Raw genomic sequence first — 144,179 nt, forward strand, 5'->3', positions numbered from 1 at the left:
TTTGTGTTCTTAAGGTCTTCCTTAATTTCCTCAACCATTGAATCCAAAAAAAGATGTGAACAAAAGAAAATATGTTCAAAAGACCAAACCATCATAAGTTAACATGGACAGGCTCTGCACTGCAACTACCAAAAGTAGCAATGGCCCAGCACACCAAAAAAAAATGACTATTGAATAGAGACTATAAAATATTGTAAAAAGTATTAAATACGCGTGAAATATTATGAGAAATATGAAACGGATATTAAAATATCTTATGACCATCTTAAATGCAAACTGAAAATCTTATGAGTAATCTTATGCACTAGAAATTACATCTTATGTAAACACCAAAAATCATCAAAACTAAATGAGGGAAAAACTATAATATCTGCAACCAAAAAGAAGATTACATAACATATAAAATATGAATTTCGCACCAAAAGAAAACTAACCTCCAACTACAATGTCTCTCTCATATAAATATTTTAGTGCTCTACAACAATGTTATTTAAGATATGCTTAACCCTTGAACTTATTTGTCTATGGTTCCAATTTCAAATGTGTTTGTTCCAAGCCAACCCTATATGCATAAATCTTGAAAGGGAGGTTACAAATCTTAAATGCAAGATGTCAAAATGTTTCTTATCAAGCTACACCAATAGATTTGATCTACATCAAGCATTTGTACATTAGTTTAATCTATAGCATTTGTACATTAGTTTAATCTATACTAGTAGATACTAGCATAATATGTGAGAGCCATGTTATCAACCAAAAGGGGGGTAACCCATAGGAGAAATTTCTCTCCTTCCTGGAGAGGAAGACAACCAACACTTGACATGATGCCATGGAACCTCCACATATATGCTCTAGTCAAATTTCTTTCTCCAATCTAACATTTCCTCTTGAAGGAAGGTGGGTCATCCATCGGTAAGTACTTTTACCATTTTGTAATCATGTGCTTCAGCTTATTATTTTGAGGCATACTAATATGAATCAAAGGTTGATCTGAATGATTAACAGATCTCAGACTGTATTCTTGTTCTCTCACTTCACATGGTTGGATAGTCTTCACTAGGAAGCTCTGATTGAAGTAGCATGCCCATGATATTCCATACTTGCCACTTTCGATCATTCCCCCCATTCCATATCCATTCCTTGGGCAAGTTGTCATTAGTCATGGGTATTAGCACACTCTCATCCTCATCCATGTGTTCAGGTCAAAGAACACAAACCTGGACATTGTGGCAACTAAAAGAATGATGAAAGCAAAGAAAGCAACAATAAAGGAAAAATGACAAATGCAAAACTAGCTCAGACAAAAATTAGCATGTGGGGAAAATCCTAGCATGAAATCTACCTGCCCCTCGCCCGCCCCCCAATAGCCATCACCTAATTCCTAGAGCACTTAATGCTCCACACATAAAAAGGAACCCTGTATTGTCCCAACCCTAATGAGCAATAAATCGCCTCATCTTAAGGGATTATAAATGTTAAATCTCTCAAATCCAAGCTTGGGTTCTTGATCCATGCACCCATATCAAAAAATTATGATAAAGAAGTAAAAGGCGCACCAGACGGGTGGAAAAAGCAAGACAAGGAGAGGGATAACTCATGCCTCCACGATTTCTCCTCCTTTGCATCTATATACCAAGGATGTTGGACCACCATCAATTGGTCACTTGGCAATGGCCCTTGGCCCTGAAGTCTTGCCCACTCCATTACCACCATCTACACATGCACCAATAGTGATGAGTTGACCTAAGACCTATCACCAATAGTGATGAGTTGACCTAAGACCTATCACTTCCACTTGGGGGTTGGAAACACCTAATCGGATTATCCATCTAGCCATCCCAAACATAAAAGAGGAAACACCTATATGGGACTTGGTACTAGTTAGATATTTGATGGTGATCTTTGTGTGAAGTATTGGTTGTGCCCAACTTTAAGTATGGGCCACTAATGCATCTATGGTTTTAGCTACCTAATGATTGATTGATTTAGACTTGATCTTGATGGGGTTTTGTTAGGTGGTCCACATCACAACAGCAAAGATTTCTTGAGGAGATTGCCCACTTCCTCAACACAGTAGTAGAAGCTATACTATCTAGTGCAAAGAGGCAGATTGACTTTGTTGGTGTAGCCTTTCCTACCTACGAAAGAGTGTTGGACTATTTGAGGAATTTACATGATGCTTGACACTCAAAGGAACCCCAATATGTTGAAATGTTGAGCCCTTAATACTTAGGTGTTGGAGATATTGATGATGTGTGTAGTGGACCCAACATGCCCCCAAGATGGCCTCAATACTATTTTAATGGGCATCACTTGAGACAAAGCCTAGATGATGATGGTCATCCTTGGGATGACCAGGAAGGGCTTGTACATCACCTTGGAGCCCTAAGATATTTTGTTGTCACATCACTCCTTTTCCTCTTGTGAGGATGACATAGGGAAATTTTGGGCATGACATTAGCATGGAGTCTTTTGATCGCTTACACACGATCCGTGAGGCACTTCATAGAGTATGAAGCACTCCATATCCCTTACCTCACACTTGAGGGTTTATTGAGCTCATTTGGAGGGTGACATCACACTATTAGAGCATTTATTCCCACACGTGTGGGATTTTATGGCACATTTGTCTTATTTTTTAGGAATGAGGTTGCCTTGTAACCTCTTTCTTGTAGAACACTTAAAAATGAAATTGTCATTAGTAATTTCACTGAGTGAAAGAAGGTTCATATAAATAAAGTCTTCCTCTCACTTCTATTTCATCATCGCACATGTAAATATGGCTTATCTAAAAAGAGTGTGACTTGTTTTCTTATTCGCTACGTGGGCATTTTATGGATGTGACTTATTCTTGGATGTGATTTTTGCTTGGAGACACTATTTTGGGATTGAAAGAAGAGCTATTGTGGAATATTGTGTAGATTTATTATTAATTATTGATATTCTACATGTTTTAAATACTTTCAACTTTCCTTCATTATTGCATGTAGAATTGTCTTCTTAATAGCCTGTAAGGAAACTTGTAAGGAAACTCCTAACGTGCAGACCTTATACTTAACTTCTCCTTTCACAAGAATTGTAGTTAGAGTTTTACAAGTCGATGCTCTTGCCCTAGAGCATCCCCCTTACTGCATCAAGAACCTTCCTTGGAATTTAACTTCATTAAGACTGCATTTGCCCTTCTCGCTAAGGAGCTAGCCTACAAGTGTGCTAACCAACCTAAGTTCATTAAATTTCCCCAAACCCTCTCTCCCCTAAACGGCTAGGGCAGCCACTAGGGTTTTAAAAATAGATTTGAGTGTAAGGTGTTATTTTATTACATAGGGGTGGCTCTAAATTGTAGGATAATTTAGATAAACCATGTAAAAGAAAAATCTAGCATCATAATTTGTCTTGAACAACCTAGAAGGAATTGCGTCATCTCCATTTATTATTTTTTGCACATATCTAAAAACCCAAAAACCCTTTTACTTGTAAATTACAGAGGTACAAATAGGTTGAAAGTTGCAGATCTGTGGAAGAAATTGAAAATTTCAAAAGTGCAGACAGTTTGACTTGTGTTGACTATAGGAGGAGGAAAGTACTACAAGTTTGTTTCAAGGAGGTTTGTGACTTGTTCTTGGAGTGGCACAAGGGTCGAGGTTCTTGGTCTTGATATTTGTCAATTGGAATCTCTATAAGAAGAAGAATTTGTTTGGGTTTTCCTCTCAAGAAGGTGAGGTTTTGGCCCTAGCTGATAACCTATATTTTGTGTCTCTTGTCTCTTTATGGTTTATGCATTGGTAATTGTTTGACGAAGAAGAACACTAATAACCTAAGTAAAAGAACATCCTAATCTAAAGAAGTAAAAAGCACTCACAAGCAGTTACTAATAGAAGAAAAATCACTTAATTGCTATGCCCTACATTTCTCAACATGGTATCATAGCTAAGGTGACTAAAAGTCAACGAAGGGCATATTATCAAGGGAAACTCAAGGATCAAAGGAAGGTATCAAAGGGAAGATCATCTTGAAGTCAAAAGGAAGCGACATAACCCTAGATCAAAGAAGTCTACAAAGGAGTATTAGGATCATCATCAAGAAGGAGAAGGCCAGAACCCTACATCTACTCAAGTTAAAGTGTTTTGAAGACTATTCATCCAAAGGAAGCTAGATCAAAAGGCAGTGTCATCTCACTCTGTGGGATCAAGGATCATTCTTAAAGAAAACTACCTTCATCAGGGAAAAGTTTTATATCCTCTATATCATAATCAACATAAAGGAAGCAGCAAGAAGGAGCATCCTATCATGTAAGTATATTTATGTCCACATCTGAATCTGTCAAAAGGTCTTTTTGCAAGGAAAGCAACAAATTGGTTGGGGCTTCAAACTATCTTGCATGGAAGGAAAGGATAGATTTGAATCTCATTGAAAATGAGGTTATGGAACATGTCAAAGGTTTTATCACTAAACCAAGAAAGGAAGATGCTCAAGCTCTTGCCAAGTATATGAAAGGGGAAGTTAGGGCTCAAAGGATTCTCATAGAATCCATGAAGGATCCCCTCATCCCATATGTATCTAAACTCGAAACCTAAGTTACCAGAAAACGGATACGGGAACGGATACGGGTACGGGGTTTGAAACAGATACGGCAAATTTTCAAAAAATCTGGATACGATACGGCAGGAAACGGCACATAATATATATATATATATATATATATATTAAAAATAAAAAATTCATATTACCATTCATATTTCAAAATTCAGAATCTAATTTCTAAATTATCATCTATGATCTATCATGATTCATGATTCATAATCATCAATTCAAGTTTCAACTTTCAACATATGTCATATGGCATAAACATTCATGATTCAACATTGCCATCATCTGGATCATCATTAACGATGAACCAGAACAAACCAAAACAAGGCTATTCTCAAGACATTGAACTTTGAAGACACACGTTTGGGTCCAATATTTGTTATATCCACAATCATGTACTAAAAACTTGGAGAAATCTAAATGTAATGGCAGCAAACTCAGCCAGAAAACAGCTAATGCAGCGCTGAGTCTTGGAAATCACCGGCGGGTTATTAAATGGGACTTGTTATTTAATACTGTGTACAGTGAATTTATACCTTTCAGACTTTAATTCAGCTTCATATATATACTCAATTATTTTTCTATGTATACCACTGCTTCATACATTCGTGATAAAATTGGTCCTTTATCTATCACAAACAATAGAATGTGTTAACCAATCATTACGATGTAAGCCTCTAAGGAGGAGAAGCGAGCCATATACAAATATAAGGCACAAAGTCATTGTTCTTACGCAGAGATATGTTTTTGTATACGAGCCGTAAGGTTTAGTACTGTAATATACGAAAACCAAAACGGAAACCAAAACCAAAACGTTTCGTCCGGACTGAGAAAGGTTAACCGTTAACTATTAACTAACCTCACGACTCACGAGTCACACTGCACAGTGCACAGGCTCACCGGAACTTGGAAGGCGGAAGTAAAGTTTAAAGTTAAACTGTAACTACAGCTGTTGACTTCAGCAGCAAATGGCGGCAGCGGCGGCAACACTCCGGAACACTGGAACACAGCGGGGGCAGCGGGGCAGCGGCGACAAACTCATTTACGCTTTAGGGTAAATGAATAATGAACATACATGTAACATAAGTTATAACCCGTCGGTAAAAATGTATAAAAGGTAAAAAACACACAAAATACGGATCCGCAAACTCTGAAACGTATCAAGTTTTCGCTGAATGGGAGGGTTTTCAGGTAAAAACGCCTGGAAAACGGCTTTGAAAATCCGAAACGTATTTGCATCCCCAGAAACGTATTTCCCGCGTTTTTTTTCCGTTTCAACGCCTGATACGTATCAGATCCGGAAAACGGCGTTTTTGCCCTGTAGGGAGCCGTTTCCGGTAACTTAGCTCGAAACTTCAAATAAATCTATGACAAATTGGTGGAATTGTATTCCGTAAGAACTGCTGGAGAAGCCATCTCATTAAAGAAAGAACTCTACAAGCTAAAGATGCCAAGGGAAGATGGAATAGCCTCATACTTTATAAGGATATCTGAGATCTGGGATCAACTACAAGATCTGGGAGAAGTCATGTCTGATAGAGAAATCACTACAGTTGTATTAAATGCACTAACGAAGGAGTGGGGTAACTTTATTTCAAGCATTTAGGGGAAGAAAGAATCTACTCCATTCCAAGATCTATGGTCATTGTGCAAGATTGAAGAATCTAGACTAAAGGCCAAATTTGATGTAGGAATAGGTGAGCAAAATCAAGCTTATGCTGCAATAACAAAAAGAAAGGGACACTTTGGAAAGTTTGGTCCTCAGAAAAAGAAGAAGAACATGGCCAAAATACAATGCTATGGGTGTCAAGAATATGGACACTACAAAAGAGATTGTTCGAAGATCAAGAAGGACAATAACAAAAGAGGAAGAGAAGAAGCTCATATCACCAAAGAAGTGGAGGATGCTAAAAAGAAGAAGTCCAAGATAGAGGAAGTAAGAGATATATACTATGACTAAGATAGTCTTCCTCACTAAGTTCTTTTCAAGTTCCTAAGTCTTCTATTGGAAAATATGGCTATCATGATTCACTAAATACGATGCATCAAGGCATCCTAGAAGCATTGGAAGAAAGAGCTCAGGACATGATCATAGATAAGCATGAATGATGGTTAGAATCTATGGAAGTCATGATATAGCTCTTGCGAATCGCATTGGAAACATAAGAGGCAAGGCCATTTAGTGCAAGGGTCGTCATACATCTGTCAAAAGGAAACATTTGTTGATGGGGATACTTTAGATCCTCAAGATTCTCTGATGGAATCTTCATTGAAAGGTTCATCGATCATGAGAGGAAGCAATTGTTTCATCAAGAATTCCAAACTTGTGGAATTCATGATATGATGGTATGACGACATAAAAGTGAAGCAGATCAAGGGATTGAAGCTCTTTCAATCAAGGAAGTTGTTGCAGGAAATGACCCCAAAGGAAAAATGAGGTATGTACATTTGATATTGTGGAAGTCATGTCATATGGTTGTAGGTAACATGGATCAATGCTCTATCTTGAGAGCGTAATCAAAAGGAAGGATCTCCTCCCTTGAAAGAATGCAGGAATGCATGGGTCACACATTCACTAGATGAAATCAACATAATATGTCCTCATATGCAGTATGAGGTGGTTAACAACAATTGAGGAACTCTTATTGGAACCTCCTGGGAAGGAAATGAGTGAATAAAGGAAGGAAGAGATTGTGGAATATGCAACCATGGTAAAGGAAATCAACATCTGAAGGACCAAGAAGATTTGACTAGGATATATCCATGAAAGATATGAAGACTGTGATGGAGTTTGAAAAAGAATGAGACCCTTGACAATATATATCTTTGGGGGATGTGTCGATATGTATACAGGATGTTGATGCAAACTAGAAGATGTCATGATGAAAGACCATCACAAAGGTAATGTTGATTTTAATGTTCATTCCTTTATTTTTGAACAAATATCTAAATGGGTTTATGCAAGGCTGCCAAGGTAAGATTTATGGATGTCTTCCACCACCGATGCACATGTATGAAAGATTCTTAAGTAAACATGGCATGAAGAAAGAAGCATGGCATTAAGGAAGGCCAGATATGGACTCATGGATCACTTTCCGATGATGACATGGCTGACTCATGGATGAAAGTGATGCCCTATGTAGAAGTCACAAACATGAAGACTCCTAGATAAAGAAAAGAAGTTCATGACATCGTGAAGAGTTCTTCAAGCAAGTGGTTGTCCCATCATCTCCACCTGAGGCATTGTTGTAGGTCCCTAATTAAGAGGGAGCCTGGAAACAAGTTTCTTACTTGGAAAAAACTTGGAAATTCCTAAGCTAAGAGGGAGCTTAGGTACATTCCTTCCGTAGGAATGAGTACATTCCTTTATTGGAATAGATATGTCCTCCCTAATTAAGAGGGATGTTGGAAAATGTAACTAGGTTCGGTCTTCATTATTGTACTTGAAGTCAAAATGTAATATATTTGTGAAAAGAAAGTGAAAAGAATTTTATTATTAAATTGAATTGACTTATTAAAGCATGGGTTTCATGCTTGGATCAGTTATAGGTCAAGCCTACAAATGTAATATATTTGTGAAAAGAAAGTGAAAAGAATTTTATTATTAAATTGAATTGACTTATTAAAGCATGGGTTTCATGCTTGGGTCAGTTATAAGTAAAGCCTCCATTGTAGGCTTTAGGTTATTGTCAAAGTCATTTATTGTTTGACTCCTCCATCAAGTCATCCTCTTCAGCAAAGTCATCTACTTGGCCTCTTCATCAAAGTCTTCAAGACAGCCTCTTCAAGTCGGCCTCAAATAAATATATTCATGTCAGCCTTATAAGAGTGACACTTCAAGACAGCCTCTTCAAGTCGGCCTCAAATAAATATATTCATGTCAGCCTTATAAGAGTGACACATCTATTCATATGGTCATGTCAGCTCATTTATAATGGAGGAACCACTATATATACCAAGCTAAGGTATTCGCATTAATACCACCACAGAAGTTCGGACAGGGATTTCAAAGGATATTTTCAGTGTCACTACAGGAGCTCTGATAATCTCGGTGCTGCCACAAAAGGTCGAATCTCTGAGATTATTGCAGACTACAGTGAATTGCTTTCTGTGCTATTACACAGTGAGAAAGTTCAGCCTACCTTTGAGATGAAGTTTGGATATCACAGTAAGGGAGTAACACTATTTCACAGTAGTGAGAAGGATCAATGTTAATGGTTCGGCCTGAGGTTAAGGGTATAGCAACAGTGATAAGGGCTCGGTATTACAACAGTGAAGATATCGGTGCAATCTTTGTCCCAATGTAATCATAGTGATGAGTGAGAAGGATTTGATGTCTTCACAGTGAGAAGTGTTGATGTCTCGGTGCAAACTCAGTGGCAAGTATTCAATGAAAAACTCGGTGACACGAATTCAGTGACATGGATGAAAACGCAGTGAAAGAAGGATGACTTGATGGAGGTAGTCTCAAGTCTATGTTGTAAGCGTCTTGGTCGTCTCATTTGGAATCTACTGAAGGAAGAACTTTGACTGGGTTTTCCCCTAGAGTGGGGTTTTGCCCTGGCAGTGTGCCTACATCTTGTGTTCTCTTTTACTTGTTGCATGGCATTAGTCTTGATAATAAGAAAAGATAATTCTAAAGAACAAGTAATAATAATAAAAACATCACAAGATAATGTCATAATAAGGGAAATCATTTAACTGCCATCTCTATAGATTTCCCAACATGGTATCAGAGCTATGGTCAAGGTCAAAGGTAGTTTGAAGAACACTTATACAATCTTTGAGGAAGGTTTCGTATTGAAGATCAAGCCAACTTAAGAAGGAGGGTATACCTCACTCCACTGTAAACCTCGAGTCAATTTGGTAAATGCTAACTGAGATACAATCATTGTTTCAATACCACCACAGAGAAAAGATTTCGGTGATCTAAGGAACAGAAAAGACAAGAGTTCGGATATTTTCTAGTTTAAGTTCGTAGCATTTTTTATGATGGCATAATATTAACATTTTCGGAAAAGGCACAATCTCAACACTTCTTGAAGGCACAATATAGACATTTCGGTGAAGGCACAATAAAGATATAACTTCACTATACATTCCAGAAATAAGCTAAGATGATTTTCGGTGGATAAGCTCAGATGATTTGCGTTGGCTTTACAGGGATAAGCTTAGATGCTAACCATAGTTTGGTGCTACTATAGATTTGATATTACCACAGTTTAGTGCCTCCACAGTAACCACAATTTCAGCGATATGTCATAGTGACTTGATTCTACTTTAGTATCACAGTTTGGGTACCATTTCAGTTCAATGCCACCACGGTGACATCAGTTCAGTGCTCTTAATAAGGTCTCAGGTGGGGTTACAATGATAAGGTCAAAGCAATGAAAAATATTTTGTCATAGTGATTTGATTCTACTTTAGTATCACAGTCTGGGTACCATTTCAGTTCAATGCCACCACAGTGACATCAATTCGGTGCTCTTAATAAGGTCTCGGTGGTGTTACAATGATAAGGTCAAAGCAATGATAAGGTCTAAGGTAAAAATGTAATCCCTAAAACTATATTCAAGAACCTTAAATCCTTATCCTTACATGTAATCTAGAATGTCAAATAAAAGGTCCTACTGATGATTGAAAGTATGAACATCTTATCATAGGATTCCATCCTCCATGATTATGTAAAAGATCTAACTTCAGAAATTAAATTATGTCCTTTGTATCACATGTTGTGCTTGTAAGTATGTACTACAGGTATAAAAAAAATGATGACTTCATACAAAAAGAACACTTCAAGGAATCCTTACCAGGTTTGCCTAGGAATATCTTCAGATATGTCTCAAGCTATACTCCTTAAAAGATTCTCTTAAAAATATGATTATCTTATTTTTGAAGGTTGCACTACATTAGATATCTTGAATCATATAGATTCTTGTTTAGGGTGATTCATCTTTTGATAAATCTACCCTCACTACATCCTTGATTGTTTTTATAGAACCCTAGATAGGTTCTCTAGAAAACCCTAACCTAAGGGTATGTTGAGAATGAATGAAACACTAATCTACTTAGGGTTATTGATGGAATCTAAACAAATTGCTATTATGTTTGATGATGTCATGTTTGTGGTCTTGGTGTAACCATGAAAACCCTAACTTGTTATGGTTGAATGATGATTGACTGAAATCCCGAACCTTTGAAGTTTTGGTATTTTAGGGTTTGCTTTGCTATTTTATGAAACCCTAGATCCTTAGGGTTTGGTTGGGTCTATAAGGATTGACTCTATTCATAAGCCTTTGGTTGCCTATATTTCTGATTTGGAAACATCTAAGGAGATGTATGAAAGGTTGGTTGGGATGTTCAAAGTGAACAATGCAAATCAAATTCTCTTTCTCAAGAACAAGTTGAAAGACATCAAGATGGGTCAGAATTCCATTTTTTCTTGGCTGCATTTATTGGCACAAAAATCGAGGTGTTTGGGGACAATTTGACTAGCGTTGGCTTTTGTTTTGCCTGCAAAAAATTACAGCAAACTCTCTCTCCTTTGACTAGATTTGACCGAAGAATTTGAGCTGATTTGAAGGCCGAATTGGACAGTTGTTTGGAGGATGTTTTGGGGCAACTTTGACCACCGTTGACTTTCTAGTTAGGGTTGATTTGAGTGCTAATTTGACTGATGATTTGTCAGATCTGTTTTGGGCTTATAATTGTACTCTCTCTCTGCTGAACTATTGAAGAATAAAAAGGAGATTTGATCAAAGGGTTTCCCCACATTGGAATCCGCCACATCTTGTGTCCTCTTGTCTTGGCTTGTCTTACACATATGATATTATGTTCTATCTGCATTTACTGTCAATGTTTATAAGTTAATTTGATTACTACTAGATATAACGGGACCGTTTATTACTGGCAGGACCTAGTTTGGCAAAACAGGGTCTAAAACCTTCTGGGAGCGTTTTCAGGCATCAAACGACATTTTTTGGGAGTAAAACATTTTGTTGATAAATCTTTTCTCTATATCTAAGGTATGGAGTATATTGAATCTAGAAATTTCTATGTGTTCCCTAATTTATTGAAAATCTATTGAATGGAATATAGATATCATTGTTGGAAAATCTATTGAATGGAATATAGATATCATTGTTGCATGCGTTACTTATGAATAACATCTGAATGACAATCCTAGTGGTGAACTTTAATTAAGCTCTCCCATGAAACTTCTTGATCCATTGCATAGGTAATCGCTAGGGTTTTTGGTGTTAAGGCATTAATTTCCCTTCCTCCTTAGCAACTTTTCGCCATATAATCATTGTCCTTAATGAGGCACCGCTCTTTATTATTAGTGATCGAACCTACTTTTCATCCACAAATTTTCTCTCTTTTCCTTTAGCCTAATTTGACCCAAGCATCCAAGCTAGGGCTTTGAGCAAATTTCTAAGGAGGAAGTATTCTCGAGGTTGGAGAATCTAAACATCGAGGGGAGGATATTTGCCACAAAATCTCTACTTTTGGTGGGCATCCACTTCAATCTCATCCATAAATTCCTTTGCCCCAGCTATTTACCCTTAAGCCGAAACCCTAGTTTGGTTATAGCTACAACTTGGGCGCATCCTTGTTGATTTTCTGTAGCAACATAGACTAGAACAATTTTCTTCCAAATAACTACTTCCAATGATGCAATTCAACTTCAAACATTAAGTAGTTACACTAAAGAAAATGTCAACCATTAAATTCCAACTTTTCCCTTCCTCCTTAGCAACTTTTCGCCATCTAATCATTGTCCGCTCTTTATTATTAGTGATCGAACTTACTTTTCATCCACAAATTTTATCTCTTTTCCTTTAACCTAATTCGACCCCTTTAAGGCCAAGCATCCAAGGGAGGGCTTTGAGCAAATTTCTGAGGAAGTATTCTCGAGGTTGGAGAGTCTAAACATCGAGAGGAGGGTATTTGCCACAAAATATCTACTTTTGGTGGGCATCCACTTCAATCTCATCCATAAATTCCTTTGCCCCAACTATTTTCCCTTAAGCTAAAACCCTAGTTTGGTTCTCGCTACAACTTGGGGGCATCCTTGTTGACTTTCTAGTAGCAACATAGACTAGAATAATTTTCTTCCAAATAACTAATTCCAATGATGCAATTCAACTTCAAACATTAAGTAGTTACACTAAAGAAAATGTCAACTATTAAATTCTTTAGAGTAGTAAGGGTCACAATAAAACAATGGAATTCTTTATAGTAGAGATCACAATAAAACAATGGTACACATGAGACACCAAAATTTATTGGGACAAAACCCCACAAGGGGGGAAACCGGGTAATATTTCCTTATGTTTGAATGCCCAAATCAACCAATTTGTACATTAGAGAATTCCAGTCAAAAGGTCAACCATTAACCACATTAAATGCCCAGTCAAATCAAGTCAAAGGAGAGAGAGAGTCAATATTTAGCTCACTGGTCAAAGGGCTGAAATTCAGTCTTGTAATTCCACACAAGAAACTGGGTCAAACCACAAAGATTGATTGGTGGTCAACCCTTAATCAACGCCCAAAAACACTTCAAGAACTCGGTCAACAGATAGTCAAAGATGCCAAGAATATTTGGTCTCCAACTTTAGTAAACAGCTTGTTCAAATAGTAGGAGAAGAATGCCAGTCAACGTTGATCAATGCAGAAAACAAAAGGTCAACTTCACTGGTCAAAATAGTCATCTTTCTCCTTCGCACATGTGAGTTGAATACATGAATAACAAGTCTGAATTGTGAGTGATGTGTTGAACAAATGAGTGAGTCGAATCTCCAACATATAGTAGATCAATGGGAGGGGTTTTGAGTCTCGACAAAGGGTCAAACCCCTTTCAAGAGATGGGGTCGAACTAACAAGCTGAGCCAACTTGGACAATTGGAAACCAATAAAATTTCTCCTTCATTTTTTATGATGAAAACACTAACCACAGCTACAATTTCTCAACATGAGGGTTTCATGTGCCTTGGCCTAGCTAAAATACACTGTGGGAAACTCTTTCCTCGTACCTTGACCTTTGGCAACTCTAAAACTCAACCTATCAATCTAGCCCTAGGTCTTGTGTTTTCAACCCTACGTTTCTATAAAGAAAGTGAATTGTCTTATGTTGGAGCCTTGGGCCTAAATTGTGTCTTTCTTCTAGAGGCCCTCATTGAGTCACCTTGTACACTTAACCTTAGAATATCCCTAGGAGAAATTATTACTAGGACTCCTCCCATCGGTGGAAGTCTATAAAGAGCAAGGGGTTTTGGCTGTGGTGACAGTGGGCCATCACCCAATTATTGTCACTTGGTCTAGTATTAGACTTGTAGGGTGGCCCTCTACAAGGCCTGCTAGATATTGCAACAAAAGGGCCGACCTAGCCTAGTACTTTTAAGCCAACCTTAGATGTCTAATCTAGACAAGGATGGTGAGTCGACTTGTGTTGAAGGGGCTAAAGCTGACTTGTAATTGTGTTTGCAATGAATAGGGATGTTGGAAAGCATGGAGCTTACCTATGTTAAGGATCAAGGCTAACCCCCATTGAGATTGTTCACTTGGTTTGCGAGAGGGGTATTGTGACCACTAATTTTTCTTGTTGCATGTGGGGTAAGATTATCATTTTAAAGACATAAGAACCCACTTGGATCCCTCACACCCATTATTAAAGGAAAAATTGGTCCTATTGCGTTGATTGGCAAAGGAAGTAGATTTTGGGAAGTAAGGCACCAACTTGGTTGCCATGTTGTCACTAGTGAAGAAAGCCAGCATGCATTGAAGGACCTTTGGTAATGGGATGCTGTGAGCAGATGATGTGTTTCAACTTTGAGGGCTTCTTCCCCTTAAATTATCATACATGTGGGTTGAAAGCCACTATTTTGTAATTTTTAGATTATTTAACTAAGCAAGAGGAGTTTGGCTATGTTGTTCCAAAATGGGGAGGGAATAACTATTTGAAGCTGAAGCACTGGTGAAATAAGATCTTATAGGCCAAGATCCCCTTTGGAAACAAAGATGTGCTAGGCATGGAAGAAAACTTCTAAAGTTTTTTTTAGCTAAGTTGCCAAACCATGATGATGTGTTTGTTGTCAATAAAGGTGGAGATGGTGTTGTTATTGTTATAACTCAAGAAAGAAGCCCAGAAGTTGAAGAAGAAGAAGGCATTGTTGAAAAAGAAGATGGAACAAATAGCAATGATCCTACTATTCCAAAAGAACAATGGCATGACAGCTATCCTAGGAACACAAACTTGGACATAGATCTGGGTGAATACAAATAAATTTTGCAAGGAAATCCAAAGTCATATTTCATAGATTTTGAGGGCAACCACATCATTGACCACTATGAGTGTGATGTTATAGACCATCCCACTGTCAGGGAGTAGATATATTTCAAATTTTGAGGGAAGGCATTATTGAAGAAGAAGATGAAACACATAGCAATGATCCTACTATTCCAAAAAACAGCAGCACGACAGCTATCCTAAGGACCATAAACCTGGACATAGACCTTGGTGAATACAAATAAATTTAGCAAGGAAATCCAAAGTAATATTTCATAAGTTTTGAGGGCAGCCACATTATTAACTACTATGAGTGTGATTTTATAAACCATCCCACTGTCCAGGAGTAGACATATTTCAAATTTTGAGGAAAAACGTGAAGATGCTATGGCGAAACAGCTATTTGAAGATGAAGCATTAGTGAATAAGATCTTGTATGGCCCCTTTGAAATAAATATGTGGCAGGGATGGAAGAAAACTACCAAAGGCTTTTAGATGAGTTGCCAAACCATGATGATGGGTTTGCTGTCAATAAAGGTGGAGATGATGTTGTTACTGTTATAACTGAAGAAAGAAGCCCAGAATTTGAAGAAGAGTAAGGCATTGCTGAAGAAAAAGATGAAACACATACCAAATATCCTGCTATTCCAAAAGAACAATGGCATGACAGTTATCCTAGGAATACAGACCTGGACATAGATCTTGGTGAATACAAATAAATTTTGCAAGGAAATCCAAAGTCATATTTCATGAGTTTTGAGGACAGACGCATCGTTTACAGCTATGAGTGTGATGTTATAGAGCATCCCACTATCAGGGAGTAGACTACCATTCCACCTTTTCAGATTTCAGAGCCTAAAAGTGGATTTTTGGGCTTCAACAGTGAACAGTGTTTGAACTTCAAGACTAAAAGGAACATTGGTCATGGTACTTCAGTAGGGGATGTTTTGTTAGTTAAAAGGTGAACCATTTTTCTTACAATATTGTGGTTAACCCTTCATGTTATGATGTTGAATATGGGGACAGTATCATAAGCCTTGATCTAAACCTTAGGGCCATTCATTGGTAAGATCTCACTTTTTATGCTGGTGGTAAATTTGGTGCTGGTGTAAACTCTCATTTTGATGTCAACCAAGAAATGATGAGGAAGCTAGATAGGGAGCACCCTGAATTTAGCATTTCAATGTTTCTTTGGTAATCAAACACAGGGGAAGAGGACACTGCACAAATGAGATGAGGAGATGGCTACACTGGACCATGGACTTTACATTAGCAACCTCTTATACGACATCTTGAGGACAAAATTCTGGAGTTCTCAAGTTCCCCGAGAAGGATACTTGTACATAACTTCAAGCCAAATGTTACTCATGTACCTGGTGAAAAATTACCTTTGATAATTTTGCACACTGAGCAAGGGAGACTTATCTTAAAGTTTAGAAACCTTTGCGAATGTTATTAGTCCCTAATATGCAAACCATAATATGTTTAGTGATATTTTTGTAAAAATCTTGAAATTTTCAATGATTTTATATAAGTCTCCACTCTCTCAAAGTCTATCCCACGTATATTTTAGCCCACTTCATTAAGTCGGCCCCTCTTCGCAACACCAATGGCTTAGGAACTTTTTAGTTGCTCGACCGATAGGGAGAGAATGACGTAATTACATATATAATATGTGCTCGGAACGTGTGAATGGGCCTTTCCCGGTGTTATCAGTCCATCTCCCTAGCCTAGTCGTTAGAGTCCATGCCCCTAGTTAATGCCCCTAGTGTGTCCATTAGTTATTACTCGCCTCATTCTCCCTAATCCCCGTGTGTTCGTTCAGTGGCGTGCGTATTGACGGAGCTTGGGCTTGCCGCTTTGGGTGAGGTGCTGCCGAACTAGGAGTGATCTGTCCCTCGAGATCCGTATCTGCCTATCCTAGCTGCCATTAGTCCATCATTGTTCCCATTGTTCCTACTCCGAGGAGGATAACTAGCTCCCTCCTCCAATGCCTCGATCCGATCTTCGCTGATCAATCTGGTGGAACAACAAGCAGTAATTGACAACCTTAATAAAGAAGATTCAAACACGTGTAACAGTAATAACCTTCTATTCGTTTCACTGATTTCAGTGCATGCGGGATATTAATAAACTCATTCATAGGGACGCACTCATAGAATTCGATCACTTTCCCCTTATCCTTACCCTTTCCCCTGTCAAAAAGCATCGCAGTTGGCCATCGCAGTTGTATTCCCAGAAGCGCCCTTTTCCCCTGTCAAAAAGCATTGCAGTTCGGTTACCTGATGCACCCATAAAATCCCAATATTGATAATAAATAGTTAATAGTAAGTCCGGGAAGGAATAAGGTTCCTAATTACGTATATAAAAACACACATAACTTCTCAGTAAGTAAGGCAATTCCAACGATCCCACCACAACAGTTGCTGTAAATCCAACTGAAAGTCATCCCGTAGGCTTCACCTGGTCCTCCCTCTAATCAGGGGCTGTATCGTGGTGTGGTAGGACCTTCTTAAGTAAGTGTCTGTCTAGGTCTAGGTCTGATCCTTAAAAAAAGGAAATATGTATAAACCTGTCCATCCACCTACAAAGCTTAAGCAAAGAGTAATTCGTCTTTCTAAACTTATAAACTTTTGACAATTTTTAAGGTAAAATAAGTTTTATACTATAAAATTTGGGAGAAACAATTTTAGAAAATACGACAATTGACAAATCATTTTTTTTTAAATCATGGAAAATAAACCCACCTGCAAATATTAGCCCCTAAAATTTCCCCCGATGTTGAGTCCTCAATTTATGAGAATTGGTCAAATGGCAACTCTTGGGTAAATTGAAATTTATGATCATGACAAATTGACAGTCAAAGATCTAGAGATTCCATTAAAGTGGTGGGGCTTTGAGGATAGATATTCTTTGGTGATTGTGTTGACAATTTGGAAAGAAATGCAAAACCATCTAACCTGAATGAAGTTTTATATGTGAAAGTAGAATCCAATTACAATAAGGACATATTGTTAACTAGTGTAGATGTTGAAACAGAGGATGACTTGGAATGAATAATATCGAAGGAATGAACTTCCTACTTCTCATTCTCCGAATTTAGATATGAATATGGCAGCATTTTCTCGTCCATGCAAACTTGGTGTATGTTAAGGTGTTTGGTGATTTCACCACGTGTATATTCAAATCCTGACATATTGTTAACTAGTGTAGATGTTGAAACAGAGGATGAATTGGAATGAATAATATTGGAGGAAAGAATTTCCTACTTCTCATTCTCCAAATTTAGATATGAATATGGCAGCATTTTCTCGTCCATGCAAACTTGGTGTATGTTTAGGTGTTTAGTGATTTCACTAGATTTAAATCAAACCACATGTATATTCAAATCCTACATCTGTTAAAATGCTTGGAAAAGGTATCAACATCAAGTTTTGGGCACAGTTAGAGAAGATCACCCTCATCAGTTGGATGTTTGAGAAAGAACAGCCATAAATTATGTTTTAACAACAACATAGAGGGGAGTTGGCTGGTGCGTTTATATGGTTAATTTTCAAGTTGTTAAAAAACATTTAGGAGGTGCAGTTCGGGAGAATGTTCCTTGCTAGAGCAACATAAAGACCTTAAACAATGACTAGGAAAACAAATGCTCGAGTATTGCCAATTCGAATTATGGTGCATTTAAAATTAATCACATGGATGTTTTTATTGTTCCCAAAACGGTTGCTCTTAATATTGCATATCAACATATGTCCAAGATCCCTTAAAAAAACCACATGCTTCTATTGAATTCTCCTTTGGTGCACAATGAGGTTCAAAAGGATAAGCTTGGGTTGTGATTTGACCTACTCGTTTTGATCATTGTGGGCTTGAGTTTTACCCAGCAGCAACAAAGTGATCTCCTCATCTCTATTCAGGTTTTCAACATTCAAGTTGCCCGGGTATGTAATTATTGTTGGTACAAATGGTCTCTTCGATAGTATATACAATAATGAAATGACTTCTATAGTATTCCATGATGTTTGAGATTGCCCTTGTGAAGAAGAAAATGTTGGAGATAATCATTGTGTTAACTCTTATTTCACTCTTGTGTAGAGATGTGAGCTAGTGGAGGAGCGCAATAGTCAACTCCTCTCTCGCTTAGAGTCGCTGGGATTTCATGGGTCTTCTTGGAGCATCTTCAATTTCCTTTTCATCAAGATCATGCTGCTACAGGCACTTTGTTTTTGGTGCTCTTTAAGTCTAAGGCTAGCGATTCATCCCTTTTGCTTACAGTGGATTCTTATACAATTTAAAGGAGAATATAAGGATGATAAATCCTTGTAAAAAAACTACAACATAATCCAAAGTGAGTTAATCCAACTACCTGAAAGGATGGAGATGTCAAAAATTAAAGTAATGAGAAACAACAACTGGAAAATTACCATGAGTGAGAAGTTGTGTGATTTAAGGGATTTGTTGTTTTTCCATGATACTGGAGTCTAGGTTAAAATCTTATAATCATTGATGCTACCAATCCAAGTATCACAACAAATTACTTTGCACAACAAGATATAAACAATAATAAATCAATATTTGCACAAATATAGACAACCTTTTACAATTTTCAACAACCCAACTTCGTTATATTAACAAATTTAATACAACAATCTAGGGCTCTTGTACCAAGGATAATGGCCCTCATACATCCACTAATACAAGAATACAAGAACAAGATATATTGATCATCTAGTTGACATTGTGCACCATCACAGCCCCTCGATCATACCCTGAACATAATTGTTGGTCCTTGTGCTCCCAATAAGTAGCTCATGCCTCTATCAATGGTCTTGCTCCTTTAGGTCACTGAACACGGCTCTCCAACTATTGTCTAGTTGATCGTTAGTCCATCAACGCATCAACACACAAAGACTCTTGTTGAGTTTTTCACAACTATGTTTGTAAACAACTCTCAAGTACCCACTGTTTCTCCTTAGCTCCTTTGGGACTTCTTCCCTCTAATGCCTTCTTGCGCTGCTCCAATGAAGACAAATTTGGGCCAAAGGGTGTCCATCTATCACTGCAAGATGTCCTTCTCCAACAATGAACTTGGATTGATGTAAATTGCTCCCCTGACCTCCTTCCTTTGTCCTTCAAGAATCAGTCTTGAGCTTACCCAAACAACATGCCTCTCCTAGCAGTCCAAGTGTCCTTCCCTACACTACACTTAGGGCTCCCTTTAGCACCTCCTTGCTACCCTCCAACAGCCTTGAGAAACCCAACCAAATTTGTCCAACCTAGACCACTCTTCCACTAGCAACAAACATAAATCACATCACAACGTACCTTTTTGAGCTGGTGTACATTGTTATTAAGTCTGTGGTTTCATTAGGGCAACCTACAATCCATGTAAACCCTAATTGCAAGCTCCAACAGGCCTCCTACCGTTGTGACCTTTCTCTCTTAGCCTCCTACTCCCTTACGTTGTTGTAGATGTGTTCCAACCCTTGTTTAGGCCTTCCAACCCCCTCCAACCTAAGGTATAGGGCTCGGCCCCTTCTCCAATCAACAATACAAGTTTGTGGCTCCTTTTGTAGGTCTGTCCACACACAAAAACCACACCAAATTGCCCAGAACCCTTCCTTTTAGCCTCGGCCTGCACTCAAATCAACTTGGCCCTCAAACAATCACAAGAAATACCAAAAACAAGTCTTCTCTCCTTCACTTAAGGTTTGCTCCACGTTTGCTCCTGTTCCGCAACTCAAAACAAAAATTTATCTTATCTTTTGTTGCTTCCTTCTAGCCTCGGCCTGCACTCAAATCAACTCGGCCCTCAAACAATCACAAGAAATACCAAAAAACAAGTCTTCCCTTCGCTTGAGGTTTGCTCCTGATCCGCAACCCAAAACAAAAATGTATCTTATATTTTGTTGCTTCTTGGATTGCTTAATGAGCTCCAACATCACCTATATTTATACACATTCACTTGGGCTCTAACACATGCCTTGAGAACACTAATCTAAGTAGGTCGACTTGCCTTTTGTGAAAAAATCTGAATCTACATCAGAAACCCCTACAGAAGTATCTGGTTTATTAGCTCCTACTTGTTCTTTACATTAACAAGTTATTCATATGCATAAATATTGAAATAAACACAATTGCATCCTTCACAAACATACAGATCAGCAACTGAAATAAACTGACACAACACAAGGGACACCATTATTTTTGGACAATCATCCCCGGAAAAAACCCAATGCGGGAAAACCGATGCAGCATATAGAGGGTTTTATTATTAAGCAGATTTTGAATACGACTAGGGTGCGAGAAATGGCTCACCCTTCAGAGAATTTCCTTGGCAGCAATGCCTATATTCGAAGACAGATATTCTGGTTGATCAGCAACCGAATGAATGATCCCACAGCAACTCTGGTTGTTCCTTGTGCTAGACAACGAAAGTCGCTCCACGCACTCTCTGAAACTGCGTCACCCTCTCTAGCTCAATGTCAGCCAATCAACTCTCAGTCTGTCCCACTGGATCACCTCAGCACAGCCTCTGAAGTCCTTTGAGTCAACTGTGTCAGCCTCTTGGCCCTCCTGCGTCCTCTGCGCTAGCCTCCTCAACTTCTGCGTCAACCCTTGCTGCCTCTGCGTCAGCCTTCCTAGGCTTTGCACTACCTCTTCCAGCACTCTGCTGCCTCTCTTATATGTATTCGTCAACCTCCTGCCGAGCTACCCCTCACTACAACTGATCACTTGTTCGATTTCCTCAGCAAACCACACCCCAGAAAATCGAACTGACTGATCTCTCAAGTTTCTTGGTGTCTCCAACTGACCCTCAAGCCTCCTCTTATACTTTTCCTATTGACGATCCAACGGTCAAGATTAAGTCCCTAATCAACCGCTAAGATTAGATTTGGCTTGATCCTTGTTATTTAGAACTTTCTCACCCATATTATATTAATACACATTAATATTTTAATTTTCCTAAGTTTACACTTAGGGTCTCATTAAAAATATTAATTATTTTAGAAATCTCTCCATCCGAGTGGAATTTCCCCAAATGATTTCTGGGTTTCGAAGATCTCATGTGCCTTAGCCTCTCCACCAATTTTCATGGCTAGAGCACATCCAATGCTACCAAAAATCAATAGCTTTTAGTGCCTCTAACAAAGCAGAATCATATAAAAAATATCTTCATTTCTAGAGCTCTGATCTTGGTGCTTGAAGTTGCATCTTTCTTCTCTAAGAGTCCTCTTCCATCTCAAAGAGTCAAATCAATGAAACTCTTCATGGTTCTGGCCCGACACCTTTGGGTACAAAACCCCAAGCTTGGGTTCTAAAGCCCAAAAAGCACATTTGTGGTCGTCCTTCCTCCAAACCTTGAACGCTAGGGCTTGGAGTACCTCCCAAGCTACCAATCTCAACACTCCCTCTTAACGAGGGAGGTACTTCTAAGACTAGGAAGTAATTCGTCTATCACTATCAATGTTGGCAACACTAGCCCAACTCCTGGCGCTCATAACTGCAACAAACCCTGTAGCATGAACTATGCCCTTCTCGGAAGTGTCATTGTGTCACTCGAAGCCTCCTGCTTCGTCTTCCTCTCCTAAAATGCTTTCAGACCATTCCATGGTTCCTTCTTGCCAAATGTAGAAGCACCCTTGCTCTCCACTGACCACACACTCTTTTGAAGCTGCATATTCTCCCTCTGAACCTGCAAACTCCCACTACAACTTGGCTCCCTTTGAACCTCTAGAACATGTACCTCCTCTTCCCTCTTCTTCTCATGATCTATAGGTTTTCCCATCAACCTATATAGACCATGCTCTCTAACCCCAATCACAACACTTGCAGAGCTAGAGCCTATGGGTTGAGTCTCGCCTTTCCACCCTGGAACAACACCTCAAACCCCTTCTGCTCGATCACTGAGACAACATGTTATACTTCAATTCTGCTACAGACAGTACATCTTGAACTCACATCCCTTGACCTAACTCCATGTTGGCACGACGCCTGATCCCCTTATCTCTTTCTGACTCTTGTCGCCCAACACCATGTGCAACTTCGAGTCCCACTCAACTAGAGTCTCAAATACATCACACGAACTCGTCATGTGTTTCGACGCACCACTGTCCACATACCATGTAGCATCGTCGATGGTACCCCGGGAGAAATGAGAGATCAATTCAAAGTCCTCACTCTCCAATCTCCTGGAGAGATGATCAATCTCAGTAGAAGTGGTGACACCTGCAACCTGCTTCCCCTTCTTCTCATCATTAACTCCCGGCTTCTTGCTCGGACACTTAGTCGAAAAATGACCAAACTCACCTCAGTTGAAACACTTGATCTTACTTAAGTCTTTCTTTTGTTTCCCCTTCATTCTTGCTGCAAATGCCACATCATCATCATAAGCCTTCTTGTTCGGATGAAGTCATCTCACAACCTGTTCTAGTTTGACAACTTGTACCTGGAAATGATCCCCTTGATGAACGACTTCCAATCTGGAGTAAGCCCCTTCAAGGCAATCCTTACAATCTCAGAATTTGAAACAGTCTCATTGATGGCAGCAATCTCATCTTGAACCTGAGACAACCTCATCAAATACGAAGTCACCCCTTCACCCTGTGTCATTTCGGTGGCCTTCAAATTATCTTGTAATACCAATGCCAATTCTCGTTCTTATTCGGGAATAGATTCTGAAGAGCTTACCACATCTCATGCACAGCGTTCTTCTCAGACATATGAGGTATTAAGGAATCCTTGACACCATCTAGGATGCTCAACTTCGCCTCCGTATCCAACTCTTTCTACACTTCCAGCTCCTTAGGGTCTGTTGGCTTCTAGATTGCTTTCTCGGCAAAGTCCCAAATCTTATTCACCATCAAAACCAACTTCATCTGTTCCTTCCTTGGACTATACTTGAACAAGCCTTCCAACCTATCCTCATACCGAAGACCTACTTGCAGCTTCGACATTGTTGTGAGCCCTTCAACAACAATGTGACCAACTCCCTCTTAAGTTATACTTCGTTGTGCACATTCTAAATCATTGGCTCTTCAAAGTAGCTCTGATACCATGTTGTTTTTCCACGATACTGGAGTCTAAGTTAGAATCTGACAATCACTGACACTACCAATCCAAGTATCACAACAAACTACATTGCACAACGGAATATAAACAACAGTAAATCAATACATGCACAAATATAGACAACTTTTTACAAATTTCAATAACCCAACTTTGTTATATTAACAACTTTAATCCAACATTCTAGGGCTCTTGTACCAAGTATAATGGCCCTCACACATCCATTGATACAAGAATACAAGAACAAGATGCACTGATCATCTAGTTGACCTTGTGCACCATCACAGCTCCTCAATCGTACCTTGAACACAACTATTGGTTCTTGTGCTCCCAATCTGCAACTCCTGCCTCTATCAATGATCCTGCTCCTTTAGGTCACAGAACACGGCTCTCCAACTTCTCTCTAGTTGATCATTAGTCCATCAACACATAGAGACTCATGTTAAGTTATTCACAACTCTGTTTGTGAACAACTCTCAACTGCCCATTGTTGCTTCTCAGCTCCTTTGGGACTTCTTCCCTCTAATTCCTTCTTGCGCTACTCTAATGAAGACAAACTTTGGGTTGGAGGGTTGCCACCTATCATTGCAAGATGTCCTTCTCCAATAATGAACTTCGGCCGATGTAATCTACTCCCTTGACCTCCTTCCTTTGTCCTTCAAGAATCAATCATGAGCTTACCAAAACAACCTGCCTCTCCTAACAGTCCAAGTGTCCTTCCCTGCACTGCACTTAGGGCTCCCTTGAGCACCTCCTTGCAGCCCCCCAACAACCTTGCAACACCCAACCAAATCTGTCCAACCTAGACCACTCATCCACTAGCAACAAACTAACATAAAACACATCGTAACATACCTTTATGAGTTGGTGTACATTGTTGTTAAGTTTGTGGTCTAGTTAGGGCAAACCTACAGTCCATGTCAGCCGTAATTGCAAGCTCCAACAGGCCTCCTACTGTTGCAGCCTTCCTCCCTTAGCCTCCTACTCCCATATGCTATTGTTGATGTGTTCCAACCCTTGTTTAGGCCTTACAAACCCCTCCAACCTGAGGTATAGGGCTCGACCCCTTCTCCAATCAAGAGTACAGGCCTGCGACTCCTTTTGGAGATCTGTCCACACACAAAAACCACACTAGACTGCCCAAAACCCTTCCTTCTAGCCTCGGCTTGCACTCAGATCAACTCGGCCCTCAAACAATCACAAGAAATACAAAAAACAAGTTTTCTCTCCTTAGCTTGAGGTATGCTCCTGATCTGCGTCCCAAAACAAAAATGTATCTTATGTTTTGTTGCTTCTTGGATTGCTTAATGAGCTCCAACATCACCTATATTTATACACATTCACTTGGGCTCCAACACATGCCTTGAGGACACTAGTCTAAGCAAGCCGACTTGACTTTTAATGCCTCTAGCCCAACAGAATTATATAAACAATAATATCTTTGTTTCTAGAGCTCCGATCTTGGTGCTTGAAGTTGCATTTTTCTTCTCTAAGAATCCTCTTCCATCTCGAAGAGTCAAATCAACGAAATTCCTGGGGCACACCTTTGGGTACAAAACCCCAAGCCTAGGTTCTAAGTCCACAAAGCACATTTGTGGTGCTCCTTCCTCCCAACCTCGAACCCTAGGACTTGGAGTACCTCCCAAGCTACAAATCTCAACATGGTTCTCTTAGCTACCAAATACAAAGAATGAGTTGTATCTAAAGGTTCTCTTATCTACCAAATACAAACCTACATTGGACTCTTTGTTTGGACGTAGGGTTACTAATCAAATGGGCTCATATTGTAAAGAACATGTTGTTGGAATACACAAGTTGTGTTGGAGATACAGCAAGGAAAATAGAAGAAGGCATGGCCACATTAGAGGAACATTGCCATTTGTAAATACAATAGAATTCATGCCTATATATATATAACGTTGAGAGAGAATTTGTAGGGCCAACATGGCCTAACACTTCTAAGACTACCTTAGATGTTTAATCTAAATAAGGATGGTGAGCAAACTTGTGTTGAAGGGGCTCAAGTCAACTTGTAGTTGGGTTTGCAAAGAATAGGGGCGTAGGAAAGGATAGAGTTGACTTGTAATAAGGATCAAGGCCAACCCCTATTGAGATGGTTCACTTGATTTGCGAGAAGGCTATTGCGATTGCTAAGTTTTCACTTAGAACCCTCACATCCATTGTTGATTTTTCATAGCATTGAAAGGCATTCCTACATGCCTATGTTGTGATGGAAAATGTAACTAGGTTCATTATTGTACTTGAAGTCAAAATATTGTCAAAAGAAAGTGAAAAGAATTTTATTATTATTTTGAATTGACTTATTAAATTATGGGTTTCATGCTTGGGTCAATTATAGCTGAAGCCTCCATTATAGGCTTTAGCTTATTTTCAAAGTCATTTATTGTTGGGTCAAAGACTCCTCCATCAAGTCATCCTCTTCAGCAAGTCACCAACTCTAAGTATTCAAGTCGGTTTCAAAAAGATTACCCACAACTTGGCCTAATCATAAAATGGAGACACAATTGTTCATGATGATCATGTCAGCTCATTTACTATGGACGTACCACCATATATACAAACCTGGGAACGTCGCATTACATCAACTCAGAACAGTTCAAATAAGATTTCAGAGATGCGTATTTCAGTATCTCTACAGTGATAAGTTCGGATCTCAAAAGGGAGTTTCGGTGCCATCTCAAAGTAGAAGTTTCGGACTATTACAGTGTGAATTTCGGACGATTACAGTGTCAATTTCGAGCTATTATAGTGATCACAATTTTGGTGCCATCACAGTCTCACTACTATCCTAGTTTTAGAACTATCTTATTTCGGTGATAACACAGTGATGAAGGCTCACCACAGTGTCACAATCTTGGTGAAATCTTAGTAAGAATTTTGGTACTATTGTTATCGCAGGTCTCAATGTAACCACAGTGGTGAAGATCTCAGTATCTTTACAGTTATGAAATCATGATGAATAGTGATGAAGTCTCGATACAACCACAGTGACACAGTGAAAGAAGGATGACTTGATGGAGGCAATCTCGAGTTGCAAGGGTCTAGATCGTCTCATCTTTTGAATCTAGTGAAGGAAGAATTTGTGACTGGGTTTTCCCCTCAAGGGGGATTTTTCCTTGGCAGCATGCCTACATCTTGTGTCCTCTCCTATTTATTGTTTGGCATTAGTCTTCATGACAAGAAAAGATAAATCAAAAGATCTAATAATAATAACAAGAACATCACAAGTTAATGTCATAATAAGGAAAATCAATTAACTGCCAACTCTTTGGGTTTTCCAACATGGAATCAGAGCTATGATCAAGGGTAGTTTGAATATCACTTTGAAGTATTCTTGATAAAAAGATATGTTTGCATTAAAGATCAAGATCAAGATCCCAAGGACATTTCTTGGCTAATATTCTGAGGTTACTTGAAAGGATGAAACTAGTCCATTCACCATATTTCAGTGGGCTAGTCCATTCGCTATATTGAAGACATCAAGTATGAAGGAGAAAGAAGTTCGAACCTTTTCCAGAATGGAGTCTTAACATTCTTGGTAAAGGCACAGTATAGACATTTCAATAAAGGCACAATAAAGATATAACTTCGCTATATAAGGCCATGAGTGAGAGAAGGAAATTGGAGAATGCATTTTGAGGTGCTGCTGAAAGAAGGAAAGCAAGATCTAATTGAAGAATATGTTGTTGCATATGAAGTAGGAAAGAAAAGTGTATGATTGAGAAATCTTTTGTCAAAGATTCAGTTGATAGCCCTACAATGGAAAGTTGAGAAGCAACATCAAGTACCCCAGAGGTTTGTATGTGATTATGTACATGAGAAAGTATATTATTGATTGGGGTTGTTTTTGTACAGGTAAATCTCTCGAAGGTTTTGATAGCATGTTGGTTACCGATCAGTTTGATCGGGAGAGATTTGTTGTCCTTGATTTGCTAGATCAAGGATAGGCTTTGTGAGTGAAGCATTGCCCAGGAAGACTTCTAGCCGACACTTTGTGTTGATGTCTAGGTCCCGAAGTTGGAAGGGAGGCGTTGTTCATTGAGCTCTGACACGCCCCTGGATTTCTGGGTTGACGGTTAGCAAGTAAGCCTGATGGACCTAGAGAGGCTGAAAGTTTGAGTCCATCTTAATCCCACCCGGATAGATTGCCCTGTTCAGGAATCTAGTCTGTGGCATTGCGAGGCCTAAATTGATGAGAGACTGATGGATAGATTTGCCCTGGTCAGGAATCTAGTCCATGGCATTGTTGTGCCTAGACTTCTTCATAGATGATGTGTTGAGGTCTTCCATGTACCTCTTTGATTATATGTAAATATGAATACCTCCCTAGTTAAGAGGAAGTGTTGGAAAATGTAACTAGGTTCGGTTTTCATTATTGTACTTGAAGTCAAAATATTTGTCAAGATAAAGTGAAAAGAATTTTATTATTATTTTGAATTGACTTATTAAAGCATGGGTTTCATGCTTGGGTTAATTATAGGTCAAGCCTCTATTGTAGGCTTTAGGTTATTGTCAAAGTCATTTATTGTTGGGTCAAGGACTCCTCCATCAAGTCATCCTCTTCGGCAAGTCACCAACTCGAAGTATTCAAGTCAGCTTCAAATAGATTATCCACAAGTTGGCCTAATCATAAAATAGAGACACAATTGTTCATGATGATCATGTCGGCTCATTTACTATGGACGCGCCACTATATATACAAACCTGGGAACTTCGCATTACATCAACTTAGAAAGGTTCGGATAAGATTTCAGAGATGCATATTTCAGTATCTCTACAGTGATAAGTTCAGATCTCAGAAGGGAGTTTCGGTGCCATCTCGAAGTAGAAGTTTCGGACCATTACAATGTCAATTTCAAACTATTACAGTGTCAATTTCGGGCTATTACAGTGATAATGATTTTGGTGCCATCACAGTCTCACTACTATCCTAGTTTCAGTACTATCTTATTTCGGTAATAACACAGTGATGAAGGCTCACCATAGTCTCACATTCTCGGTGAAATGTCAGTAAGAATTTCGGTACTATTATTATCACAGGTCTCGGTGTAACCACAGTGGTGAAGATCTCAGTATCCTTACAGTAATGAAATCGTGATGAATAGTGATGAAGTCTCAGTACAACTATAGTGACACAGTGAAAAAAGGATGACTTACGGAGGTAGTCTCGAGTTTTAAAGGTCTTGGTCATCTCATCTTTTGAATCTACAGAAGGAAGAATTTGTCACTGGGTTTTCCCCTCGAGGGGTGTTTTGCCCTGGCAGCGTGCCTACATCTTGTGTCCTCTTCTATTTATTGTTTGGCATTAGTCTTCATAATAAGAAAAGATAAATCAAAAGATCTAATAATAATAACAAGAACATCACAAGTTAATGTCATAATAAGGAAAATCAATTAATTGCCAGCTCCTTGGATTTTCCAACAAGTCGGCCTAAAAAAATTATGAAAGATCAAATTAAAATTTTGATTTTTGGAGCATCAAGTCGACCCGGCTCATGAAGGGGCGTGTCCCTTGGGGTATTTCATCCCATTTGAATCGACTTGTATAAATAAGCATTGTGACCTCTCATTTTCTCCATCAAGCAAGAGCAAGTCTGAACAAGAAGAAATCAGATTTTTCTTGTTCAAAATGTAGCTATAGTCGGTCTTCATAAAAAAATTTATTGAAAAACAAATTATTATTATTGTAGCATGTTCTTCATGCCATTGTAATGATCAAAATATATTTTTGTAAGACATACTTTACATGGCATAAAAGGAAGAAAATTATTAAATAAACAAGAGGCTCCACAAGTGTTAGGTGGACTTCAAAAGTGGCTAAGTTGGCTCCAAAGTAAAGAGGGAAAAATGTAAAATTTGAATTTTCAAATAATGTCAAGTCGGCTTACCTAAAGACCCACCCATTTGGATCACTACATCAACTATTTATTGGCATCATTCGTTCCTCTCTTAGTACAATTTGATGATCTCTGAGATAAGGTTTGTTCCTCCAAGAGGAGGCTTTCCAGAAGATTAAGGGCATCAACAAGTGAAGTCTTATCTCTCTATCATGATGTTATTCTCTCCAAGAGGAAGGTTGAAGTTCTAAAGTCCAAAGTTTTGTGGCCAATGAACGGATCCAAGTTTGCAAGGCCAAGATCCTACATTCATCTCTGAGACCCTAATCCGAAGTTTTCTGTTGCAAGACCGAAGTGCAATTCCATGGCACATAATGAAGGTCTAAATTCTCAATCTAGGGCTTCTAGTTACAGTCTGAAGTCAAAGGTTAATTCTGGTCTGAGATAACTAAGGTTGATGGTCTGAATTAATCCTAGTCTATTCTCTCTGTCCGAGTTGAAGAGTAAGTGCAAAAGTTTGAGCTTATACTTGATTGAGGTCCAATTTATGCTATTGTATTCTACTATAGTAGTGATCTGAGCTTATTCTAGGACGAAACCTAAAGGTATCCCTGAGCAATGTTCTTCTTATGATCTCTTGCTGGTTAGAAGAATGACTAGGTCGAGACCTAGTGACGAAGCGCTAAATCTGAACAGTAATTCATAGTATGCTTGGTTGATCTCAGGACCATGGAGAGGTCGAAGTCCAAAGTGACCTCAAACTTGTTATATGTCTAAATTTCAAGCTGCCATCACAATCCTTGTGGATATGGAAAATGGATTCTTCTTTTCTTCATGATCTTACTAGGCATTGCAAACAATGGCATTAGAGACCGAAGCACTTATGGAAGCCCTCTTCTGGTTAGATGTAATGTTGAAGGATCTCTCTAAGATAAGTTGTTTGGGTTTTCCCCCTTGTGGGGTTTTGCCCTCATCTTGGACCTAAGATCTGGTGTCGCTTATTGTGCATTGTGATCTTTGCTTTCTACATACTATTGTTGATTAATTTCTGAAGTATAATTATTTGATGATGGAAGAATAAATTTAAAAGTACTACTACTAACCTCGTATTTCGGAAAATATTGCTTGTACAGCACTATACTTAGATTTCTATCATTTTTGAGGTCTATCTTTCTTCATTGGGCAGCCACACGTGTGATGGAGGGTCGAGTTTGACAGATATTGACTAAGATGATTGAGATTTGACCAAGCTGCAAGAGTTGACCATAGCTACAGAAGTTGACCACAACTGCAGGAGTTGACCGCAACCGCAGTAGTAAACCACAAGTTGTAGGAGTTGACCATAGGCCACAAGTCAAAATTTGACCACAAAGTTGAATTTGACCACAAGCTATTTGACCAATGTTGACTTTTGGCTATTTTGGTTGGTTTGACAAACATTGACTTGTTGGAGTTTGACCAAGTTTGACCAATGTTTTTGACTTGGATATTGGCAAAAATTTCTAGACAAATTGTATTTGTGGACTTTATTGAAGAATAATTTCTCCTAAAGAAAAGTTGTTGGGTTTTCTCCCAAGGTTAGTTTTCCCATGGTGAACTCCCAAGGTTGGGTTTTCCATGGTAAAAATATTGTCTCTATGGTGCATGGCTATCGTTCTATGATCTTTACTGTTTCCCTTGGATTTATTGTTGATATTTTTTTGAAGTGTAATTGCTCAATGCTATCAATGGCAAAAGAATACTATGTGCAAAATCATTAGGAAGTAATTACCTAGCAAAAAATAGAATTCTATTATGTACATTGTAGAAAATTCAACATGGTATCAAAGCTTTGTTGAAAGAGCAGCAACTGAATTCAGCATAAGAGACAAGTGTTCAACAGCTTTACTCGATTTTAGATCTCCTACTAAATGGTGTCAAGTCTCAAAACTGAAGAGAGATTGAATGGTACTAGAAATCTTCAGAAGGAAGTTTAGGGAGTCAAGATCCACTATCTCCGCCACCTGATCCCGCCATGTGGTCCCTCGCCCATCTGTTATGATCATATGTTTGAAGGTGGGCCTCCCTACCTCAAAGGTATGGCTTTTCATTAGTGTAGTTAAGTAATTTTGTTTACTTAGCATGGATACTTTTGGGAATGGATTGGTGGGGGAATTCGGCGGAAAGAGTGGGCTAGGTCTGTCCTCTTGTCTCCTCTGCCCAATTTTGTGGTTAGCCTTGTTTCCTAGTCCTGTCGGATCTCCTTTACTTGCTATTAGCTTTAGGGATGGCACTACATGGGAAATCCCAATTTTGGTTGTGTGGTCCCGCTTCCCAAAACCATATACATCACTCCCCTCCACTCATTTTATAACCCCATTTATCATTTTTCCCATCTAGGTACACGTAGGGCTAGCCTCCCCTTCCCCTTGCCCCACACCTTGGGTCGGGCCTGAATCGATGCCTCGAAGGTAGATGCAGCTAAAAAGAAAAGAAAAAGCATAATTTGGCCACTTACAACAAGAAATGAACCACAAAATGCAAAGGACATACAAACTTAGCACATGGGCGAAAGTCAAACATGAGCTCTACCCCTAATATATGGCCATCACCTTGGTTACTATGGGCCCTAGATGAGCCCCCTCCACATTAAGGAACCCATGATTGTCCCAACCCTAGTGGGTAATGAGTTGCCCCACCTTAAAGGGTGTATCTATTGCAGTATCCTACACATCATGCTCTCATCCACTAGAGCCTCGAATGGTTATGAAGAAAAATCAATCAAAGGAAAAAGGCATATGAAGAAGGGTGGAAAAACAAAGGTCGGGGTAACTCATGTACCATGATTGCTCCCTCCTACACTCATATACCCAAGTGTGGGCTTCCCCTATTATAGCTACCCTTGTACCATGGCATGTGGCTTGGAGCCTTCCCTTGATGCCCACTTCATTCCATCATTATATCACATGCCACCTACCACTTGATGGATGTACCATGGACATGTCACCCCTTTTAAAGGCTGAAACCACCTAATAGGGTCCTTGGTTAACCCCCTTATTGAGCTTGGAGACACCTATACATGCAAAAGCCCACTACGGAAGGGCATGCCACCATGAAGTGTCCATTAGATTCGATGTTTTGTAAGCTCTTTTACTTGAGTACTCTAATGATTTGTTGTACTATAGGGCAAGGGGACGCATTGGATCTTATGCAGGATTGCAGATGGGTCTCCATTTGGGGTTTGGTCTCCTTTTACGAGGTCCAAGCCCTCTAGAGTATCACATTGGCACTTGTAGGGTGAGCGTTTAAGAGCCATGGGCCTCCACCATAACAGAGAACACCTCATGGATCCCCAACACCATTCATTGACTACTCGTGTTCCACCATTTTGAATGAGGATGATGCACTTGGATCACCACACCCAATTGGCTTCACAGTTGTACCATACACTTGGTTGATGTTCCAAGGCCTAGACAAGGATGTGTCTCACCATGGGAGACAAAGGTAGGGCTTATGTCATCATTCTAACCCTTACAGATAATTTATACGCATTGTCGATCTACTTGGAGACCCATGAGAATGTCATTGTGCCTCCACACCCACTTGGGGACACCACATGTGACTTGCATGGATATAAAGGGTCTAACCCCTTGATCACTGTGTTTGGAACCCATTCTCTCAACTTGGCATACTTTGGACTCCACTACACCTCCTCAATGGCCCAATGACTCATCACGTTTATTATTTTTCCCTCTTGAGAAGCTTATTTTTGTATTATTGAACTATCTTGTTGCACTTGTCACAAAGGGATGTTATTATTGCACATTATTTTATTGTTTGGGGCTTAATTAGGCCAAATTAGGCAAATCGAACTCTTTAGGAAGGATATAAATAGATGAGAGGCTCATTCATTCCTCTCATCATCACTTGGATTGGATTAGTAGCTCTTGTGAGAATTTTTCATTCCCTTTTGGAGGACAAGTTTGGTTTCATGGATGAATTTTGATATTTGGATACTATTCTCTTCGTCTTGGAGCTTCAAATTTTTCTTGATTTGATGATTGGATATACTCATTGTACATGTAAGTGCTCTTTTTCAAGTCATTCTTTACATTAATCTTATCACATAAATAATGTATGGGATTTTTGTTCTCTAGATCTGAAATTTTCCCTAACCGAATTGTGGAAATTTTGGACTTTTGAAGCGTTGCATATGTTACACTGTCATGTATAATGAGTGAATGTTCCTACAGATTTAATTTCATTGAATACACCTTGATAAGTCATCAATCAAAGCTATCGGAAACGCTGCCCCCAACTCCCGAAAACATTGTTAGGTGTTTCGGATACAGAAACGCGTCTAAAACAGCTTGGAAACAAAATGGAAACGTTTTCGCCATGTTTCACTTTTTTGAAAACAACCAGCCTAAGATCGGAAACATTTCAAAGGAGTTTCAAGAAAATTTGGTCCGTTTCCAAAAAATTTGGATACGTCTCCAGAAAATATGGATACGTCTCCAAGTTTCCAGTTTTCCAAGTTTCCAATGTTCTAGGCACTTTATTGCAAGAATATATTCCATGTTTGTTTGTCTAGAGCAAGTAAATGCAATTGAATTTTTTGCAAACCTTATATCCACTGATTACAGCTCATCTAAAAGAGAACATTTATCTTGAAAAAGTATTCATGACATGATAGAGGTATTTGCCAACAAGTTTTCAACAATGCCAGATCTAAAGAATGGAAACTTGAAATTTGGAATGGAAACTCATAAGGTATCTATGAAATCAAGAAGGAAAATTGCTATCCACAAAGTTGACTGGTGGAGGTAGTTTCTTTGCGTTAGGATAAATTTCCCAGCATTTCTTTACTAGTATCATACTTCACAATACCTAATTGCTTAAATTGTGGCATCTTGATTCTTGGTCATATGATCTTGAGTTGTGAATAAATAAATCTAGCTTACTTCTTTCTATGAATTTCAGAGCATCTTTCGTTGTAGCTACTGGAATACAGTCCAATTTAAAATGTGTAGGCGTTGTTATTTACAATGATTAAATTTAAATCATATTCGGTGATACTAAACAATTCTATGTCATGACTCCTTTAGTGTCTAGACCAAGATACTGTGCAACATTCTATTTATAAAGTCAAATTCACTATGTTGACTTTGTGTTAGTGTTATCAAATTCATTAGAAAAATATATAATTTCATGAAGTATCCAGTTTTTTTGAAAATTTTCTGTATCCATTTCAAGCCTCGTATCTGTATCTGTTCCTATATTCATTTCAGTGCAACTTAGTCATCAATTCTTGCACGTCAAAGTATAAAATCCTTTGTTCGCCGAGTTCATGCCCTAATTTGCCATGCAAAGTTTCCTAAGGACTCCTTGATTAGGTAAAAGTCCCCCCAAATTTCAAAATTACCTTGACTCCATCTCTCCCAGGGCAAGGCACTAATCTAGCCTCTTGGTGGTCATTCAAACGAATATTTTTCTCGCCTTTCCCCTCTTTCTAGGCCTAACCCTAGTAGGGCACCTAGGGAATCAAACAAAATCCTTTGTAGACATCAAAAACCCTTGAATTTTGGTCCACTACTGCGCTGGGGTTTTCTCAACTAGTCCTCCAAGTTTGAGGCAAATCTAACAGTGGAATCCCAAGATATAGCAAACCCTAGCCACAAGACCATCTCTTTCCCTAGGTTGATCTGAGTTAGTGTCCTCACTTGGCTCATCGCATTTGTATTTCAAAATAAAAATTGTCCTTTGATCCTATTTTCCTCCCTAAACAGGTCAAACCCCTCTAGCGTTGATCAACTCCATATCCTTGACCTAGTTTGGTTACACTTTGGTCCTTTGTGGTCCCACAAATTTATAATTCAAATTCCACAAGGATTGCATATCCTTGACCTAGTTTGGTTACACTTTGGTCCTTTGTGGTCCCACAAATTTATAATTCAAATTCCACAAGGATTGCATAGAAGCTATTTCTCCACAAGGATTGCATAGAAGCCATTTCTCCACAAGGATTCTTAGATCTAGTAAGCTTCTTGTCAAGGGATATTCTCCAAACCTAGGCTTATGTATCCTCTTAGCCCTTCCTAGAGAGCCCATCACCTTGCTTCTTAAGCAAGTAAGCCATAAGGATTGCATAGAAGCTATTTCTCCACAAGGATTGCATAGAAGCCATTTCTCCACAAGGATTCTTAGATCTAGTAAGCTTCTTGTCAAGGGATATTCTCCAAACCTATGCTTATGTATCCTCTTAGCCCTTCCTAGAGAGCCCATCACCTTGCTTCTTAAGCAAGTAAGCCATATAATCGAGTCTCTTATGAATAGGCTCTAAGAATCACCCTCCATCCATTCATTGATCTATTCATCCTTGTGATTTCTCTTATACCAGGTCTCCTCCCATCAGTGAAAGTCCGTAAAGAGCAAGGAGCTATAGGTGAGGTGATAGTGGGCTATTGCTCCATTGTTGCCACTTGGCCTAGTAGTTGCTCTATAGGATCCCCTCCTAGGACCCCCGCTAGTTTGAGAAGTAGCACTCCATTATTATTACTATTTTCATTTTTGGCCAGCATCCTTTCCTTGTATTCTTTGCCTGGTTATAATTTTTTCTTCCATAGCCTTCTGAATAAAGTTCATAAAAAGGAAGAATAGATCTAGAATGGAGACTGTCAAGGCAATGATTCATGCGACAAATGGCAGCATGGAACATGGTTGCTTGGGAGCAGGAGCACAAGCGGGAGTAGGGAGCGACATTTTCAAAAGCTCCCTGGTCAGAAGTGAATTTTATATAATATATAATTTTATATATTTTGATGCATTTATGTCAACAAAAGCATGTAGATTCTCGAATAATGAATTAGTGATAAAAAAACATAAAAACATGGATTAAACCATATAACATCATTCATCTAGTAGTTATAATCTTCATCAATCACAGGTCTGCAAATTACAAGTTCTCATTTATATAGCATGTAAGGGTGCACATAACCAGATGACCTCTAAAATCCAAAAAAATCAAGCTACAACAAAAACCTACATATTATCAAAATCAGTGTTGATAATATCGCCGAAATTTCGGCGATATTCGTAAATATCGCGCGATTTTCCTGCAAACGAAATTTCGGCTGGAAAATATCGCGCGATTTTCTCATTTCGAAAATCTCGCGAGATATCCGAGATTTCGGCGATTTTTTATGAAATAGCGCGAGACGACCTTAAATATCGCCGGGCATGCTTTATAAAATGGGTTTAGGCCCTAAATGAGCCATTTCGTTTCGAACTTTCGTGACTCGTGAGAGCTGGAGACGGCGGACGCTACGAACGGTGGCTGCGGAGGGTTTGAACATTGAAGTTTGAACTTACAGGTATGCCCCAGCCGCCAGCGTTAGAGTCTATTCTCATAGACCATCCTTCTTCTGTATTCGATTCCAATATATATACTCTGTTTTTATCATGGCAAACACTTCTCATTAAACCGTATATCTATATTATATATATTGCAGAGAGTCGAGACTGTGCCGAGACTATATGAGACAATGTCGAACTGTGAATATATAATATATAGTTAACTGTTATAGTAATGAATCATGATTGTAAACTTTCGTGACCAAAGTATGCCCATGCACTTTATTAAATATTTATCAAAGACTTCGTTCACCACCACACTTGGAGGTTTGCTGTCCTGAAACTGATTAAAATGGTTGATGATAGACAAACTTTTTGGATACATAGAGTTGTGGAGATGGAGATTTTTCTTCAAAAAGTTTCAAGTTCCTTACTAACCAAGTCATCCAGGCAATGAGGGAAGTGCTTTGATTTCCCTGTTAAAAGGGTTTTACCGTATAACTATATACAGCCTGTTTCATCCTCAAGCAGAAGTTGGAAATATGATTTGTTGTGGAGAAATAACCAGTTATTTTTATGACCATGATGTGCCTTGCATAGATGATACTGGTAACTGGACTACCTGTAGCTGAACTGGATCACCTTCTGGGGCCTTTTCTTCACTATTTTGGCAGACTAACTTTCGCATTTTTTGGATCCATCTTGGAGGACAAGTTGCTGTACTTTCTGGGCATTCTGATGAGGCAGAACCAAGAACTGATGCAACTGGTGTAAGGATGGTTATGACCAGCATATATTTGTATGAATATGGAGGGCACTGTTTGTCTTTTGGAGATAATACTTTCTCAAAATCTTTCCTTGAGAAAAGTTACCAGCATCTAAGAGGTTTCTTGGAGGATTTTATGGTATATCTGTTGAGCATTCAATGCACATTATAATGCAAATTTAAATATGTCTCTGCTGCCAAAGTTAGCATACCTGTAAACCTACCTGTAAAGCTAGGCTATTAAAAATTTAATTTTCTTTCAAGACCTTTGGATTTTTCTTGTAGAACTTTGTTAAAGTTTATTCCATTTGTCTTTGAAGAATGAGGATTTGATATTGAGACCTGCACCCATGGAATTTCGTAAATTCGTATTACTTATTAAGTTATTAAGTAATTTAAGTTACTAATTCCAAATTTTTTTTGGTGCTGTAGGTTTCCTTTTGAGTTAGCCCACTACAAAATACAAATATGCCAAAAAACTTGGACCCATTTTGGGAGTATGGGATCCCTGATGGTGGGACAAATCGTGCATATCTTTCATGCAAATTGTGTGGGGACAAGATGACAGGTGGGGTTACACGACTGAAATACCATCTTGCTAGACTCCCTGGACATGATGTTGGCATTTGTAAAGTTTCTAGTCCGGAGCTTATACGAAAAGCTCTTGAGGCAATTGAAGAAAAGGACAGAAAGAAGGAAGAGGCGGAAAGAAACAAAGCTGAACGTGCAGGTAGATCTTTTGGGATATCTTCTCCTGATTTTGATGTTCAGGGTAGTGGCCCTACTGGCCCTAGTGGGAGGGGCTCCACAACTGGCACACCATCACATGCTAGCGCTACTGCTAGTGTGAATGCGAGGTCATCATTTTTTGTTCCACGAACAGGAGCTGGAGCACAACCTGGCATAAAATCGCTTTATAAAAAAAAGGAGAAGGAAGAAGCAGATAGAGTCATGGGGAGGTGTATTTATTGGAGCGACTTACCTCTCAGCATCACAAAAACCAATCCATTTTGGCAACCAATGTGTGATGCTATTGCTGTTGTGGGCCCAGGGTACAAAAGTGCCACATATGAGGAGTTGCGGGGGCCAATTCTTCAAGCAGAAAAAGAGGACATCAACTCTAGATTGGCGGAGTTGAAACAGACATGGGAAGTCACTGGATGCACAGTGATGTCTGATGGTTGGACAGATAGGAAGGGTAGGACCCTTCTAAATTTCTTGGTACATTGTCCTAAAGGTACCATGTTTATTAAATCGTTGGATGCATCAGAACATATCAAAGATGCAGCAACGATATGTGAGTTGTTAGATGGGTTCATTCAGGAGATTGGTGTGCAGAATGTGGTGCAAGTCGTAACAGACAATGCAGCTAATTATGTGTCTGCCGGCAGAATGCTTATGGAGAGGCATCCCACATTGTTCTGGACTCCATGTGCAGCGCATTGTCTTGATTTGTTGCTTGAGGATATGGGGAAACTCTCCTTCATCAAGGAGGCAGTTGATATGGCTAGGAGCATCCCCAAGTTTATTTATAACCATGCTTTTGTTCTTAGCCTTATGAGGAGGTTCACTAGAAACAAGGAGTTGCGGCGTCCTGCCATCACACGTTTTGCCACAACCTTTATTACTCTTCAGTCTTTGCTTCGATGTCAGTACGAGTTGAAGCAAATGTTTGTGTCTAATGATTGGCGTGGTTGAAGATACAGCAGGAGACCTGATGGGAGAGCCATTGAAAAAATGGTGTACTCTGAGACATTTTGGCGTGGAGTACAAGAAGCATGTGCAGTTAGCGAACCTATAGTAAAGGTTCTTAGATTGGTGGATGGAGAGAAGCCTACAATGCCTTATTTGTATGAGGGCATGGATAGGGCCAAGGAGGCCATTCGTTCCTATTATGCAGACAAGGGTTCTGCTGGCCTTAATAGGCAGATGATGTTATGGGATGTGATCGATAGTCGGTGGACAGGGATGCTTCATCGACCCATTCATGCAGCAGCACTCTTCCTCAACCCTGCATTTGCATACAAATGCAATTTTCGTTTTGATGGCGAGGTGATGGAAGGGCTCCATTCCTGTATTGAGAGGATGGTACCTGATTCTGAGCTTCGTCGCAAAATCAGCCGCGAGATACATAATTATCAGGATTCTGTTGGCCTATTTGGCTTTGATGATGCCATTAAGGAAAGGGCCCTCTTCATGCCACGTAAGTGACAAGTCATCACTCATTAGAAATTAGAAATTTGAATTTAATTATGTTTTAACTTTTAACTTTTAACTTTTAAGTTTTTGAATTTTTTATTTCATTATTTTGTTGTAGATATTTGGTGGCGAAGCTATGGTGCAAGGGTACCAAATTTGCAAAAATTGGCTATACGAATCTTGAGTCAAACATGTAGCTCTTCAGGGTGTGAGCGCAATTGGAGTGTATTTGAGAAAATACACGCCAAAAAGCGCAACAGGTATAACTTTGAACTCAAGCCTTCAGTTGAGCAATTACACTTATTGTAATTTTTAATTTTTAATTTATGACCTTCAAGTGTCAAGAGTCAAGAGTCAAGACTCATTACTTTTTTTGACACTCTTACAGGTTGGAGTTCGCACGCTTCAACGATTTGGTGTATGTGCATTACAACATCCGACTTCGAGTGAGGCAAATAGAATCACCAGTGGATCCAGATGCCATTTCCTTAGACAATATTGATGTATTGTCTCCGTGGAGGGTGGAGTCTCAGGAGCCCATATTGGAGGAGTCACCTTCATGGTTGGAGGAGCCAGTGGCAGATGATCCATTAGAGCAGGGGCAGCAAGAGGAGGACTCGGAGTCAGAGGAGCAGCAGCACTTAGAGGAGGAGCAGGAGGAGCTGGAGGAGGACACTGCGGGAGCATCAGCATCAACACCATCTGCTATAGATATAGGAGAGCATAGCTCCATGCCTATCACTCATTATTTGACATTAGGTGCAGAGGCAGTGTCAGGGCCTTCTACTACTAGGGGCAGGCCTGACAAACAGCCCATCATGTTTTCCCGTAAAAGGGGGAGAGGGCAGTAGATAGATAGCTGCTAGTTTTATTTGTTATGCTACATGTAACTCATGATGATGAGATACTTTTATTATTATATGTGATGTTATTTTGTATTGGTTCTCCACATTTGAGTCCTTGAATGGACAATTATCAGGGATTAGCACAATTTGGTATCGCCTTTGATATATCATTTCTATTTGACATCATATATATCAGTGTTTTCTTCATATTTATGTGCCAATGTGTTTAAACTTTATTTCATGTTGTTATTGCTTTATATGTTTAAAAATCTGAAAAAAATGAATATATTATGCATTTTTTATGCTTGCTTTTGTTGTTTAAATTCTGAACATGAAGATGTTGCTTTAAAAATTAAAATAGTTTCTTGAGTGTTTGCTGGGCACTGTATAGTTATACTCATTTAATGCCAATTTTTTGTTTTTTTTGTGCCCTAGGTTTGAATTAGTTCACTACAGTACAAATGTCAAATATGCCAAAAGCCTTGGACCCATTTTGGGAGTATGGGGAGGCTGTTGGTGGGGCAAATCAGGCATATATATCATGCAACTTGTGTGGGACCAAGATGTCAGGAGGGATTACACGATTGAAATACCATCTGGCTAAACTCTCTGCATATGATGCAGCAGATGTGATGCCTTGTATGGTTTCTAGTGCAGAGGTTATACAAAAAGCTCGTGAAGCAATTGCTGAACAAGACAGAAAGAAAGCTGCTAGGGAGAGGCCAATGGTCTCAGATAGATAGCTGCTAGTTTTATTTGTTTTGCAACTTTTGCTACATATAAGTTTATAACTCATGATGATGAAATACTTTTAAACTTTTATATATGTGATGTTGTTTTGTTTGAGTCCTTGATTGGACAATTATCACTATCAGGGATCAGCAGGATATGTGATGTTATTTTAATTTTTGTTTGAGTCCTTGATTGGACAATTATCAATTTATCACTATCAGGGATCAGCAGGATTTGGTATCGCCTTTGAAGTTTGATGTATCATTTCTATTTGACATCATATATATCAGTGTTTTCTTCATATTTATGTGCCAATGTGTTTAGTTCATGTTGTTATTGCTTTATATGTTTAGAAATCTGAAAAAAAATGAATATATTATGCATTTTTTATGCTTGCCGATATTTGCCGATATTTTGCCGATATTTTCGCCGATATTTCCGATAAGATATTTTCCGGACCCTCGCCGATATTTTCCCGATACCGATATTATCAACACTGATCAAAATCATTGCCTATCTTGAGTTCTTTGTCATTAATATCACCCTGTAAGCATTGACATAAGATAGAAAAAATGTAGCATGTCAAGTCAAGATTTTGTTTGAGTGATGGGCAGATTTTTAGTAGGGTCATGATATAGGAGTTTGACAAACAATGTCACTAACATCAAGGTCCATAGAGGGCTTGGTGCTCTTGATTAAATACGAGTTCCATAACCTAGTACATGACAAAACCCAATGGAAACATTGCAATTCCTCCAATCCTGAAATCTTGAAAATTTTATAAGTCTACTGGATTTTGAGTGAGATCTAAAATTCTGTTTTCTCCACCATAGGAAATCCAATGAGGTCAGAACCGGTGAGATAAAAATTATACTTTCTCCACCATATGAAATCCAATGAGGTCGAAACCACTGTCAAACATCCCGAGTCATTTCATGGTAATGTTAAAAATTTGATTAAAAGGATGAAAATGAAAGATAAAAGAGAATCACTTTTACTTTAAAAATTTAACATTACCATGAATTGCATATCAATACTGTTGAGAAGTGTAACTAGGTTTGGTCTTCATAATGACGTGTAATTGTGATTTTATGTAAAGAAAATAAAATTATTTTCGTAATGCTTGTCTCATGGGTTTCATGAGCAAGGAATTTTATTTTTAGTTATGGCTCCCATTGTGAGCCCTTAGGATTGGTCATAAAGTCAAATTGAGTCAATGTCATCTATGAAGTACCCTTCTTGGGCATGTTACATTTGTATATGAGTCAATGAAAGAGTCAAAGATTCTCCAAGGCCAAGTTGAAGCACCTTCTTGAAGTCGGCCTACTAGAAGGAATAAGATGATTCGAGGGAAGACAAGTCCGCCTAGGCACCAATTCAAGTAGTCATATTTGTGATGGACAAAACACTATATATAGGGCAGCTCGACCTCACTCAAGGACATAATTTTGGTCAAGGTCTGAAGTGAGAAAAGAAGTGCAAGAATCACATAAGAGGAGCCTCCATCCAAGCGAAGAAGGAAGAACTAGAAGTCGAGTTGTTTTGGGTCTGTTTTAGAGATAATATCTCCACACGTGCGAAGGAAGGAAGTATCATCTACTGCAGAAAAGGTTGAAGGTCTTGCTGCTGTTCAAGAGGCCGAGTCAAGGAGAAAAATTAGGCAAGATTACAAGTCGAATTACAACAAGAAGTCATACCATCCAAGCGAAGAAAATCAAGGTTCAAAAGTTGGTCAATCTCTCATGCTAGGGTTTCTGAAATAGGGTCGAGGACTGCAGGTCTGATCTAAGGGACCGAAATCTGAAGGATAGCCAAGCTAGTAGAAGAAGGAAGAAGGTTGACCATCGTTGACTAGAGGAAGAAAGGAAGGCTTGTGACTTGGTCTTAGAGAGGTCATAGTGTCAAGGGGCTAGGTCTTGGTCTTGGTATTCATCAATTGAAGTCTCTATAAGAAGAAGAATTTTGTTCGAGTTTTCCTCTCAAGTGGGAGAGGTTTTGGCCCTGGTTGATCGCCCTATTATCACTCTCTTCAGGGCCTCCAAAACTGCCCACACATAGTCAACTCTTCAACTGATCTAGGGCTTGCAAATCAACCACTAACAGTCCATACACTTAATATTCTTAGGCTGCTTCAAATGTCTATCAAAGCACCACTAGGACAGTCTTCCACCTAGCAGTATCTCTCCATAACCTTTGTTGCCCTTGCACATCTAGGTCTCTTTGTCAAATACTTGACAGAACTTGGAACTCACGCATACCCACTCCTTGAGAGATCATTGCACTCGTGGATCCATGAACCTCCAGCCTAAAACTTTCAAGACAACATTCTCTGTGTGCTGGTCTAGATTTTGTTCACTACTCTGATACCATGTAGAAAACCCACAAAATTCTGATCTGCTAATATGAGCAACCTGAAATATAATTTCTTCATATATAAACACAGAATTTCTCTACTAAACTTTGCAGCAGAATAGGAGCAAAAATAAACACAATTCAAGACACGGAACTTTTATAGGGCCCAACTGGGAAAACCCTTTGCTTGTTTATTGATAGAAATTGAGCAATTAAACTCTTACAAATACAATTGTTTCACTTGGTGAATACACCCTTCTCCCTGCTTATCCTAAGTTTGAAACCCTTGCAAGAATGTTGATCACGTTGCCCTCTTCCCTTGCTCCTCCTCTGCTACGAATTCCTAACGCAAACCCAAGGAACCAACTCCCTAATTAAGGAATTGAACTAGAGCTTTTCTAGTTAACAAAAGTCAACAGAACTTGTTAAGGTCTCTTTGCCAAATACTTGACAAAACTCGGAACTCATGCATACCCACTCCTTGAGACTCTAAGAGATCATTGCACTAGTGGATCCATGAACTGCTGGCCTAAGACTTTCAAGACAACATTCTCTGTGTGCTGGTCTAGATTTTGTTCACTACTCTGATACCATGTAGAAAACCCACAAAATTCTGATCTGCTAATATGAGCAACCTGAAATATAATTTCTTCTCATATAAACACAGAATTTCTCTACTAAACTTTGCAGTGGGAATAGGAGCAAAAATAAACACAATTCAAGACATATAATTTTTATAGGGAACCAACTGGGAAAACCCTCTGTTTGTTTATTGATAGAAATTGAGCAATTAAACTCTTACAAATACAATCGTTTCACTTGGTGAATACACCCTTCTCCCTGCTTATCCTAAGTTTGAAACCCTTGTAAGAATGTTGATCACGCTGCCCTCTTCCCTTGCTCCTCCTCTGCTACGAATTCCTAGCGCAAACCCAAGGGACCAAGCCCCTAATTAAGGAATCGAACTAGAGGTTTTCTAGTTAACAAAAGTCAACAGAACTAGTTAACTAGATCCTCCTAAAATTTATGAGGCTAACTCCACTTGTTCTTCAGTTTCCAAACTAACTCATCCTAATTTTTAGGGACTAATTCCTAAATTATAGGAACTTGTCCTAACCCAAGGAACCAAGTCCCTAATTAAGGAATCGAACTAGAGGTTTTCTAGTTAACAAAAGTCAACAGAACTAGTTAACTAGATCCTCCTAAAATTTAGGAGGCTAACTCCACTTGTTCTTCAGTTTCCAAACTAACTCATCCTAATTTTTAGGGACTAATTCCTAAATTATAGGAACTTGTCCTAATTTATAGGGAATCTCCTAATTTTTAAGTAATCAAGTATGACAAAGAAGAAACTCGAATTTGACTACTTGAATTAAGACACAAATCAAGGAATCACTTTCTCACTACTATTTTCAACAACATACAGATACAAGAATATATTAGAGGAATCACTTTATCGCTACTATTTTCAACAAGATACAGATACAACAAGAATATATTAGAGAAGTTTGGATATAACGTGGCTGGAATAAGAGACACATGAACATGCAATGCAAATGCTATCAAACGTAGAAATTTTAATACACCCTTTATGAATTTTAAATATATTAAATACAATATATCTCGATACAGTGTAAACAAAAGTACAAATAATACATATCCATATAAAACTGTCTATCCCACAAAAATTTTACTGAACGGATTCACTTCTAATCCGAGGAATCCAGTCGTCACATACTTCTGTATCAAAGTCCACAGCCTTGGTGTCAGTGGTGAGTCTTGATCCATCCAGGGTCAAGATGGAAAAAGATTATTACCATGCGCAAGGACTAATATGCATATTCAACAATGTATGGCCGACGTTGATAGATATTCAGGCCAAGATAACTGATACATGGGGAAGACGTTGATAGATATTCAGGCATAGATAACTGATACATGGGGAAGGCTTACCGCAGGAATCCATGGTAATCCACCCATGCCAACGGATTTTTTATCCTAGAATTCATCTCCAAAAATGAGAGTGTGTGTCATTCATAAAGGACCCTGGTTATGGGGAAGCTTGGCCTTTTATGAGGCCTTGGCAACCAGGTTCAATCCATATACCGGATCATTATTTTTATTCCCTATCTGGGTACAATTGCTTGCATACCTCTTGAATACTGGAATGGCACTTCCTTAAAAGCCATTTGAAACACTAAATGCAGGTTTGTTGCTTTGACACCAAAATACCGGCTTCTACTTCAGACCTAATTTGTATTGAACCTGATTCAATCAAGGGTCTTCCAAAAAAAATTGATTTAAGGGTTGTAAGGGCTTCAAGTGGATGTTCCATCCTCCATCTCAAACAACTATCTCCAGACTAGGTATTCTTCATCATGGGGTCTTCTTAGATGACGTGTCCTCAAAATATGTATAAGACCTTTTAAAGATCAGCCTGAATTTGCACCAATTTTCAGACTAAATTTCACCAGCTAGCTGCTAGGGCACAAATTTGCACCACTTTTCAGTGTGATTTTCACCAGCTAGCAGCTAGGACATAGATTTTTACAGTATTGGAGTCCATAACTCATTTCTTCAAGTTTAGAGCAGCATCCAGCTGCAATACAGTTTCAAAATTCAGAATTTATTTTGAGACTTTTCACCAGAATGTCAGCTAGAGCACAAGATCAGAACTTATATTCAAAGCTTAATTTTTCTCGACTGTAGCAGCAATTTTTTAAATATTTTCAAAGCTTTGTTGCATCCGATGATTTATTAGTTTTTTTCATTTTGCTTCATGCCATGGTCATTTTTGCATTATGTACAGTGTAAACCTCCATATCAAATTTCAATGCAAATTATATATTTTTCTGGAAATTATGTGTAACTTTTGTATTTTCCATTTGCCAAGTCTTTGCCAGATCAAGCATGAAGACTTTACAAACTAACAGATAAGCTTTGACCCTTGTGTCCAAATGGGCTTTGCCCCAAATCAGCCCTAGTGTCTTAGATCAACAATTTCAAATTTTATGATGAAGTTCATAGGACAATGAGATGTAGCAAATATAACACGCGCTTCTTATTGAGAAATCTAGGGCAGAGAGATGAGGTGATTTCTCTTGCAATGATAACTGTTTGTGATGCAATTTTACTTGATATTTATTAGCTTCTTTCTTCTCTTAATTGTATTAATGTTTTCTATCATCAAACAACTACCAAATCATGATTCATAACTAATCATGAGACAAAGGACACAAAATGTAGGCAATCAGCCAGGGCCAAAACCTCTCCAACATGAGAGGAAAGCCCAAACAAATTCTTCTTATAGAATCTTCAATTGATGAATTCCAAGACCAAGACCCTTGACCTAACAACCCCTCCAAGACCAAGTCACAAGGCTTCTCTTCAGATTTCGGCCTATTGTCACAGACCTGCAATTCTCGGCCTCTTCAAAAACCCTAGTTACAGCACGTGTGAGAGATAAACAACGATTTTATCCTTTGATTCCCTTCTCATTTGGATAGTATCTCTTTCTTCTGCAATTTGGCTTGAAAGGGACTTGATTTCTTCCTTGATTCGGCCTCCTAGAATGACTGTGATAACTCAGCTTCTTCTGCAACAGATAGTACTAATCCTCCCCGCATGTGTGAGAGATATTTGCCCCAAAACAGACCCAAAACACTTTGGCTTCTTCTTCTTCCTTCTTTGCTTGATGAGGGGCTCTTCTTTTGTGTTTATCGCACTTCCTCTTCTAATTCGGATGCTTGAATGAATGCTCTACAAGCGAGGCCGAGTCCTCCTTTATATAGTAGTCTGCCCATAAAAATAAACCAACTTGTCCTCATGTCTGGGCCCACTTCTCTTTCTAGAATGATCTACATCTTCTTTTGAAGGCCGACTTGACGGAGTACTTGTGACAAGGTCTTGGAGGATTTTTGACTCTTCTAATGACTCAAATAATTTTTCTTTTACAATGTGTAACATCCACAAATGGGTCTCCAATACATGACATTGACTCAATTGACTTTATGACTTAATGACCAAACCTAATAGTTGCTTTATCAATAAAATAAAATTCCTTGAGCGTGAAACCCATGACTCAAGCATAAAATAATTTATTTTCCTTCTTTTCATTAATTACATAAAATCATGATTACATAAAAATGTCATTATGAAGATTGAACCTAGTTACATATTTCAACACTCCCTCTTAACTAGGGAGGTATTCATAATCCATATAAGGTACTTGGGCATTCTCAATCTGAAGGAATTCTCATAGGAAGAGTCGGATTGGTAACCCATCTATTTAGCATCATATCATCTAGCATTTTCATATAGAAAGGACTTGACTAACCGCTCTATCTCTCCACAATATCAGAGCACAATGTTGGTGAGACCAATGATTTACAGACACCCTCATCATTGTCTCTCTCAGAACATACCCCACCCGGGTTCTCTCAGAGTATGTGCCACCAGGAATATTCGTATCTTGGATTCCCAATCCTCAAAAAATATCAGTCCTCTATGACTACTCTTATCTTGGATGCCTACCACATCCTCAAAGAGTATTAGATGCCAGATGCTTACGCAATCCTCCATTCTATCTTCTCGGGTGAAGACAAGAATGACATGTCTATCTCTCCCTTTGAATTAAGGAGGATATGCCCATTCCAGTGAAGGAATGTACCCATCCCTATAAAAGGAATGTACACAAGCTCCCTCTTAATCAAGGACTTGACCAAGCTCCCTCTTGACCAAGGACTTGCTTCCAGCAACTCTTTAGGTGGAGATTATGGGACAACCAGTTGCTTGACGAGCTCCTCCTTTCGATGTCATGAACTTCTTTTTCTCTATTCGAGAGTTTTCATCCATTTGGGACTTCTTCGTAGGAATCGACCATCCATCACTTTCATTCATCAATCATGTCAATCATGTCATCCTTTCTTTTATTGGAAAGTGATCTATTAGTTCATATATGGCCTTCCCTTCATGCCTTCCTACCTTTTTCGCATCATGTTTCCTTCAAGATCTTTCATCCTACCACACGAGTGTCAGTTGTAGATAACATCTACAAATCTTCCCTTGGCATTAGCCCATCCAGATATTGTTCAAAAATACAAAAATGAACATTAACTCAAAAATACTTTTGTGATGGTCTTTCATCATGACATCTCCTTGTTTGCATCAACATCCTAAATATATATTGACACATCTCCAAAAAATATATATATATATACAACGTCAAGGGTCTCTTTCTTTTTCAGAATTTATCAAGATCTTCATATCTTTCCCATGGAGATATCATAGTCAAATCTTTTAGTCCTTGGATGTTGATTTCCTTCTCCATAGTTGCATTTTTCACGATCTCTTCCTTTTTTATTCACACAATTCCTCCCAGGAACTTCCATCATAGTTTCTTCAACTTTGTCAACCACCTCATATTTCATATGAGGACATATTATGTTGATTTCATCTATTCAATGTGTGAACCATGCCTTCATGCATCCTTTCAAAGGAGGAAATCCTTTTTTTTATCATGATCATGAGGTAGAGCACTTATTCATGATATCTGCAACCATATGAAATGACTCTATTTTATCAAATAGAAGCACACATACCTCATCTCTTTCTTTTTTTCATCTAGACTTCCTTCAGCAGTTTCCTTGATTGAAGAACTTCAATCCCTTGACCTACTTCACTTTTTTTTGACATCATACTATTATCCCATAAATCCCATACAAATTGGAATTCCCAGAGAGACACTTGCTCCTTCCAGTAGGTGAACCTTCCAATGAAGATTCCAACGGAGGATCTTGATTATCCTCATTATGCAAATGCTCTTTTTGAATGACGTATGATAAGCTCTATACTAAATGACTTTCTTTTATACATAAGTACTACCTATGCTTCCAATGAGGTTAACGAGAGCTACTTTCTTCTATTGTTATAGATTTCTACTTCAGCTATATGTCAAGCTTCTTATGATGATGTCACGAGCTCTTGCTTTAATCGTATGCTTTCTTGATGCCATCTCCTAACATGATGCATCCTATCACGCTTCTAATGATTCCTACCACAACTAAAAAAACTTGAAACAGAAACTTGGAAAAGGCGAGGAAGACTATCTCAATCATAGTAGATATCTTTTACTTCCTCCTCCTTGGATTTCTTCTTTTCAGTTTCCTCCACCTCTTCAGTGATATGGGCTTCTTCCCTTCCTCTTTTGTTGTTGTCCTTCTTAAGCTTAGGACAATCTCTCTTGTAGTGCCCATATGCTTGACATCTATAGGATTGAACCTTTGCCATATTCTTCTTTCTTTTCTAAGGACAAATTTTCCCAAACTCCCTTTTTCTTTTTGCCATAGCACCATATGCTTGAGTTTGCTCATTTCATCCTACGTCAGATTTTGCCTTCAACCTGGTTTCTTCAATTTTGCATAGTGACCATAGATCATTAAATGGAGTAGCTTCCTTCTTCCCATAGATACTTGATGTGAAGTTGCCCCATTGTTCTGGTAGTGCATTGAGCAATATGGTAGTCATCTCTTTGTCCGAAATTCTCTCTCCCAATTCTTGTAGTTGATCTCTTATTTATGATATGCTCATAAAGTATGAGGTTATTCCTTCTTCTTTTGATATCTTCATCTTGTAGAGTTCTTGCCTTAACGAGATTACTTCTCCTACAGTGCTTATGGAGAACAATTCTACAAGTTTGTCATATATTTCTTTTGATGTTTCTAATTTTGATACATAGGGAATGAGGGGATCCTTGATGGATTCTATGAGAATCCTTTGGGTCGTTACTTCCCCTTTCATATATCTTGCAAGTGCTTAAGCATCTTCTTTTGGAGGTTTGGTGATTAAGCCTTTAACATGTTCCATGACCTCATTTTCTATGAGGTTCAAATCTGTCATTTTCTTCCATGCAATAAAATTTGAAGCCCCAACCAACTTGTTGCTTTCCTTGCAAAAATACATTTTGACAAATTTAGATGTAGACATAAATATATTTACTTGTGAAGATGCTCCTTCAACCCCTGCTGCTTTCTTGAATTTGACGATGATATAGATAATAGAAACATTCTTCTTGATGAATATGGTTTTCTTCAAAAGTGGTCCTTGACTCCAAAGACAGGGAGGTCACCTTGAATATTTTGATGATTCCAACAGCTCCTTTCTTCTTGCTTCCCTTGGATGAGTATACTTTAATATGCTTCGGATAGTAGTTCTTGGAGATAGGGTCTTTGAGTTCTCCTTTCTTGTGATGATGATTTGAGCGAGGATCAAGAATGCTTTGCTTCTAGTGTAGGCTTCTTCTTTAAATGATCTAGGGTTTTGACACTTTTCTTCAAGATGATGATGTAGCCCTTATCTTCTTGGAGATGAGAGGATCTTCTTGATTCTTTGATGCCTTTGATGTCTTTCTAGAACTTCAGTCTTTGAGTGCTTGAATGTCCCTTATTGAGTTGCCCTTCCTTTCCTTGACTTGTCACCTTAGCTCCGATACCATGTTGAGAAATCTAGGGCAGAGAGATGAGTTGATTTCCCTGGCAATAATAATTGTTCGTGATGCAATTTTACTTAATCTTCATTAGCTTCTTTCTTCTCTTGATTGTATTAATGTTTTTTATCATCAAGCAGCTACCAAATCATAAATAATCATGAGACAAAGGACACAAAATGTAGGCAATCAGTCAAGGCCAAAACCTCTCCAACTTGAAAGGAAAACCCAAACAAATTTTTCTTCTTATAGAATCTTCAATTGATGAATTCCAAGACCAAGACCCTTGACCTAACAATCTCTCCAAGATCGAGTCACAAGGCTTCCTTGAAACAATCCTTCTTTGAATCAACGCTAGTCAAATTGATTGCTTCACCATAGATCTCGGCTTCTCTTCAGATTTCAGCCTATTGTCACAAACCTGCAATTCTCGGCCTCTTCAGAAGCCCTAGTTGTAGCATGTGTGAGAGATAATCAATGATTTTATCCTTTGATTCCCTTATCGCTTGGATAGTGTCTCTTTCTTCTACAATGTGGCTTGAAAGGGACTTGATTTCTTCCTTGATTCGGCCTCCTAGAATGACAGTGATAACTCAACTTCTTCTGCAAGAGATTGTACTAATCCTCCTCACGTGTGAGAGATATTTACCCCAAAACACTTCAACTTCTTCTTCTTCCTTCTTTGCTTGATGAGAGGCTGTTCTTTTGTCTTTATCGCACCTCCTCTTCTAATTTCGATGCTTAAATGAATGCTTTACAAGTGAGGCCGCGTCCTCCTTTATATAGTAGACTACCCATGAAAATAAGTTGACTTGTCCTCATGCCTGGGCCGACATCTCTTTCTAGAATGACCTACATCTTTTGAAGGTCGACTTGATGGAGTACTTGTGACAAGGTCTTGGAGGGTTTTTGACTCTTCTAATGACTCAAATAATTTTTCTTTTACAATGTGTAACATGCCCAAATGGATCTCCAATACATGAAATTGACTCAATTGACTTTATGACTTAATGGCCAAACCTAATAGCTCACTATGGGAGCTTCATCTACATACAGCTTGAGTGGACCTAATGGTTAAAAGCAAGTTTTCCCTCCTAAAAGGTCACAAGTTCAAAACCACAGGGAGGTAGAGTATGTATGCGTTCGTAGACTTAGTAGTCAAATCACTATGCGGAGGTGGGTCCCTTGTCCCACAAACAAAGGGGTCTCGTACACTAATGTGGTGCCTGCCTGGCTTGGCCTTGACCTTAAAATTAGATAATAATAATAATAATAATGTAAAATAAAATTCCTTGAGCATGAAACCCATGACTCAAGCATGAAATAATTTTATTTTCCTTCTTTTCATTAATTACATAAAATCATGATTACACATGTCATTATGAAGACCGAACCTAGTTACATATTTCAACACTTCTATCTTTAAAATTTAGATTACACTTAAATATTGATTACACCCAAATATTTTCACAATAGCTACTAACTTCAATATTTAAATAATGAAGAAAAAGATGGAACTTTATACATACATATATAGATTAAAAAAAAGAGAACTAAGTGTTATCCTATCATTGAATGGATTTGAATGTTCAAAATTAGAAGAGGCTTATTAAGAAATGTGCAAGCCCCTATCATTGAATGGATTTGAATGTTCGCAATTAGAAGAGGCTCATTAAGAAATGTGCAAGCCCCTATTCATGAGGGTGCAATAATTCTATTTGGATAGTGGACTTACTATGGTTCCAAAAACTGTTCATTAGAAGAGAAAAAATGTCATAATTTAACTCCATCCATTGTATGAAAGATAAGTGTGTGATCCTATAATTGAATGGATTTGAATGTTCAAAATTAGAAGAGGCTTATTAAGAAATGTGCAAGCCCCTATCATTGAATGGATTTGAATGTTCGCAATTAGAAGAGGCTCATTAAGAAATGTGCAAGGCTTATTAAGAAATGTGCAAGGCCCTATCATTGAATGGATTTGAATGTTCGCAATTAGAAGAGGCTCATTAAGAAATGTGCAAGCCCCTATTCATGAGGGTGCAATAATTCTATTTGGATAGTGGACTTACTATGGTTCCAAAAACTCAAGTTGCGATCCATTGCCACTAGCTGTTCATTAGAAGAGAAAAAATGTCATAATTTAACTCCATCCATTGTATGAAAGATAAATATAGTGTGCTCTCGTGACTCAAGCATGAAATAATTTTATTTTCCTTCTTTTCATTAATTACATAAAATCATGATTACACGTCATTATGAAGACCGAACCTAGTTACATATTTCAACACTTCTATCTTTAAAATTTAGATTACACCCAAATATTGTGAATTCACAATAGCTACTAACTTCAATATTTAAATAATGAAGTACAAGATGGAACTTTATACATACATAAATACATATATAGATAAAAATTAAAAAAAGAGAACTAAGTGCGGTCCTATCATTGAATGGATTTGATGAATGGATTTGAATGTTCCTATCATTGAATGGATTTGATGAATGGATTTGAATGTTCGCAATTAGAAGAGGCTCATTAAGAAATGTGCAAGCCCCTATCATTGAATGGATTTGAATGTTCGCAATTAGAAGAGGCTCATTAAGAAATGTGCAAGCCCCTATCATTGAATGGATTTGAATGTTCGCAATTAGAAGAGGCTCATTAAGAAATGTGCAAGCCCCTATTCATGAGGGTGCGATAATTCTATTTGGATAGTGGACTTACTATGGTTCCAAAAACTCAAGTTGCAATCCATTGCACTAGTTGTTCATTAGAAGAGAAAAAATGTCATAATATAACTCCATCCATTGTATGAAAGTAGAAGAGAAAAAATGTCATAATATAACTCTATCCATTGTATGAAAGACAAATATAGATAAATATAGTGTGCTCTGCAAAAGAAACAAGTCTTGCATATGAATAAATTTAGAAAATTTGCAGAATCCACACTCAAGTAATCACCACATCTCCTCTGATACTAGAAACTTTGCTTTAAACCACTTAATCTTCATAATCAACTCACTGGAGAGATGGTTTCATGGACTTCCTTTTGGGAGATAGACATGATTCAACAATGCTTATGGCAATTTTAAGTATTCATAATTCTCAACATTAACGTGTAGATAAGTTTTTCAATACATTTCAAGAATTATTAAACTATTTCATATTGCTTCGATAAATATTGCATTTTAACCAATTGTCAGTTTTTCCAAATTATTTTCAAGTAGGACAGTAATCTGCAAATTTGGGAGTTTCGTCAAGAATGCCAAAATGTCCCCACGCTTGCTCTCACAATCTATGGTGCTTAAAAGCCATTAGACCCCAATAATGATAGCCAACAACTGATGGACACTGATCCTGAACCCACTGCAGATGGTTGGGGGCCAACCTCAAAGGATCATGATGATCCACCCACCAATGTTGGCCTCATTCTAACTGTTGCTTAATGATATTGGACTTCTGTTCTTTTGGACTGCAGGTCATATTGGATTTTTTATGCTACTATTGTATGCGCAAGGAACTGATGAAAGTCTAGAGGGCATTTTTGGCAACTTGATTTTGATCCTAGCTACTGCTTGTGGTCATTGCATTTGGAGGCCCTTTTTTGTATATTGTCGACCGGGCATTTCATGCTTGTATTAATAGTTAAAGGAAGCATTTTATAACAAAAAAGAAAAAAAACCAAAATGCAGTCTATTCACGATCTGGAATCTGATTAGCACTTATAATTTGGTTTGCAAAAACCTGGAATGAGGTAATGTGGCTAATGAGCTATGACATGCTTAAATTATAAGCAAAGTCAACGAGTTGCATAGAGAGCTCTGCCAATAGTTCGAGGTAAATTGTGCATTACGCAATAGGATAAGATAATTTTATTAATGTCCGTGACCACCAAGTTGATCAATGGGCCTCAAAAGTCCAGCCTATGTAAAAATGCAGAGTGGGTGTACAAAAGCAGCTCTTGCCTATACTAAACGAATTGTAACGTCCCCTACGAATTGAGGACAAATGTGACAAAGTAGCCTATCAATCCTTGTAGGTTATAGTCCTCCAAAAAGGGGAAAACCACAAAAAAAATCCCATTGTTGGGCGATTTTTGGGTCAGTTGGGCAAAGGAACCCAAAATTGGGGCTAGGAATAAAGATTACTCAATCATTTTAAAAGGACCCCTCTAGGAAATCTATAAATATGAGAGATGAATTCATTTTGGATCATCAAGTGTGGATAATCTTACTGTTTCTTGAGCATTAGCTCTGAGGGTTTTAAGACCCCTTGATCCTTGTCAATTTCGGTGGTGAAAGATTCCACCCTAGTTGACACATTTCTATCTTTCTTCACTTTGATTTTGGCACAGGAAAACATCTGAGGAGGCAGCGAAATTTCTTATGGCCTGGATTTTTGGTCTGGCACAAGAATATCTAAAAGGAATACAAAACCTTCCCTGAACCTTCATTTTGGCCACAGATTTGGGCACAAAACGACTAATTGAAGAGGCAACAAAGTTTGTCTTGTTTATTCTCTTGTTCTGGACACAAACACTCGTTTCTTACAGTCAACGGAATTTTGCAACAACTCTTTATCAATCGCTCTATGCTTTTGAGACGGGACAGGAATTTGGTGGATGTTTCTGTTGATTAAGCAAAGTTTTGTGCACTCAAGGACAACCTCGAAAGGCCCCTATAACGAGAGATTTCCATTTTTGAAGTCTGAACAATTGCGTACCCTTGCATGGGCCTTCCGTAGCAGGGAATCACCTATTTGAAGGAGCAGAATATACCTAGGGTTTCAAAAATATATGTTCTGAGGCTCTTATTGTAGGCAAATGCAGAACCAAGAAGCCAATTATCCTCGTTGTAGCGGAGAGCAGAATTTTGGACACTGGATGTGGATTGAGACACTTGGGAGCTGAATGAACCATAAAAAAACCCTCGTTGAAGTAAAGCAGTGTACGTAATATTGAGAAAAATTTGTAGCAGTGTACGTAATATTGAGAAAAATTTGTAGCAGAACCGCAGAGGCACGAAATCTAGGTTTGAGGCAACATAACCCCTACTCAAGGTGCACTAAGGATTGTGTGGATCCTGAATTGCCACGTATCTTAACCTGACAAGGGAATTGGATAGAATGAAGGGCTCAAAACCCAGGCAAAGCCAGGGCAATTAGATTATTTTGACATATTGTTGTATTGAAAGATTTGTAGTTCCTTCTGTTGAAGCTAAGGATTGTGTGGATCCTGCATTGTCACGTATCTTAACCTGGCAAGTGAATTGGATAGAACGGAGGGCCCAAAACCCACGCAAAGCCAGGGCAATTAGATTGTTTTGACGTATTATTCTATTGATGGATTTGTAGTTTCTTCTGTTGAATTCTAGAGCTTTGGAATTAAAAGTTGTGTTGGATTGGTTAGCTTATTTGAACAGTAAATGCAATTAATACTATTTGTTTGGCTGCACTAAAACACCTTGTCATATTACTACTGTGGATATTACGTTTTAAATTTCGTACTAAATGCTACTTTGCAAATTAGAAGGGAAATTCTAAACAACACTCTGAATGTGCAAGGAAACCTAGGGCAAAATTACCCTAGCACATTACACAAAGAGAAAGAGCTAACTATTTAGTTAATAGAAACAAAAGTACTACAAAGACAAAACTAAGACCTTGGGAACCTGGGAACTAAAAGTTGCGTTGGACTGGTTAGCTTATTTGAACAGTAAATGCAATTAACTTTGTTGTGTTGGATTGTTTTGAAGTATTGTTGTATTGATGGATTTGTAGTTCCTTCTGTTGAATTCTAGAACTTGGGAACTAAAAATTGTGTTGGACTTGTTAGCTTATTTGAACAGTAAATGCAATTAATATTGTTTATTTGGTTGAACTGAAATACTTCGTCATACGGATACTTGTTAAAATTGGCAACTAGGGCCAAACTCCATGTGGGTGACCTTATTTATGGCTGCTGGTTTTTTTTGCTAGATTCATCTCGTCGAGAGGTGTAGGATTGATCTAAAGGTCATCCAATTCCGATAAGTATTTATGGAGATATGAATTTATTTCTAATTACTTGACAAATTGTCAAGGTCGGCCAGCAGCTAAGTGTGTGGCACACATGCCCAGCATTTCATATAAATAGAAGAGAGGTTGAGTCATTTGAAACTCATTCATTCACTCATCTTCTCTCTCTCTCCTACGCATAAAGGGAGCCTCTCTCTCTCACACGTGTGGCTGAAAGGAAGACGTTCTAGGGCAACGAAGACGCAGAAAGAAAGACACTAGGGCAGCAGGTCATCTCTTTGACCAGCGTTGACCAAGCATTGACCATCTAGGGGTGCGGATTGGGTGTGGCTGCCTCTCCTAGGCAGACCGCAAATTTTTGTTGACCTAGGTTGTCATTGATGTCAATATGGCAATATTCTAGATACTAGAAGCCAAGGGGAAGCCAAGGGGATCCATGAAAAGACAAGAGCAAGGCCATCAGGATAGCCAAGCCATAAGCAAGAGGAGTTACCAAAGGAGGCAGATCAAAGCATATCACAGGATATCAGAGCAAGAGAGGCATTCATATATGCAAGGAGGTTTTTGAAAGACACTGCCAAGCCAAAGGAGCCACATTGGAGCAAGAGCTACAAGAGGAGCCATATATATATGTAATATATATATGCCAAAACTGAGTTCTCAGAGCTACAGGAGAAAACAGAGAGAGCAGAACAGAGCATATATATATGCCATATATATGCCAAAGAAGAACAAAACCATGGGAAGCAGCAAACAGATCTATCGGAGCCACAAAGGAAGCAGACAGAGGTTTCGGGAGCAAACAGATCTATCGGAGACACAAAGGAAGCGGACAGAGGTTTCGGAGCAAACAGAGCTATCGGAGCTACAAAGGAGCCATATATATGCCATATATAAGCATTTAACAGAGCCATACCGAAGGAGCATAAACAGAGCCTACCGGACGGACGAGTATTACAGCGGAGAAAACAGAGAGAGCAGAACAGAGCATATATATATGCCATATATATGCCAAAGAAGAACAAAACCATGGGAAGCAGCAAACAGATCTATCGGAGCCACAAAGGAAGCGGACAGAGGTTTCGGGAGCAAACAAAGCTATCGGAGCTACAGAGGAGCCATATATATGCCATATATAAGCGTTTAACAGAGCCATACCAGAGGAGCATAAACAGAGCCTACCGGACGAGTATTACAGCGGAGCAGCATATAATATTAGAGGAGCCACATAGAACCGATAGAAAGGAAACAGCGGAGCAATATATATATATAAGGTTAAAGGAGTGGAGCTATATACGCCATCGGAGAGCATATCGAAGCGCAGACATATATATGCATGCATTTAATAGCCATTGGAAGCCATATATGCCACAGATAACACTATGGGAGCAAGAATGTCAAAGAATGCACTATCGGGAGTAATATAGTGTATATGCAGGCGTATTACACTATCGGGAGCTATCGCGGCCAAAAACCCATATATGTATGCTTTAACACTATCAGTGGACACAAACCATATATATATATATATATATATATATATATGCATTTGCACTATCGGCGGCATAAACATACATACATAGGCAAATACACTATCGGAGGCGGAAAGCGGACTTGAAACTTTATACACGGGAGCAGTGAGTCATATCGGGTCCGGCACCTAATATCGCATCGCTATAAGGGAGTGGTCTACGTTAAGGTCTAGACTTGGACCTTTGCGATGTGCGATTGCCGACATATATCGCATCGGCACTTCGGGAGCAAGAGTTACAACGTGTCAAGCGGTTCTTTGCGATCGCCGATAGCGATATCGCATCGGACCTCCGCCAAGGGCAACCCCTGATTGCGATACATATACACGTGCCGATTGCGATTTCACTATGGATCTGATACAGTATAGATGCGGGTATACAATTTCTTGAAGTTTGCCCTTTAGCCATTTTGCTCGATTTTCCTGTGTAAATGAATTTTTGGCTTGCGCGGCGTTTGGAGGTAGAAATACACTACGGAATGCTCCCGATAGTTCAGGAGGTTGAACTAATGTCGATGGCGATTGCGATCAGGATGTGGCAGGTCCGTTAAATGAAACAGTCCTTATGTATGCCTGCTATCATGAGAAAACAGGAGAGTTGTTACAGTTTTGGAATATGTGTCCTTTGCGTATGACTCGGTCCTCGCTTTTTGAATCAACGTGTATCAGAAGTGTTGGCAAAGCACGAAGAGACAAAGGAAACCACAAAGACCAAAGAGGAAACCACAGCGACCAAGGAGGGAAGCCAAAAAGCCAGTGAAAAGAGGAAATTAATAGACAGAGGTAGGGGGAATGTATAAAAAACAAGAAAAATAGATAACACAGAGCTATTGAAGGCTGTTGAACGTTGTGGAAAATAAGCTAGAGGAGACAGAGGCAGCGAGAGGATCCAGCAGAACAAAAAGAGAACCGAAGGGCCAATAGGACAACAGACAGTCGAAAGGAAGAAGTAGCCAGCAGAGAACATAAGCTTGAATAGGAAGTTGTTCTTTATGCAGAGCTTAGTGCAGCTAACAGTAGACTGACTAAAGTTGTGTGAAGACATTATCAAAGAGCATGAAGGCTATTGGAGACTATGTGTGGGCAGTGTGCAGAGTTGTAAAGACTTCTTCATAAGAATACTGGCTGTCATTGATGTTGTAGCATGGAGACTACAGTGAAGCTATAAATAGACAGAACTCAGTAGAGAAGAGTTCTGGGAGCAGAACATTACTATCAAATGTGCTTTGACAAGATTGGGTCAGAACCCTTGGGGCTGGTGCCTCAGAAGTAAGTAGGATTGGAGTCCTTGGGGCTGGTGCCTCAGAAGTAAGAAGGATAGGAGTCCTTGGGGTTGATGCCTCAGAAGTAAGAGGGATTGGAGTCTTTGGGACTAGTGTCTCAGGAACTGGAAGGATTGAAGTCCTTGGGAGTTGGTGCTCCTAAGTCCAAGACTGGTGCCTTGGCGAAATAGAGTTGCAGCTTTGGAGGTTGGAGCCTCAAAAAGTCCAAGTTGGTGCTTGGCCACTGATTGCAACCATATCTATTTTACTGCACAGTTTATATTAATAAAAGCATTTATTCTTGTTGTTCATCTTGTGTTCTGAATATATATGTTTTAACTGGAAAACAATAGTCGGGAAAAGAAATATTGATTCACCCCCCCCCCCGTATTTCCAACAATTGGTATCAGAGCCAAGTTCCTTCATTCAAAGCTTAACAGCTTGAAGGTTGACCTTTAGAACACAAATGGCGAAGTCAAGGAAGAAAGTCTCCAATCCTCCTAAGGATGTGTCTCCCTCTACTACTAAAATAGAAGACAATCAATTTGAGGAGGCTCTAAGGCTCAATGGGAACTTTAATATATGGGAAGCAAGAATGAGGAATTTCTTACAGACTCTAGACATTGAAATTTGGAAATCAATGATTGATGATAGCAGGATGGATAGAGAATCCAAGGAGTACAATGCAAAAGCAATGAAGGCAATCTTGAATGGACTACCTAATTTTGTAAAGAACAATCTAGGAAAATATTCATTAGCAAAGGGTATATGGGACAAATTTCATGACCTTCACTCAAAAGGAGCATTGACCATGACCATCAATCAAGAAGATGATGGAAATCTAGAAGGAAATCTAGATCCCATCATAGAAGCTGAACATGAGAATGATGACATCACGGCTAAAGTAGACCTAGAAGATGAAGAGAATGAAAAGAATTTTGTAGAAGATCTCCTCGCTCAACTTATGGCTGCCATGGAAAAGATTAACAATTTGAAAAAGGAAAATAAGGAACTTAAGAAGATAGCACTAGCTGGTGACCAAGATCAAACAAGGGAGAAAGTTGACCTTGTCAAGCTTCAAGTACAAGAAAGGAATGAAGAGCTTGTCAAGCTTAAGAAGGAATTTCATAAAGCAAAGAAGCGGGAAGATATCTTGTCAAGTCAACTTGAACAAAGGCACAAGAGCTTGAACAAACTTGAAGAAGAGATTGGTCAGTACAAAGTAGAGGTCTCCTCTCTCAAATCTCAACTACAAGAAGCCAGGAAACAAGTACAAGGAGCTGAGAAGACAAAGGAAGCATTGGAAGTCATAGAAGGACAGGCTGATGAAGAAGGAAAGGAAAGAAACACCATGATCTGTCAACTAAAAGCAAAGGATGAAGAAATCTTCAAATTAAAATCTAACATCAAGCTTCTCAAGGCTGAAACATGTAAAGCTACAAGGATCAAGAAATGGAGAGCAGTCAAGCAAAGAATGAAGAAATCTTCAAAATGAAGTCAGATATCATCTCCCTTAAAATAGAAGGGATGAAGCTACTCGTATCAAGGAAGAAACTAAGGAACAACTTGCTAAGAAGAATAATGAATGTGAAAGATTGGAAGAAGAGATTGTCTTCCTCGGAACAAAGGTTGAAGGGATGAACAAAATCTTGAAGAGCTTTCAGGCCTTGGATGACATGCTCAGCAATCACAGATGTCCATCCGATAAATCAAGTCTCGATTATGCAGGTGAATCCTCAAACAAGAATGAAAATGCTTCAAACAAAAGAGATGTGAAGAAGCCAGAAAGAAACGGTGATGCTCCCAGTTCTAGCAAAGGCAAGGAGAAAAATCAAGGCTACAATAGAAGAAATCCAGCTCCAAGAAGAAATGTAGATGATGTCAAAGATGCGAGAGGCAATGGTTATCATCAAAGGACCTCAAGGCAGAAAGGCTTCAGAAGTACATCAAGGAAATCTCCATCTCCCAAGTACCAAAGTTCATTTTTTGGTTATTGTTATTCTTGTACAAACTTTGGTCACATGGCAAAAGATTGTAAAGCATATCATAACAATTCTAGCAAAGGCAAGGAGAAAAACCAAGGCTACAATAGAAGAAATCCAGGGCCAAGAAGAAATGTAGATGATGTCAAAGATGCGAGAGGCAATGGTTATCATCAAAGGACCTCAAGGCAGAAAGGCTTCAGAAGAACATCAAGGAAATCTCCATCTCCCAGGTACCAATATTCATTTTTTGGTTATTGTTATTCTTGTACAAACTTTGGTCACATGGCAAAACACTGTAAAGCATATCATAAAGATAGATGTTATGGTCCCCAACCATCTCATAGAGAGAGATATTGTCCCCAACAATCTCCAAGAGACAATTTTGCAGGAAGAAAATATGAATTCTTATTCATGAACAATGTAGAATGCTTCAAGTGTCATAACATTGGTCATATGGCACGTGACTGTAACTTAACTTGGGCTCTTACACAAGCTAGAACCATGCAAAAGAAGAAAGTTACACAAGTATGGAGAAGGAAGGAAATACAATCCAAAAGTCCCTTGAGCTCTCCAGCCAACAGCATATGTCATTGGCCTGAATTTTGACAATCTAAGCATTTTATGAGAAGACTCTGCCAAAAGAGATGATGCATACAATTAGGGGGAGCCTGTGATTCTTGATCATTATTGCTGAAGCTATTAGTGAAAGGGTCCTTATGAAATCCTTGCTGAACTATATTAACAGTGATTCTTTGATAAAGATCATTTCTCAGGGGTACTCCATTGAAGCATATGATCCTATAATCAGTGTTTGCACTGTTGTTAAAGATGCTTTCCACTTAATCACTAAGTAGTACTTGGAGCAACAGAGAAAGTCATCTAACACTAAAGAAATAGGGCAAACAACTATGGTTTTGTTATCACATAAATTTATGTCTTGACTCAGGGATTCAATGTGATAACAGTGAAATTCTGGACACTAATGGAGGCAATCTTCAACCAAACAAAATACATCTGGAATGAAGATTGAAATGAGAGAAGCTGGCAGCATATAACAAAACTGAAGCATTGCATGAAGATGCAAATCAGCAATTGCATTTAAAAAACAGTCGTAGACTGGATATCTGAATCTGCTAGGGAAATAACATGCAGAAATATGTACTAGAACACAAATAACATGCAGAAATATGTACTAGAACACAAGGACAAGATGGCTCATAGAAAGGAGAGTGTGGTGCAGTCAAATATAACTTATGCTAAGACTAGTCACTGCGAAAATATAGCAACAGTAAGGCACAACCTCTCACCATTTCACCCAAATGAAATGATGTTGGACACTGGATGGCAGTGATTTAAAGAGAAGCACAGAGACACAAAGAAACTCAAGTCTGAAGAAAGATGGCAAGAAAGACAATCTCAGTGGCATTTTTCTCTAGATTCGGACTATAAAGGTCTCTCAATTCTGCCTGTGGAGACAGCAATATGAATTGAAGCATAAAAGCCTGGACTTGAACACTTGGTGTATAGCTATTTGAAATCTGATTGTAAGCATTGAAGTAGAGCATCTTTAAGCATTGTTGAAGCCATGATAAAGCAGTTCTGAGACATGAAGAGGGAATAATGTGCAAATTGATGATAAAGCATCAATCCTTCTATCTTGAGTAAAAAGAAGAAGAGCACTATGACAGGGGGAGTCACAGACCCATGAAGATCTACCATTCATGAAGAACAGAAGCAGTTTGATAAGGGGAGTCCCAGAGCACTCCTTTGCCATTGATGTCAAAGGGGGAGAGAAGAAGAATATTGCCATCAATAACAAAGGGGGAGATTGTTGACCTAGGCTGTCATTTATGTCAATATGGCAATATTCTAGATACTAGAAACCAAGGGGAAGGCAAGCAGATCCATGAAGAGACAGGAGCAAGGTTATCAAGATAGCCAAGCCATAAGCAAGAGGAGTTACCAAAGGAGGCAGATAAAAGCACTGTTGATAATATCGGCGATATTCGAAAATATCGCGATATTTTCGGCAAAACGATATATCGCCGAGAAAATATCGCGATATTTTCTGTTTTGATAATATCGCGATATTTTCAAAATATCGGAAAATATCGGCAAAATATCGGCTATATTTAAAAATTTGGAAAAAATATTTTTTATGCTTGCCGATATTTACCGATATTTTGCCGATATTTTCGCCGATATTGCCGATAAGATATTTTCTGGACCCTCGCCGATATTTTCCCGATACCGATATTATCAACACTGGATAAAAGCATATCACAGGATATTAGAGCAAGAGAGGCATTCATATATGCAAGGAGGTTTTTGAAAGACACTGCCAAGCCAAAGGAGCCACATTGGAGCAAGAGGAGCTACAGGAGGAGCCCTATATATATGTAATATATATATGCCAAAACTGAGTTCTCAGAGCTACAAGAGCAAACAGAGCGAGCAGAACAAAGCATATATATATGCCATATATATGCCAAAGAAGAATAAAGCCATGGGAGGCAGCACACAGAGCTATCGGAGCCACAGAGGAAGCAGACAGAGGTTTCGGGAGCAAACAGAGCTATCGGAGCTATAGAGGAGCCATATATATATGCCATATATAAGCGTTTAACAGAGCCATACCGAAGGAGCATAAACAAAGCCTACCGGAGGAGTATTACAGCGAAGCAGTATATAATATTGGAGGAGCCACATAGAACCAAACAAAAGGAAACAATGGAGCAATATATATACAGGGTTAAAGGAGTGGAGCTATATATGCCATCAGAGAGCATATCGGAGCGCAAACATACATATGCATGCATTTAACAGCCATCAGAAGCCATATATGCCAGAGATAACACTACGCGAGCAAGAATGTCAAAGAATGCACTATCGGGAGTAATATAGTGTATATGCAGGCAGATTACATTATCAGGAGCTATCGGCAGCCAAAAACCCATATATGTATGCTTTAACACTATCGGCGGACACAAACCATATATATATATGCATTTGCACTATCAGCGGCATAAACATACATACAATACACTATCGGAGGCGGAAAGCGGACTTGAAACTTTATACACGGGAGCAATGAGTCATATCGGGTCCGGCACCTAATATCGCATCGCTATAAGGGAGTGGTCTACGTTAAGGTCTAGACTTGGACCTTTGCAATGTGTGATTGCCGACATATATCGCATCGGCACTTCGGGAGCAGGAGTTACAACGTGTCAAGCGGTTCTTTGCGATTGTTGATAGCGATATTGCATTAGACCTCCGCCAAGGGCAACCCCCGATTGCGATACATATACACGCGCCGATTGCGATTTCACTATGGATCCGATACAGTATAGATGCGGGTATACAATTTCTTGAAGTCCGCCCTTTAGCCATTTTGCCTGTTTTTCCTGTGTAAATGAATTTTTGGCTTGCACGGTGTTTGGAGGCAGAAATACACTACAGAATGCTCCCGATAGTTCAGGAGGCTGAACTAATGTCGATGGTGATTGCGATCAGGACGTGGCAGGTCCGTTAAACGAAACAGTCCCTGTGTATGCCTGCTATCATGAGAAAACAGGAGCGTTGTTACAGTTTTGGAATATGTGTCCTCTGCGTATGACTCGATCCTCGCTTTTTGAATCAACGTGTCTCAGAAGTGTTGGTGAAGCACGAAGAGACAAAGGAAACCACAGAGACCAAAGAGGAAGCCACAGTGACCAAGGAGGGAAGCCAAAAGATCAAGCGAGTCAGAGGAAACGGAAGCGAGCGAGGAGGAAGCCAAAAAGCCAGTGAAAAGAGGAAACTAATAGACAGAGGCAGGGGGAATGTATAAAAAACAAGAAAAACAAAGAACATAGAGCTGTTGAAGGCTGTTAAACGTTGTGGAAAATAAGCTAGAGGAGACAGAGGCAGCGAGAGGATCCAGCAGAACAAAAAGAGGGATGAAGGGCCAACAGGATAGTAGACAGTCGAAGGGGAGAAGTAACTAGCAGAGAACATAAGCTTGAACAAGAAGTTGTTCTTTATGCAGAGCTTAGTGCAGCTAACAGTAGACTGACTAAAGCTGTGTGAAGACATTATCAAAGAGCATGAAGACTATTGGAGACTATGTGTGGGTAGTGTGCAGAGTTGTAAAGACTTCTTCATGAGAACACTGGCAGTCATTGATGTCGTAGCATGGAGACTAGAGTGAAGCTATAAATAGAATGAACTCAGTAGAGAAGAGTTCTGGAAGCAGAACATTACTATCAAATGTGCTTTGACAAGATTGGGTCAGAACCCTTGGGGCTGGTGCCTTAGAAGTAAGTAGGATTGGAGTCCTTGGGGCTGGTGCCTCAGAAGTAAGAAGAATAGGAGTCTTTGGAGTTGATGCCTCAAAAGTAAGAGGGACTGGAGTCTTTGGGACTGGTGTCTCAGGAACTGGAAGGATTGGAGTCCTTGGGAGTTGGTGCTCCTAAGTCCAAGACTGGTGCCTTAGCAAAATAGAGTTGGAGCTCTAGAGGTTGGAGCCTCACAAAAGTCCAAGTTGGTGCTTGGCAACTAATTGCAACCATCTATATATTGTATCTTTTCTACTGCACAGTTTATATTAATAAAAGCATTTATTCTTGTTGTTCATCTTGTGTTCTGAATATATATGTTTTAACTGGTAAAACAATAGACGGAAAAAGAAACACTGATTCACCCCCCCTCAATATTTCCAACAATTTTGGCACGAAAACCGAGGTGATCTGACACCTGGTTTGACCGGTGTTGACTGCCCTAGTTTAGGGCTGCAAGTTGACTTCAGAAATCTACAAATTGGTTGTACTTTTGGGGCTGTTCAAGGGTTGTTTCTTCACGCCGTTCAAGGACTTTTGGGGTTGTTCAAGGGTTGTTTCTTCACACCGTTCAAGGGCAAGTTGACTGGAAATTGACCAAGCATATTAGATGTCAATTTCAACTAGTTTGACCAAGTTTGACTTCGCTGATCTAGGGTTTGCGGCTGCTGATATAAAATTACAGAATTCAAATTTTGTACTATTTCTCTCTATTGAACTATTGAAGATAAAAGAAGATTTGATCAAAGGGTTCCCCACATTGGGGTTTGTCCCTAGCTAGCCGCCACAGCTTGTGTCTCTTGTCTTGGCTTGTTTTCTGTTGATCATTTAATGTTCTATCTGCACTTTACTTAATGTATATGTGATTGCTAATCTGTAGCTAATAAAAAGAAAAATAAGTAAACTGCTCTAAGCATAGAACATACCATAATTTAACATGGTATCAGAGCTGAGGTGAAGACAAAGCCCAAGCAAGAGCAAGAGCAAGAGCAATCATCGAATAGAAGGTTGGCAAGCTATCTTAAAATCATGGGGTCCTCAACACACTTCCCTGCTGAAGACAAACTCCATGAGAAGTCTGACTATCACGGATGGAAGATGTCTCTCGATCTAACATTAGAAGAACAAGGAGTGTTGGACCATGTGAGATGAGGAATTGTTGAGCCTCCATCAAATGCATCTGCTGTTGCTAGGAACAAATGGACCAAGGGAGAAGTCAAAGCAAGGAAGATCATTTGGGACTCTATCGACAAGCGCTTAGTGGCCTATGTTTCCGAGTTGACCACCTCCAAGGAAATCTACGATAGACTAGTGAGTTTATTTAAAGTTAATGATGCAAATCAAGTTTTGTTCCTTAGAAATAAGCTGAAAGAAATTAAGAAGGGCAAAGATGAGAGTATGCAAGCATATTTCTTAAGGATCACCGAGATCAAGAACAATCTCCTATTTATTGGGAAAGTAATTCCTAACAGGGAAATGACACTCACAATTCTTGGAGGACTGCCATTTGAATGATATATATTCAGGACTACTCTTCTCAACAATAATGTAATTCTTGGATTTGAGGAATTATGGCTAGATGCATTCAAGAAGAAACAAGGATGGAAGAACAAGAAATGCACGCACTTAAAAGGCCATCTCTCTGCTTTTTCTTCTCATGCTAAAAGAAAAAACAATTCCGGGGCTAAATCCAAAGGAAATGCTAAACCAAAGGGTGGAAGAAAAGGACGATGCTACAATTGCAATAAAACAGGCCACTGTGCAAGGGAGTGCCCTAATAAAAGGGACTCACACAGGGACGATGATCAAAATCACTCTCAAGGCAATCAAAGGAATGGTAGGTCAAATGGCAGAGGTAAAAGAAATGCCAGAAATCAAGGAAGAGGACCACCATTCAAGAAGGCAAGAAACTCCAGGTATGAATCTAACACTGTTAACAATAAGCAAGATGAATATTATCCACCAGCAGCTCTCTCTACTACTGCTCCCCTGGACTCGCTAGGAAATTGGCTTATTAATAGTGGTGCCTCAAGGCACTTCACTGGTACAAAGAAGCTCTCTATAATCTGGTAGAGAAAGAAACCAACCTCGAATTGTTCTTGGAGATAATTCAAATATCCCGTGAAAGGCGTAGGAAATGTCACTCTTCAATTGAATCAGGGAAATACAATCCATTTACAAGATGTGTTATATGTACCTGATCCCAAAAAGAACGTGGTGTCCATTTTCGCAATGGAAGACAAAGGCTACAACACGGCCTTCAGCGATGGCAAGGTACGTGTATGGAAAAAGAACTTTAGAGATGCTTTTACTCTTGGGTTTCAAGTTGATTCATTATATCAGGTCGGAGAAAGTCCGCTGGGTGTCATGTCTTGTGACACATCTCTTCAATCCGAACTATGGCATCGGAGGTTTGCTCACCTTCATTATAAAGCTCTACCCGATGTGAGAAAAATGGTGACCGGGATGCCCGAGTTCAAATTAGAGCAAGAAGGTGTATGTCCAAGATGTGCCGAAGGAAAGCTCAAAAGGGGACCATTCCCCTCAAGCCTAAGCAAGACCTCCGATATATTGTAGTTGGTTCACTCAGACATATCCGGTATGATGCCTATGAACTCCTTGGGAGGATATTTATATTACCTCACTTTTACAGATGATTATTCTCACAAGACTTGGATATACTTCTTGAAAAAGAAGGATGAAGTGTTCTCCTGGTTTCGGCAATTCAAAGCCTTGATCGAGAATCAAACCGAAAAAAAGATCAAGACCTTAAGGACTGATAATGGGACTAAATATGAATCCAATGAGTTTCATGACTTTTGCAAAGAGGCTAGCATTAAGAGGGAGACTACTATGCCATATACCCCTGAGAAGAATGGTGTGGCGGAAAGGAAGAATCGTACAATTGTGGAAGTTGTCCGTGCTATGCTCCATGATCAAAGACTTCCGAAGTTTCTATGGGCCGAAGCTGCAAATACCGCCGTATATGTACAAAACCGATGCCCTCATCAAGCATTGGGTTCTAAGACTCCCGAAGAAATGTTCACCTGTAAGAAACCTAATGTATCTCATTTTAGAATTTTTGGAAGCCCTGTATATTTTCATGTGCCAAAGGAGAAAAGGAATAAATTGGGTGCATCTGGAAAGAAAGGAATCTTCGTGGGCTATAGCGAAAATACTAAGGGCTATAGAATATATGTAGCTGGTCAAAGGGAAGTCGAGATCAGTCATGATGTCACCTTTGACAAAGATATGCCTCTTAGCAAAGTAGACAATCTTCCTACTTTAAGGGGATCTAAAGAAGCTGACACCAGGGAACCGAAGGAAAAGGAAGATGAGACGATGCCCGATGTGGAAGAACCTATGGATCCTATTGATCCTCCTCCGCAAGAGCCTTCCTCTTCTAGGAAGAGGCCTTCATGGCTTAGGGGGACACTTGATGATGTTGAAGGACACATTGCACCCAAAGGAACCTTCCGTGAAAGTAAGAAGCCGAACAGGTATCAGGGATACCTAACCATCATGAGCACGATCATCCAAAATGAGCCTTCGTCATTCACAGATGCTGTCAAGCATCAAGTATGGAAGGATGCTATGACCGAGGAATATGAGTCCATCATGAAAAACGATGTTTGGGATGCGGTCACCAGACCCCAGAACAACGCAGTTATCACTTCAAAATGGCTTTACAAGATAAAGCATGCAATTGATGGAAGTGCGGAAAAATATAAGGCTTGTTTTGTCACTCATGGCTTCTCCCAGAAGGAAGGTATAGACTATGATGAGATATTTGCACCTGTTGCTCGACATACCACCATCTGCTCGATCATAGCCCTTGCTGCTTTGCAAGGATGGAACCTACATCAAATGGATGTCAAGGCTGTGTTCTTACATGGTTCGATCAAGGAGGAGGTCTATGTGGAGCAACCCAAAGGATTTGAGATTTATGATCGAGAATCTCATGTGTGCAGGTTGAAGAAGGCCCTCTATGGGCTAAAGCAAGCACCCCAAGCGTGGTATGAGAGGATCGATAGCTACTTGATGAAGCTATGATTCACTAGGAGTGAAGCCGACCCTAACCTTTACTTTAAGGTTATAGATGACAAGCCTCTCATACTGGTGCTATATGTTGACGACCTCTTTCTAACAAGTGCAGACCCTCTCATTCACAAATGTAAGAGGGAGTTGGCTTCTGAGTTCGAGATGAAAGACCTAGGACTTATGCACTACTTCCTAGGACTGGAAGTCTGGTAGAAACCAGGGGAGATTTTCCTATCTCAAGGAAAATACGTGGTGAAAATATTGGAGAGATTCGGCATGGTGGACTGCAAGCCCGTAACTACCCCGATGGAGCTTGACTTCAAGAAGTTAAGTGGTAGTGCTGTCGGACCTGTTTTACGAAATGCTACCAAGTATCGTCAACTCGTCGGAGCATTGATGTTCTTGGTGAACTCTCGTCCGAATATATGCTTTGCAGTCAACACATTGAGTCAACATATGGTTGAGCCTCACCACTCACATTGGATTGGTGCCAAGAATCTGTTGAGATATCTTCGTGGCACAATCACTCATGGGTTAAGATACACTGTCGGAGATGTTAGACTACTTGGATATACCGATGCTGATTGAGGCAGGCAGTGTAGTGGACCAAAAGAGCACTTCCGGGTGTTGTTTCTCTTTGGGATCTGCCTCGATATCCTAGATGAGCAGGAAGCAAAATTCGGTGGTCTTGAGCACAACCGAGGCAGAGTACATTGCTGCTAGCATGGCCTCTTGTGAGGCAGTCTAGATGCGAAATCTCTTCAGTGAGCTGTTTGGATTTACATTGGATACCACCGTCATCCTGTGTGACAACCAGAGCAGGATTCATTTATCAGCGAATCTTGTATTCCATGATCGCTCCAAGCATATCGATATCAGGTACCACTATATTCGAGATATGGTGCAGCGGGGAGCAATAAGGCTCCAACATATCAGTACAGATGAACAAGTCGCCGACATTTTGACAAAACCCCTAGGAAAGGTCAAATTCCCGACTTTCCAAGAACGACTTGGTGTCGTTCAAAGACCCTCTTATGAGGGTCGAGTATGATGTATTGAGCTCTGGGAGCTCCAGGGGGGCGCGGGGTACTTCTTGGAGCAACATGTGACCACAGGGTGACTCACCATCCCCTGGTGGTGCACTATGTACAGGATAAAAGGTTCAACCTTCCCCTGTGACACCCCGTGGCAACTGTGGAACAAGATGATTAGTTCTCCTATGGGCCAAGATGATTCGTTCTCCATGGTGACTGTGGAACAGGATGATTAGTTCTCCTGTGGGCCAGGATGATGCATTCTCTGTAGCGATTGTGGAAAAGGATGATTAGTTCTCCTATAGGCCAGGATGATTAGTTCTCTGTGGCATCCACTGGACAGGATGATTCGTTCTCTTGTGGACAGGATGATTAGTTCTCCTGTCGAGGCATCCTACCCATGTAGTCTGGGACTCATGGGAAGTACCTCTCATCTGATCCATAAGCAGGGAAATGAGTATAGGAACCATAGTAGTACTATGGATGGACGCATCGTTGTATCTACCATACTCCCTATGCTAGTATGACCTCCATTGATCTGGGATCAATGATATTGATCTGGGATCAGTGAGAGTGGTACACACTCTGAGACTGACTTCAGGTCAGTGGAGGATGGTATGATACATCCTCGATCATTTCTTCTTCTTCATAGTTCGAGCAGAGCAGAGTGGGGTCAAGCTGTGCAGAACAATGCATTTGATGGATGGATAGCAGCGACGGTCAAACGGATTGCAAATGGAGTTCTCCCTAATTGAGAGGGAGTGTTAAAATTGGCAACTAGGGCCAAAATCCATGTGGGTCACCTTATTTATGGCTGCTGATATTTTTCCTAGATTCCTCTCGTCGAGGGGTGTAGGATTGATCTAAAGATCATCAAACTCCGATAAGTATTTATGGAGATATGAATTTATTTCTAATTACTTGACAAATTGTCAAGGTTGGCCAGCAGCTAAGTGTGTGGCACACATGGCCAGCGTTTCATATAAATAGAAGAGAGGTTGAATCATTTGAAACTCATTCATTCACTCATCTTCTCTCTCTCTCCGACGAATAAAAGGAGCCTCTCTCTCTCACACGTGTGGCTGAATGGAAGACGTTCTAGGGCAAGGAAGACGCAAAAAGAAGGATGCTAGGGCAGCAGGTCATCTCTTTGACCAGCGTTGAGCAAGTGTTTACCATCTAGGGTGCGGATTGGGTGTGGTTGTCTCTTTTAGGCAGGCTGCAAATTTTGGCATGAAAACCGAGGTGATCTAACCTCTGGTTTGACCAGTGTTGACTACCCTAGTTTAGGGCTGCAAGTTGACTTCAGAAATCTGCAAATTGACTGTACTTTTGGGACTTTTCAAGGGCAAGTTGACCAGAAATTGACCAAGCATATTAGAGGTCAATTTCAACTAATTTGACCAAGTTTGACTTTGTTGATCTACGGTTTGTTGTCGTTGATATAAAATTACAGAATTCAGATTTTGTACTATTTCTCTCTGCTGAATTATTGAAGATAAAAAAAGATTTGATCAAAGGGTTTCCCCGCACTGGGGTTTGTCCCTGGCTAGCCGCCACATCTTGTGTCTCTTGTCTTGGCTTGTTTTTTGTTGATCATTTAATGTTCTATCTGCACTTTACTTAATGTATATGTGATTGCTAATCTGTGGCTATTAAAAAGAAAAATAAGTAAATTGCTCTAAGCATAGAACATACCATAAGTTAACAATACTAAGTTTCAAATTTTGTACTAAATGCCACTTTGCAAATTAGAAGGGAAATTGTAAATAACACTCTAAATGTGCAAGGAAACCTAGGGAAAAGTTACCCTAGTACATTACAGTGGTATCATAGCACTAGCATCCTGACAGTTGTGAGTATATGAGCCTTGTATGCTTCCTGCGGATACAAGCAACATCCTTGGAAGAAGAAAGAAGGGTACTCACTGTTCAAACATGGGGGATAAAGCAGGGCAAGGAGAACATGAACCTGGTATTCTATCGAACAAATTACTCCATGAGAAACATCAAATGAACCAGCAATTGCAACAACAAGCACAACAAATGATTCAAGGGCGGCAAGAGATTGCATAAGTTTTGGCTCAAGGATAGAAACAACTTGCTCAACTAATTGCTCATCTTACATGACAACAAAATGTTGTTGCCAATAATAGAACCATCAGTGAAGGTAGTGGTAATCATAACACTGGTTTTCCTAATAACCATGCAAACAGCAGATGGAGCAATGAGTCGTTACTTCCCCAATTCACAAACAATCAAGGGGTGACAACCCAAGAAGCAGTTGATCTGAATCAACTTCTTAACGTGTATATTCAGGACAATGCAAGATTGGATGAGAACACTCTAGTAGCTATGACCTTCAATGAATACAACAACTTCGGGTACAGGAATAGACCCTAGGGGCAGCTTAATTGGGAACTAGCACGCAAGGTGAGTAAACTTCCTCTACCTTCGTTTGACAAATCATCTAAGTGTTCAGCAAGAGCTTGGGTGTAGAAACTAGACACCTATTTTAGGCTCAACCCAATGTTAGAGACAGATGCAATCTAATTTTCCACGTTACATCTAGAACAGGAAGCCCATGAATGGTGGTATCATGGATTAGTTACACTAGGACATGTAAATATTGTTTCTTTCAAGGATTTCACTTAATAGTTGATAGATAGATTCGATCGGAAGCATCGAGACATACATTTCAAGGAATTAGCATTAATAAAACAGGTAGGATTGCCAGAGGAATTCATTACAGAATTTGAACGAACCGTCATCAAGGTAACGGATATATCTCAAGAAAGGTTAGTCATGCTCTTTACAGAGGCCTTAGCCAAACCTCTATAGGGTTGGGTCAAGGCATTTAATCACACGACACTTCAAGAGGCTATCAAAAAGACTCGAGATATGGGAAATGCATCAATAAAGTCCACCCAAGCCTATTATTCCCCCAGAGGACAAGGAAAGAAGCCTTTTCCAACGTGATGGGCCTCAAAGAGACAAGTTGGATATGGAAACCCGAAGTGAACTTAGGAGAAAGAAGCTATGTTACACGTGCAAGGAGCCATGGGAACCAGGACATCGCTACAATGGCAAAGGGAAAATCCAATACATAGAAGTAGAAGTAGCCTCTGATAATGAGGAAGGAGAAGTCATCTCAAATGATGAAGAAGAACCTCCACGACAAGAAGCAAAGGAAGAAGAAAGACCTAGTAATTCCAAGGAAGAACCATCACAAGAAGAAGCGAAAGAAAAGGAAAATACCAGCGGAGAGAAGAAGCCTCGACCACAAGTCAAAATGCAACCCTTTCCGACACACCAAAGTATTATACCTTTAGGGTTAGGGGAGTTGTCAAGGGGCAACACATCACAACACTAATTGATGGAGGAGCCACACAATTTCATTGATGTAGCATTGGTGGCCAAAAGAGGACTCCCCACCGAAGAATTCAAAGGCTTGAATGTAATAGTTGCAGATGGATACAATTTGGATTGCACCCGAATGATACCAGATTTGAGTGTAACACTCGGTAATTATACTTTTACTAGTGATTTTTATGTGATAGATCTTGCAGACATCAATATGGTATTGGGGGTTCAATGGTTGTATTCATTGGGAACGCATACAATGGACTACTAAGCACTGGAAATGGAGTTTAAAGCTCCTAATGGCAACAAAGTAGTTCTAAGAGGCATGGAAAATAGGATGTATCCTCTCCTCTATTTAAGAGGGAGTTTGGGTATTATATTCCTTTTATAGGAATTAGTAGATACTCCCTAGTTGAAAGGAGAGACAAACACATCATTCTTGTCTTCGTGTCATGAAGAAAGAATGGAGGATTGGGTAAGCATCTAAATTATGATACTCTTTCAGGATGAGGTAGGGCATCCAATAGGCAAGAGTAGTTGAAGAGGAAATTCCTTGAGGATGTGGAAATCCAAGACATGAATGGTCCTAAAAGGACATACCTTGAACATCCAAATGGGGTATGTGCCTCGAGAGGCAATGATGGAGGTGTTTATAAGTCATTGTCTCCCCAGCATTGTGCTCTAATCTAGTGGAGAGATAGAGTTGTTAGTCAAGGCCCTGTTATAAGACAATGTTGGATGATATGATGAGATGCACTAATATACGCTGAATAGATAGCTTATGAGATGGCTTATCAATCCAAATCTTCTTATGATAATTCGTCAGTATAAGAATGTCCATGTACCTACCTAGTTAAGAGGGAGTGTTGGAAAATGTACTTTGGTTCGGTCTTCATAATGTCTTATGTAATCTTGATTTTATGTATTTGATGTAAAAGAGAATAAAGTTTATTATTATTATCTATAGCATGGATTTCCTACTCTAGGTTAATTTATTTATAGGTAAAGCACCCATTGATTGCTTCTAGGGCCTTGTCATGAACTCAAAAAGTCAAGGAAGTCATTGTCATATGTGAAGACACTATTGGGCATGTTGTATCATGTAAAAGGATTTATTTAGAGTCAAATGTCCTCCTCCAAGACCAAGTCGGCTTGTTAGAAGACAAGTTGGCCTAGCAGTGACAAATATGCCTCATTAGGGTTGTTCGAACATCATAAGAAAGCCTATATATAAGGAAGAACTCGACCTCATCAAGAGAGCATCTAAAAAAAGAAAGTTCGATAAAGCACAAGAAAGACAAGGATAACCAGTGAAGGAGAGGGAAACATAAAGAGAAAAATCGAAGCATTTAAGGCATGTTTTTGGGCTACCATTTCCCACATGTGCGAAGAGATTAGGGCATCAATTTGTTGATGCAAGACTAAATTGCACACCTATCAAGAAGCCGAAATTTGGTGCTCAAAGAATCAACTTTGTAAACCGAATTACAAAGGATGAAGAAGCACCTTGAGCGAGGGCAAGAGGAAACTTATCTTACCATATTCAACTCACACATGCAAGCTAGGGTTTCTGCACGAAGGCCGAAGTTGCAGTCAAGAAATTGCAGGTCCAAAATTGTGATCTAGAGAAAAAGTTACAACAATTTGAGCAATTTGACTTAGGTTGACTTTGTGAAGGACAAGCTCATCAAAAGGAGAGGTTGACTTGGTTAGGGAGGGATCTTTGTCAAGGGTCTTAGGTGTTGGAATTCATCATTTGACAATTCTATAAGAGAAGAATTTTTGTGGGTTTTCCTCTCAATGGGAGAGGTTTTGGCCCTCGCTAGCAGCCTATATTTTGTGTCCTCTTGTCTCATTGATCTTCATAGTTTGGTAGTTGTTTGGTGATAAGAACATAATAATAATCAGGTAAAAGAAGAAGTTAATTACAATTACACACTTTTCACCTTTAGCCTCACCAGAAGCCTTCATCACCAGACTCACCAAGTTCAACAGAAGGAAAGGAAGGAATAAGCCATCAGCCTGTAACCTTTAGCCTAGAACCTTTCAACAGAGGATGGAAGCAACTTTCACCTGGAACCTTTTGCTTTCACCTTTTGCCATCAGCCAAGCGAGGGGCCTAATGGACCAAAGAGGGTCGGTCAAGCCCATCACTTCACCCCAGCATGATCGGCTCGGCTATGAGGGAAAGTGTCGTGGCGGCCTGGTGGTTGAGCCATGCTTACGCATCCTCTCCTTATCAGTCGAGCGATGGCGACCTTATTAATCGAGCGTTCGTTCATTTTACTTATTGGGTGGCCCCTATCAAATAAGTAACTAAAAAAGTCACTGACGTACCTCTCCCTATCAGTGGAGTCACTAACGTACCTCTCCTTATCAGTCGAGTCACTAACGTACCTCTCCCATAGGTCGAGTCACTAACGTACCTCTCCTTATTAGTCGAGTCACTAACGTACCTCTCCCATAGGTACAATTACATCAAAGTTAAGTAAAAGAATATCACAAGCAGTTATCAAAGTAAGAGAAATCACCCAAGCTACCCTAGATTTCTCAACAATGAGTAATATTAAATACACACAAAATGTTTTGAAAAACATGTAACAAATATCACACCTTATAAATAATCTTAATTAGAGCCCAACAATATTATTATTCTTATGCACTAGAAAGTACAACTTATGCAAACATTAAAAATCATCAACCCTAAATAGATAGAGGGAGGAGAAATGTGGTATTTGAAATGAGAAGGATTTGTTAACAAATCATACACAAATTTTGCACCAAAAAAGAGCACACCTCAACCTTTGTATCTTCCTTTGAACTTTACAACAACCTTTCTCTCATAAAGAAATTTTAGTAGTTTTGTTAGTGATTCTCCACATGGCATTAAACAAAACATAATGAAAACTATTAAATAAACACAAAATGTTGTGAGATATTATTATGAATAATCTTATGCACTAGAAAGTACATATTATGTAAACACTAAAACTAATAAAACCTAAATAGAGGAGCGAGAATCATATATAGGTAAATAGCTAAAAAGTGGATCATATATGGACATATGCACCAAAAGAGAACACACCTCTACCTTTGTGTCTCCCATCATCTCTTCCAACCAACCAGCAGCCCCTAACAACCACCACTAGCTGATGACGATGTACCATTTGTATCTATGCCAACTACATCAGTCATATGTTACTCACTAATCTAGTAAGAGCACATGAACGAAGGTGGGCCTCCAATCAAAAGGTACTTTACTCATTTTGCAATCGGGTGCTTATGCTCGTTTGTATTTGCGATTTTGACATGGATTATGGCACAACTTAAAAGGAAGAGAGGTTTTAACCATGATCTTGCTCCCTCATATTAAATGGGGGGTTATTCTTCAACCATAGTCCAGTGGGAACTCCCCAAATGGACCAATGGGAGTGTAGTCCGATCTATCCCTAGTCCATACTAACAACATTCCATTTTACATTACAAGCCCTTATTCCACTGTCATTCTTCGAGTTCAACTGACCATTGGTTCTCTAAGATTAGCACCCATACATCCTCATACCTGGGTAGGGCCCAAAACTTTTCCGGAGGGAGGTTGATATAGCTAAAGAAAAGGAAAGAGCAAATAATAGCCACTATATAAAACAAAAGAATATCAAAATGCAAAAAAATGGTTGGGACATACACATTAGCACGAGGGAAAAATCCTAGCATGAGCTTTACCTCACATATTGTCGCCATCACCCGGTTCTTGAGCACATGTTGCTCCTTCACATCATAAAGGAACACTTACATGTCCCAACCCCTGATGGGCAACAAGTTGCCTCATTATTAAGGGGGTAATAACTGCTATACATCATTCAAATCAAGCTCTAACCCTTCGAGTTATGAATAGTAATACAAAGAAAAATCACGAAAAAAGTATAAGGCACACAAGAGGGGTGGAAAAACAAAGATCGAGTTGGTAATTCATGCAACCACGATTCTTCCCTCCTCACACTTATACACCCAAGATGAGGATCCCTATCATGTTGGTCCCCTTTGACCATGGCACTGGGCCATGAAGTCTTCTCCCCTCCATTCCATCATTATTATTCACTAACACCTATTGATTGAAGGGTGGACAAAGGAAATGTTACTTTCCCTTAGGGGCTAGAAATAGCTAATAGGGTTGTCCATTAGCCACTCCTACCCATGGAGGTAACACCATTGCAAGTTCAAAGCCTTAATTTTGAAAGAGAAGTCTTATTTGAAGTGTTAAATAGCCCTTTGCTTTCAAGTTTGGTTCACTTAAATGCAAACAATGATTATTGTACCTGATGTCTGTTTGCTTTCACTAGACTTTATGTTGTGATTGTCAAGTGGTTCAGCAGTCCAAGTCTCAAGCACCTTACTAACAGTTACCCAAGGCATTCGAGGAGCATATTGACACCCACAGAAGAGGCGTTGAGAGCTTTAGGTCTCTGAGCAGTAGTAACATGACATTTGCACCCTTGGACACCTCCTGCACCAAGAAGTTCTGCCACTTTACACGCTATATGATGATTCATCAAGATAACATACACTGGACCCTGCATGCCCATGGTCAGCGTCAACACTCTTAGAGATATGGCAGTGGATCCATAGCCCAAATGACGATGGTCCCACCTTCTAAGACATGTTAAAATTGGCAACTAGGGCCAAATTCCACCTTAGGACAACTCATATGATGGAGATGATTATTGCATTGGATTCCTCTTTTCGAGAGGTCCAAATTTGATATAAAGATCATCTCTATCTGAGAAGTAGAAATGGAATTTTTAATTTATTCTCTCTCATGCACAAATTGTCAAGGTCCGCCTCAGTCAAATGTAGGCTCAAAATCCCAATAGATGTGTCTCCTCACCCTCAACGAAGTGTATAAATAGGAGTGACCTCTCTCCTCATTTGGACATCACTCATCTCATCACATATCTCTCTCTCTCCTCTCTTGATTGGTTCGTACAACTTGGAGGCAACCTTCTCTACTTTGCACGTGTGATAGGAGGACAAATTTCTGGGTTTATTTGTTGGCTGAATTTCAGGAAATCATACCAGTTGAGGTTGACCAGGGCTCCTTTCACCAATGTTGACTTCGTTTTTTAGGGCAGAAATCCGATTTTTGAAGACCACATTTATTGTCACATATTTCGAGTTTGGGACAGATTGACCAAGGTTGACTTCAATATTGACTTCTTTGACTAAAAAATTTACAACTGTATTTTCTCTCGCCTTTGACTGGGTTGACCGCGTTGTTTTGGGCTGACTTTGACTCTCTTGAAAGGCTGAATTGATCTGTTGTTGACCGAGCTGCTTGGAGGACATTTTGGAGCTGCTTTGATCAATGTTGACTTTCTGGTTAGGGCTATAATTGACTGTTGTCATTTTGACAGGATTGTTTTGGGCAAGTGAATTTGATATTTGTACTCTCTCTCTGTTGAACTATTGAACAGTAACAAGAAGATTTGATCAAAGGGTTTCCCTCACATTGGGGTTTTTCCCTGGCATCCGCCAAATCTCGTGTCCTCTTGTCTTGGCTTGTCTTTTGCACATGTTTTTATGTTCCTCTTGTCTTGGCTTGTCTTTTGCACATGTTTTTATGTTCCTCTTGTCTTGGCTTGTCTTTTTCACATGTTTTTATGTTCTATCTGCATTTACTATCAATGTGTTTAAGTTAATGTGATTTCTACTAGAAATAATTGGAAATTGTCGTTGGGTTGATAAGAAACATTGAAGTAAATTGTGTTAAAGCATGGAACATACCATCGTTATCTAAAATTTACATCGTATCAAAGCACAAGTGAAGACAAAGCCCAAGCAAGAGTGAGGAAAAGAAATCACTAAGGGAAGTCGTTGGACAAGAACTTGGAACTAGTCCCAATGATGACTACATCTTACTTCAAATATGACGACAAGCTTAAGGAAAAATTTGACTATCATGCATGGAAGATGTCTCTAGATCAGACATTGGAAGAAAATGATGCCATGGACTATGTCAAAGGAAGAGTAGTGGAGCCTCCTTCAAATGCATCCACAACTGCACAAACAAAGTACAAGAAAGATGAGGTTAAAACTAAGAAAATTATTCTTGATTCTATGCACAAGCCTTTGGTGGCCTATATTTCTGATTTGGAAACATCTAAGGAGATGTATAATAAACTGGTTGGGATGTTCAAAGTGAATAATGCGAATCAAGTTCTCTTTCTCAAGAACAAGTTGAAAGACATCAAGATGGATAGAGGAGAATCCATCAAATCCTACTTCATGAGGATTACCGAGATCAAGAATGATCTCCTATCTATTGGAGAAGTCATTGGTGACAAGGAGCTCACTCTTGATCTCCTATCTATTGGAGAAGTCATTGGTGACAAGGAGCTCACTCTTGATCTCCTATCTATTGGAGAAGTCATTGGTGACAAGGAGCTCACTCTTATTGCACTTGGAAGCCTTACAAGAGAATGGGATGTGTTCAACACTACCATCCTCAACAATGATAGGATTTCGAGATTCGATGAATTATTGGCTAGATGCACTCAAGAAGAAATAAGGATGATGGAAAGAGACAAGCCCTCCAATGGAAGCAATCCTACAGCTTTCTCCGCTCATGGTAAGAGGAAGAACATGTTGGTCCTCGAAGACAAGGTCAAGGGTTCAAGCAAGGATTCAAAAAAGGAAGGAAAGGAATATGCTTCAATTGTAACAGGTTTGGCCACTTCGCTAGAGAGTGTCCTCACAAGAAGGATACTCCAAGAGATTATGACAACCATAACAACTACAAGGGAAATGGCAATCAAGGAACAATAGGTTCAACAACGAAGGAAAGAGGAATGCTCCTGCTGCTTGAAATGCAAATGCTCGTCCTCCCAAGAAGTCGAGAAATTCCAAGTATGAAAAAGTTAATGTTGGTGAAAAGCAAAAAGAATTTTATCTTAGTTTTGACCTCACCACCACCTCTCCTCCGGATACATTAGATCATTGGTTGATTGATAGTGGTGCCTCAAGGCACTTCACTAGGTACAAAGAGGCTCTCTCAAACTTGATTGAAAGGAAGACGAATATGGAGATAATACTTGGGGATAATGCCACTTATCTCGTGAAAAGAATTGGGACTATTACTCTTCACTTAAATCAAGGTCAAACCCTTCATTTACAAGAAGTGTTGTATGTACCTGATCTGAAAAAGAATCCGATCTCTATTTCTGCAACAGAAGACAAAGGTTTCAAGGTGACATTCATTGATGGGAAAGTTCATGTTTGGCAAGGAACCCAAGAGATGTGTTCACTCCTGGATTCAGGGTTGAAGGTCTCTATCAGGTTAAAGGAAGTCTATTGCGAGCAATGATTTGTGATACTTCTCTTCAATACGAATTATGGCACCAGAGATTTGTTCACCTTCATTTCAAAGCCTTACCTGATGTAAGGAAGATGGTTACAGGTATGCCCGAATTCAACTTACATCATGAAGGTGTTTGTCAGGGTTGTGACGCTGGCAAACATACAAGGGGACCATTCCCCTTAAGTGAAACTCAAACCACCGATATTCTTCAATTGGTCCATTCTGATCTACCAGGTATGTTGCCCATGACATCTTTGGGTGGATATTTGTACTATGTTATTTTTGTGGATGACTTCTCTCACAAAACATGGATCTATTTCTTAAAGATGAAGGACAAAGTGTTCAAATGGTTCTGCTCCTTCAAAGCCTTGGTCGAGAATCAAACAGGGAAGAAGATCAAAATATTGAGGACTGATAATGGGACCGAATATGAGTCAAATGAATTCAATGACTATTGTAGAGAAGTTGGCATTAAGAGGGAGACCACCACTGCATATACTCCTGAACAAAATGGTGTTGTCAAAAGGAAGAATCGAACTATCATAGAAGCCACCTGTGCCATGCTTCATGACCAATGTCTACCGAAGTTCTTATGGGGAGAAGCTGCCAACACCACTATGTATGTTCAAAATAGACGGGACTTCAAGACACTTGAAGAAGTTTTCACCAGTAAGAAACCTGATGTTTCTCATTTTAGAATTTTTGGTTGTCTCGTATATTTTCATGTGACGAAAGATAAAAGAAACAAACTAGATGCATATGGGAAGAAAGGAATGTTTGTGGGCTATAGTGAAACTTCGTAGGCATATAGAATCAATGTGCCTGGTCAAAGGTAGGTGGAGATAAGTCATGATGTCAGTTTCAATGACGATTTTCCCCTTTGAAAGTCCAAGATCTTCCTATCCCTAGGAAGGTCAATAATAATGATAATGATGCAAGAAAGCAGGATGAACCTCCGTCTGATGATTCAATGCCTGATGTGGAAGGTCCGATGGATCTCATTGATCCACCTCCTAGTGAGCCCACTACTCAAGAAAAAGACACGTGTGGCTCAAAGATAATCTTGAAGATGCTGAGAAACATATTGCATCAAGGGAGACATTTCGTGAAAGCAAGAAGCCAAATAGGTACCAAGGGTACTTAGCTGCCATGAGTACCATTGTACAATCTGAGCCTTGTATATTCGAAGAAGCCATGAAACACCAAGTTTCGAAGGATGTGATGAACTAGGAGTATGAGTCGATCATGAAGAATGATGTCTGGGACGTGGTTCCTAAACCCAAGGACAATTTAGTGGTCACTTCGAAATGGCTCTACAAGATCAAATATGGAGCTGATGGGAGTGCTAAAAAGTTCAAGGCCAGATTTGTTGCTTGAGGCTTCTCTCAAAAGGAAGGAGTAGACTCAGATGAGATATTTGCACCAGTTGCCCAATATACCACCATCCGTTTGATCATAGCCCTTGCTAACCTCGCAAGGATGGAGCCTACATCAGAGCTGAGGTGAAGAGAAAGCCCAAGCAAGAGTGAAAGAGTAATCACCGAAGACAGTTGGGAAAGGAGAAAAGGCTCAATGGTCCCTCATCCCTCTTCAAATTCACCAAGGGTGAAGTCGAAGCAAAGAACATTATCAGAATGGCGCAGCGTAAGCTTCTGATGGCCTACCTAAAGATCACTTCAATGGGAAGTACGCATCTAAGGGTGGAAGTAAAGGCAGATGCCTTGTTTGTAATAAGTTCAGCCATTATGCGAAGGAGTGTCAAAATGGCAGGGACACATCACTTGATGAAGAAAACAATCATTCCAAGGACATCTTCAATGATCAAAGGAATGACAGGTAATGCAGGTCATCAAGGAAATAGCTGACTCTTCGAAGAAAGCAAGGAATCCCAGGTATGAAGAATCAAATGTTGTTTCTGATCAGATAAAGAAGCATTATCTTATATTGGCCCTCTCCTCCAGACTCTTTGGGAATCTGGCTTATTGATTGTAGTGCTTGAAGGCACTTATCGTTAGAAGGGTTCTCTCTCTAATTTGGTAGAGATGGAAACACTCGTGGGATTATACTTGGAGTTAATGCCACCTATCCCGGAAAGGGTGTAGGGAATGTTACCTCTCAATTGAATGAGGGTAACTCGATTCATTTAAAAGAAGCTCTTTATGTACCTGATCACAAGAAGAACCTGGTGTCCATTTCGGCAATGGAAGTCAAAGGTTTCAGGGTGGCATTCATCGATGGAAAGGTATGTGTTTGAAAATAGAATTTTCAAAGATGTTTTTACTCATGGGTTCAGGGTTGGCAGTATGTATCGAGTTGCAGGATGGTCCATTGAGGACCATGTCAGTTGTCACATCTCATCTATAGCACCGGAGGTCTACTTATTATCGGGCCCCACCCGATATGAGTCAGATGGTGACAGGGATACCTGAATTCAAAAAGAGCATGAAGGAACATGTCTGAGATGTAACAGAGGAAAATCTTACAAGGGGACCATTCCCCTCATGTAGGGGTCCACTGGTTTGGAACCACCCGAGGGGTTTGAGATTCATGATCGGGAATCTCATGTATGCAGGTGGAAGAAAGCCCTCAATGGCTTGAGGCAAAACACGCCAGGCTTAGTATGAGAGGATTGATAGTTGTCTAATGAAGCTGAGATTCACTAGGAGTGAAGCCGATCCAAACCATTGCTTGAAGGTTGTGGATGATAGACCTCTCATACTAGCACCTTATGAGGACGACCTCTTTCTGACAGGTGCAAACCCTCTCATTTGCAAAAGTAAGAGGGATTCCGGATTTGGAATGGTAAACTGCAAGCTCGTGACTACCTCGATGGAGCTTAACCTTCAAAAGTTATGTCATAGTGATGTCGAACCAGATTTGGGAAATGCCTCTAAGTTTCATAAACTCATTTGCATTGATGTTCTTGGTGAACTTCCATCCGGATATATGTTTTGCAATTAGCATGTTTGGCTCATATTTGGTTGAGCATCACTGGATTGGTGCCAAGAATCTTCTGAGATATCTTCGGGGAACAATCTCTCATGGATTGAGATACACTGCTAGAAATGTGAAGCTGCATGATTATTCAAATACTGACTGGGAAGGCAATGTGGAGGATCGCAAGAGCACTTCTGAGTGTTGATTCTCTTTAGGTTCTGCTTCGATATCCTAGATGAGCAGGAAGCAGAAGTCGGTTGCTATAAGCACCGCAGAGACCGAATACATAGCTATGAGTATGACCTAGTGTAAGGCTGCCTGGTAGCAGAAGCTCTTCAGTGAGTTGTTTGACACATGATGGATACCACCGTGATCTTCTGTGTCAACCAAAGGGGGATTCAATTATTGAGGAATCTTGTATTCTATGACTGCTCCAACATATAGACATCAGATACTACCTTATCTGGGATATGGTACATAGATGAGCAAGAAGGCTCCATCACATTGTGACTGATGTGCAAGTCGCAGACACTCTGTCAAAGCCCCGAAGGTCAAATTTGTGACTTTCCGAGAACGACTTGGAGTCGTTGAGAGACGCTCTTATGAGGGTCCTGCATGATGCATGCATTGAGCTCTGGGAGCTCCGGGGGGCTTGGGGTACTTCTTGGAGCAACAAGCGACCATAGGGCGACTCACCCTCCCCTAATGGTGCACTGTGTACAAGGTGAATGGTTCAGCCTTCCCCTGTGATACCCCGTGGCGACTTATGGACAGGATGAGTGGTTCTCCTGTCGAGGCATCCTACCCATGCAGTCTGGGACTCATGGGAAGTACCTCTCATCTGGCCAATGAGTAGGGAAATGGGGTTACAGACCATAGTAGTACTATCGATGGACGCATTGTTGTATCTACCATACTCCCTATGCTAAGATGACCTCCATTGATCTCAGATCAATGAAACTGATATGCGATCGGTATGAGTGGTTTGAGACACTCACTTTTGATATTGATATGGGATCAATGAAACTGACTTCAGGTCATTAAGAGTAACATAACTCACTCTCTTTTGGAACTGATTTGGGATCAGTAAGAGTGGTATGACACACTCTCTTCATATGGAACTGACTTCGGGTTAGTAAAGAATGGTATGAGACATTCTCGATCAATTCTTCTTCTTCATGGTTCAGCAGAGCAGAGGACCTGCACTGTTGTTAGAGATAGTACAGTCTGGCAGATGGATCAGCAGATGGAGTTCTCCCTAGTTGAGAGGGAGTGTTAAAATTGGCAATTAGGGCCAAACTCCATGTGGGTCATCTTATTTATGGCAGCTGATATTTTTCTTGGATCCCTCTCATCGAGAGATGTATGATTGATCTAAAGATCATCCAATTCCGATAAGTATTCATGGAGATATGAATTTATTTATGTTATGGGACAATTCGTCAAGGTCAGCCAGCTACCAAAATAACCCCCTCATGTGCTCAAAGTTTTAGTATAAAAGGAGGTGACTTGATAGTCATTTCTACACACACTTCACTCTTGATTTCTCTCCACTTGTTCCAGGTTTTAGTGGCAAGAGAAATCTAGATGATGAAGCCCTAGATGTAGGAGGATGCCCTAGCCATAGTCCTAAGGAGGATGATCTAGCTACAATTCAAGGGAGGAGACCCCTACTTCTCTACGTTGCCCAACCTGCCCTCTACGCTACCTAAAGGAGAGATATAGCAGGCCTATTCATGCTGCCCAAATACGCAGGTGCCCTAGTCGCAGTTAGGAGGTTAGGAAGACAGGACAGCGAGTTTGAAGGGACGTTTTCAGGTAACAGAGTGCTGGAAGGAGGGTCGAAGTACCATGCTGGAGGGTCAAAATAATAAGGGACTGATCTGGGCTAGTAGACGCAGGGATTCCTCCTGAAACAGACCGAGTAAGGGATTTTCTTGTTGTGATTAGGACGCAAGCCTGTAGGTGTTGTTTTGAGGGTCAAACATAGAGCTGTAGGTGCCTCCTCAAGTAGCGAGGTCCCATAACTTGAAGAGGAAAGGAGGCCGCATAATTTAAGGTATGTTTAGGGCATGACTATTGGGTTGTTGTAGGTTACAGTGGGAACCCTAACCAGTGACCAAAACACTGCCCATAAACAGAAGTGCCGAAGTATGGTAACTTGTGCTTTGACTTGTTTGATTGGAAAGGTATCTTCATTGATGAGGAGATTCTATATACTGCCACATAGGAGCAGCAATGACTAACAGTGGGGCAACAGTGCTAGTAGCATGACAAGCATGGTGCTGCAAGCACATTGGGACAGCGTGGCAAGCATGGTGTTGCAAGCACATTGGGACAGCATGACAAGCATGATGTTGCAAGCATAGCAGGACAGCATGACAAGCATGGTGCTGCAAGCACATTGGGACAGCATGACAAGCATCATGCTGCAAGCACATTGGGACAACATGGCAAGCATCATGATGATGCAAGCACATTGGGACAACATGGCAAGCATGGTGCAGCAAGCACATGGGACAACAATGGCAAGCATGGTGCTGCAAGCACATGGGACATGCAATATGGCAACATGGTTCAACATGCCACATGGGACAATAGTGTGGCAACATGGTGCAACAATGGCACATGGGACAGCAATGGCAAATGATGCAGTACAATGATGGGTACAGTCATGATTAGTGAAGCATGATGAGATGCAGCACAGTGATGATTGGTGCAACCTGGTGCAACACAGTAAGGTGCAACATTATGATGAGGAGCAGCACAATGATAGGTGCAGCATGGTGATGGAGTCACCAACCTGGGAGAATTAGTTGAAGCAGCAATTGCACATGGGACAGCAATGGCACATGATGCAGTACAGTGATGGGTATAGTCATGATTAGTGAAGCATGATGAGATGCAGCACAGTGATGATTGGTGCAGCATGGTGCAACACAATAAGGTGCAGCATTATGATGAGGAGCAGCACAATGATAGGTGCAGCATGGTGATGGAGTCACCTACCTGGGAGAATTAGTTGAAGCAGCATGTCTTCAAATGAGTTCAGCTACCTCATGTATCATCTACTTAGAGATGATCTATGCTATTATTTAGATAAGTCAAAGTGTTGACTTTTGTTGTATATGTACTATCTCTCTCTCTCTCTGATGAACTATTGAAGAACATATAAGAAGAATCGATCAAGGGTTTCCCCACATTGGGGTTTGTCCCTGGCTAGCACCACATCTCGTGTCCTCTTGTCTTGGCTTGTCTTTTGCGATCTATGTTTATGTTCTATCTGTAATTTACTTTAATGCTGATGTGATTGCTAATCTGGAAAAGATATTGAGCTAACTGTGAAAATTGAAATAAATTGCTCTAAGCATAGAACATACCTAAAATTAACACATATGAGTTGGACACTGAGCTCTGGGAGCTCCTAGGGGGGCTTGGGGTACTTCTTGAAGCTATGAGCGACTATAGCGTGAGTGGTTCACCTTCCCCTAATGGTCAAAGACTAATTTTAGTCAGTGGAGAGTGGTATGATCTTATGACTCACTCTCAATCACTTCTTCTTCATTATTACTTCATAGTTCAACAAAGCAGAGCAGAGCAGGGCAGTAATGACAGAAATGGTACATGATGGCATGATGATGGCAAATGGATTGGCAGGTGGAATTCCACCTTAGGACAACTCATATGATGGAGATGATTATTGCATTGGATTACTCTTTTCAAGAGGGATCATCTCATTCTGACAAGCAAAAATGGAATTTTGAATTTATTCTCTCATGCACAAATTGTCAAGGTCAGAGTCAGTCAAATGTAGGCTCAAAAGCCCAATAGATGTGTCTCCTCACCCTCAACAAAGTGTATAAATAGGAGTGACCTCTCTCCTCATTTGGACATCACTCATCTCATCACATATCTCTCTCTCTCCTCTTTTGATTGGTTTGTACAGCTTGGAGGCAACCTCCTCTACTTCGCACATGTGATAGAACGACAAATTTCAAGAAATCATACCACCGTTGAACAATGTTGACCAGGGCTCCTTTGACCAGCGTTGACTTCGTTTTTGAGGGCAGAAATCTGATTTTTGAAGGTAGCATTTATTGGCACATATTTCGAGGAGTTTGGGACGGTTTGACCAAGGTTGACTGGGTTGACCAAGCTGTTTCAAGCTGACTTTGACTCCCTCGAAAGACCAATTTGATCTACGGTTGATCAAGCTGCTTGGAGGACATTTTGGAGTTGCTTTGACCAACATTGAATTTCTAGTTAAGGCTACAGTTCACTGTTGATTTTGACAGGACTGTTTTGGGCAAGTGAATTTGATATTTGTACTCTCTCTCTCTGTTGAACTGTTGAATAATAATAAGAAGATTTGATCAAAGGGTTTTCCCCACACTGGGTTTTTCCCGGGCATCCGCCAAATCTCGTGTCCTCTTGTCTTGGCTTGTCTTCTACACATGTTTTTATGTTCTATCTGCATTTACTGTCAATGTGTTGAAGTTAATGTGATTGCTACTAGAAATAATTGGAAATTGTCATTAGGTTGATAAGGAACATTGAAGTAAATTGTGCTAAAGCATAGAACATACTATCGTTATCTAAAATTAACATGGGAGGGCCAATAGCACCTAGAAAGCCCTCAACGTTGGAGCAAAGATAAGCGCTTTGCCTTGTTGGAAACCTTGGAGACCACATTCTAACCAAAAGGTGAAATTTGGGGCCCACAAAGAGATTTTAACAAAAATGTGAAGGCCAACCTTCACACCATGATTTTAGAGAGCTTCTACATGACTCATCGCACTTTGAGGCACACATTTTGACATAACATCAACATGCCTCAATTCATCAACATTTCGACTCACAAGTGTGGGCATTTCACTTGATTTTATGTTTTGGCTAATGGGTTGGCTTGTAACCCAGTTCATTATTGTAATTTTACTTGAAATTTAGGGGCTTTTTAGACTAAGTAGACATTTTTCCTCATATAAATAGAGGAGAGGATCATCTTATTTACCATCATCACTTAGACTTGGATATGACACCAATTAAGGAAAAGAAACAATGGTATCAATAAATATTCTTTGTAGGTGGTACACATTAAGGTTATAAGCCCAATTTTGCATCAATCATTGGGATTGAATATAACGAATATGACTCAACACCCATTGAATATAGCGCATATGATTCAATAAGCAAGACCTAATGCTCGCAAGCACGAGGTTAGTGTTGCAGGAATCGCCCCCCCCCCCCCGGATCCTAGGCCGGAATCGCATCCCGTACGGAAGCGTTCCGGAACCTCCAGGCGAAGCGCGATTCCAAAATTTATGAAGCGCGATTCCTGTTTTTTTATGCGATTCCTGGAATATAGGAAGCGTTGGCCCGGATCCGCGCTTCGGAGGGCGCTTCGGGCCACCGGAAGCGCCTCGCTTCGGCCCGGAAGCGCACGCTTCACGAGCTCCGGATCCGCGCTTCCGAAAAGTCCGCGGGTGCAGCAATGTAACTCGATTTTTTTTTAATTTTTTTTAAAAGTTAACTTGAGTTTGCATGAGGGGGTGGGTTAGGGTGAGGTTAGGGTGGGTTTAGGGTGAGTTTAGGGTGAGTTTAGAAAAGAAGAAAGCCCCCATTCTCTTCTCATTTTCTCACTTTGAGTTTATGAGAGTTGGAGAAGAGAAGAGAGGAGAGGAGAGGAGAGGAGAAGAGAGGAAAGGAGAGGAGAAGAGAGGAGAGCTTGGAGGAGTGAAGAAGGAGGAGCTAGGAGAAGGAGGAGGAGCTTGGAGCAAGAGCTTGGAGGACTTCATCTACAAGAGCTAAAGAGGTAAGTTCAAACCCCAAACTCCCTTGTTTTTTTGAAAAAAAAATTGTATTTTTCTCCTCCCTCTCCTACTCTTTCCCATTGTTTCTACTTGCTCCTTTATTTACAGGTTGTCCACCACCTATATCCATATTCCAAGATGGTGTTCTTTTGGCTTCTATGTATCATTCCACTCTTGGTTTTAATGATGGCAAGGGTGAGGAATAGAGGGGAAGAGGAAGGGGATGAACTTGGTCCTAATAGTAGTGACCTAATGTATGATGAGGAGGAAGGGTTTGAAGAGGAAGGGGATGAACTTGAAGGGGACACTGAAGCACAAGATGGGAAAGGTACATCAACACCCTTGTGGAACTATGTGACCAAACTTGAAGGGGGAAAGGGTGGTGGATCTTACAAATTTATGTGCCCTCATGGTTGTCATGGAGGAAAACCATATACGGGTTCATATACCCGTCTGAGGAGGCATCTTTGTGGGGTGCTGGACAGTGATGAAAAAAAGGGTTCTGTGGGGGTACAAATTTGCCCAAACATTTCAACTGAACAAAGAAAAAAATACATCCAAATAGAGATGGCTGCACAACAAAAAAACAAGAAACAAAAAACTCATTCTGAATCAAGTGCAACCTCTAAATTTGGTAGTTGCCCATCTCCTCATGGTACTTCTGCAACCTCTGGAGGTAGAAAAACAATAGGGGATTTCCTTAATGTTGCTGGGAGGGATGATGTGGATGGAAAGATAGTCCGTTTTCTTTGTGCTTGCGGTGTACCATTCAATGTGCTTCGCTCTCCCTATTGGCATGACATGGTAAAGGCCATCAATGAAGCCCCAAAAGGATACAAGGCCCCCAACTATGAGAAAGCTAGAACAGTGTTATTAGAAAGAGAAAAAGCTAAGGTTCAAAGAGCTTTGACACGTTTTACACATGAGTGGGTGGATTCTGGGGTATCCATTGTATCAGATGGGTGGACAAATATTAGAAACCAACATTTGATAAATGTTCTTGGTGTTTCTTCTAGTGGTGCAGTATTTATTGCATGTCATGACTCCTCCTCCATCAGTGCAACTGCACAAAACATTGCAGATCTCCTATTGAAATCAATCAAAGATGTTGGTCCGAATAATGTGGTTCAAGTGATCACAGATAATGCAGCAAATTGTAAGGCAGCAGGAAAAATTATTGAGCGTACTCATCCACACATCTTTTGGTCTGGGTGCCTGGTTCACACATTGAACCTTTTGATGCATGATATTGTGAAACACAAAGATTGTGGGTGGATTGCTGAGGTTTACAGGAAAGGGAAGCAGCTCATTAAATTCATCACAGGGCATACAAGGGTAAACTACTTCTATGGCACTTACTCCAAGTTGCAATTGCTTAAAATTGCAAAGACAAGATTTGCTAGTTATTACCTCACCTTTAGGCGGCTAGTGAGGGTGAGACAAGCTTTAACTAATCTGGTGTGTGCTGAAACATGGGATGAAATTAACACTGACACAGATGGTGCTAATGCAGTCAAGGACACTGTTCTTGACAGTTACTTTTGGTCACAGGTTAAATATGTTTTGCAATTCACCAAACCAATTTATTACATGATCAAGTTTGCAGATTCAGATCGACCAGTAATTGGGGAGGTGTATGAGCAAATGGATAGCATGTTGGGGCAGATTAAAGACATTGTTGAGCCTAGAGATACCACCTTGTACAATTATATTCGTGAAGAGGTGCAAAACCGATGGGAAATGCTAAATATTCCATTGCATGCATTAGCATATGTTTTGACACCTAAATACTATCATCCATCATGGCTTTCAACACCAGCACCTGGGGGGGGGGAAGCAGGAAAAAACCACACCAAGATAAAGAGGTTCACGAAAAATATATGGCTGCATTGAGTAGATTAATCCCTGATGATGAGGAGGCTGCATTGGTACGGAGACAGGTGAGCAACTATACGCTCAACACTGGTCCATTTGGGAGCATGCATGCAATTCAAGATCGAGAGACTTTTTCTGCTCTTGAGTGGTGGAACATGCATGGAGGGGGTACTCCACTTCTACAGAGTTTGGCATTGCGGGTGCTATCACAGGTGGTAAACACTTCTTCTGCAGAGAGGTGTTGGAGCTCTTATTCTTTCATCCACAGTGTTAAAAGGAACAGGTTGAATTTAGACCGGGCAGAGAGCTTGGTTTATGTTCATTACAACTTGCGATTGTTGTCCCATTACTGTGAAGATGCAAAGTCTAATAAAGACTTGTTGATTTGGGACAAGAATCCAGAGGAGCCCAATTTGGAGGATGGAGTGTTGCGACTAGAGCAATTAGAGGATGCTCTTATCCAGGTATGTCCATTGTGGTATGAATTTTCCAATTTTCCCTTATAAAGCATTTCTCTAATTCATGTTTTTAATTTTTTTGTTAACTAGTGTTATTTTTTTTTTGCATGAATTTTTTGAGCGATTCTAGGATGATGATGACCGTGTTGATATGCCACCACCCCCACCCCCATCTGGTCCCTTGGTTCCTAGGTTCCATGGTTCAACACCAACAGCAGGGGGTTCTTCTTCATCAGTTCCAGTGCCACGACTTACACAGGGACCATCTTCTTCATTGCCACCACGTGGAGGCCCGCCATCACGTTCTATTCGTGGTGGAAGGAGGAGAGATTAGTAGATATATTCACAATCTACTTCTTTTTGTCATAGATTACTCATTAGACTTGTAGACTTGTGAATTTGAATTTTGAACCTTTTTGGCTTGGCGGTGACCAAGTGACATATTTTGTAAACATTATTATTTGAATTTTGGACATGACAAATGTTGACAGTTGCTCACTTGCTAGATAAATCATAATATGCTCTATGTTTTATGTTTTATAATATGCTTAAATGTTTTATGTTTTATAATATGCTTAAAAATTTGATGTATGTTTGTAATAGCTAGAATATAGATGATTGTTGTACATCCTAGTAACTACAATGGAATCATGGATGCCATATCTATCTTGATTTATGCAAAAATATGCATGTTTTCATGTCTTCTACAATTAATTTGGTATTTGGGATGTTTGTTTTGAGTATAAATGCAAAAAAATATAAAAAAATATATATATAGCGGACGCTTCGCTTCCTAGATTTTTGGAAAATGACGCTTCCGCGCTCCGCGCTTCCGCTTCGCTCCCGCTTCGTGCAACATTGCGAGGTTCATTGTGTAGTTAAGGATCCTCCAAGCACTGGCAGATATTTACAGGATTATTAGCACATGGTGGAGAAGATTTATTCTTCATACCTTGTTGATTCTAGAATGAGCCTAGGGAAAATGGAAAATGACAAGCAAAGAGAGAAAGGGAGGCCATATGGAAGGAAATTTATTGGCCTACAATACCCATCAATAGTGACAGGGCCAAGGGGGATAGGGGGACACCTCTAATTGGTCCAAAGGGGTCGGGCCCTAACTACCAGGAGTAGAAGTGGAACACTAGAAAAGGGAGGCAGGACCAAGAGGACACAAAGAAAAATGCGGAGAACAGAGAAAGGGCAGTGAGGGAAGAACAAGAAGTAGACGCGTACAGTGAGAGTAGGAGGAAGGAAGGAGTAGAAGTGGAACACTAGAAAAGGGAGGCAAGACCAAGAGGACACAAAGAAAAATGCGGAGAACAAAGAAAGGGCAGTGAGGGAAGAAAAAGAAGTAGATGCGTACAGTGAGAGGAGGAAGGAAGAAGGAAACGAGAGTTAACAGAAGATAAGACAAGACAAGGGGGAAGGAAAATCAGATGCAAGATATGGATTCGAAGGACAATTGGAAAAGGTATTTGTTACAAAGAGGGAAATGCACCTGAGAATAGAGGGGATCTACACCACAAAGACATAAGGTTAAGGTTGTTATATCAAAGGTGAGTCCCGACACTGTACCCTTGTACCCTTAATGTTTGTTGCATTAGACTTTCACTGTCATTGCATCCAATTTGCGTCTAGATTATAGGGCATGGTCCAATGGTGAAAATGAATCTTCCGGAAACCAAACATGACCGAGACTCCTTTCTTGTCATTGCCATTCTACTATCTCTCATACATCTATGAAAAGTAGGTGGTGGGGTGACCTTTTATTAATGTTGTGGACTTGATTGACCTTATACCTTCCAGGGAGCAAGGACCTTGTAATCCTGTCCTCTCAATGCACAAAATGGTTAGGCATAGCCATAGACAGGAACATTGCAGCCATGGTTGTGGCTTAACCACCTTCCAGCAGGTGTAGGTAGAACACCTGGAAAAAGGCTTTCATGCTTCATAACGCTGCACAATAAACTTGAAGGAAAAAAATAAGCAACTGCCTAGTTCTCTGGAATTCTTGGGTTGACTTAGGGTGGAGGATTGTGCCTCTAGAGTCCCTCATCGAATAATGGGTGGAGACTCACTTTCATTTTAGTAAACTCTGGATTCCCAACTCAGGGTGGAGTTACTATCTTAGGGTGGAGGAACATCTCTGGAATCCCTGAGTCACGTGAGGGTGGAGAATTGTATCTCTAGAATCCCTCAAGGCTATTGGGTGCAGGAAGGCTACCTCTGGAATCCCTGAATAAGCCTGGATGTTCTTAAGCTAGAAGGGTGGAGGTGTGGATAACCTCTGGAATCCCTAAATAAGCCTGGATGTTCCTAAGCCAGAAGGGTGAAGGTGTGGATAACCTCTGGACTCCCTAGTATCTACTATCTGGTGGACTGGTGATTGGGACAGGCTTTGCATGCTAGGGGGTGACAGATGCATTATTAACAGCCTGTCAGTGGTTGGGTGGTAAATTACAAATCTGATCCCAATGTCCAGTCCATGTCACACAGTGATGAGTATTCCATTGACTACTTCTGCACTGTTCCTAATATTCTTAACAGTACAAGGTCACCAGAATTCCTTGCTGTGTATAGGCATTGCGGTTGAGACCTGTATGGTCTGACAGAACAAAATGTTGTGGATTACAAATAGTGTATGTTAAGCAAAAATGGATGGCATACATGTGTTTTTCATAATACCTGTGGATTAAACCCTAGTCTGGTCTGGTTCTTTGAGGCGCCTAATTGGTTAAAACCGAATTTCATGCACAAGCCTTGATGTATGACTTCGTAGCTGCGTATACACCTACTGAAAGTAATGAGATCTTTCATTAGAAGTTAGAACGTGAGGTAACAGTGGTATGCAATTTATTTTCAGTGGCACTAGGTTCCAATTTCCACCTACTCGTAGTTCAATGAGGTGTCATCCCATTGCACAAGTCTAATAAATATATAACTTGTTATCTAATCAAGCAGATTTAAATGTTTCATGCATGTCCTATCTCACAAGACAAGGTTTGTAAATCTGCGAGCTACTCCTAGGTAATACAGATTTACGATAGGTAATAAGATTTAGGACAAAAGCTGTATGCACACAGTATTCTGCTTGAAAGAAGTTACACAGGCCTCATGCATGGTATTTGCCTGATATCAACAGGACTTCTAGATTCTTTAAGTTACCTGCCTGATGAAACGAACTGATTGAATATCCACTGTACCTCTACCCCTTATTTCCTGGCATTTTCCTTAGGCTGCACAACTGTTAAATTTTCATATATAGATGTGTATATACAACAGTGAAGGAAGGTATAATGCTGGAGTGATATCTGTTCAAGTGAAGAGAATTTCACATGTTGAATAATGAGTTAATATTGGTATTGATATGTTATGCCTGTAAAATCACCGATTGAGTTGATTACAACTTGTCCCATCTAAGATTTAACACACCATTGTCTAAACCATATAATCTGTTGAGATTAGTTTTAGGTGTAATTACAATATATCAGCTGCCCATGAAAGATACGATGCTTGGGTGGAATTGACAGCATGGTAATAATGGTCGCATTGCTAATAGTATTGCTTGGTGTATTAAATTTCTGAGTTCCAAGTTAGGTACAATAACATTATATATGACCGCTCATGAAAGACATGATGCTTGAATGGAAATTGACAGCATGGTAGTAATGGTCGTATTGCTGATAGTATACCTTGGAGTATCAAATTTTTGAGTTCATATTTAGGTACAAAAACATTATATATATTGCTCACAAGAGACATGATCCCTGAATCCAAAGACAGCATGACAAAACGATTGAATTTCTAATACTGTATCTTGATATATTAGATTGTTGGGTTCAAAACTAGATGATAAAATCTGCTGGGTTCAAACAGTAACGTTTACACTGTTGACATTATGCTTTGATGCATTAGATGAGACCTCTGTGGGCACACTCTCTTGCAATGATGTTAGAAACCAAAGATTTCAACCAAATTATCCTCACCACTGTCAAGGCCAAACGGATAAGGTTAGGAACTACAAATAAAAGGGGCTCTGCCATGTGTATATAACAGGTTGAGTAAATAGAGCCTGCAGGTAATGAGAACACTGTTACACATATATGAGAAGAATAAGGTGATCCTTCTGTAATCCAGTCCAGTGGGTTTTGGCTTAGGAAGAGAGGGATCACCACACTGATAAAATTGCTGAGGGGCACCTTGAAGATTAAAGAGAACCCATAACACGTGCCATAGATTATGGAAGTAGGTATGCTACTGGATCTAAAGAAAATAAACAAGTTTAATATGCAATTGAGAGTAAGCTCTCTTGTGACTCTTGGGGTTTGATTCTGTAGTAGATTTTAGTTGTGAATAGTTTAATTTCAAGTCTTGGAACCCTAGTGCCATTAAAAGACCTTGACTCGACTATCACCTTATCCAATGGTAGGAAATTACTCTGCTCGATCCTTGAATTGCTTAAGTTGATTTTGATATGGTGGACTAGTGAAGGGAATTCTCCTATAGGTGTTAAAGTTTCATGACCAATAAAGACTTTTCCTTTGGAAATTTACAATGCTTTTAGATGTAAGAATATACTGAAAGAACGCAAACCTTTATATGGTGGTTCAGAAGGTCTTATGCAACCAAAACTACCTGGGTTAGCCTGTGTGTCATTAAGGCCTCCCTTGGAGTAGGCCTGCAGATGCACCAAGGGTGCTGGTGATAAGAAAGATTGGTGAATATTCAGTGACAAATCTTGTCCAAGCTGGACAACTCGCAAGCATCCATGCTGGTCTAGCTACTAGTCAGCTGTTCATACACATGTTACATATGTGGATATGCAGTCAGGACAGGTGCTTTTTCACCTGAAAAGAAAACAGCTTAAGTTTCAGGTCTCTGTTCCTGCCCAGGATGGCATACAAAGAACAGAATTGGGATAAATTTGGATGCTTATCCTTGGCCAGAATATGGGCCTTATCGATTCCTCAATTTTATGGTAAAAACCAGGCATGAAAGCCTCTAGTCAAGCCCTTGTGCCCTCCGGATTTTGAAAAAAGGAATACTGTGGTACTCTGCCCTCAAAATCCATCAACCTGTCTTCGAGCAGTACAATTCTTGAAATTGGTTTTATACAGTATTAAGGTTGGTATAGAGACCTAAGTAATGGTCCTGTTGTGTCAAAATATGACTAAGAGGTCCAAATAGTATGAGACAAAAAGTCACCCTGGTGGGTCACGTGGCCCATTTCCTTAGTCACCGCAGCTTTAGAGTGTTCAGCACATCTCATCCTCCCAGGAGGAGTATTACAAAGTGAGCACCCCAAATGTAAATACTAAAAGAAGACCCGCTCAAAGGAGAAGGCGGCTACGCCTTGACAAAATAAAAAAATAATAATAATAAACAAATAAAAATAATAATCCTTAAGTGGGTGTGTTACGTCTACTTATCCGTGAATAATACAATTTGTCATGATCTCACTTATTTGGGCTGAACTGTAACATATTTAAAAGATTAATATATATATTATATTAATTTCTAATTATATCAAATGATGACTTTCCTCCGAGTTATGTTCAACATCATTCATTGTATGGCTTCAGATTTCATTGCTTCAGTTCAAGGTCCATTCAATAATTTCTATTCTAATACGCAGTGCACGAAAAGATCGATGAAAACTTTTTGGTCAAAACATCCTGTAGGTGGAGATTAAACTGCCAAGTTAGGAATCGGGATACTCAACTAGTTTTTTGGATGATCCAGAATTAGCTGCCTGGTGGTGGAAGCCTGTTTGGATGCTCAGAAGTTGATCCACAAGTGGCTAACCTGGCAGTGGAAGCCTATTTGGAAGCTCAAAGCTCCTTCAAAATCTAGGATTTTCTTCTAGCTTGATTTAGCAAACAAGATTCTCTTTTTAGGATGTGCTCCAGAGGAGATCATTGCAAGGTCCCAGCTTCTACATTCTTTGGGGGAATAACAGAAAATCTGCACAGCATATTGTTACAAACTGCCCATTTACTGAGGTATAGAAAGAGTTTATAACTCTAGCAGGAGACAATGGAAAGTGTGGAGAATACCTCACTAGTGTACTTAAACTCCAGGTGGAAAACACTTCAATTGCAGATCATAAGGCCCTTCCTTGTATTGCAGCATGAAGAATCTGGTTGGCAAGGAATGCCACTATTGTTGAAGAACACTCTTTCACCCCAAAGTTTTCTATAAAATTAGGTATTGTTTATGATGAGATTAAATTGGTTCCAAGCCCAAAGCCTGTGAGACAGAATAGGACTTTAGAAATACACATAAAGACACCTTGGAGTTTCTTTGATGGTAAATGTAAAGGAAACCCTTGGGGTGTGGTGCAGGGGGTGCTTTATTTCTTTCTAACTTTCTTTACTTCTCATTCAAATTGGTTCTTGGGAAGGGCTCAAATAATTGGACAGAACTGAAAGCCTTGGCAGCCTTGTTAAGAACTGCTATAGAGCAAGCGGTGAACTGTTCCAAGTCTTTAAAGATTCAATTTTATCAATTGATTGGATAAATGGGAAAACAGAAATGCATAATATCTGCCTCCATTCGGTGATGGAACAGGTCAATCTTCTCAAAGGCAATTCCAATCAGATATCATTCACTCACATATATAGGGAGCATAATGATCTGGCATTGGGCAGACAAGCTTTCAAACCTGGGAGTTCATGTTGCTGAAATTTTCTTGAAATTGGCAGTCCACAGGACAAATGGGGACCAGCCCCAAGAGACTTGGGCTTCTCTTACATAACCTTGCTTTTCACTGTGGATCAAAATGACAATAGCACCGGTCTTCTCCTTGCTCTTTATAGCATGTTCTGGAGGTGTTCTGCTTATCTCATGATAATAGCACTTTTTTCATTTGATCTTTCAAATAGCTTTATTTCAGCATTATAATAGGCTTTTTTGATATGTATAAAATAGAATCATGCTATACAGAATGTTGGTTTTAAACCTTTTTTGGACAGTATTAGGGACGGTTATGGTCTATTAAGTTTTTGTTCTCAGAAGCAAGTATAAGATGTAACTTCTTTAATCTTGAATATAAGTTAATCATGCTATACGGAATGTTGCTTTTAAACCTTTTTTAAATCTTTTTTGGACAGTATTAGCGACTGTTATGGTCTGTTTAATTTTTGTGCTCAGAAGCACATATAAGATGTAACTTGAGAATGCAAACTTCCGTGATTCATAGTGTTTCTCACGACAGTTCTTCCAGTAAATCACATTTCAGATTAATGGGTCTCGACTCTCAACGCGTTTCGAACCACTAAGTATGGTTCATCATCAGGACTATGATGAATGACTAATCATACAAGGTGATATATACTGCAGAGATGCACAACGGTCCGAAAATGAACGTTAGAGATAAATGAATAAAATAATTAAAATGAACGTTAGAGAATTTATATTAGGTTATTGAGTTTAATAAAATATTGCTAAAAATATTATTTAATGAGAAACTCTTAATATTGTCAAATAAGGAAAGAACTTCCCCTAACTGCTCAAATATTTAATTAATAAATATATTATTATTTTCTATATTTATGTAAAAGTAAATTCCAATAGAATGATGATTGAAAAAAGTCAACAATTATTATAATTAAGGGAATAATTTTCTTTAAAAAAAATAGATAAATAAACAAAAATAAAAAATTGAACTAAATATAAAAATAAATTACACATTTTTTATTAATGTAAAATCAATAAATAAAACAGAACATTATCTTAATTAAATAAGATAACTTTAGTAGAGAGAAGGGAATGAAATACAAATAAGAGAATAAAAAGAGAGAGAAAATAAATAAATAAATAAATAAAGAAGAAGAAAAAGGGGGAGGGGGACGGGGAGGAGGAGAGATAACAAAACAAAGGGGAAAAGATAAAGGAGAAGGAACAAATCTAGGAAAAAAGAGATTGGATACAACAACTGCTAATTTTCCGCACGTCATCCCTATTCAGGGTATGAGACCTTTTCTCAAGTTCAATGGCCTCCCTAAACTTGCAGTGATGGAAATGATCAATCCTCGCAATGACCTGAGACTCTTCCAAACAAATATGGTATTTTGTCTTCCCAGCATGCTCAACTAAAGCTGAGGACCGCACCCTACCATGCCTTATATCAGTGACATGCTCTTGTAGTCTCTGATTTATAAATCGACCTGTTTCCCCAATGTATGGGGTCCCATAGGAACAGGGGATCAAATAGACACCTTTCATGTTCTTAGGATCATGAGGCTCTTTAACGGATCTGAGGGAACTACGAATGGTGTTCAAGGGTCTGAAGGTCAAAGAGATCTTATGCTTCCTTAGAATACAAGTTATTTTGTAAGTAGTACCCTGGATAAAGGGAAGTTGAGCATTGCCAATCAAATCACTAGGGTCTTTCCTAGATTTTGGACCTTTACTCGCATTTAAAAAAGCTCTAAGACCTTGGAGCTTACTATAACCATTATTCTCAAAAACTTTAAGGAGATGGATTTTCTCTTTTTCCAAGTGTTCATCATCTGAAACCCTGAGAGCCCTAGTGGCCAAAGTGTTAAGAACACCAACCTTTTGAACCGGGAAAAGATGAGAGTTAGTGTGAAGATACTGCTATGTGTGGATTTTCTTCCGAAAGACCTGGTGAGAGAAAGAGACATCATCTTTCTTGGAGATAAGGGACGTCAAGGAAAGGAAGACTACCATTAATTTTGATCTCCATTGTGAACTTAATGGAGCTAGATTGATTATTAAGGTGTTGGACGAAAACATCTAATTTCTGATGACAATGAGGCCAGTGGATGAAGGTATCATCCACAAATCTCCTCCAAAGCATAGACTTGAAAGGAGCAGAAGCCAAGGCTTTGGATTCAAAATCTTCCATAAAAAAGTTGGCAACTATAAGGGAGAGCAGGGAACCCATAGCAACCCAACAGGTTTGCTCGTAGAACTCACCTTCAGAGCTAAAAAAGGTAGAGGTAAGGCAAATCTCCACAATTTGGCCGCATCCGGGTCTGCGACACAATTAATCACCTCAACAGTCTCATTAATAGGGATATTGGTGTAAAGCAAGACCACATTAAAGCTCACAAGAGTGTCATTCGGTTCAAAGTTTAGACCCTTCAACTCATTGACAAAAGAGGAGGAATCCTTCACAAACGAATCTGAAAGCCCAACAAGAGGCTTAAGTTTACGAGCTAAATACTTCGCTAGGAGATAAGTAAGCCCGCCAATAGTATTAACAATGGGTCTAGGGGGGGGCATTCTTTATGAATCTTGGGAAGCCCATAAATCCTAGGCATAATAAGGTTACTCTCAATAAGCTTATGGCTAATGGAGCTCACGGTGCTACTAGATTTAATAGCAGCAACCACAACTTTAGATACTTTTTTAATGGGGTTTTCCTGCAGCTTTTTGTAGCTCCTATAGCTTCCTTTTCTTGACATCCTTATCTCCAAGAAAGATGATGGCTCTTTCTCTCACCAGGTCTTTCGGAAGAAAACCCACACAGAGCAGTATCTTCACGCTAACTCCCATCATTTTCCGGCTCAAAAGGTTGGTGTTCTTAACACTTTGGCCACTCGGGCTCTCAGGGTTTCAGATGATGAACACTTGGAAACAGAGAAAATCCATCTCTTTAAAGTCTTTGAGAATAATGGTTATAATAAGCTCCAAGGTTTTAGAGCTTTTTTAAACATGAGTAAAGGTCCAAAACCTAGGAAAGACCCTAGTGATTTGATTGGCAATGTTCAACTTCCCTTTATCTAGTGTACTATTGACAAAATAGCTCGTATTCTAAGGGAGCATAAGATCTCTTAGACCTTCAGACCCTTGAACACCATTCATAGTTCCCTCAGATCCGTTAAAGACCCTCTATATCCTAAGAACGTGAAAGGTGTCTATTTGATCCCATGTTCTTATGGGACCCCATACATTGGGGAAACAGGTCGATTTATAATCAGAGACTACAAGAGCATGTCGATGATATAAGGCACAGTAGGGTGCGGTCCTCAGCTTTAGCTAGGCATGTCGGGAAGGCAAAACACCATATTTGTTTGGAAGAGTCTCGACTCTCAGGCAATTGCGAGGATTGATCATTTCCATCACCGCAAGTTTAAGGAGGCCATTGAAATTGAGAAAAGGTCTCATATTTTGAATAGAAATGACGGGCGGAAAATTAGCAGTTGTTGGATCCTATCTCTTTTTTCCATCCCATCTCTTTTTTCCTAGATTTGTTCCTTCTCCTTTATATTTTCCCCTTTGTTTTGTTATCTCTCCCCCTCCCCATTTTTCTTCTTCTTTTTTTATTTTTTATTTTTATTTATTTATTTATTTTCTCTCTTTTTATTCTCTTATTTAGTTTCTCTTATTTGTATTTTCATTCCCTTCTCTTTACTAAAGTTAGATTATTTAATTAAGATAATGTTCTGTTTTATTTATTGATTTTACATTAACTAAAAATTTGTAATTTATTTTTATATTTATTTATTTATTTTTATTTCAATTTTTTATTTTTGTTTATTTATTTATTTATCTATTTTTTTTAAGAAAATTATTCCCTTAATTATAATAATTGTTGACTTTTTTCAATCATCATTCTATTAGAATTTACTTGTTAATAATAAATATAGAAAATAATAATATTTTTATTAATTAAATATTTAAGCAATTAGGGGAAGTTCTTTCCTTATTTGACAATATTAACAGTTTCTCATTAAATAATATTTTTAGCAACATTTTATTAAACTCAATAGCCTAATCTAAATTCTCTAACGTTCATTTTAATTATTTTATTCATTTATCTCTAGCGTCCATTTTCGGACTGTCGTGCATCTCTACAGTATATATCTGCTTGTATAATCAGTCATTCATCATAGTCTACTTAGTGGTTTGAAACGCATTGAGACCCATTAATCTGAAATGTGATTTACTGGAAGAACTGTCATGAGAAAGATGTAACTTCTTTAATCTTGAATATAAATTATGATTTTTTTCCTTTGGAAGAAAGTTATTACAATATATAAGTCTATAATATATAATTTTGTATGCATTTGTATATATGTGTTCCCATATCCGAACCCTACTGGATTGTTGTGATACGTATCTGTTTCATACCAAACCGTATCCATATTCAGATTTGGTAACCATGGATAATATTTGTCATGTTATGAATGTTGAACTAGTGGGGCTTTTCTAGGAGAACTGGTGCCACATGTGTCAGGTTAAGGGACATATATACATCCCCCAAACCATTTAGACTCCAGAGATATCTCCCAAACATCCCAATATTTTTCTGGGTGGGAACATCGAGGGGATGTGAGGTAAGTCCCCCAATCCTGGGGACATGTCTTTTGCAATGGGGACTTCTCTCTGTAGTCCCCAGTTTCTTGAAATGGGAAATGCAGAGGACGCATCCCCAGCAGTAAGGACAGATCCTCATGCTATAGTGCTAAATTTTCACCCTTGTATAATACCAACAATGCAAAACACTGTAAATGTCAAAAATAATAGCCAATTTTACAGTGGAATATAAAATGACAAGACTCAAAAACACAAACACAAATCTTGAGCCAAGGAAAGCAACTCAAAATACCACTAAATCACTGATCATCATCTTCATCGTATCATCTACCCCCTACAACACCTAAATTTACATCCTCTACGTGGTTCAATCAGCTACTCATCAATTCATATTACTTACAGGTATAGCTGGTGTGACTATCTATATTTCTGTGTACTTCAATGTAGCTTATTTTCTTGTTGCTGTTAAGAAAATATTTTAATTTTTAATAATAATAATTCTTCTAGGCTCTAGTTTCTAAAAACTTGTATTTTTTAATAATAATAATTCTTCTAGGCTCTAGTTTCTAAAAACTACCGCCCCGCACCCCACCCCCCCCCCCCAAAAACACCCCAGGAACAATATGCTGCAAATTCTTATTAAGAGTAAATGCTTCACTCTATGATAAATTTTTAAAAACTAATACTAAATAAATAACTCCAGCAGATTGTTAGCTACCAGCCAAAGAATTTTCTAAAAGAAAGAAAATTACAGCCCGAAAAAGATGAACAATACCCTGAAAATGTTTCGATATAAAAAAGTTTAGGTGATATAAAGCAGATGCCTCTGTGTTCAGATAACGTATAACATTTTTATTAGAGCAAGTTTCTCTATTTTCTATAGCAGAATTTCCAGGTGCAGGAGGTGCTTCCTGTTTGATAGTCATATTGGAATCATTTCTTGACTAATTCTGACCTGACAGAATCATTTCTAGTGACCAGATCCAGTGCCAGTTATATCAGAATTGCAATTAATTACAAATGACCAACTCGGATGGTTATTCCAAAGACATGTGGTGACTACCAGATTCCAAGCCATATCAGAACGAAGGTCCAAAACCACCAAGGAGGGATCAATTCTGGTTTCTTTGGTGGTTTCCAGTTAGGTTACTCATAAACAAAGCAAGAAGAATATTGAGGCTCACTGGAAAATGATGCAACAGGACCAAAGAAAAATGAGAAACCATAATGTTTCTCACATTAACGGATAAGAAAACGAAACATGAAATATGAAAGATTAAAATCTAAGGTATCACAAAGATGGCCAGCTCCAATGAAATCTGTAAAAACAGAGTTAGGTTAGCATGCATCTCAACAAAGGCACTGGAGTAGTGCCCCTTCCACATAATCCTAGGCAAGATCATATGGCGCGCTCCAATGCAAGGGGTCCACCACTCATGAGTCCTACCACTCAAGGTCAAGGAAAAGAAACTCTGAATTGATGACCCCCTACTCGAAAGATGCATGGACACTGGAACTTCGAACAGAGGAAACCTATCTGTGTCTAGAGCTACACTATCTATTAGTTCTATGACGTCTAATCTAAGCTCTGGGACAAGAGCTCTTCAAGAGACTCTCAGAAGAATGACAACCTGTCAGGACGATGTCGAAGGATGTCGAGAAGAAGTTCAAGACCTTACCAATCTGATAGCTAAAGAAGTATGAATCTCTCATTGTCATTTCCAGCCCTCAGTAGGCTACAAAACAAGATTGAAATGATCCACCTGGAAGGGTCTAGATGCGATGGACAACATAGGACCTATTGCTTGCATCACCAGAAAATTGCTGCACCTGATTGGGTATGTCTGAGTACATCCCTAAAAGGGCTGAGACTTGTGCCCTAACGCTTTCCTCATAAAAAATGATAGGCATCTCTGGTCTCGTTATGGGAAAAAAGAAGTGAGGGAGATTCTCAAGTTCCTGTAGAAGGTGACAGCACTTCCCTTCAATTGTGTAATAGATGGACGTAATAGATGGACATCATAAGAGGTAATTGTGACAGCACTTCCCTTCAATTGTGTAATGCTCATCATATTGTTATGAATTGGGTGACAGCCAAACTTATACAGCATTATTTTGTTGAACATGTTTAGCATGAGATTTTAGCACTTTGAAACCAAGTGAAACCAATCAACCAACTCTTTTAAAGACTTGGGGTGAACATGTAAGAAATGCGCAGGTGAACCATACACCCTAATTCCGTTAGTTACTCTATCTGAAAAAATGAAAGATAATCAAGTACTAGTGGGCCTTATAGATGTTGACACATGGACGGAAAAATACAAGCCTAATAATCAAATAAGAACACAACTAAACACCTACAAACCTAGAAGAAAAATGAAAGATAATCAAGTACCAGTGGGCCTTATAGATGTTGACACATGGACGGAAAAATACAAGCCTAATAATCAAATAAGAACACAACTAAACACCTGACAAACCTTGATCACTTCTAGACCTTCCGGTAATCCAAACATGCTGGGAAAAGAAACATTTAAATACCTGATAGATAGAATACGAATTCTAGAAGATTGATGGTCAAGAGCATTTTGTTCCCTTCTATTTCCATCGCTTGCCACAAAATCCTAGCACCATTCCAAAACCCATCAGAAATAAGAATTCCATCTCCATTCTATTTATTTCTTCGCTGCTCACGCCTCCTACTGGCGTAATACGAATTCCTATAATTTCTGTTCACAAAATCAAAACCGATATTAAAATCTTGAGACTATGAAAATAATGGGATTTATAAAACTGCTGAAAAACAGGAAATAGAGGAGGTAGATGGTAATTAAAGTATTGAATTCTATAATTCGCTTACAGTATTTTGAGGAACATGACGGTGGTGATGAGCAGCCTGTTCCTATCATTTCTGTTCACAAAATCAAAACCGATATTAAAATCTTGAGACTCATGAAAATAATAGAATTTATATAACTGCTGAAAAACAGGAAATAGAGAACGACGATGGTAATTAAAGTATTGTATTCGAGAATTCGCTTACAGGGCTTCGACGAACATGACGGTGGTGATGAGCAGCCTGTGGACATTCACAGACGTAATGCGGAATTGCGGATGGAATTGACTGAGGCCGTCGACGTAAGCATAGGTTGACATACTTCAAAATGCCGCTCTATAGGGATGCCTGGCACCTGCCTCTCCAGTCCTCTCCAGATGCCGCTCTATAGGGATGTCGCCGTCGACGTAAGCATAGGTTGACATACTTCAAAATGCCGCTCTATAGGGATGTCTGGCACCTGCCTCTCCAGTCCTCTCCAGATACCGCTCTATAGAGATGTCTGGCACCTGCCTCTGTAAAGCCCCTTTTAAAGCAGCAGCATTGGTTTATTTACAAAGATATACAGAATGCTAAGGGTACTGCTCTGCTAGCGAAGCGAAGATGGTGGAGTTATAGACAACTCCAAGTGCCGCTCTATAGGGATGTCTGGTACCTGCCTCTGTAAAATCCCTTTTAGAGCAGCAACATTGGTTTATTTACAAAGATATACATAATGCTAAGGGTACTGCTCTGCTAGCGAAGCGAAGCGAAGATGGTAGCGTTATAGACAACTCGTGGAGCGAGCAGGATTTCAGGGTGGCTCCTGTCGTCATAATCCCTTAAAGGCCTAAGAACCAAAGGTAGATGCATGTTTTAAGCGCACAACAAAAGCCACACCTGTTCCAAATGCGCCAGATCACCAAAAAAACAGAACTAAAACACTTGTCAAATCTCGAATTTAACACTTACATCCAAAAAACTATGTCATTTTTTAATCCCATCTTTTAAGTAAACATTAATATTTTAATACAATCTTTTAATTAAAGATTAATATGTTGAATATATGGTATTTTTGTTTAATATGTTGAATACAATGTAACCGTACGCCACTCCGTTTACAAATGTTCCGAAAAAGCAAAACTAACAAGTTTGTCAAATCTGGAATTTAAAACTTACAGCCAAAAAAGCATGTCATCTTGTAATCGCATTTTTAAGTAGTTATTAATATTTTAATACCATCTTTTAATTGAATTTATGGTATTTTTGTTTGATAGAGAGATATTTATATTTTAATACATTATAATTAATATTTTGTATTTATGGTATTTTCGTTTGATGGAAAGATACTTGTAGGGTGTGTATGGGTTAGGATTTATAATGGCTTAAAGTTATTTTAAGTCTAATTTTATTATAGACAGGGTATATAATTGACATGAGGATCATAGTTTTTTTGGTATGTAGTTAATTAATGAATCTTATTTTATCTTAATTTTCTATCTATTAAGTGTTAGGGAGATCAAATCTCTCACTTGAATACAAATCTCTTTTAAAGTGAAAATAGATTTGATCTCATTTGGCGTTTAATAGGATCTTAATGAATCATGGACGCTTAGATATTCATTGGCATGGAAAGCCCATAGAATATATGAATTACGCAGAGGCCATATATAGAGGATATTAGCATGAAAGATATAAAAGAAGGATAATCTAGATAAACCATAAGAGTGGTAGCATGCCCTGAGTCTAAGTCCAATATCTTAGTGGCATAAATACAAGTAAAAAAGAGTAGGTTAGAGAAATAAATGAGAAAAGACTGGTGGATCCATCCTCATGGTTTCAAGATGTACCACATGGTATTTCCCCATGTCACTCGAATTAAAGGCAAGGTTAATAGAAATATTTTTCTATGACCACGAATATCATACTCTAAACCATCAGGAAAGGGAAAACCATTATACTTCGGAGGAACACTCTCATCTACGACAAGATAGAGACAATATGCAATAGAGGTTCAAGTGTGTTTGTATTTATGGGCTTAATTTATTGCTACTTTATGGGGTATAAAAGATCTCATGAATGGATATGAGTAATGTTCATAATAAGAGTCACTAAAGAAAGGATAATGATAGATTCATCTTTCTTAGGGGCCTAAACCATAGAATGTGCATAAATCTAGAACTCCGAGAACAATGTAAACTTGTCCTTGAAGTCAAAACTTGACACACAGAGCATGTACCGCACTTAAATACATCTAAGTCCTTGCGCTCCTCTACTAATTTGAAAATTGAAGTGCACACATTCACACAGCCTCTCAAAGCACATATGCATACCAAACAACGTATCTACATGCAGACCCGCCTCCACCTCTCAGAACACACATGCACACCAAACAAATGATACATAAAGGTATACAAAAACAAATTGAACAACATACACCAAACTAGATGAGACTCGTACAGACATAACATGGAGCTCCAAATATACAAACTAAATGAGACTAAACATATCACAATGCAACATCCCTAAGAGGAGAGGAGGAGAGGCAAGGGAATGTCAATGCCACTAGGAATTAAAAAATGAATATAATCAAAAGAATCAAGATCCCTTGACTGTTTCAATACCCTTTAATGCCAATGCCACTTTTGGCATTTGATAAGTACTACTAGCTATCTCTTCAAAACGACCAATTGATCTAATCAGAGATTGCCAATTTTGTTTCCAAAAGAGGGATAGGATTGTAGTTTGTGAAAATATTCCTCTTCCAATGGAAGATGATGTAGCCAGAGTTATAGCTAAACAATAAAACCACAATCCATGTTAGCTAAACAACAAAAGCACAATCCACGCCATATAAGATACATGTTCCACTTCATCTAAGTTAACATAGAATCCATCAATCCACTGTCATCTTGATATTAAAATTTAAATCAGAATCCACCAATCCATTATCATCTTGTCACTAAAATTTTAAAAATAAACAATAAGATTTTAAAGAATAAGAGCCAAGACCCTTTTTCCTTTCATAATGCATATTCCTAAAAGAGGGGTAGGGAGCACCTAAGAGAGTTGGGGTGAACAAAAAAAATAAAAATTCATTTAATAGTTAGATTCACAATATATTATCGACATCTATAAAGGTTATGTGAAAAATTGATAATAAATTTGGTGGTAGTGGTTCTTGATGAATTAATCAAGAAATGCAACAAAGTGAGATTCATTGGATGTCATTATATGTTATGATTTTTATAGTTTCAATTTTCCTTCTCATTTATTGTTGTGCCATTTCTACAACATTTGGAAGAATTTGATTGCATCCCCACTCACAAATATCCTCCTTCCTCGCAATGCTTCTATCGACTTTGATCAAAGCTACATGGTTTATTGAGGGATAATATAAGCAAAGATGACATGCATACCAATACATAAAAAACTATGGCAGCCAGTGCACATTATATATAGGAAATGCTAAAAATACAACTACCTTGAGGTGGTATGTCGTAGATGGAGCTTGGATTGATCTCACGCATGTGTGGGTGTGCACACTATTTTAAGTGTCTTTTGGGCTCAAGTTGTATGGGTTGGTTTCATGAAACATGACTTTTGTTCTTTTCTGTGTAGGGAGCCTTGAACACCATGGTCATGCAAACTATCCATATGGCGAGAATGTGGGTCAATTTGGAGATAGGAGGAGTAAGAGAATGTGAGGAGGAATCATCCTATGTCAAAGAAACATAATTTAGTGATGAGTTCTTCCACTTCCACCCACTAGGCTTTGCAAGGGTACGTTATCTCTCCCTATTACTGAAGCATTTCATTCTCAACTAGAACAAAGTATACATTATGATGTAAATTCTCTTCCCAACTCTAGTTGAAGGAAGCAACATTATACTATACTATGTTGACCTACTTTGCATAGACATACTTGAGGGTCTTCACCACATTCTCCCTTGACTAAGAACTAACCTAGGTAGATTTCATTGAATTTGAACAATAATATATGTTTTAAAATGGAAATAATAGTTCCTATGTAGTTTAGTTGTTGTGTTATTACTTTAGCCAATCATGATGGTTGTATAGGTTGTTCAGAGGATAAATTTTTAGAAGTCGATCTCCATGTTTCCAAAAATCAAATGTGAAAAACGAATTACGACGAATTGTAATGAAACTTCCTAAGTTCAATCATTTATCTAAAAGACATGTGTTGGCATAATCTCCTTTTGGTTAAGAACATGTTTTAGAAATCAAAACTTTTAGTTCCAATTCATGGCCACTGCATTGGCTCTATGCCAATGCCAAGAGGAGTTAAGCAAGGTGAACCATCTACAACATTTATTTATTTTTTGTAGTGAATAGTTTTTCTAGTGATATCTAACATGACTTTAAGAAAGAGTATTCAAGTAGGCCATGAGGTTGAGGCAACAAACTTTTATTCAATAGTGATACCATTAGTCTTGTGGGTTGAATGTTAATAGAGGAAACAAATCTCTAGAATATTTCCCTTGATATATAATGTGAAGCATTGTAGGGTACTAAAGGGATCCTTGAGGTATCATTTGAAGGAAGCTACTCTTCAATATTCTAAGCATCAAGAAATAACTAACCAAGTTGGAAAAAAGAAATTGATGCCTTTTTCGAGAATTTTGACAATTTGGATTCTTGCATCTCAGTTGTATGGAAAACTACAACAACAATATGATGATTCAGTAACTTGGGGTGGTTGTACAATAATATACTTGTTAGGTCAACAACTTGACTTTGAATTATTCTAATGTTGCAAAAGTGTAGGATGTAGCAAATGCTTATTTGACATCAATAGAAAGATCAAAACTAGCACTTTATGGAAAGAATTTGGAGAAGTTCCTATAAAAGACAAAGGAGAAGATTGAGCAATCATGTGACCTCAATGCAAAAGACAAATTTTCACCTAAAGTAAAAATGGCATGTGGGAAATCAAGGCATTACTTTATGTTCCTGAGCCATATTGATGTAGGAATCATGGAGGACAAGCATTAAAATGGGTCTTCTCCATGATTTGAAAGGGATTAATCCATAGATGAGAAGAATCCAAATCCTAAATAGGTACAAAGTAGTTGTTTGTGACACAAAAATAGTTGTCTTTAGAGGTGATAAAACAACATCTTGTAAAATATCCAAATGAACTTGTTAAAGCAAAAATTCTGAAGGACGAAGCTTTCCTATTAGCGAAAAACTTGTGCAGTCAATAATTTGGGTCTACTCAACCCAAATTTTAATCAAGGTAAAAATTGAATGCATGCATATCTTTGACTCTTTCAAAACTAATAGAGATATCAATAAACCCTTTACACAACAATTTTTAATGGACCAACTACATCAACTATTTCTTACTTCTAATGGACTCTTAAACAAGTTAAATGAGGGTCGAGTATGATAAAGCCTTCTAAAATAATTGCAACATTATCTAAAGTGAGTTAAGCCAATGATCGAGGGGATCAAAAGTCACAGTGATCAAATGCTTCTAAAACTAGCACCAAGTCGTAGTGCTCATCGTTCTGATTCCAACGACGCTTGAATCGCGTCAAACCAACACTATATGAGGAAGTTATGTTCTTCAAAAGTTTTGTACACACATGCAAAAAGTCAATAGGCAAGTTGACTGTGCAGGTATATGGACTGCCACGTGGCAGCGCAGGACCTGACATGTGGAAGTATGGGATTCGTCCAGGTTTGGCGAATCAAGTGAGGATAAGTGGCACTACAGGATATGACCGGGCTATGTGAATTAGGTGAGGACAAGTGGCCCAATTAGGGTGTGACACATGTCCCAATCACAGGGCGCCTTGTGGCACCCTTGACCAGGCCAAAATTGGTTTGAACGACCAATGAGCCTCCGATGGGATCAAACATAGGACCTTAAGCTTACAAGGCGGGTGCCCTGCCAACGTGCCACAGGAAGTGCTTATTAACCATAGGGACGACAATTATATTTAAATTTTAATAGTCAGGCAAGAGCTTAGGCTTATAAGGCGTGCGCCCTACTAACGTGCCACAGGAAATGCTTATTAACCATAAGGATGACATGTATATTCAAAGTTTAATAGTTGGGAGGTTGGTGTTAAAATGGGCGGGCCGAATGGCTAGCCCCGACCAACCCAACCCATTAGTTATATTGAATGCAATGTGACTGCAACCAGAGCTGAGGTGTAATAAAGGGTGGAATAACAACCCATATAATATGCAACCATACAATTAAAACAATGCACCCATTTAATAATCAACGTAACAAATGTCGAAACCTCAAAACTCGAACTTGGACCACCAAGTACATAGTGCCAACACCCAACAATTGGGCCATAATGAATTTTGTTGTATTGTTAGTTGCACGTTGGGTTTTTGTTGAGTAGCTTGACATTGCCATTTTGAAAAAGTGAGGTATTTTGCTCATTTTTAAGCCTTTTTGAGCTCCGCAAGAGCCTAGATAGGATTTTTTGGGAGTTCTGAGCAGCATGGAACTGTTAGTTTTTCAATTTGAAGCTTGTAAATTGATGCATTAAGCACTTGAGCATCATAATAAAGCAGTCACCATTGGAAGCTAGACCCGGAGACATAGCCCAAGATGGGTGAACTTCGTTATCAAGTTGTGTCTTTTCTATGTTTTGTTTTTATCCTCTTTAATCTATAATTTTATGCAATTTTACTTAAGTTTATGTTTTTTCACAATTATGATCTGTCGCCCAAAAAGACATAAACCAACTTGCAAATTAATCAATAAAACCTTCACTTTAATTTGGGATTAAATTTGGTATCAGATCATGGTTATGTGAAGGTTTGATAGGATTTGCAAGGTTCCATATAATGCTCACGGTATCTAAGCTTTAGAAAAGGAGAAGGACCACTTGAAGAATTCAACCCCGAAATTAGCACAAGAATACCATCTTCTTGACGAGCAATGGCACATGAAGAAGGAGAAGAGCTTCTTTCTTAGGCAGAAAGACAATTTCGAAAATCTTTTTATGTCATGACTGGGATGGTGAAAGTGTTGTATGATGAATGTATGACACAACTACAAGGAGAAAGTTCTTGTCAACCAAAAGATGGAAATGGTTCTCATCAACTGAAAGATGAAGATGGTGGTGACAACAAGCATTCTCCTCCTCCATCCCCTTTTCCTCCTTCTTCACCATCTAATCCTTCAACTCATAAAACCCCTCCAACAACACCAAAAGGACATGCTAAGTCTCCTTTACTTAAGCTTGATGTAAAGTTTGAATTGCTAATGTATGATGAAGAACTAAATCCTGAAAAGTTGGATAATTGGGTTCATCAAATTTAAATTTATTGCAGGATCCAAAACATTGATGAGGATATCGCTAAAATCCAACTTGCTTCTCTTCATTTGGGAGGTATAACTCATTTGGTGGGAATCCAAAACACAAGAAGATCTTAAGAAAAGTGGTAAGATTATCTCTTCTTGGAATGACTTTGTATTTTCATTAAGGAAACAATTTTATCCATTGGCATACATGCAAAAAGCGATGATGAGATGGAAAACCTTTAGACAAGCTAAAGGTCAAAGTGTCCAAAGTTATACTCAAGAATTTTGTAAACAAGCTTTAATTTTGGGTATTCCTTTACATGCTAAAGAAACACTTCTTAAATATGTTCGTGGTTTACATAGTTATCTTAGACACACCGTTCTTATGTTTAATCATGGGATAGGTATTCCAAGCTGAATGGTTGAAAAAAACAAAATGATGGGGATCACTGGTGATTAATTAATGGCTATCGAAATTGGGAAAGTATTTGGAAAGGTTAAGTGACATTTATTGACATTTATTTATGAAAATAATGGAAAATAGGAGGAAAGGAAGGTGAAAGGTCACAAAAATGCATGTGAGGAAAATTGAAGGAAAATGAAGGAAAATTGAAGAAAATAGAGGCCTAAATGATAAAAAGGTTTTTGAGGACCAGTTCACAATCTTTTGTCAATTTTAAGGACCCATATTAAAATTATTGAAATACTGAGATGGATCCAAAAACATATCTTGATTTATAGTTGGTGGCCAAGGTTGCCATGGCTTTTTGGATCCCATAAAATACCGCTGGTCCATTTCTTTGTCTATCCCTTGAAAAACCAATTTCAATCCTGGCAAGGAGGGGCATGAACTTGTTGCATGACTCAGCTCGCAAATTGCACATTCTTCTACGAAGTTCAATGGACATTCTCTCTGTGGATGCTTCTTTTTTCACTTCGGGCAAAAATATAGCCATAGTCTTTTCCAATTCCATTTGTTTCTGTTTTACTTGCAATGTGTCCATCTGTGCAAATAGGGTACTCAAGGTATCACTCCTTAAATTATCCAGTAGGTTTCCAATTTATGCTTTTGTGACACCTCCACTAGATACTTTTGTTGATCAAACTCCTTGTTTATTCCTTGCAACTCCTCTCGAGCACTGGATGCACAACTCGCAGATGGTATTGAAGTCCTCTTTTGAGATATCTCCCTTTCCTACTATGTTTAACAACTCCAGAGAGTCTTCTCGAAAGGCCCAGAGAAGGATAATTTTCAAAATATCCTTATCCAGGTTAGAATGAATTGATCTTTGTAATGTGTACTTAAAACGTTCCAAACAATCCTCCATGTTCTCATCTTTTTTGTGCATGAACTTAAAAAGTTCTTCCTTAATATCCAGAGATTTGCAATAATCCTATACTTCTCTAGGAAAGAGTTCTTCATCTCATCCCATGTGGAGATAGTCTTTCCTCCTAGACCCATAAACCATCGCAGGGCTGTCCCTTTTAGTGTAGCAGGGAAGATTTTCAGTTTCTGAGCATGAGTTATATAGTCATATCCCCGACATACAATATCAAATTCAAACAGGAACATGTTGGTATCTTCAAAAGTCAGCCCATGAAAGCTAGGTAAAGTTGTCAAGGGAATGGAATTTGTTAGTGCACCAGTCCCAAGATCCCCAATTGGGAAGTCAATAGTAGAGGTTGTGGGTGCCATTAATATCCTCCAATAATCACTGGGGATTTCAACAAGTTCTGCAGGGAATCATGGAGGGGGTCTTATCACATAAGTTTGAGTTGCTTTCACAACATTTCCTTTATCTCTTGGTGATATGAATACCCCTACAACTTCTTCCTCCTTGTCACAATGGATTGATTTTTCAGACCCCTTCTCTGCAACTTCTTCTCCCCTACTGGAATGGGTTGGTCCCTTAGATCTTCTGCTTGCAACTTCTTCTTCCTCTGTGACCAGCAACGGTACTCCTTCATCGAGTATACTGCTGCATACTTCTTCTGCGGCTGGAAGGGTTTGTTGTGTTGAATCAATAGGAGGTACTGTGGATAACACTGGTTGTTCAACAGATTGTCCCTCTAATTTCATTCGAGCCCCTGGTCTCACAGCAGCACGAGAAGATGCCTCTGATTCAACTTTTGCAATGATTTGCTAGATATAAGTGTTCCTTCCCAAATCTTGTCCTCCTTTCTTCAGGGCTTTTCCTCTGCCCCTTTTATTCAAATCTTTGTTCATGCAAGTTGGTGAGCAGGAAACATCTAAATTAAATCACTATGCTCAGGACCTAGAGCAGGGTGTCAAAAGACCATTCCCTCCCTAGGACAAGAGATCGGTTTTTAACAAACAAGAAAAGAAAATAGCTAAGGAGAAATCTAGGGTTCAGGACCTGGAGCAAGGTGTCAAAAGACCATTCCCTCCCCAGGATGAGAAACCAGACAAGAAAAGAATACACATAAAAGAAAATCTAAAGCTCAGGACCTGGAGCAGGGTGTCAAAGGACCATTCCCTCCCTAGGACGAGAGATTGGGTTTTAATAATTCAAAAAAAATTCAGAACAATTAACCAAAGCAAGTTGTTAGAAAATTATATATTACAGAGCAATGGAACACATAAAATATTGCAGAAATATAAACACAAAAAAAGCATAAAACAAGAGAGACACATATATATGTGGTTCACCCAGTTTGGACTACGTCCATGGAGAAACAGTCAGTCCTTCTTTTTATATTATCCAGCAAACTAAAGAGATACAACTTGCAACAGATCCAATGTAATTCCCTCTTCACTCTCAATCTCCTCTCTCTTCCTCGCTCAGAATACTGGTCTACATAGACGCAATACAATTCCCTCATATATAGTGAGGGGTTGCCTTCTGGGGCAAAAAACCCTAAATTAAACATAACTTTTACCGTCAAATCTCCGCCTAATGAACGACCCAAATTGACTATGAAATTACAACATTTTACAAGGCAATTTTACATCTATTCTTAGCTTCAGGGGTGCTGCCCCTGATCCCCCTACCAAGGGCCCCCCCGGACCCCCCTGCAGCGAATATTTTACGGGCGGTGTTGCCACCCCATTACGAACTAGGGTCCAATGTGGCGATACCTTTGAATACAAAAGATAATCAGGCTCCACACCCAACAATCTCCCACTTGGAGACTGATTATAGCAACTCCACCATTGCTTCATTTGTTGGACAATGACTCCACTTTGGACCTCGCTGTTTCTCATCTTCTTCATCATACTTGAAGACCAATTGAAACTAAGCAAATTCTCAGTTTCTCCCTTGTTACAACTTTTGTTAACATATCTGCAGGATTTTGACTAGTGTCTATCTTTTCCAGCTTCAATTGTCCATCTTCCAACGCTGACCTTATGAAATGGTACTTGAGTTGTAGAAGTTTGGTCTTGGAATGAAATGCGGAGTTCTTTGCAAGATGTATGGCACTCTAGCTGTCACTGTATAACTTGCCCAACTCCTACTTCTTACCCAATTCATCCAGAAACCTTTGTAACCAAATCATTTCTTTACTAGCCTCTGTAGCAACAACATACTCTGCTTCTATTGTTGAGAGTGCAACAACACTCTGCAGTTTTGAGACCCAACTGATAGTTGTTCCACCTACAGTAAACACATACCCTGTTGTGCTCCTCCTGTTATCTTTATCACCCGCCATATTTGCATCAACATATCCTTGTAGAGCAATGTTTGAACCACCGAAGCATAATGCTTGATTTGTGGTACCTCTCAAATACCTGAGAATCCACTTAACGACCATCCAATGTTCTTTTCCTGGATTGTTCATGTACCTGCTTACAACTCCCACTGCATGTGCAATATCAAGCCTTGTGCAAACCATTGCATACATTAAGCTTCCAATTATTGATGCATATGGAACTTTAGACATATGAGCCATTTCTTCCTAAGCCTTAGGACACTCCTCCTTACTTAATTTGGAATGGCTAGCCAAAGGTATACTAACTGGTTTTGCATTCTACATATTAAACCTTTTCAACACCTTTTCTATGTACTCACTTTGAGACAATGTTAATTTGCGATTCTTCCTGTCTCTAGTTATTCTCATACCAAGGATTTGTTTTGCAGCACGCAAATCCTTCATTGCAAATGAGTTTGCCAATTTTCTATTGAGCACATTTATTTCCTGCATGTTAGAACCTGCAACAAGCATGTCATCTACATACAATAACAATATAATATAGCTGCCATCATTTTTCCTTTTGAGATAAACACAATGATCAGAGTGACATCTAGTATAACCTTGTTCAGACATAAACCTGTCAAATTTTAGATACCACTGCCTTGGAGCCTGTTTTAAGCCATACAAGCTCTTCTTCAACCTGCACACTAGTTTCTCCTTCCCTTTTACCTCATATCCTTGTGGCTGCTGCATATATATATCTTCCTCCAAATCCCCATGGAGAAAGGTTGTCTTTACATCTAACTGCTCAAGATGCAAATCTTCAGCTACTACTAGACTTAAAATAGTTCTGATTGAAGTCATTTTAACAACAGGAGAAAATATCTCATCAAAGTCTATACCCTTTTTCTGTGCAAACCCTTTCACCACAAGTCTAGCTTTATACCTTTTTCTACCTCCATCTTCTTCCTTCAACTTGTAAACCCATTTATTCTACAATGTTGTTTTACCTGCATGCAACCTAACTAAGTCCCAAGTCTGGTTATGTGCTAAGGAGTCCATCTCTTCTTTCATGGCTTGCTCCCACTTCTTCTTGGTTTCTACCTGCACTGCTTCTTCATAACATTCTGGTTCACCAGAATTAGTCAACAATACATAATATAATGAAGGAGAGTATCTTTCAGGGGGTCTACTTATCTTGGTATATCTTCTAATACCACTTTCATGTATTTGAGGTGCTTGTCATTGTTGTGGTTGTTGTTTTGGCTGTTCATCATTATGATTTTCAGGCACCATCACTTTTCCTGTGATCTCGTCAAGCACTGTGTATTCTCTGTTTTCTTTTTCCTGTTTCTTTTCCTGCAGCTGATCCTTATACAAAACCTTTTCATTGAATATGACATCTTTGCTCCTAATGATTTTGTGTTTTTCATAATCATAAAAGCAATAACCAAAATCATTAACACCATATCAAATAAAGGTACATTTCTTTGATTTTGCCTCAAGCTTTGTTCTATTTTCTTTATTAATGTGGACAAAGGCTTCACAACCAAAAGTCTTTAAAAATGAGTAATTTACCTTTTTACCTGTCCATGCCTCCTCTCGAATACCACCATCCAAGGAATTTGAAGGCCCTTTGTTTATTAGATAAACAACAGTATCTACAACATCTGCCCAAAATTTAAAGGCAATCTTGCATGCAATTTCATGCACCTTGCACGCTTCATGATTGTCCTGTTCATCCTTTTTGACACACCATTTTCTTATGGTGTTCCTGGAACTGTCTTCTCTTTACAAATTCCATTCTCTGAACAATACCTATCGAACTCTTTGCTGCAGTATTCACCTCTATTGTCTGATCTGAGACACGTCAACCTTTTTCCTGTCTCATTTTCAACCAAAGCTTTCTATTTCTTGAAAGTATCAAATACATCATATTTATTTCGAATACAATAAATCCAGGTTTTTTTGGTTGCATCGTCAATAAAAGTAACATAATAACGAGAGCCACCAAGAGATGATACCTGAGCAGGTCCCCATACATCTGTATGCACAAGTTCTAATTTTTCGCTCTTCTTTTCTTTCCCAACTCTAAGGAATCTGACTCTCTTATGTTTTCCATAAACACAATTCTCACAGAATTTTAAATCAACATGCTTCAAACCCGACAACAAATTTCTTGAGTGAAGAATCTGCATCCCCTTCTCACTCATGTGCCCGAGCCTATGATGCCACAATGTTGTATCTTGTCCTGTAGAGGTTGAAGCATTAACAAAATTAGAAATACCATTGCATAAATACAATGTAGCAACCTTTCCTCCTTTATTTATTACCAACGATCCTTTAGTGACCTTCTAGGTTTTGTTTGTGAAAGTAGTTACACAACCTTCACCTCCCAACTGCCCTGTTGAAATCAGATTTTTCTTCAGATCTGGAACATGCCTTACCTCCTTCAATAGCCATTGATTTCCTGTTTTATGAAAACTGTACCCATTCCAATGATTTTACAATGTTTATCATCACCCAATCGAACCTGTCCAAAATCTCCTTGAACATAATCATAAAAATGTTTCCTATCAGGTGTGGCATGGAATGAGGCCCCTGAATCTACCACCCAGGCATCAATAATATTTTCTAATGAAAGAATCAAAGCATCTTGCAACACATCACCTGTTACATTCGCTTCATGATTATTTTCTTGTTGCGCGTCTCCTTCTTTTCCCTTTCGAGACTTGCAGTCTTTCTTTAGGTGTCCTTTCTTCCCGCATTTCCAGCACACTATCCCCGATCTGGACTTGGATCTGCCTTTTCTTGACTTACTGCGATATCCAGGGCTCTTTCCTCTTTCCATTTTTCTTCCCCTAGTCTCTGTAGTCAAAGCATTACCTGATGTCTCACCAGAGATTTTCCGTTGCATTTCCTCGCTAAGGATTGCACCAACAACATCATCAAACTTTAAAGTACTAGATCCAGAGACAGAGTTACTAATGGCCATAACTAAACCATTCAAACTTTCTGGCAATGAACACAGAAATAACAGAGCCCTAACTTCATCATCAAAAGTTACCCCTACAAAACTTAATTGACTGGTAATTGTATTAAACTCATTTAAATGATTAGCAACAAATCCACCTTCTGACATCTTCATATTAAATAAATGCTTCATAAGAAATACCTTATTTGAGGCCGATGGTTTTTCATATAGTTTGGCCAATGTCGACATTAAACCCTCTGTTGTCGTTTTCTTTGAAATATTAAACGCTACCGATGCTGCTAGGCACAGCCGTATTGTTCCAAGTGCTTTTCTGTCGAGAATACCCCATTCTGTGTCTGTCATACTCATAGGCTTCTTTGTCTTTCCGCTCAATGGTTGGTACAGATCTCTCTGGTACAACTAAACTTCTATCTGCATCTTCCACAGCTGGTAGTTTTGGTCGTTAAATTTTTCGACCCTAAACCTACCATCTTCCACCATTGCTCCCACTCGAACCAGGAACCCTTCTCTCCTGCGAGTTTATTAGCCAAAAAAGACCTTCGGCTCTGATACCAGTTGTTAGAAAATTATATATTACAGAGCAATGGAATACATAAAATATTGCAGAAGTATAAACACAGAAAACGCATAAAACAAGAGAGACACAGATATATGTGGTTCACCCAGTTTGGGCTACGTCCATGGAGAAACAACCAATCCTTCTTTTTATATTATCCAACAAACTCAAGAGATACAACCTACAGCCGATCCGTTGTAATTCCCTCTTCGCTCTCGATCTCCTCTCTCTTCCTCACTCAAACTGCCAATCTACATAGACGCAATACAATTCCCTCATATATAGCGAGGGGTTGCCTTCTAGGGCAAAAAACACTAAATTAAACATAACTTCTACTGTCAGATCTCTCCCTAATGAACGGCCCAAATTGACTACGAAATTACAACATTTTACAAGGCAATTTTACATCTATTCTTAGCTTCAGGGGCGCTGCCCTCGATCTCCCCGTTAGGCCCCCCCTGGACCCTCCCTGCAATAAATATTTTACGAGTGGCGTTTTCGCCCCATTATGAAATGGGGTCCAATGCGGCGATACCTTTGAATATAGAAGATAATCAAGCTCCACACCCAACAAAAGCAACTCGGCCCAAAAACAATGAAAAGCAACAGAAATCAAAGAACTACTAAGCTTGAGACTTAGAGCAGGGTAGCACTTCCCTCCCTAAGATGAGAGATTGATCCTCTTGTCAATACAGATCGTGTCTTACACCTTGTTAGCCTTCCCTGGCAACAATGCCAAAATATTGGTGTCCGAGTGTGAAAAAACTATTCAACCCTTTTCCACATTAATTCATCAATCCGGGTGCGTACAATTTCAAGGTAATGCACAAGGTATATGCAGGAACAAGGTTACAATCTTACATCAACCAAGGATTCATGACTAAGAAATCAAAGCATCGTTGTAACAGGAATTAGAAATAAATTGCAGAACTTAAAAAGGGATTCACAACAATCAATAGAGATCTGTAACAACAATGAAAAATGAACACACAATAAATAAAACAACACACATAAAAGAAATACGCAACACCTGATCAGAAGAGCGGGCCCAGCTCTCTGATCAGGGCTGCGTCAATTTACAGCTAAGAAGAGAACAAAACTGCTTGTATTTGATTAATATGTAAAAGAGTTGTTACAATATATGTCTCTGTGCGGCTAACCCTTCGCATAGGAATAAAACCCCTTTTATACAAATACATGGGAATGATGTATTCCCCAAAACCTGGCAACTAATGCCCAAAATATACAACAGTTCAGAACAACAACTAATTGCCGAGAGAGCGAGAACAAAAAAGATCCAAAATAGGCTTGAAAGCAGCTGCGAGTTGGTTATGTTGTTACAACGTTGCCGAACAACTGCTGTGAACGCGGGACTGCTGCTACAAGCTGTGAAGACGATACTTGTTCACCAGAATCTGCGGAAATAACAAGTTTTAGTAGTTCGCATAGGCAAAACCCTTGTGACTTTACTTCATCAATTAAATATTCCAAGAGACATTAGAAAGAAGGGTTACCTCATAGGTTTATCACAATAAATGCATATCAATTGGTGCAAAAGGATGAAAGGATGGGTGGAAATGTAAAGAAAAGATAAGCAGATTTGGTGCCCAACAGAGTGCTCTAGTGTTTGTGCCTTGTATCAAAGTCAATATATTAGGCACTTGTTGGCCTCATTGTGTCAAAGGAATATGTTAATTTTTATGTAAACAATCATGTAATACCTTCCTACATCAAGTCAACCTCAACATTTGTCTAGTCGACCTCATTAAGGAGGAACAACCACTATATATAGAGAGGAGCACTTTTGACTTTAAAGTATCATAATCACTCACTCGATTCAATTTGCAACAGAAGGAATGCAAAGTCTTAAGTAAGAAGAAATAATTCAAGCAAAAGAAGTAGATAAACTCTTCAAGGAAAGTAGACCGAAATTCCTACATGTGTGAATAGGCCGAAATTGAAGAATGAGATGCAGAATCTTGGGTGCAGACCGAAAATTTTAGATGATGCTAGATGGCCGAAATTTTGTTGTGAAAGTTTGATTGAAGTTGGTTGCTCTACATCAATGGCTAACTTGATGAATGGAAGGGAGTTTATGTCTTGGTCTAAGGTCATGGTTGTCTTAATCTGATTTGTATCTACTAGTGGAAGAGTTTGATTGAGTTCTCCCCTTCATAGGGGTTTTTCCTTGGTTGAGTGCCTATCTCTCATGTCTTTCTGATATTCTCATTTTGGCATTTGCCTTGATGATGAAAATAACATAATAACAATAATGAAGAAACACATATAATGATGACAAGAACTTGTCAAAGTAAAGGAGAAATTGAGCTAAAGAATCTAATCCATATGCTGCCTATATTTCTCAACACAAAGAAGGAGACATGCCTTTTCGCCTTTAGTTCTAGTTGAAAATCCTGTAAAGGTATCTAATAGTGAGGTTGTTTTGGATGCTGTAACTATAGTAATAAAATTTTCAGCCATTTTAAAAGTCCCCCAGAAGATCAAGAATACCATGCAAGAACCCCCACGATTAGACAAAGGCAAAGGAGCTGTTGATCCCTCTAGGCACGCGTCTCCAGTAGACAACAACAAGAAGGCAATATCGTGGGCAGACCAGGTGGAGGTGCCCCTCCCTCCTTCAGTTCATTTGTTAGACCCTAATATCCTTACTTCCCAAAAAATGGTGTTTTTGCGGAATTAGTAGAAAATCGGGGCTTGTACCCAAGTTAAAGAAAAGCCGAAAGGTACTTCTACAGTAAAAGAGAAACCCCAGACAAAGATTTAGAAAAAAATTAGGAATGTGTTGTAAATACATCTGGATCTTAGCATTTTTTTGGAGAGTTTTTAGCTGGAATGGATTCAATCTTCGAGTAGAGTGGTGTCACTATGTCACGTTTTGGGTTGCTCCTACCTGTTCTAATCCAAATTTGCATAGAATTTTGGTATGTCCAGTTCACAGAAGAAATGTAATGGTTTGAGCCTCATCCCATTTTATTAATACAATCTATTTGGTTTTTTTGTTTTGTTTTGTTTTTTAAATAAAGTTGCAATTTAATTTTTAATTTTTTAACTATGTGAAGTGTATCATGAAGAAAGTGTTTTTTTATGTTTACCATGAATTGATGACATTTGACATAGGGTACATTCCACATGAATATCATGGGCCATTTTTAATTTTTATAGGGTTATTTTTATTTTTATTTTATTTTATTTTGACTAAGTAAAAATGTTTACATTTACATTATATTAATCTTTTTATTTAATTTTATATTTTTAGATTTTATTTTATTTTTATTTTGATGTAATTTGACAAAGTCAAAATGTTAAACATTACATTACAACATGGCTACCATAGAGCACCACACAACAAGACAAATTTTCTCTTTAAAAATTAACAAATTTGTCCATCTATTTAGTTATTATTAACATTAAATAATACACAATTATCTTCAATAATTTTTTTTTCCGTTTTAAACCAATAACCATTACGAGTGAACAATGCACCCATTCATCAATTATTTTACCACTATAAACAATTAATTTATTAATAATTATCCATATAATTTAAATAAATTATCTTTTCAATTTAATATTTAATTATAAAATTAGTATAATTAACGAAGGAAAAGACTTTTTGACTTTTTTAATTAGAATATAGTAATAATTTTTTTTGGTTAAAATCCAGTAATACAATTTTAAATAAAATTATAATTTTTCCTCGTTTAAAATATATATTTTAAATATATATATATATAAATTCAACCTTTTAAAAACACACCAACATTATAGATTAAACCTATTAAACTTATAATTATTAAAAATATCCCAAAATTAAAACATAAAACCTAAGATAAGTGGGAAAGAACCATCGCACCTATTAATTTTAAGTTCAATAAAATTAAAAATTATATTAACAATGAACTTTCATAACTTATCAACAAATTTACATAATTAACGATGAATTATTTTTTCACATTTACATGATCAAATTTAATTTAAAGACCAACCACAATGTAGAAAAATAAGATTAATTAACCACCAACAACAATATAAACCAGATTAATTAATAATGACAAGCCTCATGCTAAGTAAGTGATACTACAGGACAGTAAGACTGTGGGGTTAATGGGTGACACCCAAATCATTTCCCCTATATATAGCATAGCATCTTCTTCACATTGGTATCGCAAGATACTAAGTCTTTCGGTCTGATTGCTCTAGGGTTTAGAGTCTTCTGGTCTGATTGCTCTAGGGTTTAGGGTTTTGAGCAGAGTGTCTCCGGGTTTCTCTTCACTCTTCTAGCTCGCATTACAGGAGATAGCAGAGCAGCCATGGGGGCATACAGGAGGCTGATCAGAGCTTTGACCACCCATTCCTTCTCGCCAATACGCACAATGCAGGGCGAGCCATCATCGCCATTATTCGCGACAACATGGACGCGGGGCATGCGAATGGTGGCGACATCACAGGCTGCTCTGGACGCAGCAGCCGAAAGGCGGCGCCGCAAGAGGAAGCTCCGCATCGAGCCACCCCTGAACGCTCTGCAACGTAACCGCGATTATGCCCGGAGGGAGGCCATGAGCAACAGGAACTCGAAGCTCCCTGAGCCCATCAATGTCCTCGTGGGTGAACGTCTGAGCCTCCACAACCGCATCCAAACTCTATGTAGGGCCGGAAAGCTCGAGGATGCCACGCTCGGCGTCAAGCATGCCACGTACTCCAATTGTCGTCCCACCATCTTCACCTTCAACTCTGTTCTCGGCAACCTACACCGAGCAGGTCAGCACGATAACGTTGTTGCTCTTTATAAATTTATCAAACAAGCTGGTGTTATACCGAATCTCGTTACATATAACATAGTTTTGAGCACACATTGTGAGAGACTGGACATGGAAGCCTCATTCGAGATGCTGAAAACCATCTATGAGGCTGAGATGACGCCCAGTACAGTGACTTTTAATCATTTAATGAAGGCCCATTTTAGGCTGAACAAGTATGAGGAGGTCATGAGGCTTTTCAGGGAAATGTTAGAGAAATGCCATGGGGCTGATCCTCCTACATATGCTGCTACTATTGAGGGTTTTGTGAAGGGGGAAGCAATGCAGCAAGCAGAGGAGCTGTACTTGGAGATGAGGAGACGGGGTTCGATCTTCAGCGAGCCGGTCTTTTGTAATTTAATTAGGGGATTTTTCAAGGCAGGAGAGGTTCAGAAGGCATTGGATGTGTTTGCCTTTATTCCGGAGAAGTTCGAACCGACTGTCATGTCATATAATGCTGTGATGGATGGGTTCTGCAAGGCTGGCCAAATGCAGGAGGCCTTTGAGTATTTGGAGAAGATGGGAGAGAGGAATATAAGCCCTAATGGTGCATCTTATGCAGTTTTAATGGGTGGGTATATTGGACGCGGTGAATTGCAGGAGGCTGAGAGGCTTTTTGGATCAATGGTGGCAAAGGGATGCGTGCCAGATGCTGTGGTATATAACACGCTGTTGGATAAGTACTTCAGAGAGGGGATGATCGCAGATGTCGAGAGGTTGTTTGACGAGATGGTGGCAGAACGGCGTGCTCCTGACGAGGTCACATATACACTGCTGATCGAAGAGTTTTCAAAATTGGCTAAACTAGAAGAAGCCTTGAAGATCTTTGGCAGAATGATTGAAGTTGGCTTTAAACCAGATGTTGCTGTTTATAATAAATGGCTTGGGGTTTTATGCAAAGAGGGCAAATTGGAGGAAGCTCAGAAACTCGTCCAAGCCATGGTGGAAGGAGGTCAGAAGGCTGAGGTTGCTACATACGATGCACTAATAGAGGGGTTTGGCAATGAAGGGAGAACTGAGGAGGCCAAAAATCTTTTTCTTGAATTTTTGCAAAAGGGCTATCTGACTGAGGAGCTTGAGAAAAGGCTTGGTGGGAAACCACAGGAAACGAATGTGGCAGGTGAAGCGAAGCCAACGATCCAAGCTGCCGAGGCCAAGGTCGAAGCCGCGGTGTAGTTTAGTTCACATTTTGAGATGTGGTTGGGATGAGAACCATTGTGACCACTGATGATTATAAACACCAAAAAAGGTAGTTGCTATGTAGGTTAGTTTTGAACTCCAAACTTAGAAGGAATATATAGAGAACATTGATGCTGGTTTTATATTGTGCAACTAAGAAGGGGTATAACATTGATGAATGGAATTTTTTGTTAAAAATCTATTCATATGAAGTGTTGTTCTGAGGACAGTTTGTTTAGATTGTGTTTTCTAGGTGTGCAGCTTGTTCGCTTGCAAAATTCAAAAGGCTCTTTCATGATTTTCTTAGAAACCATCGTTCGACAAAGATAATACGTATATAATTATCTTTCTGGAGAATCTTCGAGTCCAGTATGAACATTTTGGCAGTTACTGCATGATGGAAGTATTATAAAGTTGTCAAGTAAGCAAATTTTTTGTAAAACAATTTGGAATAATCTTACAGCATAGTGTTATTCTTTGGCAAAATATTGTGTATGGGAAGGCAACGATAATCTCAAGGTCCATTCAATCAGAGATCTTCATTTTAACGAAATAAGGTGTTATGTTATATACTGCAAACCCTCAGCCCCGGTTAAAGATCTTGTGGAAGGGTCATGCATTTCGTGGGTCAATTTTAGTATGTCAACGCATTTTTTTTTTTGAACTTATGTAAGGTGTGGTGAATCAGTGCTATAATGTTTTCCGTTGTGACCTTTTCTAGTGTGTGAGATATCTGGCTATGCTATATTTTCAGGACTTTCATGTTTGCCTGACGTTTCTAATCTTATATTTAAAATTTGAATACATTTGATATTTGATAGGATGGAGACTTCCTGTTCCACACTGGTTTGTGTGTTCATTATCGCACTCGTTGGTGATCATTTTTTTAGCCATTAGTCGATGCTGATAAGATTCATTACTTTTTTTATATGGTGTATTTTTGCAAATGTTCAATAGCAGCTCTAGTTGCATTTGTTGCTCTAAAAGGTATATTTTCTTAAAGGAGCAGAAATTAATGGAAATTGTGATGCGAATAAGTTGGCTGTGCGTTTCAATTCTCTAATTTGGAGGAGAATTTGTCTGGTGATTTTTAATTGAATTACTTGGGTTTAGGCTTATTGGGATGTTGAGTGATCGTTTGCATTTGAATTACAGTTGCTTTTGCTTTGCTAATTTCATGATTGTCATTTGTAATTTTGTATTTCCACTTTAGGTTTTATGTTGATTAATTCCTTGTCTTGGTTTAGTGGATAGTCTAATAATCTTGAATGCTTTATATTATTTAAAATGTTTTTGGTTAATTAGCAGATATCATAATGCCCTTTCCAAATCTTCTGTATTCATTCCCCGTCTTTCTGTTCAGAATACTGCTAATCTCTAATTTGGATTTGCCAAAAGTGTAATGTTTGGAGCAGAACGTCGTGTTTGATATCTTGTTTTCAACTTTGCTTACAATTAATTAAAAAGTAATGTTGAACTTCAAACAATGGATGGATTTGAGAAAATCTTTACATCATGAGATATACCTGATGCATTTTGCTTTTGTTGCTTTCCATGTGAAATCCTTTCCCAACTCCCTCTCACATATTTTTAGGTATTGCTTTCTTTGTGCTATTATTCAGATTCTTATTGCATTGCCAAAATAAGAATATCTGAATATTAGGCAAAATTTTTCAGAGACTGTCCTGTGGATTTGACTTATTTCTTTGTGTCTCTTGTGGTCTCCTGACCTATGGTCTGATTAACAAAAAGCAACATTTTTCATACTGTCTCTTTCTGATGGATCTTCTTTCTATATCCCCAAAAGAAACTAGTAGAGAAGATTGAGGATTGAAGAATACAAGAGGCATGCCTACATTATACTGATTATAAAGAGACATATCTTGGATCAAATGGTCCTAGTAAAATTCATGAATGAGGAAAGCTGCAGTCTGTAGAGAGTGTTTCTTTGGACAGCTCATCAGCACAAGAATTTAATTCTCTGTATATATGAACAAAAGAGGAAACGTTCCAGGCTCTGAATGAGATTTTTTATCTAACTGAGGATGGGCTGAAGTCTAACATTTTGAATCTGTCCCTTAGTATTGGCCTCGTCTAACATCTTTGACTCACCAAAAATATTTGACTTGGAAAGGTCAATCTTCAGTGCATGAAAAAGGAAGGAGGGCCCACTGGGCCACAAATTGAACTTTCATGTTTGTTCCTAGACCTGGAGCATACCTGATCTAAAAGAAATGTGTACCAGATAAATATAGGAGTCTAGGACTGCTCGCACCCCACACTGAGGTGGATGCCCTTGACTGGCTGCATCAAAAAATCCTTAAGGGATGCCAGGTTCCAAATGAGGAATAGCCAGGCACCTGAGCTTGGCTTGCTTGGGATTCAATTTGTATTCCTTGGTTAACTTCTCAATTTTTTTGGCCACTAGAACAGCTGAGACTGATCTGTCTTGAAAAGTTCCTTGCCCACCAGATGTGAAGTAGACAAAATAAATGAAGTGATATATAACTCTAAAGGGAGGGTTTATTTAAACAAGAATGAAAAAACAGGACTCCAGACTAGGGCCATCTCATGATAAAGGAAAACCATTTTTTTCTCAGGATCGTCCTCAGCTGAACAATGAAAGCACAAGCAATGAGAAGATGATTGAGCGATTTGGCCTCTCCTTTACACAAAGGGTACCTTCTTAGACCCTTCCAAACTCTTTTAAGCAGGTTTTCCGAAGATAATATATGTTACTGACTGCCAGCCAGAGAACAATATTGATTTTGCGGGTGCATGCACTTTCCATAGTTCCTCCCACTTCTACTTGTTATCAATCAAAAACCCAGTTTCACATTGTGTGTTGTATCCCAGCTGGGCAGTAAAAACTCCTGTCGTTGAGTAAAGTGACAAACTCAGATTCTTCAACATCTTGGATCAAGGCAAATAAAACCTGAAACTAAGCTGTCTACATATGGCTGCCATTCGATGGCCAAACCAACTTCAAGGCCAATTTGTTCCACTGAGATCCAATTGTTCCTGCCAAAACCTGAATGATCAGGGGATCAGACATCCCAAAGGGAGAACTTGTTTCATGTAATTGATTAATAATATATTGTGACAGCCTGAAATTTTCACTAGCCTCTGTTCATGGATCCTCCCTATTCTTCACTTGTTTGTCATTGCTCATCTTTCAGGCTGTCCATTGATAGATCAATGGGGGAAGGATGCCACAAATGCTTTCTGTACAATCGAACCCTTTCTATCTATTTTCCTTGGATCTCTAAATCACTCTGTGATGGAAAGACATCTCATATATTTAAAACATGCTTCTCTGCTCCACAAATAATTTATAAGTTGTTATTATTAAAATAATCGAATTTCAAGACTAACTTCAAATAAAAATGATACCGCCTTTCACGAGCAGATCATTTTCTTATCGACTTATGAGTTAATATAAAAAGATAAACTCATTTCTTATTTACTTATGGAGTTAATATAACAAAATAAAGTTTAAGATAGCCGAGACATGATATGATCTGGAAGAAATAATAGTCTGAAAGAGGCTAATTAATATATATGCTTTTAATCTTCCAGAAAACGAGATAATTAAGGGGTCCATAAAGAGAGTACAATGGTCAGAAGAGAGTGAGATTCGGGGTCCTGAGATCACTTGGGTGCAGAGTGCAAAACGCCAAGTGAGGTAAGTATACTTACGGGAGGGATAGAGGTACGACTGTCAGCAAAATGTGAGATTTTGGGTCCTGAAATTATGTCGGGTGCAAAACACCAAAGTGAGGTGAGATAGTATACATGTGCAAGGGATTGGGAGAGATTATGAAGATGCATGGCAAAAACATATTTAAAATTATTTATATTGTTTGTTTAAGTTAGAAATTGAGATGCGGTGTTAGGAAAGGAAAATATCTCGTAAATTTAATAATATATAGTTTCCTTATGCTTTAGGAGTTTTGAGATGTTTGGAAAGACGTAGAATCTTGAAAACTCTGAAAATACTGGAAAGTATTGTCTTTTTTAGATTTTTTTACTTTTTTTCTAAATTCTGGAGATAATGAAAATTTTTAAAACGTTTTGAAAAACCTATAGAATATGGTGCTGAGTGGAGTTGCTGTAAAGGACGAAGTGAATTAATAAGGGAATACAGTCAACTTTTCTAGTGAGTATTTTTCTGCTAAGGTAAAATTTCACTTTGATTTATTTATTTTTATTTTTGTGGAAATAATGATGATTTGGGTCATTATAAAATGGTTTATAAGTTGCAAGAACAAAGTTCTGTGATCAGAGTTCCTATCAACATTGAGAAACAATAAATTTTAGCAAAATTTCTACTAAATTTTCAAAACGATTTTTTTACCCTTAAAGGATTGAATCAAACAACCTTCCCCAATATATACAACAGTTCACAAACCTACGTGTACCTGAAACACGTAATGCCACCTAAAACCAAAATGTCTCAGTGAAGTACTTGTACCCTCTTTGAATCAAACCATGAAAGACCATTTGTTCTTTTTTTCTTTAAATGAGAACAACATATAATTTATGAAAATTGACTCACGTGAAGAGGAACTTATATACTCCTTATAACCTCCAAGGTACATCTGAATTTGTCTCCTTATTATAGTATTTTTATAAAAATGTGGAAAGAATCCCAACTCGAAATGTCCCAAGCTTGAGTTACTTGATGAGGTTTCCTTTTCAAGTTGTCTGACGGGTGCATGCCTATTTGATGCAGAGAAAGACACTATCTTTTCTGCTTTCATGGAGATTCAGTAAGATGCCCAAGACAGATTCAAACCTATTCTGCTTCTGAATCCTAAGAACCCCTTTTGGCATGGTGATTGCTTCATTGGCCACTACATCGGCCATATTGAGCTTCCTGAAAACGTGCCTGAGATCCTTTGAAGCGAAGGCCTCTGCTGCTTGTTGGCATGTTTGGTCTACTCTGGCGATCACCTGCTGTTAGGCCATATTTCGTGTGGCGGAATTTTCTTTTCGTACAACCACTGGTTTCCTGTCACTGAAACTGTTTATATATCTATGGATGTCTATTCACGGAAGCCTAGAGAGGATAGGTTTTGATCCCGGCAACTGTTTTTAAGATGATTCTATTTGGTGCCTTGCTGCATTGTTAGAATATATTTTGAAGATAATGTCTTTACATCAAGAATACTTGAACACTTAATAAAACCCACTTACTTTTGAACCCATTGCAATGCTCCACTATTTGATGCATAGGACACACTTTTCTGTTTTTTCGGAGATTCAGTAAGATGACCGAGTCAGATACAAACCCATTCTGCGTCTGAATCCTAGGAGCCCCTTTTGGCATGGTGATTGCTTCATTGGCTGTTGCATCGGCCATAATGAGCTTTGTGAAAATGTGTTTGAAACGCTTTGAAGCGAAGGCCTCTTGTGCTTGTTGGCATGTTTGGTCTACTCTGGCAATCACATACTGTTAGGCCATATTCTGTGTGGCGAAATTTCCTTTTCATACAACCGCTGATTTCCCATCAATGATTTTATTTAATATCTATGGACTTTCCATTCACAGGGAGTCTAGGAAGCATAGGTTTTGATCTGGGCAGTGCTTTTTAAGACGATTCTTGCTGGCTCCAGGGTATTATTTCCACCAGGCATCCTTGCCACTGATTAAACCCCACTTACTTTTGAACCCTTTGCAATATGTTGAGCTATTGTCATTGATGTCAAAGCAATGATTAAGCATGGGCGAGATTATTAAGAAGTTCGTCATTGATGTCAAAGCAATGGTTAAGCATGGGCGAGATTATTAAGAAGTTCGTCATTGATGTCAAAGCAAGAGAAGCCCTTAGTCCAACTGACTTTGAAGCCCTTAATGTTCAAATGAAAGACAGAAGCAGCCCCTGAAGTAAATCAAGATTTTGATTGATAGAATCAAGACAAACACAAGAATGGATTACACCATGTCGTAGTGCTCGCCGAGACCTTTCCTAGGGTAGGTGACACGTCTCCTAACTCCTCATGGTTGAGGAGATAAATTTTTGTAATGCATATGTTGATCTCCTTGCCAGAGTTCAGGTTGGCCCTATTAGATGTCAAGTCAGCCCTGTTTGGGAGGCATTGAAGTCTATAAATAGACGATCCTCTCCCTTAATTCGGCCAGCAACTTGGTGAAGCAAAAAGAAGAATTCATATCTGTTGAGGAAGCAGTTCAGAGAGGTTCATACCTCATGAATTATGGAGTTGTGATGCAAGATTGAAGGGTTATTTTTGCAGGGTTTTCTGCTTTTGGTTAGGACATTTTTGAAGCTATTTTGAACTATCTTTTTTTGCCATAACTCAGACCTGTGGTTTCTACCCTAATTCAGCCGTGTTGCAGCCCTATTTTCAGCTTGGTTGAGCCCGAGTCTTTGGCCCTGTGGAAGCACTATTTTCGGCCCTGTTATTCGGCTCTGTGGCAGCCTCACTCTTGGCCTTATTGGAACCTCAGTCTTCGGCCTTCGCAGCCCTAGTCTCAGCCTGTTTTGAAATGATTTTGAAGCCTGTTTTGGACCTTGTGTTGGAGCGGTTTTGAAGTAGTTTTGGAGCAGAAATCAACATGTCCTAGGCCTACCTTGAAGGCTCATTTTTGAATGTTTTAAAGACAAAACTCTATATGGTGTAGGCATTTCTTTTCTTTGCAGTTTGTGGAGGTCAAGTACGGGCCAGGTGGCTGTAGTCGAGAGTTGAGAGTGCAAATCTGAAGATTGTGTGGTGTAGTGACAAACAGTTGAGATAGAAGGAATTGTTGAAGACTAGAAGATTAAAAACAGATCCAAAGTACAACTTGGAGTTGAGTTGGTGCTCAGCTGTGGGGATCCCTACTTCAGCTGTGGGGATCCCTACTTTTCCAACACGGGTACATCTTGAGTTCTCAGTTTACCTGCTGCAATGGGTATCCCTAAATAGATAAATGACACCATTTAGGTTCGTAAAATGGATGATATTCTTGCTAGGTTCGTAAAATGGATGATATTCTTGCTAGTTTCAGTTCGTCTACATTGATTCCCTGTTAATTAATTTCCCCGTGCTATTATGATTAAAGTCGCACCCGACAGTGGAGTATCGTCATCACATGACTGTGAGATGGTTTTGGAGCCTTGCATAATTTCAGTTAGTGGTTCTGCCTTTTTAAATCCTTCAGATTCTAGAGCTCCGACTAAGTATTCAGTGATTAAGCATAGGAATGGTGGCAGGGGTTACCCTCTCTGTATTCCACGAGAAGCTATGAAAAAATCTCTGGACTCCTATTTGCAAGGCCGTAGTCTTTAACGCGACTTTTTGAAAGCTTTTCCGGCAATTTTTTCCGGTGAAAATCCGGCAGTAATTTATTGAAATCGAAGTTTGATAACTAGTTTCTGCACAATGAAAATGTCCCAGGGGTTTTTCAGGGTGCTGAATCCGAATATGCAGTTAAAAAACCATTTTAACTGCAACAAATCATGATTTCATCTCAATTTCTTCCGCCGGATTCCGTCACCGGAATCTCAAAAAGTCGCATTATAGACAACTCCATTTGCAAGAGCTGGAGAATAAATGCATGCTTTGACCGGCTTAAGAATCTTTTATCAAACCAAAACTAGCCACCACCTAAAGTAGTGACCTATCACAATCACTCCCATGCTTAACTTGATCACCATTTCTTGTATTTTGTGAACCCTACTATAATGCATTACTCTCTGAACCATATAAGTATTTTCATAAATGTATCTGTCAGGGAAAATTTCCCCCTCCTAGCATATTAGTTTTGCTTCTAAATTTCTTGGTACTGGCATTACTGGCCTTGGAGTAGATTTATATGATATGTTACAAAGGAAGATTGGCCTGAATCTACAAACGCTGATAGGATTATCTCCTTTTGGAATAAGGTCTAGGAAGGTGGAATTTATCCCACCGTCCAGTGTTCCTTTCTAGTTTTTTCAACCATTTTAGTTGTGTTCTTTAATGAGATCCCATAACGTTTGGTAGAATTTTGCTGTGAAACCATCTGATCTAGGATCTTTGTATAGATGGAATGAAAAGATTAGCTCCCTTAACTCGTTATCTGTAACTTTGTTGAATGTCTTCATTATAGTTTTCATAGATTACTTTGGGGATATGTGAGAAGCTTTTGTTGTAAACAGCTTATTAAAAAAAGTCACATGTCTTTTGTTGTAAACAGCTATTAAAAAAAGTCGTCGGATTTGAAATTTCAGAAGTCCGGGGTGAAACTGCTTTTATAAGATTTCTGCTATTTTGTTGTTCCTTCTTTTATTTGGCATTATATAGAAGTAGCTTGTATCTTTTCCACTTGATTTAATCCAAGCACTGAGATTTTAACCTCCAAATTCTTCCTCTTTCTGCTATGCAATAGCCACTCTGTTGACTGTCTTCCCTCTGCCCCTTTATTAGAGAGTCTGTGTACTGTATTGCCTCAATTTTTGTTTGTGTGATTGCTAGCTTTAGACTTTGCTTTCGTTCATGTAATCTAGGGCGTCCCACATGAATGACTAGGGCCCAAGCATATCAAGAGGGAGATTCCACGTTTTTCTGAACAGATTTGTAAGTATTTTACCAAATCAGAAAGGACTTGGGCCCATATCTTGTGTAGAGTATATCTCTAAATATACGGGTCAGTGCTCTGAGGATATTGAGAGGCTAATATCTGAGGTGGAGGCTATGTCACTAGGGATGGAGTTTTGAACAAAAACATGAACACTGACCCTAACCCTCTGTTTATCCAATGTGTATTTCTATGACGTGTTTAATGTCAAGAAAACATCATTTCTTCAAAATATCATAACTTCTCTACACTAGTCACTGATAAGTAACCTACCTTTTTTGTTTCTGTGCTTATCAGAACTGGATTAAACTCTGACAATTATTTTGTTTGAATGCATATTTTTGTAATAAGGCTTGATGGATCAGACACCAATGCCTTTTTTTTCCTTGTAATCTAATTACCTGGTGCATGTGCACTGGTATGAAAAGGTTTCCCTGACTGTAGTGCTCTGAGAGACTTCCAAAATTATTTGGATTGGGTGGGGTAACGGGTGAATCCTACATGAGACTTGCTTAGAAAATTCAAAAAATAACAAGGGCATTGCAGAGGTAGTAAACAGAGCCAAACAGAGTTGGTGGTGTTTAAGTGCATAATATTTCATCATCATATAGATTGATTCATTTATTTATATACTGGAGTTTATAAACTTGCTTAGAAAATTCAAAAAATAACAAGGGCATTGCAGAGGTAGTAAACAGAGCCAAACAGAGTTGGTGGTGTTTAAGTGCATAATATTTCATCATCATATAGATTGATTCATTTATTTATATACTGGAGTTTATAAACAGTCTTATGAAAACATGATTGATTTGGTCAAATTTGATGATGTGAGTCGGGCCCAAGTGGTTAGATAATCCACATTTTTTTAAGTGCATAATATTTCATCATCATATAGATTGATTCATTTATTTATATACTAGAGTTTATAAACAGTCTTATTAAAAGATTATTGGTTTGGTCAAATTTGATCATCTGAGTTGGGCCTAAGTGGTTAGATGATCCACATTTTTTTTGTTCTTTCTGTGCACTACTCCTAAGTGGTTAGATGATCCACATTTTTGGGTTCTTTCTGTGCACTACTCCTAAGTGGTTAGATGATCCACATTTTTTGGTTCTTTCTGTGCTGCGGCACTACTCAAGGGCACTTGGTGGGTCCTATCTGACTTGGAGAAACCTCTTGGTCAGCCAGTGGACTTGTTAATGGATCCACCAACTGAAATCCAAAAGTTGGATTTAATTACAAATTCCAACAATGATCTCTTTAATAACATTTCTTTGAGGACCATGTGGGTACATTATCAGAACATCATCCCTATATGATAATGCTTTGAAGTCCAAGCATAGACAGCAGTTTAACAACAGTTGTCTCTGTACACGACTCTTAAAAGACACCAACAATTTGTAAGACTCTTAAATGATACCAACAATGATCTATCTTGCAATAAATGAGTGTTACCTCCTCTCTTTCCAACTCTTTAAGGTAGTGTACTTGAATCTTAATACGTTTCATTTCATTGTGTGCATTTTGATTATGAACCACTTGGTTTGCACTCTGCTTGTCACAATTTAAAGATATCCAAACTCTACCATAAAAGTGTGAATCTACATTGCCTGGTGCCGTTGTTCACTGCTTCTCTATATGCAACGTGGAGGGTTGATAATAAAATAATCAGCTGCTTTTGACAGGACCAAGCATTTGATGCTTGGTCCAAATTCCAGACAAAACACATATCTAGAAGTTGATTTCTTTTTCATACCTATCCACCAATGCAATTAGTTTCTATATTTGACAGGACCAAGCATCAAATGCTTGGTCCAAATTCCAGACAAAACACATCTCGAAGTTGATTTCTTTTTCATTCCTATCCACCAATGCCATTAGGTTCTATATTTGACCAACGGGTTCATATTTTTATGAAATACTTGGAAGCATATATTGAGTTTTGATATGTAATTTTGATGTACTAAACCATCCTTTTTGCAACCTTCATATAGCTCTTCCTCGCACTTTTGCGGTAATATGATAAACTAAAAGCAAAGATAATTTTACAATATTATGGCTGCTATGAGTTAAATAAATAACACTGCCAACTAGTTGGTACAATAGTGTTGATCTTTGGATAATCGCATTCCTTAGTGCAACTTTGCAACTTCCCACTAATACAGAGTAGATTATGGTTCACTGTTTTATTTTGAAATAACATTATTTGGAGGATCAAGGATCGAGGATCCCCAATGGATAGGGATGAAGTATTCTGATCGTGTGTGTTCAGTGTGTCATGTTATAGAGATCAAACCACTCTGTTTTTCTATTTTTAGATGTATTACATCAATACTCTAGATTTTAATCTAATCTATTGATTTCCCTTTGTCATTAAAAATAATATTATTTTTGCAACCATATTTCGCAAAAGTGAAATCTAAGGATTACAAGTCATATGACTATGATTATGGGTGCTCTTCTTTGAGGATCTCATACGTTGTTAATTCATTTATAGAAATTTATTGCAGGTCAAAGTTTTGATGGTAAGGGGAATACCAATCTCCATTAGAATTGGCTTCTATATTGCTTTTCAGTGATTTTTTTTTGTTAGTGAAATTGCAATATAGGGGAACATGATTAGAGTGTTTGGTTTCAAGATTCTATATTTTGAAAGATTTTATGATTTAAGAAAAAGTTTTGGGTAGAAATCATATAAAAGAAATTTCTGGCCAACGCATTTCAAACCAAGTGTGGTTCATCATCAAGATCAGAGGATGAACCACACTTGTTGGATTGAAACACATTGGCCAAAAATTTCTCTTATGTGATTTCTACCGAAAGATTTTCTTAATTCATTATGGATCACAGAAGCCTGAATTCAGATTTTATGATTGTTAACAAATTGTTGTAAGTCAATATAAAGAAGTAGTAAAACTTTAGCAATCAAGAATGACAAGAAAAAAGTATTCCACATTATATTTAGAATAAGTTTTAGATTTCTTTGTCTGTGAAGGATGGCGTAACTTTCTTTCATAATGTATCTATCTGAAGTATTTCAAGTAGTCCTTTTATGTTTCCTTAAGGTAGTACATTGAGACTAAGTGAAGATTTCTGTGATTTTGTTGTTCCCTCTTTTAGTTGCCATTATATGGAAATATCTTGTGTCTTTGCCGCTTGATTTAATCCTAATACCACTAGATTTTAACCTTCATTATTTATTTGTATTTGTTTTTCCATTTTACAATAGCCAATATGTCATTGTGTTCATTTCCCCAGTTTGCTCCAGTTGTAATATATGTCTCGACTTATGATTTTTGCACCACTCCTTAACCATATGCTCTAGGTGTTGATCTTTTGTTCCTACATGAATGACCGGGGTGTAAACATTTCAAGGGGAATTCCATGTTTTTGACCAGATTGTGAATGTTTATCCAGTAAGAGCATATCTTAATGAATTTGAGTCCATATTTTGTGCAGAGGATATCTTTAAAGATATATGTTTGTGGTGTGATTATGTGTAGGGAATAATGTTGAGGTTAATGTAAGTCACTCTCCATAGCCTTGAACAAGAACATGCTCAATTTTTTAGTGATCAGTCTTTATTCTACCCTTTTGTCCACTGATATGTTATATTTAATGTGAAGAAAACCCACTTTTTATATATTTCTCAACTTGGATTTTCAAATAAAGCTTGATGGATAGGTGTAACAAGGCGTTTTTTCCTTTCTTATTAATATTATTATTATTATTATTTTTTTTATATTTTATTTTGCAATTATTTGGTGCACATACCTTGTGTGATATGAGATGGTATTGCTCAATGTATGGTTTTGTTTTGAGCCCTTATCCACTAATATGAAGAAATGATTTGTGTATTTTAGTCTTTTCAATGCATAGTGGATTACAATGGCCTCAAGGGGGAACATGTTGGGTCTTATTTGACTCATGGGAAATTCTCAATGGGATAGTTGACTTCTTCATGGATCTACCAACCTCTACGAATTGGTTTTTACCCATAAATATCAACAACACCCCTTCAATAATAATTCATGGAAGATAAGGTGGCAGCATTATCTCAACACTCTCTTAATGACAATGCTATGAAGCCTAACATAGATTAAAGGCTTGAAGTTTGACGGAATTCACTTATGTAAGTGGCTCATAAAAAAATTGATTCATTGTATTCGAAGACAACCTTGCCGTACACCCACTACTTGATGTAACATGCACGAATCTCAACATTCTTCATTTCATTGTGCACAATGGATTGGAACCACTTGTATTGCATTATGTCTGTCACAATATATTGTAGTGAATTACATATAAGGAAAACCAAGCTCTCCCATAAGGGTGCAAATCTATATTTCCTTAATGTCAATGTTCATTGCTTCTTCATATGCAATGTCAAAGGTTGATATGAAATCAACCAACTACTACAACATGACCAAACAATCAAACCAAAGCCTAGATGAAACACATATATAGAAGTCAACTTTTGATTATCCCCATCACTAGTGTAATTAGTCATTGAAACATTGAATGCCAAGCAAATATGTATTTCTAATATTCTAAACAATGCTCATTGTGACTTTCATGTCTCCCACAGACCTTGCATGAACCTTGTGATGAAACAAACAATGAAGACAATTTGTGAGTCAATAAAATAACATTGTGAAGAAGTTTTCATTCCATAGTGGCATAGATCTTTAGAGAATCACCTTCCTTAGTGTAACTCAACATGAACATGGTTTACAATGTTCCATTTGTTGAAACTTTTTGATCCTCGACTTTTACAGCAAACTCAAAACTATCACCTCTTACTAGAGGTTTCTCAATTCCAATATCTACGAATTTTCTGTGTTAAGGCTCATTTGAAGTATTAATTATAGCATTGGAAAACAACTAATACTTCACTTTAGTCCAAATAACTATGCAACTCAAGGCAAAAGATACCAAACAATTGTACTTCAATACCAAGTTACAAGGCTCAGGGAACTCTTTTAGAAGCATATATAAGATATAAAAATCACTTTATCACCATATATTTTACAATAGAAAAATTGTCATTGTATCTTTAAGTTATATGCTAAATCACTTAACGATTCAACCCTATGTTATGTCAAAACAACATCAACAAGTGATGGAAATTAACCATAAAAAAGGAAATGCATGTTGGAAATTAAATATGCAATTATACAATGTTGGATAATTGAAAACTTTATATATCTATCTATCTATCTACACACGCACACTCATAAGAGGAAGTGTGTGTGTGTGTATTAGTTTATCTGAAGCTCTCCAACCCTAGCTAGGAAAACCATAAAACCTCTTGCCACCACAAAAGATCCACAAGCAACTAGCATCAATGCTGACAAGTCCTTGGATTTAACACTTGACTTCCATAGGTGTACATGATATGTCATTTTCTTCTTCTCATTTAAGCATGACAAGTAGCAGTAGCATTTTCAAAATTGACTCCTCTTATAAGGGCTACATGAAGTTTGCTTATTTATTTTCCATGGCTTATCATAAACCTCTTTTTCATTGCCTCATTTAGGGTTAAACCCCAACCCCAAAAAACCCTAGAATTTCATTAAGAACCCTAGCACTACAACACAAAAAATGATATACACAGATGAGTACAATGAGAGATCAATGCACTACACTCCTCACATCTCTTACATAAGTATGTAATGAATGATTTTGTACAAGTGATCACCTCCAACATTGTTTTCTTCTCAACTGCAAACCTTACCATCTCAAAAGAGAAATTTCTCCAAGAACAATCAAGACATTCTCTTCATCTCTTCTTTTGAGGTTTCCTCATGAACGCTAACATTTTGCTTCCCACATGATAGGCATAATGAAAAAAATACAATGATGGTGATGGTTGAAGCTATGAAATGACTCTCTCCTTCCTTTATTATATGTTGTAAGGGAAATCAATATTACAATGGTGGTCCTAATACACTATGAATGATCTATCCATAAAAAGATGGGCCCATATGTAAAGCACTTCTTTTGTAAGTGACACATGTCAAGGTCCAAGGTGGGGATATACACAAGCGATTCCTTAATGCATCAATGATCCACAAGATGTGTCCAAATCTCTTCCTCAAGCTTCTAGGCTCGAATGCTCCTCCAAGGCCATATGTCCTTTAGGGTTCACTACATTTACCTGATCACTCTCTTAAACCAAGCATCCTCAAGTCAAGTAAAAGTCTTCATGCAAACAACTGATGGTGCCCATGCCATCTAGGTTCCAATTCCGTCCTCTAGAATACCCATTCTTCTCCAAAGCAAGGTGTCCTCTAAGAAAGCAATCAACCCTCCATGTGGGCATCATGAAAAAAGTCATTGGGTTCCATAGGTATCTAGTGCTCCAAAGAAGAATGTAATGTAGATATATACAAGGCTTAGCAACCAACAAACACGTCATTTCACTATGTCCATCCATCACATAGAAACTAAGGGTCATCTATACAACATGCACCCCACATCACATGAAGCGCCTTTAAGCACAATGTAAACTCTTTATAGTAACATTGAATGTGTTATGGCAAAAAGAGAGCTAGAACCAAAACTAGAGTGATAGATTGGGACCAGAGCTAGTAGCCAAAGCCTCCATGACCTAGAGACAAAGCCAAGTTAAGAGTTGTTGCCAAGAGCCAGAGTCATATTCATGAGCTAGACCCTGAGCTAGAGTCACAACCAAGGACTAGAGAGAGTAACCAAAGCTACCATAAGCCAAAGCTAGAGCTAGAGTTAGATCCATGTCCTAAAGAAGCAAACAAAAGACACATTGATCCAAATTAATTTCCTTGAATTTTTGGAGACCAAAATGTCGGGAGGTGTGATCTGAGAGGGATTTAAATTGATGAATGGGTGCAAGAGAGTACTTGCAAGTTAATTCAACAAATAATAAAGGTTTGCAAACATTGTAAACCAATGGTTATGTAAAGTTGAATATGACAAAAAAAGTGAGAGAGTGAGAGAAAAATAGAGAATTGAATGTAATGAGAAAGAAAATGATAGAAGGATGAGGAAGAGGAAATCAAGGGTCACAGCTATTGGCCTCCACCCTACCCATTACCTCTCCTTATTTCCTCCAATTCCATTCTCAATAGGTATTTTGGCCAAGAAGAGTAGAATGAATAGAGATCCATGAAAGCATTGTACCATAATTTGTCGAAAAGAAAATGATGAATCCCCATTCAATGCTAGGTTTCACATTTGGTTTTCCAAGGTAAACTTTTTAAGCTTATGATGATTAATTGATCTGTGTGTTTCTTTTATAAGTTATGATGTGTTTGTAGATAATCCTGTAGATTCACAAGCTCATGTAATCTACTAAAACAAGAGACAAGAATCTACTTCTACTCTTTACAGCAGAAGCCTGTAAAGATAGATGAAAACAATAATCAACAAGAGGAAGAACATCAATGGCACATAACATAATAAATATCCGGGAAAATCCACAACTCAAAACCCCACTATCTGTATTGTATTAATTAGAAATCCAAGATGATAATA

At 38.8% G+C, this 144,179-nt stretch overlaps 1 protein-coding gene across 1 annotated transcript; it reads left to right on the forward strand.

Annotated features, from left to right (window-relative positions):
• Positions 1-126,273: 126,273 nt before the first annotated feature.
• On the forward strand, positions 126,274-128,457 carry LOC149242083 (uncharacterized). The gene has a single exon (XM_089374165.1). The coding sequence runs from the start codon at positions 126,436-126,438 to the stop codon at positions 128,095-128,097; it is 1,662 nt and encodes a 553-aa protein (XP_089230291.1). The 5' UTR covers positions 126,274-126,435; the 3' UTR covers positions 128,098-128,457.
• Positions 128,458-144,179: the final 15,722 nt, after the last annotated feature.

Source organism: Pinus tabuliformis, chromosome 8 (genome assembly GCF_031772625.1).
Source record: "Pinus tabuliformis cultivar Carrire ecotype Pingquan chromosome 8, CPIR1, whole genome shotgun sequence".
In the NCBI taxonomy this organism is placed as follows: Eukaryota; Viridiplantae; Streptophyta; class Pinopsida; order Pinales; family Pinaceae; genus Pinus; species Pinus tabuliformis.

Excerpts from the sequence above, each read along its gene's own strand:
- LOC149242083 (XM_089374165.1), top strand. The coding sequence starts at position 126,436 with ATGGGGGCATACAGGAGGCTGATCAGAGCTTTGACCACCCATTCCTTC.